This window comes from Kogia breviceps, chromosome 9 (assembly GCF_026419965.1).
Source record: "Kogia breviceps isolate mKogBre1 chromosome 9, mKogBre1 haplotype 1, whole genome shotgun sequence".
Taxonomy (NCBI): domain Eukaryota; kingdom Metazoa; phylum Chordata; class Mammalia; order Artiodactyla; family Physeteridae; genus Kogia; species Kogia breviceps.
This window is the reverse complement of record NC_081318.1, coordinates 49,858,662-50,002,840: the sequence shown is the minus strand read 5'-3', so window position 1 is coordinate 50,002,840 and position 144,179 is coordinate 49,858,662. Positions and strand designations below refer to the sequence as shown.

Here is a 144,179-nt window from a genome sequence, read left to right as displayed (position 1 = left end):
TTGATGGATCTTGTTTTTAATATACATCAGCCATTCTCTGTCTTTTAATTGGAGAAGTTAATCCATTTATGTTTAAAGTAATTATTGATATGTAAGGACTTACTACAGTCAGCCTTCTATATCCACAGGTTCCACAACCACAGATTCAACCAATGTGGATCAAAATTATTTTGAAAAAAGTTTTCCATAAAGTTTCAAAAAGCAAAACTTGACAGTGGAGTGCAACTACTGACATAGCATTTACATTGTGTTAAGTAATCTAGAGCTGATTTAAAGTATACAGGAGTATGTGTGTATGTTATATGCAAATACTATGCCAACTTTTAAAAGGGACTTAAGCATCTGCAGATTTTCATATCTGCAGTAGGTCCTGGTACCAATCCCCCATGATACTGAGGGACAACCTGTATTGCCATTTTATTAACTGATTTATCATCATTTTGTAGATCCACTGTTCTTTGTTTCTTATCCAGTTGTCTTGTGCGTTTTGATTTCTTTTGGTATAAGTATGCTTTGACTTGTTTATTGTGCTCTTTTGGATAATTACTACAGGATTTTCCCTGTGGTTACCATGAGGCTTACATAAAACATCTTAAACTGATAGCATCCTATTTTAAACTGATAAATACTTTTCACTAGAATTCATAAGCTTTGCACTCTTAATTCTCCTTCCCCTCACATTTTAGGTTATTGCTGTTACAATTTACATGTCTTTTATATTGGGTATCTGAAGGACATCTTCTTTATCTCTGACTTTGGGCAATTTATTGATAATTACAATGTGTCTTGGTGTAGCCCTACACAGGTTCAACCTGCTTGTGGTTCTTTGGGCCTCATGGATCTGAATGTCCATTTCTCCCTAGGTTGGGGAAGTTTTCAGCCATTATTGCTTCAAATACACTTTCTGTCCCCTTCTCTTTCTCTTCTCCTTCTGGAATTCCTATAATATGAATATTGTTTCTCCTTATTGTGTTCCATAATCCCCACAGCCCTTTCTTCACTCTTTTTCATTCTTTTTTCTTTCTGCTCCTCTGACTGGGTGATTTCTAATGTCCTATCCTCAAGGTCACTGATTCTTTCTTCTGCCTGATTGAGTCTGCTTTTGAAACTCTCTATTGAATTCTTCAGTTTAGTAATTGTATTTTTTAACTCTAGGACTTCTGTATTTTTGTTTTCTGTTTTTGTTTGTTTTATGGTTACTATTTCTTGGTTTACCTTCTTGTTTTGTTCATGCCTTGTTTTCCTAATTTTCTTGTCTGTATTTTCTTGTCGTTCACTAAACTTTCTTTTTTTAAAGTTTTTTATTTTTATTATTTTAAAAATTTATTTATTTCATTTATTTATTTTTGGCTGTGTTGGGTCTTTGTTGCTGTGCGTGGGCTTTCTCTAGTTGCTGCGAGCAGGGGCTACTCTTTGTTGTGGTGCCCAGGATTCTCATTGCAATGGCTTCTCTTGTTGAGGAGCACGGGCCCTAGGCATGCAAGCTTCAGTAGTTGTGGCACACAGGCTCAATAGTTGTGGTCCACGAGCTCTAGAGCACAGGCTCAGTAGCTGTGGCGCCTGGGCTTCGTTGCCCCATGGCATATGGGATCTTCCTGGACAAGGGCTCAAACCCGTGTCTCCTGCATCGGCAGGTGGATTCTTAACTACTGCGCCACCAGGGAAGCCCCCACTAAACATTCTTAAGAGGATTATTCTGGGGCTTCCCTGGTGGCGCAGTGGTTGAGAATCTGCCTGCCGATGCAGGGGACACAGGTTCGTGCCCCGGTCCGGGAAGATCCCACATGCTGCAGAGCGGCTGGGCCCATGAGCCATGGCCGCTGAGCCTGCACATCTGGAGCCTGTGCTGCGCAACAGGAGAGGCCACAACAGTGAGAGGCCCGCATATCACACACAAAAAAAGGATTATTCTGAATTATTTGTCCTACAGTTCATAGATCATCATTTCTTCAGGGTCAGTTATTGGAGTTTCATTAGATTTCTTTGGAGGTGTCCTATTTACCTAATTTTTCATGATCAGCCTCCTCTTTTAGACTTTACCAGTTTGCTCTGGCAGAGACTGTTCTACACCAGTCAGCTCAGTATGGGTTTCTGGGTACGCCTGCTGGTAATGTTCTTCAGCAGGTGGGACCTGCTATTATGGTCTGTTTTGGGGCAAGGCAACTGTTCAAGCTCTGAGGATGGGGGTGGGGTGTCTCTGGTGAGAACAGTTGAATAGGACTGCTGGCTTGGTTCCATACCCAAGAGATGCTGCAGTATGAGCTCTGTGGCTGCCTGGATTCTCTGGTCAGGCTTACTACATGGTTGGGACTGGGCACTATATTCAGTAGTAGATAGGCTATGAATTAGCTTCCTTGCCCTTGCAGGGCAACAGGATAGGGTCCAGCTCATTGTTTGGGGACCTCAATCAGGCCAAAGTGTGCACTGAATTCCCTGGTTGGGTGAGGCCACTGGTTTTGTTCTGCAGACAAGGCAAGCCATAGGCTGTGCTTTCTGTTCAAGTGCCACAGTACACAGGGCCGCTGAATGGCCTATGCAGCTAACTGTGTTAGGTTCCCTGGTCAAACAGGCTGAAGGCTGTATTCAGCAATGAGTGGGGCTGTGAATTAGATTCCCTGCCCAGTGCAACAGGAGAAGTAGCTCTAAAGCTGAGGAAGAGTTTTGTCTGTCGTCTTAACTTAAGCCAACCCAAATCCCAAGTTCCCTGGTGGAACAAGGCCACTGGCTTTACTTTGCAAACTATCTGTTCTGCCTGCCCTTCTCTGGGCTTAAGCACTGTTGGGCCACACAGCCCTTCTGTTCAGGGGGCCAGAAGACACTCTCCACAGCGAGTGGGACTATGTCTCAGCTTCCTTTCCTGGGTGTGAAGGGGAGGGGTTGCTCCAAGCTATTCTCAATTTCCCAAACCAGCTCTCTGGTTGGAAGGGGCCAGGAGCTACCCTTAGCCTTGGCTATGGATTAATCTCCCTGCCTACTCATAGCATGGGAACCCTCCCTGTACTGGCTTTTGCTCTGGAGGCAACTGACTGTGCTCCCCCACCTCTCAGCTCCAACAGCACTGGGAATTGTCACCAGCCCCTCTGGTCAGATGCAGCTGGAAGACTCTCTTCACAGTGCATGAGGCTCTTTGCCTGGGCATGGGCAAACCAGGTTCTATGGCCAGCAAAACTCCTCATGTGAGGGTCCAAATCAGGCAGAGCTGCACCCTGCTGAGTTCCCTGGTCAGAGTGCACCCTAGACTTGGTTCTGCATATGAGCAAAGCTGCTGGTTGGGATTACTACTTGGGCACTACAGGTTTGAACTTGGTCTGCCAAGATCTGTGCACTGGTTATTGCAAGCCCTTCCCTCTTCTCCATCACAGATTCCCAGTGGTTGAGCCTCACAGTTGTTGAGCACCCCTCGTGGAGTGAATCAGAGTTGGGGGTCCCACAAAGCAACCCAAGGCTAGAGGTGTTAGCTCCCTCCACTAGCTCCCTGGGTTCTTTTTTTCCACTGCAGGAACTAGAGGTTCAAGGGAGACCTCTCAGCAAGGCCCTCTGGTGCAGGGGCCTCACTCTTATGATCTAGGATTCTCTCAGTGATATCTTGTTCTTGAATAGTTGTTAGTCGTTCTTTTCGTGAAGGGGACCAAAGTCAGGAATGATCTATTCTGCCATCTTGGTGATGTCATTCCTCACTTTTAAAAAATAAAACCATACATTCAATCTTTTATCTTTATTCAGAAGTCCTGCATTTTACCTTCTTAAAGGAGAAAATAATGACACTGAAACTAATATTAAGTGACCTTGCATAGCAACCTTTTTCATTATCGTGATATTTCAGTGTGACTATACAGATCAAGCTCATTGGTATCCACCAACTCCTACCTACCTCTTCCCCTGATGCCTTTATTGGATACTGATAGCACCCTAAAACAATGTCCTGAAGTGGTTGTTGTATAAGTTAAGCTTATATTTTTAGAGCTCCAAGGTCACTTTTGGTATCTCAAAGCTCTTAGCCATTCTTTTGAGCAGTAGGAGAGAATCAAGTGGGAAGAGAAACTAGGGGCAGATATCCAGGGGAAAAATCTAGGTGAGAATGGGCATGGAGAAATTTGAGAATGAGATTAGTAAGCCAAAGAAGATTCATATTACATTCAGGATCCAGGCTAGCACTTAACAAGGCTTTTTCGGTATTTCAGAAACTGAATACCTTTGGATAGATCCCAAGGTGGACTTACTTTAAAGTGAATTCATCTTTCTAGCAAATAGTGTCACAATGAGGCTCCTATTATACCTTCTCACTCCTATGGTCTCTTTATTTATCTTTCATGGATATCTGATTCCTCTGCACCAGGAAAACTTTCGGAGTACTAGAATCTTATCTCTGATGTGCTGAAAGGGATAAGTGTTTGTAAATTTTGCAGAGCGAATGCTGTAGCTTTCTTGCAGTTTGCTATACAGAGTGGCAACACAATGAAAAACTCAGTTTTACTCTGAAATCTCAGTCGTTCTCCAGAGAAAGCCACTCTCAGCAACCTTCTAGCACCAGAACATTACACCTAATAGGACAGGATTCTTAAATTACACTTCTCTCATATTATCATAGATAAATAGAATATTGATCTCTCTACAGGTGGGTGTTATGCAACTGAGGGCAGAGGAGGACTCTGAACTTTTACTTTCTCCCTTCTAGAATGTAAGTGCTATGGGAGCAAGTACTTGTTTTTTTTTTTCACTGTAGTTTTCCTAGTACCTACAAGAGGGCCTGGCATCAATTTGAGGAAGGGAGTGATGGAGAGAGAGAGGGCCCTGAATTTAAATTTGGGCTTGTAATATAGTGTTTACCATTCAAAAACTCTAAATGGATCTGCCAAAAGAGTAAACCCCTAAACCAGGTGTGGAGAAAAGAAAACCCTCCTACACTGTTGGTGGGAATGTAAGTTGGTGCAGCCAGTATGGAAAACAGTATGGAGGTTCCTCAAAAAACTGAAAATAGAACTACCATATGATCCAGCAATCTGGCATATACCCAGACAAAATTATAATTCAAAAAGATACATGCACCCCTATGTTCATAGCAGCACTATTCACAATAGCCAAGACATGGAAGCAACCTAAATGTCCATTGACGGATGAATGGATAAAGAAGATGCAGTACATATATATGATGGAATACTACTCAGCCATAAAAAATAATGAAATAATGTCATTTGCAGCAGCATGGATGCAACTAAGTGAAGTAAGTCAGAAAGACAAATACCATACGATATCACTTATATATGGAATCTAAAATATGGCACAAATAAACCTATCTATGAAACAGAAACAGACTCACAGACATAAAGAACAGACTTGTGGTTGCCAAGTGGGAGGCAGGGGAGGGAGAGGGATGGACTGGGAGTTTGGGTTAGGAGATGCAAACTGTTACATTTAGAATGGATAAACCACAAGGTCCTACTGTATAGCATAGGGAACTATACCCAATCTCCTGGAATAATGGAAAAGAATATTAAAAAAATGTATTATATGTGTATAACTGAGTCACTTTGCTGTACAGCAAAAATTAGCACAACATTGTGAATTAACTATACTTCAGTAAAAAAAATTAATTTAATTTAAAAAAGGCAGTGGTTAAGAATCCATCTGCCAATGCAGGAGACACAGGTTCGAGCCCTGCTTTGGGAAGATCCCACACACCACGGAGCAACTAAGCCCGTGCACCACAACTTCTGAGCCCACGCTCTAGAGCCCATGAGCCACAACTGCTGAAGCCCATGCGCCACAACTACTGAGCCTGCATGTCTAGAGCCCGTGCTCCTCAACAGGAGAAGCCACCGCAATGAGAAGCCCGCGCACCGCAACGAAGAGTAGCCCCCGTTCACCGCAACTAGAGAAAGCCGCGCGTAGCAACGAACACCCAACGCAGCCAAAAATAAATAAATTTTTAAAAGGCAAAAAAAAAGTAAATCCCTAAAATAGAGCAAGCTCAGTATATGAACCTCATATTAAGGCTGGAAAGGGCAAAATTATATATTTTAAAATTTAAAGTGCTGTAGTTTGGGTGAGTCAAGTGCCTGAATTAATAAAATACATCTGGGAATGTTCACTCTTTTTTTTTCCAGAACCATGAAGCCTACTTTAATTTACCCCCACGTAATTTGTAATGGCCTCCCTTGTGCTTATCAGTGTTTTTAAACTGTTGATAATTTCTCCTTCTATTACTTCTCATTTGTCTAACTGAAGCGTATTTGTCTTCAGTAGCAAATATGCATTCCCCATTCAGCATATATATATTCCAAGAAAAGTGGACTCAAATCGTCCTATTTTCTATTTTGACTTGAAAGAAGTAAGAGGAAGGAGGAGAAGTGAGAAGAACTTAGAGATTATGAGTACATGTTCATTTTCATGGATGAATTAAATCTATGGTGGAAACTGTCATGGTCTGAGCACAGGTTGGAAAAGAATTTCCAGACACAAGGCAGAATGTAAGGAAGATAGAGTTTATTAAAGAGAATGGTCGCTGCAAGAACCGCGGGTCACCTTCCTGGTAGCCAGGCAAAGTCGATGAGCATGGGTTGCTTGTCTGTTTTTATAGCCAGGGAACAAAGGGACTTGTGAGTCACCTGCCGATTGGGTAGGGTCTGCATGTTTCCAATGGGATGAATACCTTTCTTTATATGGGATGGGAAAGGAGCAAGGTATGCTGCTTGCAAGGGCTCTGGGACATTGCAGTGGTCTCATTGTGACAGAGCAATAGGAGTCCTGTAACTCTTTGTTCTGGCCCTTTATCTTGTTCTTTGTCCTTGGAGCACACCACAGAAATCACTATCATCCCTTCCAACAAACAGGTTCCAGTTAAAAATGGTATAATTATTATGAAATAAGTGTTGTCCATTTGCTCTGTTCTTGCTTGGTACTGTCCTAGGTGTTGGACCCAGGTCTATTCTAGACAGACATACTTCTCTTCCTGCTGGCATTTACATTTTAAGATGAACACTGATGAAAATACCCAATCAGGTTGGCCTGAAAATAAAGCATTGAATAAAAGACATGCAATTGTGACACCATGTTCAGCCAGCCAAAAGAAAGAATATGCCACTTTTAAGAGTCATGCCTCCAGTTGAATATATTCAAAGCCATTGAATTGTACAATTTAAGCAGGTAAACCTTATGGTATATAAATTATACCTCAATAGTTTGTTTTTTTAAAGAAAAGGCTGAGGTAGGCTTGACAATTCTTGAACTTTGGCAGGTTTTCAACAGAAAGTTAAAAAATAACCCATTTTTTACTGTTTGTTTACTGATTGATTTTTACTGATTTCGCCTTGACCCCCTCCCCCAACCAAATTCCAAAATCAACATGCAAAGCAATTTCTAAAGTAACCCAAAGAAAAACCCTACAATAAAGTAGTAAAAAAAGCTGGTGAATTTTTGGAATAATTTCTCCTAATGTGTCAAGGTAACTATTATTACCAATTTGTTCCTATGCAGCAATAAGCCAGGAGTTTAATTCTCAAACACAAGAAATAAATCTCTTTAGGATAAAGGCTCTAGAAGTTTGCAAATCATATAAGAGTCCTTAGACCTTGATTGAAATTTTCCTGAGAGGCGTCACATTCCATGCTCATTGAAAGGATTCTTGTACTAAAGTGGTCAACTAAATTTTAGAAGAATTTTTTTTAAGTTGTGATTGTCATAGTACTTGTATTTGTAGCATAGAAAGATGCTAGAGATGCTAAAATAAATATGACTGCACTGAAGTCTGGCAGAATGGCTATCCATACCAATCAGTGAACAGACAATTCCAGTAAGGGGGTAGAAGGTGAAGTGAGTTAACTCTAAAATTATACCTTGATTTTATATCCCTTGGATTTTCCCCTATATTTTAAATAAGGAATCACCCTAGATTAATAGTTCATATGTAGATTTATTGCATATTTTAAATTGTCTTAGCTTTAGTGATATGTTCCCTAGGATTAATATGAATGTGAGTACATGAGAAAGATCTTTGTAAAATATCTCTCTAGTCCAACTGGTGTATAAGAAATGCAATGATCTGTTTTTATGAGAATAATTATTTCATTGATATTAGACCCAAATAATTCACATCATCGCTTAGGCCTTCCGATGCCTACTAGCTTTATTTAAAGCAGAGGATGGCAAACTTTGCCTATCAAGGACCACACAGTACATAGTTCAGGCTTTTGTGGGCCATATAATTTCTGTGGTAACTACCAACACTGCCACTGTGGCAGGAAAGCAGTGATAGATGAACGAGGGTGGCTGTGTTCCAATAAAATGCTTTATTGACACTGAAATTTGAATTTCATGTACTTTTTACAAGTCATAAAATATTCTTTTCTTGATATTTTCCCAACCATTTAAAGATGTAAAACCTGTTCTTTGCTTTTGGGTTACAGAAAAACGGGAGGATTTGGCCTGAAGGCTGTAGTTTGCCAATGCCTGTTCTACAGCATTAAGTGCGTGGATAAACCTTCTCTCTAAAAGAATGGTTAAGAATCTTTACCCTACATTAACAGCGTGGCATAGCTTTTTTTTAATCAGCATACACTATTACCTTCCAGGGCCAATGTCTGGAAAATCGTGAGATTTCTATTTGAGTCCCTCCTCCTCACTTCCCAAGATTCCCCTTGCCTTCACTGGTTCTTCCACAGCTGCCCCGGGTCTCCTCCACTGGGGACTATCCACACCTGTGCTTTAAGCTGGGCCTTTTTAACCTGATGCCAGAGACCCCATGAATTTAATGCAAAACTGTGGTGGGGGGAATGCGTGCACATGTGTGTGTGTCTGGGGAAGTGGCCCATAATTGGAACATATTCTCAAATAATTAATTCTACAACCAAAAGTTGGTTCAAGACTACTGTTTTAGTTCTTTTCTGCAGCATTTTGCAAACCCACAGATCCTGTTTCCTATCTTTCAGAACCATATCTAAGAAATATTTGCAGGCATGTTAAATGAGACGCAGCCCTCTCCATAAAGGGGAAAGGTGGTTTGTGTGGGAGGATATGGACACAGCTGGAGCTGGAGCTGTGGATGCTGCAGCTACATCAGAGTGGACGCAGGGGTCTTCCATGAAATCCGTAGAAGGAAGAAAGGAAGTCTCCTTGCAAAAGAAAGTATTTTTATTCAATTGTATTTGTTAAATGGAAAAGAGGGAAATAATCTTGCACTGTCTTCTGTGGTGGAATTTAATTACTATGTTAAAAAGAGTTATATATTTCCCACTCCCCTCCTCCAAAAATAGTGTTTTTCCACAGTATTTAGGCAAACTAAGGAAATACTTTGGCCCTCCTTCCTCATCCTTTAAATATGTGTGCACTTTAACAGTGTCATAAAAACGATACCCAAACACGAAGTTGGAATTACTGGTAGGCTAGAGGACTCAAAGTGCCCCTTCGAATGCTCAAGTAGACTTAGACATGCCCTGCCATTCTGTGATCTCTCCCTTCTTTTACTTACCTCCTCCATTTCTTACCAAATTCTTTCTGCCTTCAGTTACCCTCTACCTACTAATTTACATTTTTCCCCTCAAAAGAAATTTATGAGTTAGACTTCCTGCCATGAGCTTCCTGTCTCTACCCCATCACACCTCTTACCTCTCACGGTATTGTAATTTCTAGTTCATTTCCCTGTTTTCCTATGACAAGCTCCTAGGCGACAGGGACTGTGTCCTGGTCACTGTTTGATCCTCTGTCTAGCACACACACAACTGGTTCTTATTAACCATTTGACAAAGATGTGAATAAAATCTCAACCAGTTCAAGCACCACACACATCCACAGGCTCCCAGAGCTTAAAGACCATTTCCATTTAAACTTACAGGTTTATTCTTCATAATGTCCTTACCAGCCTTTGACCAAAACAATTCAACTCACTTCACAAACCAGACACTTCCAGCCCTAGACAGATGCAGTTCATGTATGTACACAACATCTTGTAAAATTCCAAATATGTCTAACATATTGTAACAGTACATCTATATCACACAGTGTTACTGTATCACAGCAACAAAGGAAGCACTAGTCTGATTATTTATTGACTCCATATCAATAATTCATAGCTCATTTGCTCCTATGTACAGAATCCATTGTTCATTATCTATAAGCATGAAATAGATGCCCGAAAAACTGTAAAGAAATCCACACTTCAAAAAACAAATTGGGAGGGAGGACAAACTGCTTGAATTTATAATATTTTTAACTAGAGGGCTAAAAGCTCTACAATTTATTGTCATCTCCTGATGGCAATTCTGGAGCATCCTAACAGTATTTTAAAAGCTATAGTAAATAATAAGGTTTGGGAATTACACTATCTGATCTCTCACTCATTTTCAGCTCTTTTCTTTTAATTTTCCTGTCTCTAAATTCTGTGTGTGCTGAGGCTGATCACTGCATTGATTCTGAAGGGAGATAGGAACTGGAATCACTAGAAACCAGGGTAGAGCCTGTGAATGGAATGGCTGACTGGAGAGGTGGCGGGGGAGTTCCCAGGAAGATAGCAGCTCTGAAAGTGATTGCAGTCTGTACTAGGTGGGTCATTTCTACTTTTTGTCTACCTGACTGTTGCCTGCCTTCCCCAATGAGAAGGTAAGCTCTATTAGAGCATGACTGTCTTGTTCTCCACTATACCTTTACCACCTAGAATAAGCCCAGGTAGAGCAGGTGCTTAGTAAATATTTGATGAACGTATGATTACTGGAGAGATAGTGTCTCCAGTATGTAATTAACCCAACTTTCCCTTTCCCTTCCTATCCTCCACGGATTAGATCAAGTTGGCTTCATGATCCTCAGGGATCACAGCTGAGGATTCCTTGATGGGTTACACCCACAACTCAGCAACTATATGGAGCAGGTTTCTCAAACATTTTGATAGTAAATCTTAGTAAGATATAAATTTCACGTGAGCATAAGTATATATACCCACCCACACAAATACCTGAAATTAAAGTTTCACAAAACAATACTACGTTTTCTAATTTTTATTATTATTTTGCTGGTCCCAGACCGCCACTAATTTCATGTACAACCCACTAATAGATGGGAACCTGCAGTTTGAACAACGCTACCATAGATCATGCCCAGTCCTGCCCAGCTGTTCCTGACTGGCAGTCAGGAGAGCCCTGCTCCAGACAGGAGGTAGTAGAAAAAAGACCATAGCTTTTCTAAGACGTGAATGCAAATTCTCCTACCACCACAGGGTGAAACTAGGGCAAAAACTTCTCAGCCTCAGTTTCTTGGAAAAGGAAACTGCAGAACGGAAAACCTCCTTATCTGGAAGAAGAGGATAATATCCTTGTGGGGCTTCTGTGAGGACTAAACGAGACAGTGTATAGCATCGTTTCTCAACCTTGTCACTACTGACATTTGGGGCTGGATAATTCTTCTTGTGGGTGCTGTTCCGTGCATCGTAGGATGTTAAATAACATCCCTTGCCTCTACCCACTAGATGCCAGTAACACCCCTTCCTGCTATGACAGCCAAAAATGTCTCCAGATGTTGTCAATTCTCCCCTGGGGTGGGGGCAAACAACCCCTGGTTGATGATCACTGGTGTATAAAGTGTCTGCCACAGTCCCTGGCCACCATTATTCCCTAATGCTTCTTGCTTTGAAGAGACTGGTTTAGTTTACGGGAGAGGACATACAAGAAACACAGCACCAAGCTGTGTCCCCATCATAGTAAGTAAGTGAGGACATGAGCGCTGTGGTGGCAGGAAGACAGGCATGAACCATGTCAGCTGTGCCATAATGAGGGGCCAGACTGAGTTTGGAGTCAGAGGAACACTATATGGTGAGAACACTATTGCAGGCAGTTGCATTTCAGTGGAGGCTTTGGGAAGACGGAATGAAGATCCAAGTTAGACTCGGTGGGTTAGGGTGCTGGGGTCTGCTGAGACTGGATGTGCAGGGCGAAGGAGACCAAAGCAAAAGACCAAAGCAGGCACCCCCAGCTGGAGGATTTGGTGGAGCAGAGGGGCGGTGAAGTTGTTAATGTTATTGCACAAAGTAGGAATGGGAGAGTGACAGAAACGCCAGAAGTCAGTGATGAGTGCGGCTGTTTCTGAGTGGACTATCTTACTCGGCACCCCAGTGCAGAAAGCAGCACACTCCTGCTGTGAGACAGAACTCCGGAATGCGGACAGCTTACTGTTTGAAAAGAAGTCAGAAGTTGTCATTTCTCCAGTTTGCTTAACGGTCCAGAAAGGAATCCCCTCAGTCCTGCAACAGTGGGTGTACTTCCTTGCACAGTGTGCAGAAATACTTGAATTGTGCAAAAACCTAGTAAGCAAAAGAAAACTAAGCCATAAAACAAATAAAATGTGGATTTCTATCTATAATTCCTTTTTAACTGTAAAGAGCAGTTACCTAAGATTACACCACTACCATCACAGTTAACATCCTTTATTGGGCATTTAGATCCTTTATTGAGAAACAGAATGCCTATTACCCTATGACACAAGGAGAAAGCAAAAGTATTAGTATTTTTTCCATGATCTCTCATCCCTTTTTGTAGAATATTAGTTGTAAATACCGTTCATCCACAGATTTTAAAAAACATTTATTTACTTATTTATTTATGGCTGTGTTGGGTCTTTGTTGCTGTGTGTGGGCTTTCTCTACTTGTGGTGAGCAGGAGCTACTCTTTGTTGCGTTGCGCAGGCTTCAGTAGTTGGGGCATGTGGGCTCAGTAGCTGTGGCTTGCAGGCTCTAGAGCGCAGGCTCAGTAGTTGTGGTGCACAGGTTTAGCTGCTCCGCGGCATGTGGGATCTTCCCGGACCAGGGCTTGAACCCGTGTCCCCTGCATTGGCAGGTGGATTCTTAACCACTGTGCCACCAAGGAAGTCCTCATCCACAGTTTGTTAAGTTAAATTGTAGGTTAACTAATAGAAGCTTTTATTTAGGTATAGGAAACTTTAAGAGTAAATTATATAGCTGCATGCCCACAATGTCCACAATGGTGTGTTTCTTTTCTAAAACATGCTGGAAAATGTGAATTTGAGCTCACAGTAAAACAAAGACTCTATGAAAAGATGTCATAATTATTAAAATAAAGGTGGAAAACTTCTGGGAAAAAAAGCATTTAATGTTAAAAAAACCCAAAAACCTGTAATCTTATAAGTAAAGAGCTGGTAAAATGTTATATAAAGCTAGTTTCTTCAGTAGGGAAATAGAGACCTACGATAAAATAACGAATACCAACAATACATTGTATACAACGTCTGGGTGTCAGATAAGCACAAAATGCCAATTAAATACCACCAAGAGAGCAAGGAAATTTCCACTCCCAGCAACATATGCCTCTACAAACCAGATAGGGCTTGGTGAACCATGGGTAAGCTTACAATTCCCAGGGTGACTGAGTAGGAAGCTCATTGTTTAAAAGTGAAATTATATTCCCCTGTTTCTACTGTCTTCATGAGGCATAGGCAGGTTGCAGAGATAGGAAGCGTTGGTTAGATGCTGTGGTAGCCAGCCTCCAAGATGGCCCCCAAGGACTCTGCCTCCTGGCATTCATACCCTTAGGTAGTTCTCTCACAAATTGTACCAGCCTTGGTCTGCGTGATCAAGAGCATACAGCAGAAAAGATGGTATGCCACCTCCAAGATTAGGTTATAAAAGATTGCAGCTTCTGTCTGGGTGCTCTCAAATTATCCCTCTCCCTTCCCTCCCTCAGATCATTTGCTCTGTGGTGAGCAGTCCCACAGAGTGGTCCTGCTGGCCAGGAGCTGAAGCTTCTAGCCAACAGCCAGTGAGGAATTGAGGGCTGCCAACAACCTCGTGGGTGAGCTTGGAAGCAGATTCTCTGACTGGACAGATGAGCCTGGAGATAAATGCAGCTCCAGCCAACACCTTTACTGCAACCTTCTGGAGATACTCTCAGAACCACTGTGCTAAGCCACTCCCAGATCCTTGACTCTCAGAAACTAGTATGAGATAATAAATGATTGCTGTTTTACACGGCTAAGTTTTGGAATAATTTCTTATGCAGCAATAGATAACTAATACAGATGACTTCAACTAATACAGATGACTTCCTTGTCTTTTACAGAGACAACTCTAAGAAAACTGGATGAAGTTAGTTTTGCTAATCTAGCAGAACACCAGCATGGGAAAAAATAAATAAACATAGGACAAAAAAATCAAGCAAGTGAATAATCCTTTAAGGAGGAATAAGTACCTCATTAAGATGGCTCCTATAGTGTTTATTCTTTATTAATAATTAACATCCATATAATCTTCAAAAATTTTTCATTATACCCATGAAATTATGCTAGGTTGAGCATGTCTGCTGAGACAAAGGAGAGAGAAAACACTTATGTACTTCCCCTCATTTGTCTTCAGGGGGTTGGCAACTCACTCAATAATTGTACATTGAACTTCTACTTCTATAAAACTATTAAATGAGGTATAGAAATGAAATTCAAATGGCACATGAAGAGCAAAATGTCCAACACCAGAGGAATGGTAAATTATGACACAGATATATTATGGACTTTTAATGGAACCATTTGAAAGAATTTTGATGAAGAACATTGAAATTGAGAAATGTTATGGATCTACTGCTAATATAGAACTATACCTATAGAGTATTACACTATATATATATATATATATAGAATATGTAATGTAATACTAAGTAATACACATTAAAGAAGAAAAGGGGTATGCATGAAGTTTTTTTGTGTGTGTGTGTGGTACGCGGGCCTCTCACTGTTGTGGCCTCTCCCATTGTGGAGCACAGGCTCCGGACGCGCAGGCCCAGTGGCCATGGCTCACGGGCCCAGCCGCTCTGCGGCATGTGGGATCTTCCCAGACCGGGGCACAAACCCGTGTCCCCTGCATCGGCAGGCGGACTCTCAACCACTGCACCACCAGGGAAGCCCTGCATGAAGTTTTAATTGTGATTGTCACTGGGAGTGAGATTATGTAGGGCAGGTAGAGCAGGAGGTGTTTCCTCACAGGATAACATAACTAGTAGGTCTGGAGTTAAAAATTCTAGCTGTGCCACTTAATAACTATATAACTTTTGGCCTGCTGTTAATCTTTACCTCTCTATGCTGCAGTTTCCTAATCTATGAAATGGGGATAATGTTAATAATGTCAGTGCCTACTTCATAAGATTGATGTGAAGATTAAATGAAAAAATACAGGTAATGTATTTAGCACAAGGGCATGTTATATATTGAACAAGCAACAACTTAACAACCATATTCTCTTTGCTGTGTTTTCTGCATGACACATATCATTTTCATAATAAAAAGAAACAATATAAAAAATAAGACACCTTTCCTTGCCCACTAAACTATCACCACGGCAAATCACAGATAACTGACAGAAAGATGTCTGTGACACACCAAAGATATAATATAAAGTACCGATCTTCAACTTATGGGGTTATGTCCTAATAAATCTATCATAAATTGAACATATCTTAAGTCAAAAATGCATTTAGGGCTTCCCTGGTGGTGCAGTGGTTAAGAATCTGCCTGCCATTGCAGGGACACGGGTTCAAGCTCTGGTCCAGGAAGATCCCACATGATGCAGAGCAACTAAGTCCATGGCCACAACTACTGAGCCTGCGCTCTAGAGCCCGATGTGCCACAACTACTGAAGCCTGCATGCCTAGAGCCCATGCTCTGCAACGAGAAGCCACTGCAATGAGAAGCCCACGCACCACAATGAAGAGTAGCCTCTGCTCGCCACAACTAGAGAAAGCCTGCACACATCAAGGAAGACCTAACATAGCCAAAAATAAATAAATTAAATAAATAAATTTTAAAAAAATTCAGTAACTTAAAAAAATAGAATATATAGGTATATGTATAACTGAATCACTTTGCTGTACAGCAGTAATTAACACAACATTGTAAATCAATGATACTTCAATTAAAAAAAATCAAAGTATGGTTTCTACTGAATCGTATCACTTTTGCATCATCTTAAAGTTGAAGAATTATAAGTCAAACCATCGTTAAGTTGGGGACCGTCTGTATTAGTAAATACATAACACCTATTACAAAACCCCTACTCATGACTGCATTTAAAAAAATTTCTAAGTGATTTTAATTTCCTTGCAAGGTAGGGGCCACACAGATAATTTAACAGTTGAGTTCATAACTATATATTTTCGTTTGGGATTGGATTTGTGGTAAGAATGGGAGTATCCCATTGTATTGCACCCCCTAGGGTTGTGCAGAGCAGAATCTGTACAACCAAGCATGGTGGGGTAGGGCTGGGGTTGGTGGTATTAATAGTTATCTCTACATGATGGGGAGTCTTTAGAGAGGGTCTTAGAGGCAGTGGGTTCTAAGACCATTTCTTGAGGCAGAGGTAAATCAAGAGATGCAAGGACTACGTGAGCCCAACCTAGGCCCTTGCTAGCCTCTCCTAATTGTGCTGATATTGGGACCAGCTATAGCTCCAGGTGTTAAAGGCCCTGCTTTGCAAGGTCATCTGGTATGTCCCATGTCATCATGAAGCTGTGGTTGGTCACTGGACTAACACAAGAACATGCCTTTTAGGCTAATCCTGGACTTCAAAAACTAGCCAAAATGTTATTAGGCCTGCATCCACAGCAATGAAAATAGCATAAAATTGAAAGTTTGAAAACAATCTGAACGTCCAACAATAAGAGACTGTTAAATAAATACAGTGTTTCAAGCTGATAAACTAGTATACAGTCATTAAAAATGAAAATTAGAAAGAGTAGGTACTAATAAGTTATAGTAAAGTTATAATAAAAAAAGACAGAAAAGTAAGTAAACTGTAACTATATAAATCATTTATGTTTATGGACAAGGCTTAAAAAACAGGGTTTCCCTGGTGGCTCAGTGGTTAAGAATCCACCTGTCAATGCAGGGGACACGGGTTTGAGCCCTGGTCCGGGAAGATCCCACATGCCGCAGAGCAACTAAGCCCATGCACCACAACTACTGAGCCTGCGCTCTAGAGACCATGAGCCACAACTACTGAAGCCCGCACGCCTAGAGCTCATGCTCCGCGACAAGAGAAGCCACCACAATGAGAAGCCCGCACACCACAATGAAGAGTAGCCCCCACTCACCGCAACTAGAGAAAGCCCACGCACAGCAACGAAGACCCAATGCCGTCAAAAATAAATAAATAAATATATATTTTTTTAAGTTAAGAATAAATAAATAAAAACAAAAAGATCAGAAAAGTTTGTTCAGGTGGTAGAATTAAAATGACTATTTCATGAATTGCCTTTATTGATAAAATATGCTTGTGTAAGTAATTTTAAAATATATTCATATTTTTAAACCTAGAAATTTGACTCAGCAATTCTAGTTCTAGAAATGTAGCCTAAAAAAAATAAAATAGAAAAAATATACATTTAAGATTATTCAAAATAAGCATTATTGGGCTTCCCTAGTGGTGCAGTGGTTGAGGGTCCGCCTGCTGATGCAGGGGACACGGGTTCGTGCCCCGGTCCGGGAAGATCCCACGTGCCGCGGCGCGGATGGGCCCGTGAGCCATGGCCGCTGGGTCTTCGCGTCCGGAGCCTGTGCTCCGCAACGGGAGAGAACTGTGTGGTTACATCCTGAGACCTGTATAGTTATTGAGATGATGCAGATTTATGTTTATAAATATGGATAAATGTTGCTGATATGATATTAACCTAAAGAGTATACAGCTATGCATATACCAACACAAAGTTTGAAAGGACGCAGGCCGAAATATTAACAGTGGTTATGTCTGAGTATTGCTGTTTTGGTGATTATTTGAATTTTTGCCTAATCTGGATTTCCAATTCTTCTACAATTAAAATGTACAGCTTACGTAATTTTAAAAAGGGGGAGAAACTTAGGCATACAACTGTGCTGCATACTCTTTCTTATCTTCTTGCCTGAAACAATCAGAGGCCAGTTTGACGTCCAGGTGGCATGTGTGGACAGTTGCGTTGAGCCCTAGTACACACCCATCAGATGCACAGATGGGAGCAGCTATGGGAACCTGTGGTCCAGGGGAATGAGTAGCAATCCCAGTGTTCGTCTTAGTTCTACCCCTACTTCTTCAGCGCTTTGGACAAGTCCCTTAACTGCCACTTCTAATATTTTTTGAAAGCAGATTGAAAATAAATTCCCTGAGTCTTATTTCTCTGTTTACCAAATGAGAAAATAATGCCGGTCTCTCCTATCTTGCAGAGGGGCTTTAAGAATCAAGTGAAAGAATAGGAAAATATTTCTAAACATGTCAACATCATCATTTCAAAATGACAAATATGGACATTATGAAACAACGTGGGAAAATGTTTTCAAAATAAGTAAAAAAGAAAACATCACATCCTTGCACATACACACTGATGACACTTATATAAAACAGGTGTTGCAGTAGAACAGTGAGTAATATTTTTTACAGTATTTTGAGACATAATTTACATACAATAAAAGGCCTAAATCTTAAGTTTACAGCTCAATGACTTTTTTCATAGGTATACAACTATTGGACAATCACCCAGATCGAGGTAGAGAACATTTCCTTCTTCCCACAGTGTTCATTCATGGTCATTTCCAGTCAATCCTCACCCCCACCCCAGAGGTAATCTGACCTTCATTTTAACCATAATGTTAATATTTAAATGTTGGTCAGGAATTTCCTGGCAGTCCAGGGACTCTGTGCTCTCACTGCTGAGGGTCCAGGTTCAGTCCCTGGTCAGGGAACTAAGATTCCACAAGCCTCGGGGGAAAAGGTTATTCAAAAATCCATTCAGGGTCATTTGACATGGAACCTGAAGTGCTGGGTTCATGCCTGAGATCTGCCCTTTCCTATGGGGAAGTCACAAATGCTTTTTGTGCCTCCCACTCCTCATCTGTTTAATGGGAATGATAATTCTCCCATGGCCTTTGTGGCTGTGGGGAAATTTAAAGCACCATGAGTGAGTCCTGTTGTGGTGCCTGCTCACGGGATGCACTTCACAAACGTTTGTTGCTTGTGTATTTTTCCTGTAGTGATTAGTGTTCCAGGGGCTGAAGTCCTGGGTTTGGATCTCTGTTGTCTCCCAACCCAGCTGAGTGACCTCGGTCAACTTTTAATCTATCTCTTTCGCAATTTCATCATCTGCAAATTAAATACCTTATTGTTTTCAGAATATATAACGTGGAGAGAAAGGCACAAGAATCTGCATGCAAAAAGATTTTGAAAGCTGGAGCTAGGGCACTATTCTGAACACTGTGAGGCTTTCCCAGGTCATTGTTTTAAACCCTTTTGGAAATGGGCTCAGAGGACCTTGAACACAGTGAATTAGTGACGGAAGTAAGATCAGCTTTGTGTCATGTCCAGGTTTGACCTTCACACCACCAGACATCTCTCTTCATAGCCATATAATTTTAAAAGAACAATGAAAGCATAAAATACTCTAGGGAAACCACTGTCAAATTTTCTTTCATTGAAAAATTTTTTTAAAACAGGACTATTTTGTCTCAGAGATTAATTACTTTTTGTTATCTTGTCATCACATACTTCTTTTTTTTTAAATTCATCTAGTTGATCCATGCTTATTTTATTTTATTTTTCATTTTATTTTTTTGCGGTACGCAGGCCTCTCACTGTTGTGGCCTCTCCCATTGCAGAGCACAGGCTCCAGACGCGCAGGCTCAGCGGCCATGGCTCAGGGGCCTAGCTGCTCCGCGGCATGTGTGATCTTCCCGGACCGGGGCACAAACCCTTGTCCCCTCCATCGGCAGGCGGACTCTCAACCACTGTGCCACCAGGGAAGCCCGATCCATGCTTATTGAGTCCATGTGCCAGGCACTGTTCTGGGCACTGGACACAAGCAGTGAACAAACCAGACAGAGACCCTATTCTCATGGAGCATACATTCTGGTGTGGGAGGTGGTGGTTGACAGAAAATATATACAACTCCATGATCTCTTATCTCCAGTGATAAAACTGAAAAAGCTACGAAGAAGTAGTACCCTTGTCCCTAAACAGTATTCTTTTTTTTTTTTTTTTTTTTTTTTTTTTGCGGTATGCGGGCCTCTCACTATTGTGGCCTCTCCCACTGCGGAGCACAGGCTGCGGACGCGCAGGCTCAGTGGCCATGGTTCACAGGCCCAGCCGCTCCACGGCACGTGGGATCTTCCCGGACCAGGGCACGAACCCGTGTCTCCTGCATCGGCAGGCGGATTCTCAACCACTGCGCCACCAGGGAAGCCCAACAGTATTCTTTTTATAAGGAAATATTTGTTTGGATTTACCTAAAAGTCAATCACTTTCTATGCTCACCATCTCTCCTTGAGTTTTTTTTTTGAATTTTTGAATTTTATTTATTTATTTATTTATTTAATTTTTTTTTTTTTTTTTTTTTTTTTTTGCGGTATGCGGGCCTCTCACTGTTGTGGCCTCTCCCGTTGCGGAGCACGGGCTCCGGACGCGCAGGCTCAGCGGCCATGGCTCACGGGCCCAGCCGCTCCGCTGCATGTGGGATCTTCTCGGACTGGGGCACGAACCCGTGTCCCCTGCATCGGCAGGCGGACTCTCAACCACTGCGCCACCAGGGAAGCCCTTATTTATTTTTTTATACAGCAGGTTTTTATTAGTTATCCATTTTATACACATCAGTGAATACATGTCAATCCCAATCTCCCAGTTCATCACATCACCATCCCCCCACGGCTTTCCCCCCTTGGTGACCACACATTTGTCCTCTACATCTGTGTCTCTATTTCTGCCCTGCAAACCGGTTCATCTGTACCATTTTTCTAGGTTCCACATATATGCATTAATATACGATACTTGTTTTTCTATTTCTGACTAACTTCACTCTGTATGACAGTCTCTAGATCCATCCATGTCTCAACAAATGACCCAATTTCGCTCCTTTTTATGGCTGACTAATAATCCATTGTATAAATGTACCACATCTTCTTTAGCCATTCATCTGTTGATGGGCATTTACGTTGCTTCCATGTTATCACATACTTCTAAGCCAACATGGTGTCATCTATATCCATGACAACAGCTTCCAGTGCCTACTTCTGCCTTCACCATGGGAACATGGAAAAACACAAACATAATTGAGAGAAAAATCCCCAGAAAACTGGATTTAATACAAAGTAAAAAAGGCAAGCTTGGCAAAGCAAGAACTATTAGTAAAACATCTTGATGGTAAGACCAAGTGGAAACTGAGTATTTACAGTATGTTATTAAAGGCGAAGCAGAAGAAGTTGTGCTTAGAAGCATTTCTAATAGCATTGTTTTATTTTTCAATTCCAAAGGTAATTCTTATTCATTCTAAAAAAGAAATGCTAAAATTGAGAAAAATTCACTATGTGAGTATTTTGATATATATTCTTTAGTCTTTTTCATGCATACTTAAAAAAAATCTTAGAATCATATTAGATATAAACTCAGCTGTGCAAGGACTGTAACTTTTGAAACTCTTCTACATAAATGAACTTAATATTTTTTCAAGCCCCCTTTCATCTAGGAGTAGAAATTGACTCTCAGTAGATTTAATATCCCTCCCCTTTCTCTGCCCAAGACTAGGGGGAGGGAAGAGAAGGCTAATGTCAGGTCTGAGCTCATTTTCATCTATCTACACTGGCTTCTTCAACTTTTGAATCTTAAAAATCTTCATCTCTTCCACTGAGATGATGACTGCCACATATTGAACGGGGAGAGAGCAAATGGTTCTAGGAAATGTGGGGGATCCTTTCTTAATCTACCCAAAACATAATTACATTTTGTTCAACTGCAACTTATTCCCTCATATGGATATTATAATTTATTTAACTACCTTCTATTATTAGATATTTTAGTGGGAATTTTATTTGCTTCCTTAGCGCAAATTCCTTCAACTGAGATTGCTGCATCACGTGATATGCTAATGTTTAAGGATTTTGAAACAAAATATCAAATTATCCTTGATTGTAGGAATTTACCCTTCAGTCATAATATGAATTTCTATTTATTTGTACATTCCACACAATATGGTTTTGATCTTTCAGAACTGAAATAAATCATAAAATTGATATGTTAATTTTAAAAATTAAGCAGTACCAAAGACCAATCAGCAGAAAGTGAAAACCCTGCTTCTGCCAACTCTACTCTCCACTGTTTTATCAATATCTTTCCAGGATTTTTTCAGATAGTAAGGTAGAGATAGATAGATGACAGATAGAGAAAGGGGTGGGGCCAGAGAGACAGAGACAGACAGAGAGACAGAGACATATATAATATATATAATGTAACACAGAGATATATATGTTTTTAAAAAACAAAAAATAGAAACATTGTTTTATAACTTTTTAAACCTAATAAATGGATTCATCTAATAAATATTACTGAATATCTACAATAGTATATAAAACATTATTTTATATACTATTTTTCCATGTCAATAAATATAAATCTGAAAACGGGGACAATAGGTGTCAAGCCGCTGGATCTGGAGCTGGCGACTGCCCTGCGAAGAGTCCTTATTGGGTGGGGGTTGGAGGGGTCGAGGCCGGGCGGGGCAGGGGCAAAGGTTTCTGCAAGTGAGGGGTGCGTGGGGCGGGTGGTGCAGTCCCACCTTGTAGAATTACTTCTGTATGCAGAGCAAGCAGACTCCCACACCCCGAAAGGTCTGAAGACAAGTTGCCGCTTCCCCCACAAAACAATCACCTGGTAACCTAGGAGGTCTCTGTAGAACACGTTTGAAATGAGCAAGATGGATTTTTTTTTAAGTCTTAAAACTCTGGACTCACTTGAAAAATAATATTAAGCTCCCTTAAGATGACACGTACCCAACAGGCCTGAGTATTACAAATCAGACTTTTTTCCTTTTGTTTTAGATTTACCTAAAACTTTTAAGAGAATGTTAAATGAAACGCGAGACATCTTTTTTTTTTTCTCCAAAAGAATTATTACAGCCTTGTAATAAGGCTGTGGACGGTGAACAAAAAAGAGGCCAAGTCCTGGAAGAAAATGTATTAAAAGGAATATAATCAGTGGAAAAGTCAGCAACATAATGTTGTATGACAACAGTAAATGACCAATTTATAATTTAAATTTCCTGAAAAGGGGATTTAGAAAAGGATTCTACCAAACCACTGTTCCCTGAGGAATAAAATGAGTAATACTGGTTAGCACAGTGTATCCTGAGGGAGCCTAGAGAAATAGCAGCAGCCTCCAGCCTCAAGATATTCCAGTTAACTGCAGTCTGTTATCTATTCATTCAAATATTTATTGAGTACCTGACTATGTCTTAGGAACTCTGTAATGCTAGGGATTGTGAACAAAACAAAAATTTCTATATTCATGGAGCTTACATTGTAAGTGAGGAGAAAAGTAAATAGTGAAGAGGTAGAGAAAAAAAATAGGGTGGTCAGGAAGAGCCTTACTGAGTGACATTTGAGCCAACACTGAAGGAAGTGAGGAAGAAGGTCACGCACTTATCTTGGAGGAAGAATTTTCCAGGTAGAGGGAAAACCAAGTGCCCAGGATCTGAGAAAGGAGTGTGCTTGGTGGGTTCAAGGGACAGCAAGGAGGCCACAGTGGCTAGAGCAGGGTAGGAGATGAGGTCAAAGACATAAAAGAGGGCCAGTCAGGTAAAACCTGATAGGCCATTGTAAGGACTCTGGCTTTTACTGAGTGAAACGGGGAGTCACTGCATGCATAGTCTTAAGAAAAAAAAAAAAAAAAAATATATATATATATATATATCTATCTGTATAATCATTTTAATGGGTGCATAGTATTCCATGCTATAATACACCATAAGTAATTAACAAATTCTCTACTATTATCATTTAAAGCTACATTTAATTCTTGTACAACCACCTTTGTATTTTTGGATTATTTTCTTTTTTTTTTTTTTTTTTTTTTTTTTTGTGGTATGCGGGCCTCTCACCGCCGTGGCCTCTCCCGTCGCGGGGCACAGGCTCCGGACGCGCAGGCTCAGCGGCCACGGCTCACGGGCCCAGCCGCTCCGCGGCACGCGGGATCCTCCCGGACCGGGGCACGAACCCGTATCCCCTGCATCGGCAGGCGGACTCTCAACCACCGCGCCACCAGGGAAGCCCCTGGATTATTTTCTTAAATTAAATTTCCAGAAGGGGAAATGCTGAGGCAGTGGACATGCACATTAAAAATGTTAATACATATTCCCAGATTTATCCCAAGAGATAGTTAACCTCACCAATAGGGTATGAGAATTCTTGTTTCTCAACATCTTTACCAAAATGGGCACTCCTTGTCTTCTTAATTTTTGCCAACCAGATAGTCAAACAAACAAAATAAAAATCTCAGCTTGCTATTCTATTTTGGTTTTAATTAGTACTTATTTCTATATGCAGTTGAGAGAGCCAATGAAACTTCTGAGCAGGGAAGGAAGGACTTTGCTCATCAATGTGAGGGCTGGAGTTTCAGGAGGAGGCCTAGAGGCAGGGAGACCTGATGTGAAGTACTGAGGTGTGAAGCAGGCTGTGAAGGTGGGATTGGCACTTCAGGGTAGTCAAAATCCAATTAAAATCATATGGATGAAATATCAGGACAGTATGGACTGATGTGGTTATGACTAAGAAAGATCAAACTGAATCATTTATATTGTCCTTTAAGAAAGAATTAACAAAAAGAAGATGATATGCATGACAAATTTGGATGCATTTAGCCAGTTGTATGGAGGGGAGAGGGAACCTGACCCTAATGCTCATGAATGAATAAATGACCTGCCTCAGTGTACCCTGGGGGGGAGAGCTAGATAGTTCATTCAAACCTACCATGACCTGGATTTTTTTTTCAATTTAGCAGAATAATTTTTTTCTCCTGAAGGAAATCATGCTCACAAGGGAAAAAAAAGCAAACATTACTAATATTTATACAGCAAAAAGCAAGTGTCCTTGTTTTAAGATTGCCAGAGTTACACACTGCTTTCCTTCCCTCTCTAGGTATAGTAATGATAATAGCTCACATTTTTTTTAGTGGTTACTATGTGCCAGAAACTAAACTTCCTACATATATTAACTCATTCCAAACCCCCCCAACTCTCAGAATATGTTCAGTTTATGATCTCATTTTTCACTGTATCACAGAGAGTTCAGTAACTTGAGCAAAGTCGCAGGATTTATGAGCAGTGGAGCTGGAATTCAAACCCAGATGGTATGGCTTCACAGCCTGTTTGCTTAATCTAATCACACTGCCCAAAGTTCTTTTCAAGATAGAGGGATGGACATTTCTGGACACAAAGAGACAAGGGCCACTAAAAGGGCTTTACATTATTTCCTATCACAGGGATGCTAAGCAGATTTCATCTACCTGACTTCAGAGCTGGTGTGGCCCCCTGACTGGTAGGGGTGGACCCAAGTGGTTTGTCCATAGCTGCACATTATTACCATTTCTCATCTGTCCTTCCTGAGTTATATAAGTATAGGGATAGTGTCTCTACATAACTTTTAACAAAGTGGTTACAAATTCACCTTGGACATTATTATTTTATAACTAACTTATTCTTTCTTTATCAGCTGATATTCCATTTCCTTATTTAACCAATCCTCTGGTACTAGCTATTTAGATTGTTTCTAAACAATGCCATGATGAATATCTTTGGGTAGAAGCCCTTTCCATAAGTGAAAGCCACACTGTATTCCTAGCTGTGAAATCATTATACCAAAAGGTATATGCATTTTAAAGTTTAATAGATTGTACTTAATTGCCCCCCAAGGTATACCAATCTGGATTGCCATCAAAGTGTATGAGAGCATCCACTTCGTGGATTAAATACAGTTGATTCTTGAACAACTCAGAGGTTAGGGGCGCCAACTTCCACGAAGTCAAAATCCACATATAACTTTACAGTTGGCCCCCCATATAAGTGGTTCTGCATCCTGGGATTCAAAGAAATGTGGATCATGTAGAACTATAGTAGGTATTTAGTGGAAAAAAAAATCTGGTATAAGTAGACAGCACAGTTCAAACCCTTGTGGTTCAAGGTAAATATACTTCTGTCTGATCGTCCCCACCCTCACCTCCAGAAATCCATACACTGATTGCGTGCTTCCAGGAAGCCTTTTGGTCAGTAATTCTGCCCCCTGGGCAGAAGAGGAATACTGTAGATAGAGGACATGCCTATTCCTTTCACTGGATACTTATGTGCTCTTCATTGTAAAATTAACAAATAGACATGGAATGGTTAACCTAAGTCTGTCTGCTTAACTCTGGCTTATGGACAAAAGCAAATTTCTAGGGCCACAAATCTGTGCATGAGACTTCAAAATGCTGTGACAACATCAAGGCACTGGTCATCACAGGTGGGGCCTTATGCTTTCGATGATAAGTTAGTTTGTTTTTTTTAAGTCAGATATGACTCCAGTTGTCTTTTAAAAAAAATATTTATTTATTTATTTGGTTGCATTGGGTCTTAGTTGCAGCAGGCAGGCTACTTAGTTGCAGCTCACCAGCTCCTTAGTTGTAGCATGCAAACTCTTAGTTGCAGCATGCATACAGGATCTAGTTCCCCGACCAGGGACTGAACCTGGACCCCCTACATTGGGAGCACGGAGTCTTAACCACTGTGCCACCAAGGAAGTCCCTTGATAATAAGTTTTAAAGTTAACATTACTGGGGGTAGAAGGGGTAGAACATGTAGAACCTTGTAGATCACTGAAAGGACTTCGGATTTTACTCTGTAGTGGGAAACTATTGAAGGATTGCCATCAGAGGAGGATCTTTAAGGGGAAAAAATGCAGTAGAATTATCCTTTTCTCACTGGTCCTCCAAAGGGGTTTTGTGAGAACTTGGTTAGTTGGTGTCGCATTTAGAAACCCTCTACTTAGTTGTTCTTTCAAGTCAGAAAATAAATCAATCAAGATTTTATATGCAGTATCATCTTTTATATTTGGTGCTCACGTTATATGGCATGGCTGTGGCTGGATGTGCTCCACATAAGCAGATAGTGATGATGTATCACCTTACAGGGAAGTTCACCACTGTTCTGTTAGGACCAGCAAGGATCTGGTGGTCTTCAGTTATCAGCGGGACCACTTAGATTTGCGGTTGGATACTGTCTATGCTTTGTTCTCCTTGATTTCTGCACTCCAAGGAGGTAGTTAGCTCTTTAAATGTCCCTGTCTTATGTCTTTTTTACAGGACTTGAAGAAACTTCTTGAAAATGGCTATTCCTGCCTTTTGTGAAGAGATTATGCTAGGAATCCAGGAGTAGGCATGGAGGACAATGGATTGGGAATAGATCCTGGGAGAGGTGGGCAACAGGCCGCAAACTTGGTAGTGTCCCCAGCAGGGGGCAGGCAAGCTAGACCCAGACAAAGGGATCCTAGCCTCTGCAGGGATTCCTGGTCCCCCACTCCCACTTCGCAGGGTGGCCAGACTTAACAGGGACCACGTGGCTTGGAAATGATTATATGAGTGGTGACTGATGGAATGGATATGACCTAGAAATCTGAGGTCCTCTGTTGTTTTCTAGATGCCCTGGAACCCTCCAGTCTCTTGTGTGGAAGGTAAGGGAGCCCCAATAATGACTGAGATTGAATTTCTCACCAGTGTGGTAGGATGAAGACTCGATAATAATGAGATTGATTTAGAGAAAATAAAGAAAGGCAATACTTTGTTCATAATCCTTTAGCAAGAACACTGCATAGGTGATATCATGTATTTCTGATTGCATCACATCAGAAGATCCCCTTATTTTAATTCTGTTTACACAAGGGTCTAGCTGTGTCACCTTGAGCAAGTTACTTAAACACTCTATGATTCAAAATTCTCATTAATAAAATGGGGAAAATAATGGTACTACCTTATAAAGTTTTATAAAAATTAAATAAGTTAATATATACAACGCACTCAAAATAATGCCTGTATGTAGTGTTTGTTGTTATTATTATTCTCTATTTAAGTCATTATAATTCTTATTATAACCAAAACATTAATTTGGGGCTTGACACAAATAGCTGGTGGGAGCTCATCATGGCTATAGAGATGAATGCTGATGGATCTGGAAATATTTCTCAAGTCAAAACCAAAGCTTTATATCTGTACAACTGTTACTATTCAGAAACTTCTTCTGCATGCATGATTTCATTTGGTTCTTTAAAAAAAACCTTTGCAATGGGCAGATAAGGACTTCTGATTCCCATTTTATTTTTTATTATTTTTTATAAGTTTATTTATTTATATTTTTGGCTGTGTTGGGTCTTTGTTGCCATGTGTGGGCTTTCTCTAGTTGCTGCGAGAGGGGGCTACTCTTTGTTTCAGTGCACGGGCTTCTCATTGCAGTGGCTTCTCTTGTTGTGGAGCATGGGCTCTAGGCGCACGAGCTTCAGTAGTTGTGCCATGTGGGCTCAGTAGTTGCGGCCTGTGGGCTCTAGAGCACAGGCTCAGTAGTCATGGCACATGGGCTTAGTTGCTCCACAGCATGTGGGATCTTCCCAGACCAGGGCTCAAACCCATGTCCCCTGCATTGGCAGGCAGATTCTTAACCACTGCACCACCAGGGTAGCCCCAATTCCCATTTTAAAGAAGAGACATCGAAACTCAGAGAGGTGTCTTCTAAAAAATCTGTCCAGAAGAATTAGTTTGTATTTCAAGAGTATTAGGGAACCTGTGAAAAGGCTTGACAGATGACATTTTACTACTATTTTACATTTACAATATACATATTATATCACTATTGTTGTGATTTATCACATATTATGTATTACATATTACTTATTATTGTTGTTGTTGTTGTTGTTATGAAAAAACAGCACTGCTTAGGTTGGTAGCTCCAGTCTGGCTTCAGGTCATTTAAATCCACTACAGAGAATTTAAAGGCAGCTTAACTTAATCTACGGTAACAAGTCTTATTTGCACCTACCCTAGAGTGAAAAGGGAATGATATCTTGGTCATTCAAAGACACAATCTCTTTGAAATTTTGCTTAATTACTGTTGGCTTCTTTTGGTTCTGGGATGCACCTTATGGAGCACGGCTCTGAAGAGGAGGCAGTCATTGAGAAGCAAAGTCCTATTCCAGTCATTCTTATTTGCTGGTGAGCTAACAAAGGAACAAATATATTCTGTTTCTGGCTATAAAATGAAGAGAAAATTCCCATTTCTCACCAATCTGGACTATATATACACTTGAAATTTGAGGTATCTGGTAATCAAAATTGACAATAACAAGTAAAAAAGCACCAGCAGCCTTTAACTTACGAAGAGGCTATTTTCTTTTTTTTTTTTTTTTTTTTTGTGGTACGCGGGCCTCTCACTGTTGTGGCCTCTCCCGTTGCGGAGCACAGGCTCCGGACGCACAGGCCCAGCGGCCATGGCTCACGGGCCCAGCCGCTCCGCGGCATGTGGGATCTTCCCGGACCGGGGCACGAACCCGTATCCCCTGCATTGGCAGGCGGATTCTCAACCACTGCGCCACCAGGGAAGCCGAGGCTATTTTCTAATAGTTCATTTTTCAGCCAGCTGTTTGGAACTAGGGCCAGAATTGCCTATTTCATCTACAAGAAACGCATAAGACAGTTAGATCATGCTACTGTGACTAATAACAGATGGAAGAAAAATTACTACTATCCCATCCTCAACTCTGCGTATATTAATATCCACGACCACTGCTGGAGCAGGTATTATATATGTTGTAGAATATATGCTATTGAGCACTTACTATTTATTGCCCTAATAGTCCTAATCAAGCCTCGAGTTGTAAGTCTCTTGGGAATCTCCCAGATGCCCAATACTTTGTGAGTTATTTTAAACCTCTCTGATTTCCCTTGGGGAAAGGCAGGCAGACAAGAATAAACCTTGTGGTATCGAACTGGAGGCACTGATGTATCTCATGATTTTGAATACATTTCCATATATTAGAAATTGAGATAGACATAAGTGTATATATGTGTATACATACTTACATTTCCCAGCTCTGTCCATTGAGAGGGACTAGAAGCAAGACATACCAGAAGCAATGAGCACACCTAGCACCCAGGTCTTCATTTCTACATTAACTAAACATCATTCTCCCTGAAAAGGAATCAATGCTCTTTGAGAAATGACTAATTCAGGGCCAGGGCAGAGAAACTACAAATGGGCCTGGAACGTCTTATTGTGCTGAAATGTAAGGAAGTGCTCAAAGAATTATGGGGGCATGTCAAAAGGACATAAAACCAGTACTGAGGGGCTCCCACTGTACAATATGTAATAATTTGTGCTATAAAAATAATTTTGATTTATATAAGCCATTGCATCAGAATATAACCTATTGAATAAAATAGGAATCCTTGTGTCGGTTGTCACAAAAATAAATGAATAAACAAATGGAGAAAGTAAATTTCTACCTTTTAGTAATATGCCAACAAACAAATGTAGAAGGAATGACAAAATTAGAAAAACACCAATTGGCAACCACTGTAACAGTAATAAATGAATCATCAATAAATCCTAAAGAATCATCAATAAATCCTAAAGTTTATGGTTGAAAGCTGGATGAGAAACAGGATATTTATATAAAGTATCTCTTCACAAAAATAGTCATTGATCACTTATTAGTAGTACAAAATACTTACTAATTAACTTTACAGTGGGAAAACATGGGAGACATTAACTTAATCAAGTGATAAGAGTTAACATCACCAGTAGTGGAACAAATAGACATGATGTGCCTTCTGATATGTTACACTGAGAAGAACACAGCATCACTTGTGTGGTTTTTTTTGCCAACAGTGCATAGCTTGAACATATCACGAGGAATCATCGGGCAAACTCAGATTTCAGTGCGATCTACAAAGTAACCGAACTATTCTTTTAAAATATGTGAAGGTCATGAAAGACATGAAAGACAAACTGTTCCAGAATGAAAAGACTACAGAAGCATAATAATAAGTGCAATTTTGACCTTGGACTGAATCTCAGACCTTAAAGGACATTATTGGAACTAACAGTGAAATCTGAATGGGGTCTGTGGATAGATGGACATATAATATCTATGTTAGTTTTGTTGGTTGTATGTGGTTACGTAGAAGAGCATTTTTGTTTTTAGGAAATACACCCTGAGGAATTAAGAAGTAATAAAACTTCATGTCTGCAACTTATTCTTAAATCTCTCAGAAAAATACATATGCAACATAAAGATAAAAATAAGGCAAATATGATCAAATGTTAAAAATTGGGGGAATCTGGGTAAAGGATATATGGGAATTCTTTGTAGTGTACTTGCAACTTTTCAGTAAACTGAAATTATTTAAAAACAAAACATTAAGACAATGTTCAAAAAAATAAAACAAATCACCATGGCTATAAGAAAATTCTGCTGAGCTTTCAAGGAATAGACCATTTTCAATTTAATAAAAGCCTTCCAAAGAATACAAAAGGGGGACTTTCCTGGCGGTCCAGTGGTTAAGAATCTGTACTTCCACTGCAGGGGGCATGGGTTCCGTACCTGGTCAGGGAACTAAGATACCACAAGCCGAAAGGTGTGGCCAGAAACCAAACCAAACCAAACCAAACCAAAACAAAAAAACAAAAGGAAGAAACACTCCTCAATTCATTCTGGAAGAAGGGGAAATTACAGACCTATCTCATGCATGAACATAGTTGAGAAACCCTAAACAAAATATCAGTAAACTGAACCCAGCAATGTGCAGAAAAGATAATACACCTATACCAAATTCACTGTATTCCTGGAATACAAGTCTAATCTGGCATTAAAAGTTTTATAAATGCAATTCATTGCATTAATAGATTAAAGAAGAAAAACCCTATATTCTCAATAGTTGTTGAGAAAGCATTAGTGGAAAACACCTTGGCAAACCAGGAAGTAGAGTGAAATTTCTTTAGCCAGATAAAGAGTATCTACAAAAAACCTACAATCAAAATAATTCTTAGTAATAAAACATTAGAAACTTTCTCCTTAAAAACCAGGAACAAGAAAAAGATGCTCACTATTATCACTTCTATCCTACACTGTACTAGAGTTTTAGCCAGTGCATTAAGGAAGGAAGGGAATGAGGGAAGAAGGAGGGAGGAAGGGAAGGTGGGAACGTAGGAAGGAAGGAGGGAAGAAAGGCAGGCAAACATTAGGGTCAGAAATGAAGAAACAAAATTGGTTTTATTCACAGATGATAAATATCTACACAGAAAAACCAAGATTATTCAGACAAATTAATAAATTTAGCAAGATGGCTGGATATAAAGCCAATATACAAAAAATCCATTATATTTAGATTCACCAGCCACAAAGATAACTTAATTTCCAAAATACCACTAACAATAGCAAAATAAAGACCCTAGTATGAGACAGGCTGGGACCTGGGGCCTTTTACTGCCGTGCCTGCACCTGGACACACGTCTCCTCCAGCAGCAGAATACAAAGAAACTATAAGAGACTAAAAATAACTGCAGGCATGCACAGTTGGGGCACATTATGAAAGAGATACCACAAAGGCCAAAACCCAACTGCCACTTCTGAGGTGAAGGGAGCAAAAGCAAGGTACTACCACATGATCCCTGCACACAGCACCACCAAGGGGGGTGGGCAGACCACCTAAGCCGCCCCTCCCGCCCCCAACCCTCGTTGCATTTAAAGGACCAGCTCCCCACCCCCGCCTCCCCCGCCAGGGAACAAGCAAGGGCACCTGTTACTTGTTCTCTCTCCCACTCTCTCCTGCTCCACCAGTCCCAATAAAGCCTTGCCTGAATTCCTCATCCGGCCTCTTATAAATTTCTATAGATTAAAGAGTCCAAGAACCCAGGTCTTGGACTTGGTAATAAATTTAGTAAAAGTATACAAGACATTAAAGAACACTTAAACGCAGATATATCCATGTTCCTGGACAGGAAAGATATTATCTTTAAAACACGGCTCAAGAGCATAAACTCTGGATGCAGATTGCCTTTGGCTTTGCCACTTTGCAGCAGGCAAGTGACTTAAGCCCTTCGTATCTCCATAATAATAGCATTTACGTCATAAGGTTAAGAGGATTACATGTTGTAATGCATATGAGAGGTTTAGAACAGTACCTGTCAGTAGGAAAACTTCCAGAACACATGGTGAACTTGAGGTCGAAGCCAGGCGTTGTGGAGCAACAAAGTAAAAGCGTATTCCCTAACCAATGTGTACCGGCCTCTCAGTTCTTATGTTAGAAATACACTTCTGGGCTTCCCTGGTGGCGCAGTGGTTGAGAGTCTGCCTGCTGATGCAGGGGACACGGCTTCGTGCCCCGGTCCGGGAGGATCCCACGTGCCGCGGAGCGGCTGGGCCCGTGAGCCGTGGCCGCTGAGCCTGCGCGTCCGGAGCCTGTGCTCCGCAGCGGGAGAGGCCACAGCAGTGAGAGGCCCGCGTACCACAAAAAAAAAAAGAAAAGAAATACACTTCTATCTTAAGACTCTCTTGTTTGGGGTTTTCCGTCCCTTACCCCTGAGCTTTATCCTAACTAATATACTGGCCAACTCAAGCGCCATGACCAAGCCCTGCTCTCTCCTCCATCTTCCACCAGAGCTGTTCTCCCAGCCTCTCAACAGCTGAGGGAGCCCACGTGACCCAGTTTGACCAATAGGCTGTAAGAGGAGTCCCCGGAGGGCTTCTGGGAAATTCCCCCTCCCGCCAAAGGGGAGAGCACCAGGGCAATAGGGCTTCTGGTGCTGTTGTCACTCACTTCCTGTCCCTTTATAAGCAAACTCTGAAGCAAGGATTTGAGCATCAGTGGTTTATTTGGAAGATGTTCCCAGGAAACATTGGTAGGGAAGTGGGGAAGAGAGACCAGGAAGGTCAAGAAGCCAATAAAAGATGAGTTATCAAGGCAAGTCACCCAGTGTGGCTAACTGAGACATATTCCCCCTGGGGGAAGCAATGTAGAACATAACTTTAATGTGATCCCCACTTCCAGGGGTGAAGGAGCAGGATTTACTCACCAACTCTCATCAACTATTGCTTGAGTGCTGCTCAAGGAGGTTTCAATGGCCAGAGAGAGACCTCAGCACGGTGAGGGATGCTGGCAGTTGGAAGTGGGGTGGTGGGATGCTGGCAGTTGGAAGCTGGGCCAGCATCTCTGAAAATGGAACAGGCCATAGGAATATGGGGTGATCGCATCTGCTACACACACCTTGCTTGCCCTGTTGAAATGGTTGTGAGAGCCACTGCAGCCATCTTGCAGCCACGATGGGAAGGTAGATAGAACTCACGAGATGTGGATGCAGAACTCTGGTATGAAAGAGTTTCTGAACCCAAAGAGCAAAGCCCTACCTCAGGACTATCTGTTGTATAAGGAAAAAAGAAACTCCTCTTTATTAAACCACTGTTTGTTGGATTAAATGCATTCTTAATAGTCATACTGATTTTTCTTGATGTGTCAAGCAGGGACACTTAGGTTAATCTCAGTGGGGTTAGGATTTTGGAAACCAGCCAGGAGACTTAATGATATTTCTGGTTTTTGCTTGAATGGAGAGAAAAAAAAAAAAAAGGAAAGCACTGTGGATGAGCAAGAGGTGGGGAGAGGAGAAGGAAGAATATGAGATAATATCTTTAAAATATTATCCTGCCACAGTGGTTCATGATGGCTAGAGCTTAGCGTGTGGAGGCCAGGCCTGCATCTAGGTTAACACCCCAGGCCCAACTCTCACCTCCGTGTGTAGTCCTCTTGTCCCTTGTAGTTCTCTGTCCCACTCTCAGGTAGAGACCCAAGAACTGACTAGAACATCAAGAATTCAAAACAATTCTGAAAAAGTCTGAGAACAACCGAAGTATGTAATTTGTTTCCCTGACCATACATGTTGGGTTTAAACTGATGTGGAGAAAAATCTGACTGGATATTGGAGTGTGGAAAGAGACTACTTAGAGTCACAAGGAAAGAGTGATACTTTCTGGGGAGAAATTACACAGCCTACTCTTCTTCCTTACGCTATCTTGGCCTCTTGTGTTTCTCTGTCAGGATTAACCTTATGGTTGCCTGCATTCGGTGCCTGAACTTCCTCTTTTAAAAGCTGCTCCTTCAGTGACTGGTGGAAATTAACCTCAGCCTTAACAGGATCCTATTCCCTTGCTTCTTGTGGTTCTGTCCCACAGTACTGTGTCCATATGGCCACTGTGTTCAGCCGAGGCTGGCAGATTTATAACTGCCTTCTACCCTTCTAGATACTATCTTCAGTGTATTGTTCTGTCTTGAACATTTTTTTTTCATGTTTTGTTTTTTTCCAAACTTATCACCTTTCCAGAATCTTAAGGGAAGGGGAATGACAACATGTCAGAACTTTAGGTAGATTTACTCATATGTTACTCTCCCTACCACCCTGACAAGGTGTTGTTCTACCCATTGTGAGATCATTGATGGAGACATTTTTCAAGGTGTCCCAGAGGGATTGAAAGAAGGGGGTGCCTTTGAGATGTCATGTGATGGAAAGATTCCCTGGATGGAAGGTATGTAAGTCCTCCAAGAAGGACCACCAAAAGTTTGTTCTGCCTGGTAGAAAAAAACTGGAGGCCCTCCTGCAAGGGTGCCCCAGCCGAAAATCTTTACATGAGTTTATATTTGGGTCCTAGACCCTCTTCCAGACTGCAGGCTGGGTAGTTTGTCTTAACTACACACAATGCCTCTTTCTGAACCCTGCCTGGAAGGACTGGGTAGCTGCATTTCATTTTCTGGCAGGTCCAGGGCCCTGGGAGGCCTCTGGGCTTGGTGGTACCTTTAGAAGTCTGACCTCTGACAAATGACCTCTGGGTTTTTACCAAAGATCCTTTCCTCCTGCCAGGCATGAAAGAGGCAGAGCCTGGGCTCTAAAATTGTGGGTGACTTGATGGTAACTAGCATAGGTTGTTATCTGATGACCCAAGGACTCCTTGGTCCCTTGGCACTGTGTAAGACCCCAAGACCCTACCACAGCAGAGGTAGCCCCAAGAATAACTAAGATTGAATTTCTCACAGGTCAAGTGAAATGGGGAACCAAAGCCAGGTGGTTGATATAAAGAAAGTCAAGATGTTTCTTGCACACCTGAATTTATAGAGTGACATTAATATGGGTTACTTATAAACAAATTAATTAAAGCTCAGAGAGTTTAAATAACACATCCCAGACTACACAGCTAATAAGCAGCAGAGTTAAACATTGAATGTACTTTTCCTTCCACAATCCAGGCTTTTCCCATTCTAACTTGCTACCTCTCAGGCATTATGAGAATGGCATTCTTTTCTGAAATTACTGCCAACCAAACCATTTGTAGTTAATCAAGACTGTCAATTTTGCTTTCTGAATGTTTCTCAAAACTTTTCATGTTCTCCACATTCATTGCCAACACCCTAGGCCATCATCTCCTACCTACACATTTGTAATAGCTTCCTAACTAGTCTCCTTGTATTCACTCTTCTCCATCCCACTCCGTTCCCCATTTCCACACAATCCAGAGTGATCCTCTTCCAAAAGAAAGCTGATCATATTCCTGTCCTATGTAAAATGCTTCACTGGCTTCATGATGTTTTAGAATTTAGCCCCAAATCTCTAACCTGGTGATTATTTATCCTATAACCGCCTTAGCAGCTTCATCTCCTGCTGTCATCCCCCAGCTCTGTGCTTCAGCCACAGGACCTTTGCACATGCTGTTCCAAATGCCTCAAGCACTCTCCTGTGTTCTTTCCCTCTCCTTCCAGATCTTGTGTCAAATCCCATTTTCTCAGTGAAACTTTGCTTGATTCCCCCAGGTCAGGTCTTTTGGTTTTTACTTTCATAACATTCAATACTTTTTCTTCACAGCATTTAATACAGATGATACTTAATTATTAACTTTTTGGTTATTAGATTAACATCTGTCTCTCTTATTAGACTGTTAGCTCTATGAGGAAAGGGACAATATCTAGTGAACCAACTAGTTTGTGGACTGACACCTAGTGGGTGCTCAATAAATACATATTAAATGAATGAATAAACTTTAAGAAGATAAATATAAACCAAAGCGGGGCAAAAGAAAGGGTGGCAATCATCTATGGTTCTGAGTTTACTTTGATGGCCTTTCTTACACAGAGGGAATTGTGGAGAACAGAGATTTCAATATTTTTTAAAAAATAAGTAGGTATGGAGGTGATGTTTTCTAACTAGAGTATTGATATACAGTTGAATTATATTAATTTCTGTACAGGAAAAATACTTCAGAACAGCCTGTGACTGGCTTCATCTGGTCCACACTAATTTCCAGGAAAAGTGAATCACAGTGAAACTGAAGAAAGAGAAATATTCCAAATAAGGCAATGGAAAAGGACAGACTGTGATTAGCTTTGACTCAATGCTGCCTCACGCAATTCAATGCTACTTGTATTGATTACAAAAGGAACTGAACATTTCTATTCTTAATTTCATTTTCTCTCAACTGGAAATTGAAATAGGCTTTCTAGATAGTAACACTTAAAAAAATTCCAGAACCAAGCTATAATCTTTTTTAGAGCTTGACCAAGGTGTAACCTGAGTTAGAAGAGACCTTCTCTTTAAATAACTCATATCTTTGGCTTAATGAAAAGACATGGGCTGTTTGTTTTCTTCTCAGAAAATTTGTGGGGTTTTTTCAAGGTTCCCTTTGCTTTATGAAATAGATAATTCACAAACGCTTTCTCTATTCTCCACACAATTCTGTTATTTAGTTGGAAATGTATTTCTAAGGAAAGAAAGGTTACCTTTATGTGTTAAAAATGCACCTAGGGGCTTCCCTGGTGGCGCAGTGGTTGAGAGTCCGCCTGCCGATACGGGGGACACGGGTCGTGCCCCGGTCCGGGAGGATCCCACATGCCGCGGAGCGGCTGGGCCCGTGAGCCGTGGCCGCTGGGCCTGCGCGTCCGGAGCCTGTGCTCCGCAATGGGAGAGACCACAACAGTGAGAGGCCCGCGTACCGCAAAAAAAAAAAAGCACCTAGAATTTGTTTTAATCAGATGTGGTAAGACCACAGACGTGGGCATGATTGTCATGAAGGAATATGTTTATCCTCCCTAAACCCTAGATACAGGAGGCATACCACGCCGTCCACACAGGGCCACATGGGGAAGTACAGGGACAGTCAGGAGGCACAAGAGTGGGAGAGGGCAGAGCATGGCCCAGAGCCTTATCGAGATTCTTTCTTTTGGAAAGGAATGGCCAGGCAGAGTAGGCACACTGAAGAGATTTAGGACTGGATGGTTTGAATAATTTCAGCAGGCTCTGGGCTATTTGGGTGGTCCCTAATTGCCAGGGTTAGGGCAGGGAGAATACTGGCTTGATGTGTGACAGTTTGATAAGGAGGGGGTTGGGGTGAGAGCACTGGATTGTCTGGATTGGTTGGTTTGTTTGTATATCAAAAGGGTACTTGCAGGGGAGTCGTTTGTTTTTTCTAGGAATTAGCTGACCCTGGGGATGGGGTGGGGAACAGTCTCTCCAGGATCAAGACCCCAAATACCAGAGCATCAAATATAGAGAAAACAAGTCAATACACCTTAGGATAAGCTGACTGAGGCTTTCTCAGCGGGGTTTTTTTTTTTTTTTTTTTTTTCAGAGCGTTCCTTTTAGCTCACTTCCTTTTCCCTTTCTTTTCCTTCCCTCATCTCCTCCCCGTTCCATCCTAGTGACTATTTATTGAGGCCCTATTGTCTCTGTGTCAGGTACTGTGTCTGGAGCTACAGATGTCTGCAGGCACAGTTCTTGCCCCCAGGAAGCTCATAGTCTTGTGGGGAGGGTGGACATCAGCCTTGTGGTGGGGTTGGAACTTCAAGAATCTTTTCACACTTGCTTTCAAAAAGTTTTTCTCCCTCTTTGCTTGTGTTGTCATATCTACCTCTAACATTTCCTGTCCACTTCTGCTTTCTGGGATACCTGATAGTGAAGAATTGCAGTAAATAAAAGGAAAAGAGGTCTGGCTGAGTTTTAAGGGTCTCCTACCTGTGAGATGTTGGGCCTTAGGAATGGGACTTGTACCTTCTTTGTAATAATCGTGGAGTTTTGTTGCAAGCAATTGTGCTGGCCAGAATTCTCTAGTGAGTGGAGGTATTATTTTCTATTTCATCTCATCTGGAAAATGTGTAACACTATTCCCCAAGGATGTCAAGCAAATGAGTTATGGCAGAGACAACGTAACGCATAACAGGGAATACCTGTATTTCCCCCATTTGACATTTATGTACTTTGACCACTCCCGTGGCAGGGGCATTGAAGGATAAAGTAAGATGGTGCATAAGAATGCCTGGCACATGGGACACCAATTCATGGCAACTGTTTTCAGAGCCAGTGCATTTTCTCTGCAACACCTGATCTCACTGTGGGCCAGAGCTGTGGCTGCTTCAAGAGCCCTGATTTTGTTTGTTTGTGGGTAGGAAATTCCTTTCATCTATGTGTATCTCAAATTTTGATTTCACTCTTGCATGATCACTTAGCTGGATAAAAAGTTCTAGGTTGTCAATTGTTTTTGCTAAGCATTTCTGATATCTTGCTACCGCTGAGAATTCTATGGCCAGTGTAAATAATTTTTATAATCTGCTTTTTCTCTCTGGTAGCTTCATGGATACCTGTTTATCCCTGATGTTCTAGAATAGCACTTTTATTGCTTTAAGTGTAGTTTTATTCTTATTTTTCCTTCTTGGATTTTAGAGTGAATTTTCTATCTGAAGAATCATGCCTTTTAACAATTCTGGATAATTCTCAACTGTCATCACCTTAAACATCACTTCACTACCGTTTAATCCAGTGTCTTCTTTTTGAGCACTACTTGTATTTATTTTGGATTCTCTCAATGTTATTATCCACATCTCTTAACTATCTCTGTGATACATTCTGGGCAAATGCTGCAGTTATGTTTTCCAGTTTAATAATTCTTTCTTCACCTGTGTCCAGCCTAGAGTTTATCTCATGCATTGACTTCTAAGTTTCATTGACTACAGTTTTCCTCAGAGTTTTAGTTGGCAATATTTTATGTCCAATTATTCTTGTTTTTCTTCTGCCTATTATGGATTTATAATTTCTTTTTTCTTTAATGGAATTGCTCATTTATTTGTCTCTTTTAACATCCTTAGAACATTCAGTGTTTTTTTTTCCATGCAGCTTCATCAAATTCCATGGCACAGAAATAACATAAAAAGACCATGAGACTTTGGACAATGGGCATCTCAGTGGAGACTAGAGATCTGAAACTTCCTCAGATATTTAGCTCTGAGTAAAATCTCTGGCTCATTTTTTAGTGGGGCACGGAAGTAGGAATTGGATTGTGGGGGAAGGCATTAAGAGGCATTTAGTAGGGGGTGGCGCAGTGGTTGAGAGTCCGCCTGCCGATGCAGAGGACCCGGGTTCGTGCCCCGGTCCGGGAGGATCCCACATGCCGCGGAGCGGCTGGGCCCGTGAGCCATGGCCGCGGGGCCTGTGCTCTGCCACCGGAAAGGCCCGCATACCGAAAAAAAAAACAAAAAAAACAAGAGGCCTTTAGTAAGTCCTAAGATTGACTTTCCCACTAATCCAGTGCAGTAGGGTTTAGAGTCTGATTTATTTTCATAAACAAAAGAGAAATGGGTCATATGCTGAAAAAATGAGATTATGGTTACCACTTTGTACTTGTGCCTTCTCTAAGAACACAAAAATGAAAGGATAATGAACACACCTTTTATAACCTGCCATTTTCCGCTGCTTCTTTCCATCCTTACATATTTTCTCTTGCTTTTGTTAACTTTTTAAAATTGAAATATAGTTAACTTACAATGTTGTGTTAGTTTCTGGTATATAGCAAAGCAATTCAGATATATATATTATTTTTCAGATTTTTTTCCATTATAGGTTATTACAAGATATTGAATATAGTTCTTTGTGCTATATAGTAGGTCCTTGATGTTTATCTATTTTATATATAGTAGTTTGTTTCTGCTAATCCCAAACTCCTAATTTACCCCTCCTCCCCTTTCCTCTTTGGTAACCGTAAGTTTGTTTCCTATGTCTGTGAGTCTGTTTCTGTTTTGTAAAAAAGCTTATTTGTACCATTTGTTTAGATTTCACATATACTGATATCATGTGGTATTTGTCTTTCTCTGTCTGACTTACTTCACTTAGTATGGTAATCTCTAGGTCCATATGTTCATTTTATTCTTTTATTTTGTTCATTGTTCAGATCAGTTGCTCCTTTATTTCTCCCATTTTCTCTTAATCCACTGTCTTTGTTTCGTTAATGAACTACTTGTGGGCACCCTAATTTTGTCCCGTGAAGGGAAGCTGGAGAGTGTGCTCCTTCAGGCCTGTCTGTTGCCATGGAGACAGAGACCAGCTGCTGCTGGGAGGCTTGTAAAGTAGAGCCAGTGCCAGCCAGGGTAGGAAGGGAAACCATAGCTGGCAGGAAACCATTCTGAAGTTGTCAGGTTGTCTGAGTCCCTGAAATGCTCCTCAAAGCTGCCTTGCCTTGAGGAAATAGCTAAATGTCTTCTCCTGCGCAGTGACATAGCAATAGGTGGACTTGATTGGGACGGTCTGTCTCATGCACTGGAGAGCAATGTGGGAGAACATCTGGGCAATGTCAGGGTTGAAGTTCACACGAGAGGAAGGAGACAAAGTTTGTCTCCCACTTTGCCTCCATCACAGCAACCAAGGGGAAATTCCTTGAAGTAGATTTATGGGCAGTGGACAGTAATATGGGATTGTTGGAGCAGGAGAGGAAGAATATGATGACATGCATAATATTCATATTCTAAGGTAAGTCAAGGAAAATTTTAACATAAAAATCTTTGTCTGCCCCTTGGCCTCCTCTCCCTGCTCTACTGTGCATTGTGTATCTGCATCATGCATCTACCAGACCTACTCACCAGCAGAAATGCCTGCTCAACCATAAAGAACAACATTCTCCTAGCACTAAGACAACTTAAAGATAACATTCCTTCTTGATTTCGTAAGGAGTCACAGTGACCCACCACTGTGTACCTGCAGATCCAGAGGGTGAAAACTATGTCATTTAATATACAGCCCTCTGTCTCAAAAACCTACATAACAGTGTTCTGACCTCTAATGGGCAGAACAGTTCTCTGAGCTTTCTGAGAGGCTGTTCCTGGGTTATAATCCTCAATTTGGCATGAATAAAATTTTCCATTTCTTTCTTAGATTGACTGATTAATTTTTCATCAACAATAGTCAAGAATGATTATTTTTATTCACATTAATCTATATGTCTTCATACTATTGGACAAAGATTATGATGTAAAATGAGAAATCAAAATCCAAATTATTTGTTTAAAATTTTTGCTCCCATCCCATTATTAGTTGTTTGATGATAAAACCATCTTTTGTACAGTATGCGTATGTACCATGACAGTGTTTCTCAAGAAGGCGGGACAATTCATGTACATTTAAAGATAGAGTTTTGGATAGTATAGTATCAGTTAATTATAACTTCTGAACACCAAGTTCAGGCAGCTTCCATTTTTATTGTCTGTGGATTTTGCAGTTTTCCCAGGAGATGGACGAAGGACTGACTCAGTGTCTTTTTATTGACTCTTGAGTTAGAGGCAGGGCACAAAGTTGGCTTTCCCTAATAGGTCTAACTAAGGGCACTTTACCTGGAGATGGAAGAGATTCAAGAAGAGGATCACGTTATAATAACAGCATTATAATGCTGTCAGAATCTTGGCTCCTTGTACACAGATGCTGAAATGAGATTTGGAGACAGAGTTTTGGAGGAGAAAGAAAGGGTGGCTTCATTCTTTGCCAGGCAAAGAGGGGAACACAGCAGGCTGGCACATCAAGAACTCTGCTCTCCTCCCTGGGGAATAGGTAGAGGTCTTATTGTCAGAGCTTGTGGTCAGGGGTATGGGATAAGGATCAAGGCAGTAACAGTCCTGCATTCTTCTTTCTTCTGCAGAGTTTCAAAAGGGTGGGGTTGCTGACAAGATTAGGGTGTGTGCAGGGTCTCAGGTGGTCTCTTAATCATTTTTTTAAAATTAATTAATTAATTATTTTTGGCTGCATTGGGTCTTCGTTGCTGTGCGCGGGCTTTCTCTAGTTGCAGCGAGCGGTGGCTACTCTTCCATGCAGTGTGTGGACTTCTCATTGTGGTGACTTCTCTTGTCACGGAGCACGGGCTCTAGGGGTGCGTGTTTCAGTAGTTGTGGCACACAGGCTTAGTTGCTCCACGGCATGTAGGATCTTCCCGGACCAGGGGACTAGGGCTCAAACCCATGTCTCCTGTACTGGCACGTGGATTCTTAAGCACTGTGCCACCAGGGAAGTCCCAGTCTCCTAATCTTGATGAGCTTCTCTGGTCCCTTTAATCTTGTCTCAGGTGGTTTCCTGGCTGCTCCTCCCTTGATTAGCAACTGTTGAATCTGCCCTTTGGACCTCAGGGAAGATCATGGAGGCTGGAGTCTTGCCTACAAGAAGTGGGGGACAAAAAGGCCTCCGTGCCTGGGAGCCCCATAGGGCCCCGCTTGGTTTCAATAATAATAAATAAAATTTATTGAGCACTTACAATGTATCTAGCATAGTTCAGGAGCTTTACCGGATTATTTCGCTCAACCCTCACAACAACCCTATGAGGGTGGTTCTATTATCATTATTATTATCATCTCCCCCTTATTATCATCTATTATTATTATCTCCCCTTTTCAGATGGTAATATGAGGCCCACAAAGTTATTTTCCCAGGATCACATAGTGAGAGGTAGTAAAGCTGGGGTTTGAATCAGTTAACTTGACCCTAGAAGCTACTGCAGAGGCAGGATTGGGGCAGGTAAGGGAATTTCTTCTTAAAAGCAATTTTATAGGGCTTCCCTGGTGGCGCAGTGGTTGATAGTCCGCCTGCCGATGCAGGGGACACGGGTTCGTGCCCCGGTCTGGGAGGATCCCACGTGCCGCGGAGCGGCTGGGCCCGTGAGCCATGGCCGCTGAGCCTGTGCGTCCGGAGCCTGTGCTCCGCGACGGGAGAGGCCACAACAGTGAGAGGCCCGCGTATCGCAAAAAAAAAAAAAAAAAAAAAAAAAAAAAAAAGCAATTTTATGGTGATTTTATTAGCATGCTAGGATTTCTTAAGCACAAGAGAGTCCAAGTTTTTTACCTGCCCACTGATAGTATAACAAAAAGTCACAACCTAAAAAAATTGGTGGTCACTTAGCTCAGTCCCCTGGATTCAGCTTGCACAGTACAATTCTTAAACTAGAAACACCACCTAGCAGCTACCCTGATGGAGTGGATTAAAATCCATTGTGTCATTCTATTCTGAATTCTTTTCATATTCTTCCTTTCTTTTAGGGCCATAATTCTTTTTTTTTTTTTTTTTTTGCAGTATGTGAGCCTCTCTCACTGTTGTGGCCTCTCCCGTTGCAGAGCACAGGCTCCGGATGCACAGGCTCAGCAGCCATGGCTCACGGGTAGGGCCATAATTCTAACAGATATTTTTAAACGACCTCCTATAGACTATCTAAAGGGGTTTTTTTTGCTGCTCTGCCCACATTTGTAAGGGTGTGCTCTTGATGGTAATAATCCAGAAAGATTTTAATTTTGCAGAAGCTCTTAGGGTCTTAGACACATATTGCAGTTTGTTTTCCAGTCAATGCTTTTCTTTGTGGAGCGTAGGGAAAAGAATTTGAAAAATACACTTTAATTTGATTTTCAGAAGTGATCATGTTTACAGTCACTTGTGTGTTATAACTGGGGTGCAATTTTAGGAAATTAAATACAGATGATTTAAGATTCAGCGATGCAACGTCAGGATCCAAGATGTTAAGACACAACATTGTAGATTTAGAAGTTTTGTTATGTTAAGCCAATTTGGGTATGGAGGATAGACGTGTACATTTTCAGGTGGGCCTGTAATGGCCCTGAATGATCATCAGAGCTGGCTGTGTCTAATTGGAAAATTCATGCTTAAATAATGAAATGTTAGGCTCCCGTTAAAAAAAGAGACAATAGACCCCAAATGGAGTCACTTATGCTAAGCACTTATGCTGAGACATCACCAAACGGGAACTTAGTACCTAACTTAATAGTAGTTTCAGGGCTTCTGCTTCCCTGGTGGCGCAGTGGTTGAGAATCCGCCTGCCAATGCAGGGGACACGGGTTCGTGCCCCGGTCCAGGAAGTTCCTACATGCCGCAAAGCGCCTGGGCCCATGAGCCATGGCCGCTGAGCCTGTGCTCCGCAACGGGAGAGGCCACAACAGTGAGAGGCCCGCGTATCACACACACAAAGTCGTTTCAACCTCTCTCAGTAAAGTGATAGACCCCTGTCTGTCTTCTCCTGGAGAAAAGCCATGACCAATCTGCTTTTTGCTGTGATAACTTCCTTGTCTTGCCTCCTTATGTCTGTAAGAGTCTTTCATTTTGTACAGCTCCTTAGAGCTCCCTTCTATCTGCTGGATTGGATGCTGCCCAATCATGAATCACTGAATAAAGCCAATAAAATCTTTAAAGTGTACTCAGTGGAATTTTTAAAAAACACTACGTTTATTATTCTGCCATGTAGTCACCCATTAGCGGTTTAAGTGATTATTGCGGTTTTCCATGCAAACAGGTAGGTCAGATGCAGCCCAAGGTGCCACCTGGAAAATGGTTTACTGATTCAGGCTCCTTGGCAGACCTCATTTCTTTCCCCCCAAAGTTTCCTTGTGAAAAATTTCAAACATACAGAAAAGTTGAAAGAATTTTTCAGTAAACACCCATATGCCCACCACCTAGGTTCTATCATTGACAGTCTATCGTTATCTACCATCCCCCTTCCCCATTCATCAATCCTCCCCTTAACTAAGGGGGCGGGGCGGGGTTAGTAAGCTCAAGGTGGCTTTCCACTGGCGATTCCAAGGGCGCGACTTGCACCCGTTCAGCCTCAGCTTGGGGCCAAACACGGGTGCCTCCTCCGCAGCCCCATTTCGCGGACGCGGGAGGGGGATGCGGGCTCCGAGCGCACTGCGCCCCCCGGCGGCCGCTCGGCTCTCCCTAGCCCCCGGGGCCGAGGGGCCGCCTCCAGGTCCGCGGCAGGGGGCGGGGCGGGCCGGCGCTGGGCAGCACCTGGGCTGGGCCGTGCGGTGGCCAGGGAAGCGGGAGGCGGGCGCGGAGCGCGGGCGCGGGGCCGCTACGTGCTCTGGGAGCGCGGGGCTGCGTTCGTGTGCGCTCGCCGCCGCCTCCGACGCGCCTTTGAGTCAGCAAACTCCGCCGCCCGCCTGCCCGCCGGCCCGCCGGTCCTGCTGTGCCAGGCTCTGCCCGGAGGTGCAGCCCGTAAGTGACAGGAGACCTGCTGGGGAGGCCTCCCCCGCGCCGCCGGGGGGAGGACCGCGTCTGGGAGCGAGCCGGCCGCCCTTTCCTTTCCTTTCCCGAGGCGTGGGGCCCTTCCTGCTGCGCCCAGGTGCCACTCCCTGCGGGCTGGGAAGAGGTTTGGGTCTCCTGGGATTGGAGCCGGGCGCTGCCTCCTTTCCTGACGGGGAGGAGAAATTGATCGGCCTGTTTGACAGGGGAGGGCAAGGATCGGATCGATCCGGCTAAAAAGACACCCCGGGGAGAGGGTGGGGCAGAGGTGGAAACCTGGATGCCAGGAAAAGTGCTGCACCAGGCCGGGTTGTGGGTGGGTATTTTTTAATTCACGAAAGGGTAGCTTTGAGTTTAGAAATTGGGAGGGGTAGGCAGGGGGTTTTCGTGGGATTGTGGGATTGCGGGAAAAGGCCCGAGAGAAAATCCACGTTGACTGATTACTAGGTCTGGTGCCACGGGAAAGCAACAGCCTGTTTTTCAGTTCTGATGCATCATACTTCCTTTTTAAAAAAAAATTAATTTAATTAATTTTTATACAGCAGATTCTTGTTCGTTATCTATTTTATACATATTACTGTATATATGTCAATCAAAATCTCCCAGTTCATCCCCCCACCCCCACCCCCACCCCGCCGCTTTCCCCCATTGGTGCCCATGCATTTGTTCTCTGATGCATTATACTTCTGTAAGATGGTCTGCGGGTGATTGAGGGGAATGGTCACGGGGACGTAGAGCCACATGTCCTGCTTGAAAGGAAGGGCTTCTATTTCTGCAAGGCACGTTTACGTGTAAGAATAATAGAATTAGAAATTTAGAGCAGGAAGGAGGCTTTCATGTGATCACCTTCAAACCTTTCATTTGAGGGATGGGAAACTAAGGCCCCAGGGAGGAGAGTTGTTCAGCCGGGTGGTAGAAGAAGCAGGCCTAGATTCCGGCGGACTTCTGACTCCAGTGTTCTCCCCACCCCTGGGGGCCTGGGGTGGGTGTAGGCTTGGAATACATAAACAACCTCTTCTCCTCTGGGAGTGGGCTGGGTGAGTGAAGCCACTGGGGAGAAATGGCTGCTCCATCCTTGGACCAAACTCAGCTGGGGTGCCTCAGTCTGAGAATGGAGGTGAGTGAGGTTCTTCTCCTGCCTCTACCATCCCTTCCAGTGATGCCTAGTCCTAAGGATTTTTTTTTTTTTTTTTAAGACATGGGAGATTTAAGGTTGCCTAATGGGACTGTTTTGAATAAAGATACAAAATAAAATACATCCAGAAGTAAATATATATAAGATGTGAAGTAAGGTGATTAGCACTGACCTGTATGTATTTCACTGTATCATCCTGTTTCGCCTGCTGGTCTATTTCATTCTCATTTCCGAGGTGACTATTTCACTAGGGAGGAAATTGGTGTTGAGAGTGGGGACTTCTTGCTCAGGTGACACTGCTCCTCACCAGATGTCTCTTGACTGACTGGCATTCTGCTTCTCCCCCCACCATACTGGGCTGTGGTAACTTCCTCTTATTTTACTTAGGGAAAGGCCTCCCAGATCTTGGTGTCCAAAACATAGAAATAAACACCTTCATTCTTTCCCACATAAAAGTTTGTTGTTTAAAGACTAATGTTGTGTTCTACTGCAGCATTTCTACTTGATTTTGGAGCATTGTTTTTTCTTTTTTTTTTTTAACATCTTTATTGGAGTATAATTGCTTTACAGTGGTGTGTTAGTTTCTGCTTTATAACAAAGTGAATCAGCTAAACATATACATATATCCCCATATCTCCTCCCTCTTGCGTGTCCCTCCCACCCTCCCTTGGAACATTCTTAACAATAGCTTTTCTCAGCCTTAGGGTCTCTACTTTCATTTTAGAGGGCTCAGTTTGTTAGTTCAGCTATTATGGGAAATGGCTTCTTTTTCCTCTTTTGGTGTCAGGGCTGTGGTTTAAGAACCACTTGCGAGGGGTTTAGAATTGACTGAGACCAGGGTCCAGCCTTTGTAGTCTTCCATTTCTAAGAGTGGCAAAGGAGGGCTTTTGGCCAAAGTCATGGTTGACTTCCATGGAAAATATCCCACATTTTGAACTGTTATCACCAACGTCTTTTTTTTTTTTTTTTATCTTAGAATCTAGTAGGTATGAATCAGCTTTTATGTTCTCTAAGCCCTGTTCAAACTAAGAGGTTATGTGTGGTAGTGGTTACAACTTCTGGTTTCGGACTCATTAGAGTTGAAATCTGGGATAATCATTTGCTAACTGAGGTACTGTCAGCAGGGCGCTTAGCTCTCAAAGTCTGATTTATCCTTTATTCAGAGATAAAAAAAGGAACTGATAATCCTTGCCTCCCAGAATTGTTCATAACATTAGTTGACATTTAATGAGCACTGATTATGTGCTAGGCATTGTGAAAAGAGTTTTTATGTGGCAGGCTCATTAATCCTTACAACAAACTTTTTTTTTTTGAATGTTTGAACTTTATTTTTTTATACGGCAGGTTCTTATTAGTTATCTATTTTATACATATTAGTGTATACATGTCAATCCCAATCTCCCAATTCATCACACCCCCACCCCCCCACCACCTCTTTCCCCCCTTGGTGTCCATACATTTGAATCCTTACAACAAACTTCTGAAGCAGATTCTGTTTACATCTGGGAGAAAATGAGTTATCAAGATATCTATGGCTTTCCTAAACTCTTCAGCTCACAATCTTAACCACCCAGCAAATGTGTCCCAGATTTCTATAATATGGAATAGTTATTTAGGGCTTAGTGTGTGCCAGGCCTTGTTTCAAATACCATATGTATATTAACAATCCTTCAGATAGGTATTGTTTTAATCCTTGCCTCCTTTTTACTTTCCTTTATTTATTTATTTATTTTATAATAACAGAAGAAGGAACAGGCACAGAGCCTAAGTCAATTAGTAAATGATGGAGCCATGATTTGAACGAGGCAGCCTGGCTCGGGAATGGGAATGGGTACTCTCCCTCAACCACTCCTCTGTGAATGTAGGTAAAGGGCTTAGCCAGACCTCAATCAAGGGCAGCTCTTAATTGGCATTTTCATTTATTTTTCCCTAAGTAACCACTTCCTCCTCCCAGTCTCTGTGGAGGAGATGCTTTTAGTTCTGGAAATGATTCAACTTCACTTAAGGTTTTGTGATTCTGCATACATTTCTGTTGTATTCTCTGTTATTTTTAAAAAGCTTATGGTAGGTCTCAGTGATCTTGACCCTGGGAATACAGAGACAGGCTTTAGGGAGTCTGTGAACTCCCTGAAAATGTATGATTTTATACTCTTGTGCAAGAGTATATTATTTTGGGAGTGAGAATGCACAACTTACTTTAGATTCTTAAAGGGTCACCCATGGTAGAAAGAAAGGTTAGTAATGACTATTCTAGTCCAATAATCTCGTTTTACAAATGAGGCAGTCGAGGCCCAGGGGGGAGGCAGCATAGTTTAATCTGAACTATGCAGCTAATTAGAAGTAGAAAGGGGACTAAAACTCAGGTCTCCTGACTTCCAGTCTCATATTCTTTCCATCACACCCCAATACCTCCTTTTGGAATGAATGGTGCCAGGTGAATAAATTTTGAAATGCCAAAAGATGCCTGACTCTCCCACTGGTCTTCCCCACTGTGGGAGAGACCAACAAAGCTTCCTGGAAGCGCTATCAAAATATATCATCCTTGGCATGCCATCTTGTTAGCTGAACCACTCTACAGTGATTTAAGATGGGAATCTACAATGCTGAAAAATACAAACCAAGAGGATAAAATTTGGGGAAAAGACTTGGAAAGAGTCAGAACATGCATTGGTTGAGGCACAAGGAGACTGTTTAGGCCTCTTGGTAGAATTGTAGTGTTGGAAAGTTTTTGCTGAGAGATTTGTAAATTCAAGCAAAATTCCAGTAAGTCTGAGATTAAGGGTAGGGTGTGAATCACTGGGAAGCCAGGCCACCTCTTAGCCAAAGCTTGATGCCCCAGTGACTAAATAGGACTAATATTTAGTCTTATTAGGAAGGTTTAGTCCTAAACCCCATTAATATCAGCTAAGTGTGGATTAAAAGCAGCCATGGTGGGACTTCTCTGGTGGTGCAGAAGTTAAGACTCTGCACTTCCAGTGCAGGGGCCTGGGTTCAACCCCTGGTTAGGGAACTAGATCCTGCGTGCCACAACTAAAGATCCCACACGTGGCAATGAAGATCCCGTGTGCTACAACTAAGATCTGGCTCAGCCAAATAAATTTTAAAAATTTTTAAAAAAAGAAAAAAGCAACCATGGTGAGGGCGTGGGAAAATAGATTGTTACCATATACTTCTCTGGGGAGTGTAAATTGGTACAACTTTTTGGAAAGGCACTTTGGCAGTATTTATAACATTTAAAACTTTGCATACTTTCTGATGTATCAGTTCCCCTTCTAGGACTTTATCCCTCAGAAATACTTGCCTCCTTGAACAAAGGAGGAAATTGCTATAAATGAGCTGATATGGAGAATGTCTATTATATATTAAGTGATGAAAGCAAAGTACAGAGCAGTAGGTATATTGTCTCATTTTTGGGGGGAAAAAATAGTCTGTAAGGATATGCCCTTAATCTGTAGACAGTGATTATGTTTGGGCACTGTAATTGAAAGGGGTTGGTAGTATGGAGGATTTCATCAGCAGATTCCTATTTTTAAAAATCTTCTAAAGTTTGAAATGATTTTAACCTTACAGAACAATGACCAAAAGTAATAAATCTTTTATTTTTAAAAATAATGAGTATATAGTATTGAAAATAAAAAAACAATTCTTAAGAATGCTTGTGATTAAAAAAAGGACATAACATGACATAAATGCCTGGGTAGGGTATGGTTTCCCATGCGTAGAGGACCCAGTCCTCTGGATTTCCAGGCGAGCTGTCCTCTCCCCAGCTGCCCCTTCTGCTACTCATTGCAAAGATGTGCCCCAGCCCCCACTCCTGAAGGCAGGAGTTGTATGTAGCAAGGAAGTTGCTCAGTTCAGAAGTATATTGGCCCTAGATTACCTAGTCTTTAAGCATTTAAAAAAATATCAGCACTCATCTCTCAATTTAGTTTTTTGTTTCCCGGGTATAGCGCAAAACTAGTTCTGTTACCCTTTCATGGTATTTTCTCAGCATCCCCCCTCCTCCCCGACCCCAGTAAATGTCTAACCTGGGCTTTCTGACATTCAGAGTCCAGATTGCATATTATCCACCTCTGTGGTTAAAAACTGCACTCAAGAAATATATTCTTTTGAGAACATATTCTCCTGCAGAAGAGATTATAAGGGAAGTATATTCTCTCTTACTCAACAAATCTGGCTCATTAATAGTGGAAATTATAATGAACTACATATGTAGATATCTTTGATGTCCGCCGTCCCCCCCCTTCCTCCCCCCTGCCCCCCAGCCTGGATACCCTTAGGAAGATAAGAAAAGGAAATCTCGAACCCCTTTCGGATTCAGACTGGAAATTCCTAATTAAATTCCTAATAGCTGGTGCCTTCCTATAGGGAGCGCTGGATTCCTGGAGATGGAAAAACAGAAAGAGGGAATGGGGGAGGGAAATAAAAGGGGGCACCAGAGGGCAAGACAGACTTCATCTAGTCCTAGTTCTGTGTCCAGGCATGTGATAAAGCTTTCTGACTTGTTTCCAGGAAAATTTTTTTTATATGTTTGGCATGATGACAGGTTTAGGAAAGAGATGGGGACCGACACCTATGCAGAATTCACCACATACCATGCACGGCCTTGGGCACTTTGATTTACATTATGTCATTGACCCCTGTGAAATAGGAATTATTATAGCCATTTTATACTGTTCAGAGATATTTCATGACTTGACCAAGTGGATAAGGCAGGAATTAAACCCACAGCTGCCTCCATGCCTGATTTTTATTTTTCTTCAGTGCTCTATTTAAAAATTCCCACCATTGTGTTTACTTTTAGGGCCAAGATGGCATGCTCTCTGACAAAACGATTATGGGAAAATTTTGAAAGCCATACTGGGTGCATTATTAGCTACAGGACTCTGAGGTTTCCATTCCTGATCCTCAGACATTCTCCATGCAGATTATAAAAGGCTGTAATTTGAGGGCTGCGTTATCATAAAGATTTTCAGTGATATCATAGGCAGCCAGGGTTTTGTCCTAATTATTTACGAACCGTGAGGTGGATTTAACACTTCAGAGCATTTTAGCTTTGAAATCAGTGGTGCAAAGTTATTTTCTTCTCCTTTTTTCCACCCTCCTTTCCCATTTTCCATCGCAGGTGTGCATTTTCCTTCTTTGTGCCTTTTTTTTTTTTTTTTTTTTTTTTGCGGTATGCGGGCCTCTCACTGCTGTGGCCTCTCCCGTTGCGGAGCACAGGCTCCGGACGCGCAGGCCTAGCGGCCATGGCTCACGGGCTTAGTTGCTCCGCAGCATGTGGGATCTTCCCGGACCAGGGCACGAACCCGTGTCTCCTGCATCGGCAGGCGGACTCTCAACCACTGCGCCACCAGGGAAGCCCCCTTCTTTGTGCCTTTTTATGCTTCCCTGATTCCACTGAGGCTCCTGCAGCATTTGGCCAAAGTTCCTTGGGCATCAGAGAAAACATGGAAGGACACACGCAACTCAAGCCTCAGGGGCCCAGAACCTTAAAGGGCTGTCATCAGTGTAGGGCACCTGTCCCTGCTGAACCAGGCAAGCTGGGGTGGATGTCCCTTCAGTCTTTTCAATGCATTCCTCTGGTGCTTAGATGTTAAATAGTAAAATTAGACTATCTTTAGTTTTGGAGAAGAAAGACCTATTCTCTTCTAACCTAGGTGTCATCTGGGGGCTTGCCAGTCCTTGTTCCTTAGAGAACCAATTAACCTTGGTGAGAACCCACAAGCCCATGGCCCAGGGAATTCCAAAGGCCTCCCAGGTTTGCTGCTAATTCCCTGGGCTATGTGTTGGGGGAGGGCTCACGTGTTCTTCCTGGTTTACCTTGGTGACAGCCCTGACATGTTGATGGAGAAATCCACCCCACCACGTGCTTTGCTGGTTCAGAAGACTTTACTAAGCTAGTGGAGCAGTCACCTTGCAGGGCTCCTGACCTTCCGCTTTCCCCTGGGTCTCTCTCTCGGTCTCTCAGCCCTGCCCCTTCCCCTCCTCCCTTTCCCATGAGCTCCAGGGTCTTTTCTGTTTATTTTGATGACTATGGATGCTCCCCAGTTCCTCTCAGACTCACAAACCTAAATGGTTCCAAGTGCGGAACAGAGCAGGGGGCATTGTACGTAGGGAACCTATGCTTCTTAGAAATTATAAGCCCAATACACAGGAAGGAGGTTTCTATTACTGATAATTATCCTCCCCTTTCTCACTGACACAGCGGCTCTGTTTGCTGTAGAGTGGCATTTGGGACAGCTGAGGAGAATGCAGGTGTTCCCACAGCCCTGGGTTCTGGTGTCTCGGAGCAGGAGACGTAGAGCCCTTCTGTGGGCTATCTCTGGGTGATCGGACCCCGAGAATCGGGACTCCTGCCCAGGTGCACGTGAAAATTCCTACACCAGGAAATCACCTTAACCTTTTACAGGGAGGCACAGACTGGTTGCTGGCTTTTTGTAGCCAGCTCATTTCCCTGACGGTTGGGAAACCTTGAAAAAAATGTGACCTCTGTTTTGAGAACTTTGCCAAACTGAGTCTGTGGACAGATACGAGTCAGATGCCTTGGATTGCAGTCAGTGCTTCGGGCAGATAGTTTAAGGAATAATAAGTTTGGCATTTTACTCACTCTTAAAAGGACTTTCTCTATGTCTTATCTCAGACTTCTTGGGTCAAGGCCAGGCATTGGACACCCCTGGGTAAGTATGTGCCTCAGGGAATGGCCAAGGTGTTTGCTTCACTGCGTGGGCTGTTTCAGAGCATATAGATTTAAAATATTCTGCTCCTGAAAGTATTACTGTCCCACCTGACAAATCAGATACTTGAAAGGCACAGTGCTCTGTGATCATCAGGAAGACACATCAGCATTTCCCCCTTCAAGGGTCTAGAAAAATCTAGACAATAATGAGCAGTCACAGTAGCCGACACAGTGAGCTCCAGGTGCGTACCTCCACATTCGCTCATGTGATCCATCTTTACAGTGGATCCGTGAAGCAGGCTCTTATCCTCATTTTACAGATGAGGAAGCTAAGGCGCAGAGATGTGAAAGAATTTCCCTGGGCAAGAGGCAGAATAAGAATTCGCAGCCAGGCTTTTTGGCATTCACTGTGCCCTTTCTACTCCTGTTAGGGGGACACCTCTTGCTCAAAAGTGAAATCTCCCTTCCTGCTGGCCCCTCAGATGACTTGCCAGTTCTTCCTATCTGGACTGATGTCACTTTGGGCAGAGTTGACTTGACCAGTAGATCACTACCCCTGGTGCTGCTGTCTTCCCATGTAATTGAACCTGCCTCCCCAGTGGCAGTTCTTTGTGACAGAGGTGACGAGCTTGGTGGGAAGACTATTTCCAGTGTGTTGCAGTGATTTCCATTTTGAAAGAGAATTTATCACTCAGTTTTTAAAAGGGGAACATTTAATGCTGACTTTTGTCTCCAATTTGCATGCCTGTACCCTTTTCTTATCTCAGCCCCAAACTGTTCTCCAGGTGCCCCAAGACTGTTCCGTGTGTATGTCCATCATCAGCCTAGCTTGTTCCCAACTGAACTCAGCTTCTTTCTCTCTTACCTCTAAAAACAGACCTCCTTTCCAACTTCCCCATTGCCTATGACCCCAGCATTCTTCCAGTCACCTGGCTGGTGAGTCACCCTTGACTCCCTTTCTTCCATCATGCTCTGTCTTCAAGTTATTCTTGTTACGTACATTTTTTTTTTTGCGGTACGCGGGCCTCTCACTGTTGTGGCCTCTCCCGTTGCGGAGCACAGGTTCCGGACGCGCAGGCTCAGCGGCCATGGCTCACGGGCCTAGTGGCTCCGCGGCTTGTGGGATCTTCCCGGACCAGGGCACGAACCCTTGTCCCCTGCCACTGCGCCACCAGGGAAGCCCACGTACATCTTTTTTAATAAACTTGATTTTTTTTTTTTTTTTGGCTGCACAGCTCGTGGGATCTTAGTTCCCTGACCAGAGATTGAACTGGGGCCCCCTGCAGTGGAAGCACAGAGACCTAACCACTGGACCACCAGGGAAGTCCCTAATAGACTTGATTTCTTGGGGGGTTGTTATTTATTTATTTATTTTTAAAGGACCATTTCGTATTTATTTATTTATTTTTGGCTGCGTTGGGTCTTCGTTGCCGTGCGCGGGCTTTCTCTAGTTGCTGCGAGAGGGGGCTACTCTTCATTGCAGTGCACGGGCTTCTCACTGCGGTGGCTTCTCTTGTTGTGGAGCATGGGCTCTAGGCGCACGGGCTTCAGTAGTTGTGGCATGTGGGCTCAGTAGTTGCGGCCCATGGGCTCTAGAGCACAGGGTCAGTAGTTGTGGCGCACGGGCTTAGCTGTTCCGCGGCATGTGGGATCTTCCTGGACCAGGGCGCGAACCTAAGTCCCCTGCATTGGCAGGCAGATTCTTAACCACCGCACCACCAGGGAAGTCCCTAGATTTGACTTTTAAGAGCAGTTTTAGGTTCACAGCAAAACTGAGGGAAAGTACAGAGGCATCCTATGTCCTGCCTGCCTCCCCTCTCCCATTATCAACCTCAGCATCAGAGAGTACATATGTCATTACAGTCAATGAACCTGTACTGACACATCATTGTCACCCAAAGTCCACACTTTACATTGAGGTTCGTTTAACTCATAGTGTTGTACACTCTGGATTTTGACAAGTATATGATGTGTCCATCATTATAGTATCATACGGAATGATTTCACTGCCCCCCAAATCCTCTGGGCTCTGCTTCTTGTTATTTTCAAATGCACTTGGCCATCCCCCCTCCGACCTTGAGTTCATGATCTCTTTTGCTGGCCGGTGCATTCCAGCAGCCCTATGATGAAGCTCACGGCCTATCAATCCACCCTCCACCCCATCCCCAGGTGAGTCATCACCATTGTGGCAGGCTTCCATGTACTACATCCCTGCCTTCTAACAGAGGTCAGCATTCCTCCTCTCATCATTCAGAACTTCCCCATCCTAGGATGCCCACTGAAGCTCTTCCAGACTTACCTCCTTGTGATATTCTGCCAACACAGTCCTTTCACTCTTGGTTGACTGGACCCCTACTGAAAGTGGTGGTGCTGCTGCTTTTTAAAATTGTTACTTTTGGCCATGCCATGTGGCATGTGGGATCTTAGTTCCCTAACCAGGGATCAAACCCTTCCCTGCAATGGAAGCTTGGAGTCCTAACCACCGGACTGCCAGGGAAGTCCCATGTGGTGCTGCTTCTTAATCACCCCAGGCTGGTCCTGTTTTCTCTGCTTGTCGTTATGCAAGCATCGAGGCCTCATCAAGTGCTATGTTCTTCATGAAGCTTCTCTCTCTCCACTGCCCTCCTTCCTGTAATCCTGTTACCAGTGCTATTTTTTTTTGACACATACGGTGAACTTTGCATTAGAAGCAAACCGTTTCATATCTGTGTCTGGACATCTTTAGGTCTTAGAACTCAGGGAGTGTGACTTAACCCTCGCCAGGACCAATCCTAGAACCATCACACAGTGGGCTCTCAGTGAGTGCTCATTGAATTGGATTGTTGTTGTCCTCTAGTTATTCTTGGGGGTCCTCCTTTATAGCTAATGACCCTAAAGAGGTCATACGAAGGCACTATACTTCTCTCAACATTACCTCCTTTCTGAGGATGAAAAAGTCATTTCCAGATGTTTGCTTGTTGGCTTTCCCAGTTCATGTATAGACAGAACTCTGCCCCCAACCTGACATCCCTAAAGCATTTGAGACATTAATAACTCAATGTATTGGTTGATATTCTCCACTCATTGCTATCTTTTAAGCATTTATCTCTAAGCATGCAGCTTGGATGCCATGTTAGATGTAGGCAGGTACTGTGTGGTACCTAGCTGGGTTTGGACCCTGGCTCCTTCACTTACTAGTTGCATGACCTTGGACGCTGTTTCCTTATTTGTAAAATTGGGGTAATAAGACTTGCCTGTGGGGCTATCTTGAGAATGAGATGAGATCTTTCATGTTATAGTCTTTGTACAGTGTCTGGTGCCATAGTTAACAGTCAGTTATTTTTTGTTGGGTTGCTGTTTTTGATTATGAATGGTGTGTTTTTAACATCATTCTCCAGTCTCATCCTCCACAGTCTAGTGGAGTTAGGTCAGGAGGAAAGAGAGAAAACAATAGAGGAAGGCACATGGCCTTCAAGACATTCCGTCCTGGACTGTTGCTGGATAAATGCTTTCTTTTCTCCCAAGATGAATGAGTAACCATGAGCAGAGGTGGGCTGCGGGAGAGGTCGGGAACGTGTTCTCTGTCCATCCTCCCAGCCCACGTGGTTGGACTGCTTAGAAACTTGATGGTGATGCAGAAATGGAGAGAATTAGCTGGGACTAATTCAATCAAACTTAATTGACCCTATTAAAAAAAAATTTTTTTAATTTAATTTTTTATACTGCAGGTTCTTATTCGTCATCAATTTTATACACATCAGTGTATACATGTCAATCCCAATCTCCCAATTCATCACACACACCCCCAACCCCCACCGTTTTCCCCACTTGGTGTCCATATGTTTGTTCACTACATCTGTGTCTCTATTTCTGCCCTGCAAACCGGTTCATCTGTACCATATTACTAGGTTCCACATATATGCATTAATATACAATATTTGTTTTTCTCTTTCTGACTTACTTCACTCTGTATGACAGTCTCTAGATCCATCCACATGTCAACAAATGACCCAGTTTCGTTCCTTTTTATGACTGAGTAATATTCCGTTGTATATATGTACCACATCTTCTTTATCCATTCGTCTGTCGATGGCCATTTAGGTTGCTTCCATGACCTGGCTATTGTAAATAGTGCTGCAATGAACATTGGGGTGTATGTGTCTTTTTGAATTGTGGTTTTCTCTGGGTATATGCCCAGAAGTGGGATTGCTGAATCATATGGTAATTCTATTTTTAGCTTTTTAAGGAACCTACATACTGTACTTCATGGTGGCTGTATCAATTTACATTCCCACCAACAGTGCAAGAGGGTTCCCTTTTCTCCACACCCTTTCCAGCATTTGTTGTTTGTAGATTTTCTGATGATGCCCATTCTAACTGATATGAGGTGATACCTCATTGATTTGATTAGATTTCTCTAATAATTAGTCATGTTGATCAGCTTTTCATGTGCTTCTTGCCCATCTGTATGTCTTCTTTGGAGAAATGTCTATTTAGGTCTTCTGCCCATTTTTGGATTGGGTTGTTTGTTGTTTTAATATTCAGCTGCATGAGCTGTTTATATATTTTGGAGATTAATCCTTTGTCCACTGATATCTTTGCAAATATTTTCTCCCATTCTGAGGGTTGTCTTTTCGTCTTGTTTATGGTTTCCTTTGCTGTGCAAAAGCTTTGAAATTTCATTAGGTCCCATTTGTTTATTTTTGTTTTTATTTCCATGACTCTAGGAGGTGGATCAAAAAAGATCTTGCTGTGATTTATGTCAAAGAGTGTTCTTCCTATGTTTTCCTCTAAGGGTTTTATAGTGTCTGGTCTTACATTTAGGTCTCTAATCCATTTTGAGTTTATTTTTGTGTATGGTGTTAGGGAGTGTTCTAATTTCATTCTTTTACATGTAGCTGTCTAGTTTTCCCAGCACCACTTATTGAAGGACTGTCTTTTCTCCATTGTATATCCATTGCCTCCTTTGTCATAGATTAGTTGACCATAGGTGCATGGGTTTACCTCTGGGCTTTCTATCCTGTTCCATTGATCTATGTTTCTGTTTTCGTGCCAGTACCATATTGTCTTCATTACTGTAGCTTTATAGTATAGTCTAAAGTCAGGGAGTCTGATTCCTCCAGCTCCGTTTTTTTTCCCTCAAGACTGCTTTGCCTCTTCGGGGTCTTTTGTGTCTCCCTACAAATGTTAAGATGTTTTGTTCTAGTTCTGTAAAAAATGCCATTGGTAATTTGATAGGGATTGAATTGAATCTGTAGATTGCTTTGGGTAGTATAGTCATTTTCACAATATTGATTCTTCCAATCCAAGAACATGGTATATCTCTCCATCTGTTGGTATCATCTTTAGTTTCTTTCTTCAGTGTCTTATAGTTTTCTGCATACAGGTCTTTTGTCTCCCTAGGTAGGTTTATTCCCAGGTATTTTATTCTTTTTGTTGCAATGGTACATGGGAGTGTTTCCTTAATTTCTCTTTCAGATTTTTCATTATTAGTGTATAGGAATGCAAGAGATTTCTGTGCATTAATTTTGTATCCTACAACTTTACTAAATTCATTGATTAGCTCTAGTAGTTTTCTGATGGCATCTTTAGGATTCTCTATGTATAGTATCATGTCATCTGCAAACAGTGACAGTTTTACTTCTTCTTTTCCAATTTGTATTCCTTTTATTTCTTTTTCATCTCTGATTGCCATGGCTAGGACTTCCAAAACCATGTCGAATAATAGTTGCGAGAGTGGACATCCTTATCTTGTTCCTGATCTTACAGGAAATGCTTTCAGTTTTTCACCATTAAGAATGATGTTTGCTGTGGGTTTGTCATGTATGGCCTTTATTATGTTGACGTAGGTTCCCCCATGCCCACTTTCTGGAGAGTTTTTATCATAAATGGGTGTTGCATTTTGTCAGAAGCTTTTTCTGCATCTATTGAGATGATCATATGGTCTTTATTCTTCAATTTGTTAATATGGTTGTCACATTGATTGATTTACGTATATTGAAGAATCCTTGCATGCCTAGGATAAATCCCACTTGATCATGGTGTATGATCCTTTTAATATGTTGTTGGCTTCTGTTTGCTAGTATTTTGTTGAGGATTTTTGCATCTATATTCATGAGTGATATTGGTCTGTAATTTACTTTTTTTGTAGTATGTTTGTCTGGTTTTGGTATCAGGGTGATGGTGGCCTTATAGAATGAATTTGGGAGTGTTCCTTCCTCTGCAATTTTTTTGGAAGAGTTTGAGAAGGATGGGTGTTAGCTGTTCTCTAAAAGTTTGATAGAATTCACCTGTGAAGCCATCTGGTCCTGGACTTTTGTTTCTTGGACTTTTTTTTTTTTTTTTTTGCGGTACGCGGGCCTCTCACTGTCATGGCCTCTCCCGTTGTGGAGCACGGGCTCCAGACGCACAGGCTCAGTGGCCATGGCTCATGGGCCCAGCCGCTCCGCAGCATGTGGGATCTTCCCAGACCAGGGCACGAACCCGTGTCCCCTGCATCGGCAGACGGACTCTCAACCACTGTGCCACCAGGGAAACCCTCTTGGACGATTTTTAATCACAGTTTCAATTTCATTACTTGTGTTTTGTCTGTTCATATTTTCTCTTTCTTCCTGTTTCAGTCTTCGAAGCTTATACCTTTCTAAGAATTTATCCATTTCCTCCAGGTTGTCCATTTTATTGCCATAGAGTTGCTTGTAGTAGTCTCTTAGGATGCTTTGTATTTCTGCAGTGTCTGTTGTAACTTCTCGTTTTTAATTTTTAATTTTATTGATTTGAGTCCTCTCACTCTTTTTCTTGATGAGTCTGGCTAATGGTTTATCAATTTTGTTTATCTTCTCAAAGAACCAATAAAACTTTTAGTTTTATTGATCTTTGCTATTGTTTTCTTTGTTTCTATTTCATTTATTTCTGCTCTGATCTTTATGATTTCTTTCCTTCTGCTAACTTTGGGTTTTGTTTGTTCTGCTTTCTCTAGTTCCTTTAGGTGTAAGCTTAGATTGTTTATTTGAGATTTTTCTTGTTTCTTGAAGTAGGCTTGTATAGCTATAAACTTCCCTCTTAGAAATGCTTTTGCTGCATCCCATAGGTTTTGGATCATCGTGTTTTCATTGTCATTTGTCTCTAGGTATTTTTTTGATTTCCTCTTTGATTTCTTCAGTGATCTCTTGGTTATTTAGTAACATACTGTTTAGCCTCCATGTGTTTTTTTATGTTTTCTTCCCTGTAACTCATTTTTAATCTCATAGCATTGTAGTCAGAAAAGATGCTTAATATGATTTCAATTTTCTTAAATTTACTGAGGCTTGATTTGTGACCCAAGATGTGATTTATCCTGGAGAATGTTCCATGCACACTTGAGAAGAAAGTGTAATCTGCTGTTTTTGGATGGAATGTCCTATTAATATCAATTAAATCTATCTGGTCTGTTGTGTCATTTAAAGCTTCTGTTTCCTTATTTATTTTCTTTTTGGATGATCTGTCCATTGTTGTAAGTGAGGTGTTTAAGTCCCCCACTATTATTGTGTTACTGTTGATTTTCCTCTTTTACAGCTGTTAGCAGTTGCCTTATGTATTGAGGTGCTCCTATGTTGGGTGCATATATATTTATAATTGTTATATCTTCTTCTTGGATTGATCCCTTGATCATTATGTAGTGTCCTTCCTTGTCTCTTGTAACATTCTCTAGTTTAAAGTCTATTTTATCTGATATGAGTATTGCTACTCCAGCTTTCTTTTGATTTCCATTTGCATGGAATATCTTTTTCTATCCCCTCATTTTCAGTCTGAATGTGTCCGTTGGTCTGAAGTGGGTCTCTTGTAGACAGCATATATATGGGTCTTGTTTTTGTATCCATTCAGCAAGCCTGTGTCTTTTGGTTGGAGCATTTAATCCATCCACGTTTAAGGTAATTATCGATATATATGTTCCTATGACCACTTTCTTAATTGTTTTGGGTTTGTTTTGTAGGTCCTTTTCTTCTCTTGTGTTTCCCATTTAGAGAAGTTCCTGTAGCATATGTTGTAGAGCTGGTTTGGTGGTGCTGAATTCTCTTAGCTTTTGCTTGTCTGTAAAGCTTTTGATTTCTCCATTGAATCTGAATGAGATCCTTGCCAGGTAGAGTAATCTTGGTTGTAGCTTCTCCCCTTTCATCACTTTAAGTATATCATGCCACTCCCTTCTGGCTTGTAGAGTTTGTGCTGAGAAATCAGCTGTTAACCTTATGGGATTTCCTTTGTATGTTATTTGTCATTTTTCCCTTGCTGCTTTCAATAATTTTTCTTTGTCTTTAATTTTTGCCAACTTGATTACTATGTGTCTTGGCGTGTTTCCCCTTGGGTTTATCCTGTATGGGACTCTCTGCGCTTCCTGGATGTGGGTGGCTATTTCCTGTCCCATGTTAGGGAAGTTTTCGACTATAATCTCTTCAAATGTTTTCTCGGGTCCTTTCTCTCTCTCTTCTCCTTCTGGTACCCCTATAATGCGAATGTTGTTGTGTTTAATGTTGTCCCAGAGGTGTCTTAGGCTGTCTTCATTTCTTTTTATTCTTTTTTCTTTATTCTGTTCAGCAGCAGTGAATTCCACCATTCTGTCTTCCAGGTCACTTGTCCGGTCTTCTGCCTCAGTTATTCTGCTATTGATTCCTTCTAGTGGAGTTTTGATTTCAGTTATTGTATTGTTCATCTCTGTTTGTTTGTTCTTTAATTCTTGTAGGTCTTTGTTAAACATTTCTTGCATCTTCTTGATCTTTGCCTCCATTCTTTTTCCGAGGTCCTGGATCATCTTCTCTATCATTATTCTGAATTCTTTTTCTGGAAGGTTGCCTATCTCCACTTCATTTAGTTGTTTTTCTGGGGTTTTATCTTGTTCCTTCATCTGGTACATAGCCCTCTGCCTTTTCATCTTGCCTCTCTTTCTGTGAATGTGGTTTTTGTTCCACAGGCTGCAGGATTGTAGTTCTTCATGCCTCTGCTGTGTGCCCTCTGGTGCATGAGGCTATCTAAGAGGCTTGTGCAAGTTTCCTGATGGGAGGGACCGGTGGTGGGTAGTGGTGACTGTTGCTCTGGTGGGCAGAGCTCAGTAAAACTGTAATCCACTTGACTGCTGATGGGTGGGGCTGTGTTCCCTCCCTATTGGTTGTTTGGCCTGAGGCAACGCAACAGTTGAGCCTACCCGGGCTCTTTGGTGGGGCTAATGGCAGACTCTGGGAGGGCTCATGCCAAGGATTACTTCCCAGAACTTCTGCTGCCAGTGTCCTTGTCCCGACGGTGAGACACAGCCATCCCTTGCCTCTGCAGGAGACCCTCCAACACTAGCAGGTAGGTCTGGTTCAGTCTCCTATGGGGTCACTGCTCCTTCCCCCTGGGTCCTGGTGTGCACACCACTTTGTGCGTGCCCTCCAAGAGTGGAGTCTCTGTTTCCCCCAGTTCTGTCAAAGTCCTGCAATCAAATCCCAGTAGGCTTTAAAGTCTGATTCTCTAGGAATTCTTCCTCCCGTTGCCGGACCCCCAGGTTGGAAAGCCTGATGTGGGGCTCAGAACCTTCACTCCAGTGGGTGGACTTCTGTGGTGTAAGTGTTCTCCAGATTGTGAGTCACCCACCCAGTTGTTATGGGATTTGATTTTACTGTGATTGCCCCCCTCCTACCATCTCATTGTGGCTTCTCTTTTGTCTTTGGATGTGGGGTATCTTTTTTGGTGAGTTCCAGTGTCTTCCTGTTGATGATTGTCCAGCAGCTAGTTGTGATTCTCAATTGAGCTGTTTTTTATTGGGCACTTACTATATGCCAATCACTCTGCTTAGTGCTAAGGTTATAAAGTGTGAATGATTTAGACAAGTCCCTGACCTCATGGCACTTTTGAGAGGACAGGCAATAAACAAGAAGGTAAATTAATAGATAAAAATAATACAGACTGTGATACGTTCTAAGGAAAAACAATAAAAGGATAGGGCATTACTGGGGAAATTTGCTTTAGTGGGTGGTCAAGCAAGGCTTCTCTGAGGAGGTGTCATTTAAACCAAGGAGCCACCTTGGTGGGTTGGGCCGGGGAGGTGGGGGGATGTCAGAGGGAACAAGAGGTGCGAAGGGCCTGAGTGGGGAGTTTCAGAAATTACCTGGTTAGGGTGACTGGAAACTGTGATTGTGCAGAAGAGTTGGGGTTGGTTGGAGAACCAAAGGGTGTGGTATATAGGGATTGTGCAGACACAGACCCTGTCCTCTGGAGAGTGATTTTCAAAAATTTTCTGCCATCAATATGCTTGAAGGGGCATGCTATGCACTCCTGGGGTGGCACTGTTGGTGGGTGGGTGATGGGGAACGCTGGGGTATGTGTGATTTGAAAAGAGCCCTCCATAATTTAAATATAACTCACCTTCTCCCCCTCCATAAATTGAGAAGCACTGCTCTTGATGACCCACTCAGAAGCCTTGAGATCTGGGGACATTTACATCTCTTACTTTTCAATTAAATTTTTCAAGGTTATGTAGGCACACTGTAGAAACACGGAATTCTGTCTGTTGCTGAGAACATTGGCACGGACGTTTGAGGATGAGTCACTGTTTAATTGGATCACTGTGTGGCCCGTTTAAATAAATAAATACTGTTTTTTGAAAAGAAAAGTTATTTACGTTCTTTGGACATTATTGGGAAATGCTTTTGGAGATGTCCTTTAAGATTTTAATGCATATGGATGTTGTTCTTTTGTGGAGAGAGGCAGTGGAGCAGAGAGGAGAGCAGCTTCATGAGTCCTCAGTGTGAGACTGGACCACACAGTGCGGCTTTGGGTGGTCATTTACCCTCTCTGGGTATTGGCTTGGGAAGTTCTCTTCTGTAAAATAAGACAGAGAAGTCCTGTGCTACCTGTCTGACTGATTGTCATGGGACAATGTTTTATAAACTGCAAAGTATCAGAAAATAAAAGTTTCTGTATAAAAATTAAAATTTGTTTGCATATGTTATGGCCAGTAGCACATTATAACCAGGATGTAATCCAAGGCCATAGAAAATAACTTTTCACTGCTCATAGATGACTGGTCTCTAGAATAATCCAAAGGAGCATATTTTTATAACTTTGCAGTAGGAATGGGCTTTCTAAGTATGGTACAAAATTTAGAAGCCATAAGGAAAAGATTGATAAAATTCATTGCTTAGAAACAGTTGGCATAGCAAAACCCCTGTAAGCAAAACAAAAGACAGATTACAAATGGAAGAATATATTTGTGCTTCATGTTATGCATTAGGGATTAATTTCCCTAATATGTAAAGAATTACAAATCAATAAGGAAAAGAACAGAACTCTATAGGAAAATGGTCAAAGGATATGAACAAATAATCCATATAAAATAAATTAGTGGCTCCTAAACACATGAAGAATGCTTGACCTCGCATATAATTTTAAAAATACCAATTGAAGTGCATTAAAATATATTACATTTCACCTATCTGGGGTTGGCAAAAATAAAAGATTTTGATAACCATCCGTGTTAGGGAAGATGTGGGAAAACAGAACTCATATATACACACTTGGCGAATGTGTATTAGTTCCCCGCAGAGGGCATGTTGCCAGTATCAGAGTTAATAATTCACATGGCCTTGCTTGACTCAGACATTCCACTTATAGAAATTTATCCCTCAGACAAATTCACAGGTATTCGCTTAGCACTGTTTCTAATAGCAAAAGAGTATCTGTCAGTGGGGGCTGGTGAAATGAATTATGCTGTGGCTGCACAGTGGAATAGTACACAAAAAGAGAACCAGGATGCTCTGTGGATAGCTGTGGAGCAGTCTATGTTGTTAAGTAAAGAGGGAGACATGGGAAGGACTGTATGTGATGCTACCATTTACAGAAAAGAAGGGGGGGTAATAAATAGGAGTATATTCTACTTGCAGATGCATAAAATTTCCCTGGAAGAATACCAAAGATGACTGAGAGGCAGAAGAGAGAGAGTGAGAATGTTTATTCTTGACACTTTTGCATTTTTTTTACATTTTGAAACAAATGTTGTTTTCAAAAATAATAAAAGTGAAATACAAAGCAAAAAACAGAAAGTAGTGATGAGGTAGGAATTGAACTGAACGCAGTAGATTCATTAGCATTGTATTTGATCCTCAGATTATCAAACATCTTTATGTGTCCACCACGTACTATCACTATCGCTGTTTAGGGATACTCCTTCAAAGAGTTCTCAGTTGACTTGGGGGCACAGAACAAATGTCCACCTCAATCAGAGGCCAGTGAGAGGACCATATAATCAATCCTTCAGGGGCTGGTGCAGCTGAAGTATGATGGGGACCATGGTGTTCAAGGTTTATGTACAACGATTGTGGTAGGTAGATAACGGCCTCTAAAGATGTCCATGTCCTAACCCCTGGAACCTGTGAATATTTTTCCTTGCATGGCAAAAGAAACTTTGCAGGTGTAATTAAGTTAAAGGCCTTGATTAATGGGGAGATTATCCTGGGTTATGCAGGTGAGCCCAGGCTGATCACGAGAGTCCTTAAAAGCAGAGAACCTTTTCTGGCTGTGCTCAGGGAGATGTGACAACAGAAGGGTCAAAGAGATGATGTGTTGCTGGCTTTGAAGATGGAGGAAGGGGCCATGAGCCAAACCTCTGGAACCTAGAAAAAGCCAGGAAACAGATTCTCCCTTAAAGTTTCCAGAAAGAACACAATGCTGCCGATGCCTTGATTTTAGCCAAAAGAGATCTGTGTTGGATTTCTGACCTACGAAACTGTAGGATCATAAATTTGTGTGGTTTTAAGCCACTAAGTCAATGGCAATTTGTTACAGCAGCAACAGGAAACTAATACGAAGATGATACAGAAATACCCCGAAGCTATACTCATGAGCTTTCTAATCTAGAAGGGGAGAGAAGACAAGAACCTAGCCAGTCCTCAAGCCCAACCAGTGTGGAAAGTGGCATGGAGATTTGCAAGGGGTCGGGGGAGGCCTGGGGAGAAGGTGGCAGTTGAGTTGTGCTGTGAGAGGCATTGCAGCTCCCTGCTTGGGGGCAGGGACTCTGGTGCTGCCTGCTGGCTCTGCCTCCTGCTAGCTATGGGGCCTTGAGACAGTCTCGTAATCTCTCTGTGCCTCAGTTTTCTAATGTGTAAAGTGGGGATACTAATGATGCCTCCTGAAGGGGCTGTTGTGCAGGGGAAAGGAGTGGATGTGTATAGAGTGCTTGGAGTAGTTCCTGGCCTTCCTAAGGGATGTGGGAGTGTTTGCAGTTGATGTTTTGCCCTCAACTGGGGTGGGTATGGCAGGGGCAGGCAGAGATGGGAGGGGGGCATCCAGGGATGTCAGGCCTCCTGCCGGGGAAAGGAGGAGGGGGGCACTCACCTCAGTGGTGGGAGCACTGGTGAGGAGCACGAAGCCAGATGATGGTGGCCTTGGAAGCTGGGCTGAGGTGTGTCCACTTAGTGCCTGAGGGGGTTCAGCAGGTAGGATGACAATGAGTGCAGTTAGGGTGCTGATCAGGTTTCTTTAAGTGGAAAGGCAGGCTATTTTCTGAGCCCTGACTCCAGAATCGGCTTCCCCCTCCCCTTGTCTTCTCTGTCTCCTTACCCTGAGTGGCCTGACCTCTAACCAAGATGATCACATCTCATCCTCCCTCTCTGCCCCCCGAGCCACCCTGGAGGTATGTCTGGATCAGGGGCCACCACCTAGTACCTGGTACTAGACCCCAGGGTTCAGTGTCTCTAGAGAGAGAACACTCTGGGGTCTATAATGGCTCTCCTGCATAGACACTCAAAGCCAGTTTTCTGCCTCTGCTGTGTCCCTGCAGAGACAGGAGCAGAAACCCCAGCCCTGTGGCTTTGGCAGGTCCCCAGGGGCTGACGGCTGGGCCTGCCGTGTTGTCTTTCAGAAGCTGGCTCCCTTCCGGCCTCGGCCATTCTGGCTTTGCCTCTCAGCACGTAGAGCTGCTGAGCCACCAGGCTCTTCGGGGTTCTTGGAGAGGACGGCCCTGGGGGAGGGGCACTTTAAGCAGAAATGGGAATCTGGATTTCCCAGACCCAGGGCCTCTTCCCTGTGTGTTCTCCCTCTGTCTTGTGGGAATTCCTCTTCCGCCACAGCTGCTCAGATTCCTCTTGCTGACTCTGGGCTGCCCAGGGCCCAGAAATCAGGGATCTGTCCCAAAATAAGGCACTTACCTAGTGGCCGGTTCTGTGCCAAGCAGCTGGTAACAGCTAGTGATGAGGCAGACACAGTGCCTGCCCTGCTCTTGTGGGGGCAGATAACGAACAGCAAATAAAAGCGTTATGTGATGTCGGCTTACAGGTACACGGTAATGTCTATGACAGGGCCGAGTTGTGATTTGAAATGGTGGCCTTCGGTTGACCAGGACCGAGGCCTCCCCATGAAGCAGCGGCCTGGCTGGTCGTCTCCTTGGTCCTGGGCGGTGGTGGGGAGACGGCTGAGAGCGCTGTGCTTTTCCTTTCCCTCAGCCGGTTTCCCCACCTGGAGCACAAGATATCACATGGTACATACTGCACTGTAGGCACATCCTGCACCGTGCTGCCTCTCAGGAAAGAACCGAGTGGTCACATGAAACAAAAATGTGAAGTTAGCAAGGAAAAGGAGAGAGAAGCTAGGGTGTGTGTGTGTGTGTGTGTGTGTCAAAAAGGCATGAAGGGGTGTTTGTGTCAGCAGCATTTTAGGGATATTGGGGTTTCTCTCCCTTAGTCCTTCCTGAAGAGCTCACTAGAAAACCACTTAGCAGATACTTGATTATTTAAAAAAATAATAATTTTATCATGGTAAAAACATTTAGCACGAGATCTACCCTCTTAGTAAAATTTTAAGTGAACAATACAGTATCATTAATGACAGGTACAAGATTGTATAGCAGATCTCTAGAATGTATTCATCTAGCAGATACTTGATCTTGTTAGAACCTATAAATGGAATTCTTTCCTCCCCAAGGCCTCCCCAAGGTTTCACTCACCTGAGGCACTTTTCTTGGTCAGCAAGTTGCTTAACTGGGCTTTTCAAGATGATTTTGCTTGTCTGGTGGGATCTGTTTTATCTGTAACTCTCTGAAAAGACTATGCAGAGGAATTATCTACCTATTAAAAAGGGGCAAATAGTTAGGCCTTATGTGAGTTTGAGGCTCTGCCAAACCAGTGCAGCTAAGTGTGTTATTTTCCTGGTTTTCCTGAACATTCATGTAGCAAAGCCCCACCTCCTACTTGTCTCTACTTTCTCTCTCCTCTTAAAGTTCGTTGTTCACTTGTGGCATAAAAATAAAAACCTTATGAAATCAGCCTGTCATCGTGATAATCAAATCCTGAGACCCTAAGAACCTCACTTTTTGACAGGCAACACATATAATTTTCTTTTTCCCTTAAAAAAAAATCTTTTTAGACTAAAATAAGTTGCCTGTGGATGTGTTTTCAAAGGGTAGTCTATTCTCATAAAGGACTTAATCCTTCTGGTTTAATATTTTTATACTAGGAGTGAGTATAATGTGGTATGGTGCTATGTGACTTGCTTAAAATATAGTGTTCTGAAACCCTTGGGCTTTTCCTTATGACAGTGACTTGTGAAGAAGTGCTGAGATTTGATAATGGTTTTTGTTTGTTTTTGTTTTTGCTGCATTGGCTCTTCCTTGCGGTGCGCGGGCTTCTCATTGCGGTGGTTTCTCTTGTGGAGCACGGGCTCTAGGTGTGCGGGCTTCAGTAGTTGCAGCAGGTTGGCTTAGTAGTTGTGGCGCACAGGCTTAGTTGCTCCATGGCACGTGGGATCTTCCTGGACCAAGGATCGAACCTGTGTCCCCTACATTGGCAGGCTTATTCCTAACCACTGCACCACCAGGGAAGTCCCCTTGATAACTGTTTTGTTTGTGTATATAGCTTCCTTTATTTCAGTTGATTTCAGTTTTCTAGTTGAGTGTTAAGAACCTAGCCTGTGAATGGCATGTGATTCTGCTTAAAATATTTTAAGAAAAAAGATATTCAAGGAAGGGGCTAGAAAGCAGATTACAATAGCGGGAAAAGTAATCAAAACAGAAATGAGCCATACGTAGTGAAAAGAATCAACCAAAATGAATCAGAAAAGCGATTTATTGTTAACAGTGTATTAATTGGATTGATGAAGAGTCCATACCTCTCACTGCCCTCCTTCAAATGCGAAGATGCTGCTGTGTCCGTCTCACCACTGCAGCACTTTGTACCTGAGATCCTTTTCCTGTTCCGAAAAAGACCTCTGCCTCAGCGTTATCTTGACCCTCTGAGGGAGCAGCTGGCATGTGGTGCCTGCACACTGACAAACACTGGGCTGCCTGTGCTTCCTTAGTGCGGTGCCCAAGTGGCTGGGTGATTTCTGAGCACTGTTTTTTCCCATTTATTTGTTCAATCAGTGTAAATGTGTGCAGAGGACCCATTAAGTGCCTGGAGCTGTGATAGAGGCCAGAGACCCTAAATAAAGAACAGTGAGAGTTGTGTTCTCCCCAAGCCTACAGTTTGGTGGGGAGACAGACATTAATTCAGTACTTAAATGAATAAGGGTAAGACTATCGCTGAGGTCAGAACTACAGAGTTAGACCATGGTACAGCAGAAGTGTAACGAAGGGGATTTGCCTGTGCTGGAGGAAGTTAGAGCAAGCCCCCCTGAGTTAGTGAGAATGGAACCGAGATCTGAAAAGCGAGTAGCAGTTATCTAGTGACAGGTGGGTTTGAATTCCAGCATTGCCCTTGAGCAAGTTGGTGACCTTGTGGTGGTGACCTTGAGCAAGTTACTTCCCCTCTCTAAGCCTTAGTGTCTTCATCTGTGAACTGGATGGTTGTGAGAATTAAATGACACAGTGCACAGCATATACTCAGCATGGTGCCAGCATACAGTTGATGCTTGTAAATGGTAGCTGTTTTTATTACTGTCTGCGCTTTCTGTTTATTTTGCTGGACACTTTGAAAAGATACTTACTTAAATCTTTCCTTGTTCTGGTAGCAGGAGCCACTAAATAACTGAGAATAGTTTACTTGGAAAATGGAAGCTAAAGGGAGATTTAATGATGGTCTTCAAATAGACCAAGTGTCCTCAGCATCTAAGATGTGGGAAAGGTTCTTATAGAGCCTTTGGTGTGAAGTCACATTCATGATGGGGCTGCCTTGGAAGCAATTGGAATATACTAGGATTTTAAGACACGAGTATTATTAGATCACATCTACATTTCTCATGGCAGTCAATCATATGTAGCTAGGCTAATGTATATTTTCTGTTCTAACACCATATTCTATTTGCCCAGTGATTTTTGCTGCAGTGTTTGTAGTTATGTATGGATATTTCTTATAGCTAAATGTGCAGGGGTCCCTGTGCATCCTTTGGGAAAGGCAAGTCTTGCTTTTTTCTCTCTTTGATCTCTGGAGATATACATGTATATGTATATATCCAGTCCAGCTTTTTACTGGATTGGATATGTAATTTTATGCATTTTCCATTGTTCTTACATTTTGAAAAGAAAGGTACAAAGAATTCAGCCAGTGGTCAAACTTAATTTTTATTGTATGCTTGCTAAGTGCTTTAATTACTTACCTGATTTAGTTCTCACAGTAACCTTATGAAATAGGCACTATTAAGGATGCTCTTCCCCCACCACAAGAAAATGGAAGCTCAGAGAGGTTAAATAACTTGTTCAAGGTCACACAGCCATGAGTGGCATAGTTGGGACTGAACCGAGATGTGAGTGGCTCCAAACCTGAGCTCCAAACACTCTGATGCTGTTTTTCAAGCTAGTTTTTGAAGATTATCAAACCCCTGTGTCAGCAAGGTAGGTATGTGTCCAAAGATTTATTATACTTTTATATGGTCATGAGAAAGGCTTATGAAAAATGTTGGTGCCTCTGAAGAGTATGAGGAACCTTGTGGAATTTAGATTTATTCAGTGAATCAGAAGTGGACACTGTAGCAATGTCTTTCTAGATGATTTTCCTGATTGTTATAAGCCTTGGTTTTGCAGTACAGACCTTAAGGAGCATTAGTGTATATCAAGCAAAAATTAAATACGCTTATGTGTGTTAAGGGTTTATACTTAAAATAACATTTTAGTGTTTTCCTTATTCTTACCTTAATTCCTATATTAATAGCTTTACCATCTTCAGGTCAACCATTGTTCGCTGCCTTGAATCTATTGGGGAGCTACTTCACATTCATTTGGAAGCAAGGGGAGGATGCATTATAAATAAATAGTATATTCAGAGATGGGTGCAGGCTCTGTGGGTGGAGTTGGAAAGGTATATCAATGAGACCTTCGTCCAAAAAAGCTGTTGGCTGTCAGGGCCTGATACCGTCGCAGACTGGCAGAGCTCACTTCTAAACAGATTTGCCCTGCACTTCTTGTTTTGTTTTCTGCTAATTCAGATTCTGCTTCAAAAAGTAAGTGTTCTTGATCAGAACTAAATAAAAATCCAACCTGACCTGTCAGCTAAGGGAGGGAGAAATATCAAACTGCTGCTGGAGAGAGGGCTTGAGTGGTCCCTTCTCCAGCCTTGCTTTCTGTCCTAGTAATTGGTTTTTCCTGATTCAGCAAGAGGAATAAAGATGACTTGGCGGGGGCTCTTGTTTATTTTATATATGTTATATGTACTTACATATTTATTTGATCTGTATTTTCAAATCACAAAGGTAATATATTAAAAAGAAAAGGAGTTAACAATCCAGGAGTGTATAAAGTAAAAAAAAAAAAAAAAAAAGGAAGTCCCCCTCCCCTGCTCTGATTGCATTCATTTTTTTTTTTTAAGTTAAAGATTTATTTTTTATTGGAGTATAGTTGCTTTATAATATTCTGTCAATTTATACAGTACAACAAAGTGAATCAGCTATACGTATACATATGTATACATATATCCCCTCCGTTTTGGATTTTCTTCCCATTTAGGTCACCACAGAGCATTGAGTAGAGTTCTCTGTGCCATACAGTAGGTTCTCATTAGTTATCTATTTTATACATAGTATCAATAGCATATATGTGTCAATCCCATTCTCCCAGTTCATCCCACCCCCCCTTTCCCCCTTGGTATCCACACGTTTGTTCTCTACGTCTGTGTCTCTATTTCTGCTTTGTAAATAACGTCGTCTATACCAGTTTTTTCAGATTCCACATATAAGTGTTATTATATATTTGTTTTTCTCTTTCTGACTTACTTCACTCTGTATGACACACTCTAGGTCCATCCATGTCTCTACAAATGACCCAATTTCGTTCCTTTTTATGGCTGAGTAATATTCCATTGTATGTATGTACCACATCTTTTATTTTTTTAATTTAATTTAATTTATTTTTTATACAACAGGTTCTTATTAGTTATCCATTTTATTTTATTTTTAAAAATTTTTAAATTTTTTTATTTTAAAAATTTTATTCATTTATTTTTGGCTGTGTTGGGTCTTTGTTGCTGCGTGTGGGATTTCTCTAGTTGTGGCGAGCAGGGGCTACTCTTTGTTGCAGTTCACAGGCTTCTCATTGCGGTGGCTTCTCTTGTTGTGGAACACAGGCTCTAGGCACGCGGCCTTCAGTAGTTGCGACACGCGGGCTCAGCAGTTGTGGCTCACGGGCTCTACAGCACAGGCTCAGTAGTTGTGGCACATGGGTTTAGTTGCTCCGCGGCATGTGGGATCTTCCCGGACCAGGGCTCAAACCCATGTCCCCTGCATTGGCAGGTGGATTCTTAACCACTGCGCCACCAGGGAAGTCCAGTTATCCATTTAATATATATTAGTGTATATATGTCAATCCCAATCTCCCAATTCATCACACCACCACACACACCCTGCCACTTTCCCCCCTTGGTGTCCATATGTTTGTTCTCTACATCTGTGTCTCTATTTCTGCCCTGCAAACCAGTTTATCTGTACCATTTTTCTAGGTTCCACATATATGCATTAATATACAACATTTATTTTTCTCTTTCTGACTTACTTCACTCTGTATGGCAGTCTCTAGGTCCATCCATGTCTCTACAAATGACCCAATTTCGTTCCTTTTTATGGCTGAGTAATATTCCATTGTATATATGTACCACATCTTTTATTTTTTTGAATTTAAATTCTAAAATACTTTATTTTTTGAACTTAATTTTATTTATTTTTTTATACAGCAGGTTCTTACTAGTCATCAGTTTTATACACATCAGTGTATACATGTCAATCCCAGTCGCCCAATTCATCCCACCCCCACCCCCCCGCTGCTTTCTCCCCTTAGTGTCCATATGTTTGTCCTCTACATCTGTGTCTCAGTTTCTGTCCTGCAAACCAGTTCATCTGTACCATTTTTCTAGGTTCCACATACATGCATTAATATACGATATTTGTTTTTCTCTTTCTGACTTACTTCACTCTGTATGACAGTCTCTAGATTCATCCACATCTCTACAAATGACCCAATTTCATTCCTTTTTATGGCTGATTAATATTTCATTGTATATATGTACCACATCTTCTTTATCCATTCATCTGTCGATGGGTATTTAGGTTGCTTCCATGACCTGGCTATTGTAAATAGTGCTGCAGTGAACATTGGGGTGCATGTATCTTTTTGGATTATGGTTTTCTCTAGGTATATGACCAGTAGTGGGATTGCTGAGTCATATTTTTATGACTAAAATTCTATTATTAGTTTTTAAGGGACCTCCATACTGTTCTCTGTAGTGGCTGTATCAATTTACATTCCCACCAACAGTGCAAGAGGGTTCCCTTTTCTCCACACCCTCTCCATCATTTGTTGTTTGTATATTTTCTGATGATGCCCATTCTGTGTACCACATCTTCTTTATCCATTCCTTTGTTGATGGACATTTAGGTTGCTTCCATGTCCTGGCTATTGTAAATAGTGCTGCAGTGAACATTGGGGTGCATGTGTCTTTTTTAATTCTTCTGGAATCTTTTTCTATGCATCTCCAAGCATATCAGTGTAGACAAGTGTATGTACACACTGCAACAATGGGATCACACTTCATGTTGTTCTGAAATTTGTTGTTTCCACTTAGTGCATCATGGACATGCCCCCACCTCAGCACTTCCAGATTTCCCTCTTTTTTGAACAACGGCAAGGTATTCCATGAATGTGGCTCACTTTATTTAATCACTCCCTTAGGAATGGGCATTTATTTAATCACTCCCTTAGGAATGGGCATTTGGTTGTCTCAACTTTTTTAGTTATAAATACGGCCACAGTGAGCAGCCTCACACGTGTGGCTTGGCGCCTGGGTGCTGATCTTTCTCGAGGATCCCTTCCCAGAGGTGGGGCTGCCAGGTCGAAGGGTGTGTGAGCTCTAGAATTGGGATCCAGTGACCCTGTGTTCCGGTCAGGGTAGAGGTGTGAGCTCTGGCCTGACTTGGATGGAATCCTGTCTTGGTTTGCATGAGGCGGGCAAAGTAGCAGCACCCAGAGCCCTGGGCCTGGACAGAGCAAGTTAATGGGCATGATGCTTGTCCCAGCTGTTTCACCCTTTTCCAGTTTATGAAGGTAACAAGTTTCAAATCTTGACTTTCGCTTCACTTCAGATGAATTCACAGAGAACTCCAGTATGCCAGGTCTGCTTCTAGAACAAGGCTGATCTTGGTTTTCTTTCCCACTCCCCAACCACCTGCATTTGTTTTCCTTCTTGGTATTTTGTTAACCATTGGACTTTAAAATTGCTGACAAGATCACAAGATTACCCTTCTTTGAAAATGACTCCCACTGGCTTAGTTTAATTTGGTCAGTTTTGTGACCCCCTCCCCCCTGAGCCCTTTCCTGGCGAGACTACCTTGGCCAAGGTTCCTTCCCAGGTGCACCGCAGCCCAGTGAGCTCACGGATTCCGCACTGAGAGCTTCCACGGTTTGGGTGAGGCAGGCAATGAGTCATGTACCAGGAGGTAGCAAGGGAGGCTGGCTGACCGCTGGGCACCCTCGTGACTTCATTGTCCTTACTTCTCTGTGTTCAGCAATGACTTATGTTAAGGGGCTGAACAAGTCACCTAGATTTCTCACTTATAATTTTCCAAGTGGTTTTAATATTGGGCTCTGAGATGTCTTAGGGGAGGGGTTATTTTTCTAGATGCATTGCTCATGCCACTCTCCCTCCACTGCATCTCCCATCTCCTGCCCATCCTCCTCCTCACCATGGCAGGCGTCACTAATTGATTGAATCATTGATTGATCCTGCTTCTTTCCCATAGAGCCAGAGGGCCTGGCACTCTAGGATTAGAGTTGGTACAACTGTGGGCCTAGTAAAACCTCCAAGGGCCACAGTTGAGAAGAAGTGAGGGGAATGCAGAGATGAATGGTACCCAGATCTGTGGAATTCTTGGATTTCTAAAATGATAAAAGAAGGTTGAGGCCTAGCACAGAATCACTAAACATTTTTTTAAAAAAATAAATTTATTTATTTTATTTTTGGCTCCTTTGAGTCTTCATAGCTGCACGAGGACTTTCTCTACTTGCGGTAAGCGGGGGCTACTCCGTTGCGGTGCGTGGGCTTCTCATTGCACTGGCTTTTTTTGTTGCAGAGCACGGGCTCTAGGCACGCGGGCAGGCTCAGTAGTTGTGGCTTGCGGGCTCTAGAGCGCAGGCTCAGTAGCTGTGGCGCACGGGCTTAGTTGCCCCGCGGCATGTGGGATCTTCGCGGACAAGGGCTCGAACCCGTGTCCCCTGCATTGGCAGGCGGATTCTCAACCACTGCGCCATCAGGGAAGCCTCAGGATTGCTAACTTTTTGCTTTCCATATAAAGGGCATAAAAACCTCCTCACAACCTATCGGATACAATCCCTGTTGTCGTATAAAAGAATATTTTGATACCCCAAAAGTAGAAAAGGCATAATCTAAGAATAATGGAGAGTCCTTTAAACTGAAAGATTTTAGCTTTCTAAAAATTCAATGCATTGTTTTCTTTTTCCCATTTTTCTGTGGACCGTTAAAAACTTCGTCATGGACCTAAATGCCATATAGGGACCCCTGTTATATATTTCAGACTGCTAGTTTTTTCTTTATATTTTGGTGGGGGGTCCTACAAAGCAAAAATTTAATTCCTTTAATCCAGGTGATATTGTTTATTGGTGTTGATGATGTGTTCTTGGATGAATATTTTGTTTCATTAATTTCATTATTTCCACATAATAGTACTGGTTGATCATTTTGCAGAATAACGAAAAGGAGTTTGTGGTACTTTGCTGATTGAATAAGGATCTGTTCTCACGGCAACTCTCCTGTCCACTGTCGTTCACTCATTCTAGTTACTTGCTTTCCATCTGCTATTACGGGCTGGGCACTGGGGTGCAGCAGTGAACTGGGCAGAGTCTCTGCCCTCTTGGAGTCCACATCACAGGGGAAAAAAAATACGTATAAACAAATAATATAGATTCAGATTGTGTTGAGTGCCATAAGGAAAATAAAATAGCATAACTGGAAAGAGAATGACTTCGGGAGGAAATTTTAGTTAAGGTACTGCATCAAAGATGACTTTGGTGACATCTGAGTTGAGAACATAGAGAAGATATAGAGAATAACATTCTAGAAAGAGGGACTAGTAAGTGCAGAGGCCCTGGTATGGAATGAAGTTGGTATATATGAGAGATGGAGAGAAGGCCAGAGGGGCAGAGAGTAAAGAAGAGAGGGGAAGCAGGTGAAGCAGGAATGTAGGCTGGGATCAGACCACATGGGGCATATAAGACATGGCGAGGGCTTTGGAGTTTATTCTTATTGCAGTGGGCAGCCGTGGGGGGACTTTAGACAGGAGAGGCGTTTGATCTGAATTTTGTTTTGAGAGGATCACTCTGCATGTGTGGAGCATGGATTGTATGGGCAAGAATGTAAAGGCCACACACACACACACACACACACACACACACACACACACACTGGAATGGGTCTGGGAACCCTTGATCAGGGAAGAATGAAGAAATTCGTTGGTCTAGAAGGGAACAGGGGACTCCCCTGTTCATAAAAAATAGAATTTGTGGGGCTTCCCTGGTGGCGCAGTGGTTGAGAATCCGCCTGCCGATGCAGGAGACACGGGTTCGTGCCCTGGTCCGGGAAGATCCCACATGCCGCGGAGCAACTAAGCCCGTGAGCCATGGCCGCTAGGCCTGCGCGTCCGGAGCCTGTGCTCCGCAACGGGAGAGGCCACAATAGTGAGAGGCCCACATACCGCAAAAAAAAAAAAAAAAAAAATAGAATTTGTGAAATTTCCTCCTAATTACTATTTTTTTTTTTACTCTTCCTCACCTATACACTGATCCTGTAAGTACCCCACAAATTCATTTCCTTTAAAACTATCTTGAAGCCACCTAAATGTTCAACAATAGAGGAAAGGTAGCATCTACCCAGTGGAATGCTATGACCTATTATCTAGGAACATAGAATGCTATTTTTGTTGTAATGGAAATTGAAGAAAAGAATATATAGGTTTGTGAAAACACTTGATTATGATGATAAAAAATATGCATGTGAGAAAAAGACAGCAAAGAAATATACCAAAACTGTGGTGACGATTGTATATAGCAGTGGATTATGCTAGGGTGACCAGAAATAACTTACCATTTAAACCACAGTACTTTTGAGCACTCTTAAAATGTGTGTGTATGTGTGTGTGCGCTATTAATAATTACAGTGTGATGAGTATAAACCAGGACTGTCCTGACTAACCCAGGATATGTGGTCACCCTAATTATGGGTGGTAATTTTACTCCTCTGTTTTTCAAACTTCCTGAATTATACTACTTTAAATTTAATTTGAACTAAAATGTGTAAAAATAATTATTTTGCTTTAGAATATTTACTCTTGGAGGTCAGAGAACATTTCTTTGGGCTCTTTTACTTAGTCTGTCCTCCTGACCATGCAGAATGACTATGTTGGTCTCCTTCAAGCTGGGAGCCTTTCCAGTTGTGATCATTTTCCCCCCCTAGATTTTCATGCAGGAAGGAACTAGAATAGCACTTGCAGATTCCAAGATGACCTTTTCCTGTGACTGATGAGATTATGATCCCAGTAGGTTCAGAATGACCCAAGGGCTTGCTTAGATTACTTGGCAGACCTGGTCTTCTTCTTCTCTTTCTTTCTTTTTTTTTTTTTAATTTCCCAAAGCAGTTTTCAAATTAAATGTTAGTTTTGGGGATCTGCCTTTTTTTTTGTACTTCATATGCACTTTATTTTTATTTTTTATTTTTTAACATCTTTATTGGAGTATAATTGTTTTACAATAGTGTGTTAGTTTTTCCTTTACAACAAACTGAATCAGTTATACATATACATATGTTCCCATATCTCTTCCCTCTTGCATCACCCTCTCTCCCATCCTCCATATCCCACCCCTCTAGGTGGTCACAAAGCACAGAGGTGATCTCCCTGTGTGGGGATCTGCCTTTTAATTTCTTCTACTAAAGTGTTCCTAATATAAATTTATATTTGACCGACTTTTATATAACCTTGTAGTAGTGAGCTGGCAATGTATTGGCTCACGCTTATAGTACCAGGAAATAAAATCAGAGACAGATTTTTAAAGTATGTGTAATCTTTTCAAACTAAATCTGTATCAAGCATCAGTGCCGGGACTTCCCTGGTGGTATAGTGGATAGGAGTCCGCCCGCCAATGCAGGGGACAGGGGTTCAAGCCCTGGTCCGGGAAGTTCCCACATGCCGTGGAGCAACTAAGCCCATGTGCCACAACTGCTGAGCCTGTGTGCCACAGCTACTGAAGCCTGCGCGCCTAGATCTCGTGCTCCGCCACAAGAGAAGCCACCGCAATGAGGGGCCCGCGCGCAGCAACAAAGACCCAACGCAGCCAAAAACAAAAAAAGAATCAATGCCAAGGGATCATGGCACTGATATTTATCTGCATGGACTGTGGGGGAGAAGGTCGCACCATTTAGTTAACGGTAAGACCAGCAAATCAGTGATTTCTTTGCCTTTTAGCTTTTCCACCTTCAGATGCAAGAGAACGAAATACTTTGGTTAAGAAAACAGAGCGAACGTGCTCCTCTAACTGTTCACTACCTTGTGAAAGAGGGAGGAACTTTATATATCAAACAAGACAGGCCAAGGACCTGGGCCAGGTAACAGGAAGCCTCATGTCTGATGCCACCTTTGCCTGGAGTATCACCTTCCACCACTCCCTGGAGCCGAGCCACAGCGAGCCACTTCCTGTTCCCCAAAGTGACTTGCAACTTCTTGCCTCCCTGGGGGTAAGCAGACTGTCCCCTCCACCTGGAACCCACCTCTGCCATCTTACCTCCATCCTTAGGGCAACACAATGGAAGCTTAAAGGGGCGACCAGCATGGGCACTGCAGCAAGACCGCCTGGGCTCAAATCTCAGTCCTGTCGCTTAGTAGCTGTATGACCTTTGACAAATGACTTGTTACCTTCTTGGTACTTCGGTTTTCCTAACTCTAAAAGGGGGATAATATTCATATCTGCTTCATAGGATTTTTATGAGGATATATGTAAAGTGCTTAGCATAGTGACTGTTGGTCAGAAGGACTCTCTGGGTGTTGGTTATTATTATTATCTTTTGAAGTCTGGCCTGTCCTATAAGCCTGTGTCCACTAACCAACGTGGGTTTTAGGGACTGCGGACCTAAGTTTGAGTCTGGACACTGCCCCTTATGTGTTGGGTGGCCTTGGATGGTTACTTAACTTCTTTGAATGTCGGTTTCCCCATCTGGAGCACAATATATTACATGGTTTCTGGGTGAGTCATGTGTGAAGTGCCTGGCTTAGTATTTGACAACTGGAAGACAATCTGTATGTGTTATTTTCCGTTCCCCTCCCCCCATAGCACTCTTGTTTATCACCTGATGCCTTGTACCTGCTTGGTTGCATCTCCTCCATTAGACTATATATATATTCCTTAGTTTTCCTTGTTTCTGCACAGCATTCATTGATTCTTTTGTTTGATTTCCTCATTCATCTGTCCACTCAGTCATTTTCTTTATTCATGCATTCTCTCTCATTTGTTCAAAAATCATTTTTGAGCAGTTGCTAAGTGTGTTGGGCCCAGGAATCTACCGTTGTTCCAGCTCGGGTCCAGGAGAGAAATGACAAGAGCCTGAATTAGGCCAGTGACATTGGGGGCTGTGAGAAGGGAATGGACTTAGCAGGCAGTTAGAGAGAGGATGGTCAGGGCTTGCTGACCAGCTGGATTTGGAAAGTAAGGGAAAGGAAGCAATCAAAGACAGCCTCTGGGATCTCACTTGAGTCAACGTGTGGATACTGACACCACTAACGAAAATGGACGGCATAGGAGGTGGTAAATCGGCTGTGTTTTGGAAGGGCCAGGAACAGGTGTCATGTGACAACCAGCCTGGATTGGACACAGTCAGTATGAGGTGCCTGAAGGAAGTCTGGACTGGAATGTCCACTAGGAGGTTCTAATTGTGGACTCCTTTGCATGTGAGGTGGGGGTGGTGGCCCAGACGGAGAACGAGTGTACAGTGGAAGACAAGAGGGCTGCCAGTGGTCCTTTGGGGCACTGCCCTGATTAAAGTGGAAGGTGACAGTGAGTCTGTGGCTTCTCCTGGGAAGCCATGTGTGGTTCCTCATCACAAAAACTGTTCATGTCCTCTGCCAACCACACACTGCTCACTGTCTGCAGGTCAAGACCAGCCTTTGGGGTGTCAGTGTGCAGGTGGGGAGAAGAATGCCCTCTTCCCCACGGGGGCCTCACTGCATCACCTGCAGGCCCTAAGCTGCAGCGAGTGTCTGTCTCGTTCCCCTGCAGCATGTCTCATAGACCCCTTCTTGAAAGGATGCTGTGGTCCCTCTTAGCAACTGTGACTCATCACTTTCCCTCTTGTCCAATTGGATATGCACAGATGAGGAAGCACACCAATAGCTACTTCCCCTCATACACACCTCTGCTGCTACTCCTGTGTCTGAGCCACCACCACCTCTGGTCTGCACCATGTCAGTAGCCTCCCAGTGGGCTTCCCTGCTTCGGCTCTGGCCCCTGATAATCTATTCCCCACCCAGCAGCCAGAGGGATCCTGCTAATGCGTAAGTCAGATTATGTCACTCATCTGCTGGAAATGCTCCCATGGCTTCCAGATTCTTCACTGTCGTCCACAGGACACCTGCCTCCCTCTCTGAGCTCCTCTGTCTCATCCACCACACTCCATCTGACCACATGGCTTCCTTGGCTTCCCAGGTGAGCCAAGCTTGTTCCGCCTTGGGGCTTTGGCACGAGGTGATTGCTCCTCCTGGAGTGCTCTTTCCCCAGACTGCCTTGCACTGGCTCCCTCCTGCCTTTCAGGTTTCGGCTCAAATGTCACCTCCTCAGGGAAGCCTTCCCTGATGACCCGAATGTGAAGTCGTCCCCACCAAGTCCCCATAATGACTCTTGATCACATCATCCTGTTCCATTTTCGTCATTAAGCTTGTTTATTATCTTTTTAAAAATTGAAGTACAGTTGATGTACAATATTATATGTTACAGGTGTACAATGTAGTGATGCACAATTTTTAAAGGTTATGCTCCATTTATAGTTATTATAAAACATTGATTATATTGCCCGTGTTATACAATATATCCTTGTACCTTATTTATTTTATACCTAATAGTTTGTACTCTTAATCCCCTACCCCTATATTGCCCCTCTCCCTTCCCTCTCCCCAATGGTAACCACTAATTTGTTCTTTATATCTGTGATTCTGTTTCTTTTTTGTTATGTTCACTAGTTTTGTTGTATTTTTTCAATTCCACGTATAAATGATATCATATAGTATTTGTCTCTCTCCGTCTGACTTATTTCACTAAGCATAATACCTTCCGAGTCCATCCATGTTATTACAAATGGCAAAATTTCATTCTTTTTTATGGCTGAGTTGTACATTTATTGGAGAACTTTCCTTCTCCTCCCACTCTGATGTAAGTGAAACCTGGGACCTGGGGTTGTTTTGTTTGTTGCCCCATTTCCAATGTCTGCAGCAGCGCCTGGTCTGTCATAGGTTGATGAATTAGGCAGGGCTGCCCATCTCCACTGGGATGAGAAGAACCTGAGCTTGCTTGTTGGGGAAGGAGAAGGGACTAATGAAAAGAAAGAAGCTGTAGTTATTAAGGGGGTGGAATAATTGATGGGCTGAGGTCTTGGAGGAGGTCAGGGAGATGAGATCATGAACACAGGAGAGAGTTTGATGCTTTTCTTTGAGACTAAGGGAAGTGGGTGGATATATGGGTAGATTTCAAGGCGGCAGAGGATCAAGATGAAGAGTGTAAACCTGATGGTCTTACTATCAGATGAAGTGGGAGATACAGTTATCAGATGATAGAGGAGGAGTAGACTGGGAGGAGGAAGGAGGCTGGGTATGAGAGATAATGGTCTGAAGCTGCTGGATGAGTGGAAAGACTCCTGAACCCTGGAGGGCCTCACTTAGGCTGAAACTCAGAACCTGATGATGGAGGCTGTCACAGAACGACTGGAGTTTTCTTCAGTAGAGGACAGGACAAGAGAGAAAGTGGAGGAGGCAGAGGCTATGTTGATCCCTGTTTGGGGGACTGACAGGTAGAAGAAGGAGCTATGTGTCAATGGAGCAGGAAAAAAAGGATGCTGGAGTGGGCAGAATATTTGAATGGTAGAAGGAAGTGACGCCCAGAGGGAGAATAAGCAGGGTAGGATCAAAAGTTCTGGTGGCTTTTCATTCAAGTGGAAGAGCAAATTGGGTGAGAATGAGGAAGTGAGAAAAGGAAGGATGGGCAGGTGGTGGTCAGAGGGGACTTTTTAGTTTTCCATTTCAAAGAACAGTTCCTGGTTGGGATGTAACCACATGGTAAATACGTTGTTGGTAAACAAAGTGTTAGGTCACAGGAATGAAGGAGAACAGGCTAAGGTGAGACCAGGGAATGTTAGGTCATTCTGTGAATGAGGTCCTCCTTGGAGGGATCAGGAAAAAGTGGGGAGGAACACACAGAGGAGGTCCCTAAAAATGTAGAAATGAGGAGCAGGAGCCTGGAGAGAAGGAATTGATGCTAGGAAGTGAGGAGAAGGGAGTTAGTTGGTCCCATGCCTAGGTTCTGGGTACTTCTTGGTAGGTTATTGTCTGGAGGTAACAGTGACCAGGGAAATTTGGTTTCTCCTGGTCCTGAAAAACAGGAGTGCTGAGGAAATGAGCAGCTTTGACTTGGGAGGGTTACCATGGAAGGGGAGGCTGGAAGAACCAGGACCCAGCTAAGATAAAACTGCTGAGATAAGTGCACATGTGGGACATTTGCTGGCTCTAGATTGAGGGTTTCAGCGACATATTGGAAGGCAGGGTTAGGAGAGATGGCAGAGGGACAAGAGCCAGGTAGGGATGAGAGAACCCCAGGGGAGGGCTGATGCCCGGAGGGCCTTCAGCTTGGCAGACGTTGTGGTTTGCAGGATAAGTGACACTAGGGCCACGAATGAAGGGTTTCAGATAGTACTTTACTTTTTTTTTTTTAAGTGGCTTTGTTGTGATATCTGCATACTATACAATTTCTCAACTGCAGTGTACAGTTCAGTGGCTTTTAGCATATTCACAGATACGTGCAACCGTCATCACAGCCAATTTTAGAATATTTCACTACCTCATTTCACTGTCCTTTAGCTATCACCCTCTGTACCCCCAGTCTCCACCCTTCCACACACTCCACCCAAGCCCCAAGCAACCCGGAATCTCTTTTCTGTCTCTATAGAGTTCCCTATTCTGGACTTTCATGTGAATGGAAGTCATATAATATGTGGACTTTTGTGACTGGCTTCTCTCACTTACCATGGTGTTTTCAAGGTTTATCTCTGTTGTAGGATGTATCAGTATCTCATTCTTTTTTGTCAGATAATACTCCATTGTATAGATATACCACACTTTGTCTATCCAGTCGCCCATTACTGGACATATGGGTTGTTTCCACTTTTTGACTATTATGAATAATGGTGCTATTTATATACCAGTTTCTCTGTGGACATATGTGTATATACCTAAAATAGAATTGCTGGGTCAAATGGTAAACTATGTTTAATTGTTTGAGAAAATGCGAGTGTTTTCCAAAGTGGCTGCACCATTTTATATATCCACCAGCAATATATGACAGTTCCAATTTCTCTACATTCTTGTCAACATTTGTTATTATCTGACTTTTTGATTCTAGCCAGCCTAGTGGGGGTGAAGTGGTATCTCATTGTGATTTTGATTTGCTTTCCCCAATGACTAGTGATATCAAGCATCTTTTTTTTTTTTTTTTTTTTGCGGTACGCAGGCCTCTCACTGTTGTGGTCTCTCCCGTTACGGAGCACAGGCTCCGGATGCGCAGGCCCAGCGGCCATGGCTCACGGGCCCAGCCGCTCTGCGGCATGTGGGATCTTCCCGGACCGGGGCACGAACCCGTGTCCCCTGCATCGGCAGGCGGACTCTCAACCACTGCTCCACCAGGGAAGCCCTCAAGCATCTTTTTATGTGCCTGTTGTCCATTTGTATGTCTTCCTTGGAAGAATGTCTATTCAGGATCCTTTGCCCATTTTTGAATTGAGTGGTTCGTCTTTTTATTATTTTCTCCAGCTTTATTGAGGTACAGTTGACAAATTTGTGACATATTCAAAGTGTACAATGTGATAATGTGTTTATACGTTGTGAAAGGATTCCCCCACTGAGTTGATTAACACATCCACCACCTTGCTTATTTACCTTTTTTTTTTTTTTTTTTGGTGAGAACATTTAAATTCTACTTTCAGAAAATTTCAGTTATACAATACAGTGTTATCAACTGTAGTCACCATGTTATACATTAGATCCTTAAGTCTTTATTACTGAGTTGTAAGTGTTCTTTATATATTTTGGATAATACAAGTTCCTTATCAGATAAATGATTTGCAGGTATTTTCTCCCATTGTGTGCGTTGACTTTTCACTTTCTTGATGGTATCCTTAGAAGCGCAAAACTTTTTAATTTTTGTGAGTCTAATTTATCTATTTTTTCTTTCATTGCTTATGCTTTTTTTTTTTTTTTTTTTTCGATATGCGGGCCTCTCACTGTTGTGGCCTCTCCCGTTGTGGAGCACAGGCTCCGGACGCACAGGCCTAGCAGCCATGGCTCACGGGCCTAGTTGCTCCGTGGCATGTGGGATCTTCCCGGACCCGGGCACGAACCCGTGTCTCCTGCATTGGCAGGCGGACCCTCAACCACTGCGCCACCAGGAAAGCCCCATGCTTTTATTATATCTAAGAATCCTTTGCTAAATCCAAGGCCATGAAGATTTACCTGTTTTCTCCTAAGTCTTCATAGTTTTTGCTCTTAACATTTAGGTCTTTGATCCATTTTGAGTTAATTTTTATATATGGTATAACGTAGGGGTCCAACTTAATTCTTGGCTATCCTCTTGTCCCAGCACCATTTATTAAAAAGACTGTTCTTCCCCCGTTGAATGGTTTTGGTACCTTGATGAAAACAGTTGATCATAGAAATATGGGTTTTGCTCTCCCCTCAGTGGCTCTCCTTAGCATGTGTATGAAGGGAGGTGTAGGTCAGGCCCAACACGCACATGCCTGTGTCCGGAGCATCTGTAAGTCTAAGTTAGCACTTTTCCTAAATGCCACCAAAATGGTTGTGAGGCTAAAATTATATATATGTGCATATATATATATATATATATATATATATATATATACACACACACACATACATATACATACATCTATACATATATATATACATATATATGTATATACGTATATATATATACATATATACGTGTATATATATATATATATATATATATACACACATATATATATACACTTTTTTTTCCTTTTTCTTGTCTCTGGATTTCAAACCCTAAATTTGTCCTAGCATCATATTCATGACCATAAATGGAGCCCATTGTAGAGATTATATTATAGAGGTTAGCAAGTTAGTGGTTTCATTATTTTATGTGTTATGAACCAGTATTTTTTTAGACTGCTAACCCTCTTTAATATATTTTTGTGTATGTGTGATAAATGCTGGAAAAATTTAATGGTAATTTTATTTGTCTTTCCAACGTTAACTGAATTTCAGATTTCTGGGGTTTTTTTCATTTTGGTTTTGCCTTTTTAAAGTTCTAAGATCAGGCTGAGGAAGAACAGCTTGGGCCTGATTTACACATGGTTCTGCACACCTTGCTGGCCCTCCTCAAAAGTGCATGGCCGTCCCACTTCAGTCCATTCTCATGTTTTGGTGTAGCTCTTTTTCCTTTTTCTTTTTGGTTGAGCTCTTTTGATTGCACAAATTGGGATCTCCCTCAAGCTACCTCGAGTATGGGGTTGCTTATCGTAAGGACACTGTGCATGGGAACCCAGGAGACACTGGGCATTTAAGCCACTGGGGAAGTAAGAACTCTGGGTTACGGTGCTGGCACCAGGCAGCCCTGCAGACATCAGCAGCTGAAGCTGGCTTCTGTAATTCAACTTTTCTGGTGACCGGTTTCTTTAATATCCTCAAGAGATCTTCTGTTTACATCATGGCTTCTGTTTAAGTATAAGCTCTGGTCCCTTAGAACTCCAGTTAAGACATCGTTATCTCTCCCTTTTCTCATCATCATTTCCTAGCTTCAGGACCCAGAGAACTGCCAAGTCTTGGTGTTTCCTAGTCTAAATGCTGGGAGAGAGTTGGTGCCCAGCCCTCCCTGCTTTCCCAGGCTATGCCTTAGGCACCTGGCTAACCTGTGCATGGACTTCCCTGGAGTACGATGCCCATCCCTGATGCTGTTTCCTGTGTCTGAGGAGGGCCCCCCAGGTGATAGAAAACAGGGCTACCTGTAGAACTACCCCTCCAGCAAGACCCTGGCCAAGAACTTCCCCCTAGGGGAGATTTGGGAGGGCTATGCTGCCCCCCCCCCAGCCCCTATCCCCACTACAGACCTGCAAAGGACATAGGTAGCACTGAGAGCAGGTCTGGGAAAAACTGGCACTAAATTAAACTTTGAATTTTAAATAACCCCACTGATGGCATATCCTTGTACAGATGAAAGTAAGAAGCCAGTAATTTTTTAAATTTAAGTAGAAAAATTGCTGAACATTTAGGAGGAACCGAAACAAACACTGAAAGTGAAATTAACTATTGTTTGTTTTTTTTTGGAGGGGGGACTAATAAAAGTAATTGAATACATTGTTTACTATCTTTTTAAAAATATACGATTTTCTGGGAGTTCCCTGGTGGTCCAGTGGTTAGGACTTGGTGCTTCCACTGCCCTAGGCCTGGTTGGGGAACTAAGATTCTGCATGCTGAGCCATATGGCAAAAAAAACATATATATATGGTTTCCTTTTTCTTTTCCCACTTTCTTATTGGGATGTAGTTGATTTACAATGTTTCAGGTGTACAAAGTGATTCAGTCATATACACACACACACACACACAGACTTTTTCAGATTCTTTTCCATTATAGGTTATTACAAGATATTGATATAGTTTCCTGTGCTATACAGTATCCTTGTTGTCTACCTATTTCATATATAGTAGTGTGTATCTGTTAATACCAAATTCCCAATTTATCCCTTCCCCACCCTTTGGTAACTGTAAGTTTGCTTTCTATGTCTGTGAGTCTATTTCTGTTTTGTAAATAAGTTCGTTTGTATCATCTTTTAAGATTCTGAATATAAGTGATATCATCATGGTTTTCTTACTTTAACAAATGCGTTGTAAACTTTTGGAAAAATATGGAAAAGTAAGAAATAAAGCAGAAATGACCACTGTTGACTTGTCACATGTAGGCTTTGGTTCTTAAATAAATAAGTAAAGAAATAAAAACATACGTAAAAAGATCACTTAATACTTCTTGAACAGTCCCTATCATTTAATATTCTTCTGTAACATAATTTGGAATGGCTACAAGGTGGTCTCTTATGCAGCCCTATCATAATTCACTTTTCCTAGTGTACTACTTATGGACATTTAGGTTTCTATTTTATTTGATTTTTTAAATGAAAAATACTGCATCGTGAATATTCATATAAAAATTATTCGCACATGTCTGATCAGTATTTTTAGGTTGAGATTCCAGATGTGGAATAATTGAGTCAAAGAACATAAGCAATTTCAAAATGCTTTTGAAACATATGGCCAAATTGTTTTTGAGAAATATTGAAATAGCTCACATTCCTACCAGTAGCATTCAGTCCCATTTCCTATGATGCTTGCCAGCAATGGATATCATTGAAGAAACATTCTAATTTGATAGACAGAAATATGGCATCTCATTTTTATTTGCACTTACAGCAAGGTTAAACATTCGAAATAGATTACTGACCTTTTATCAAAAAAATGTTACTTTTAATTGTGGTGAGAAACATAAAATTTACCGTCTTGCCTATTTTAAGCATGCAATTCAATAGTGTTGAGTATATTCACATTGTTGTGTAACAAATCTCCAGATCTTTTTCATCTGTCAAAACTGAAACCCTATACCCATTAAACAAGAACTCGCCATTTCCCCTTCCTCCTAGACCTGGCAACCGCCATTCTACTTTCTGTTTCTATGAATTTGACTACTTTAGAAACCTCATAAAGTAAGTGTAATCATAAAATATTTGTCTTTTTGTGTTTGGGTTATTTCACTTAGCATAATGTCCTCAAGGTTCATCCATGTTATAGAGTGTGTCAGAATTTCCTTCCTTTTAAAGGCTGAATGATTTTCCATTGTGTATACACACACCACATTTTGCTTATCCCTCGTTTGTTGATGGACACTTGATTTGTTTCCACCTCTTGGCTGTGATGAATAATGTTGCTATGAACATGGGTGTGCAAATGTCTCTTTAAGATCCTGCTTTCCACTCTTTTAGATATATACCCAGAAGTGGGATTACTGGATCATAAGGTAATTCTACTTTAATTTTTTTAGGAACCTCCATACTATTTTCTATAGCAGCTACACCATTTTACATTCCCACCAGCACAAAGGTTCCAATTTCTCTATATCTTCACCAATACTTGTTTTCTGTTTTTTTGGTAGTAGCCATCCTTATGGATGTGAGGTGATATTGAGTATATTTCATAAGCTTTTTGGCCATTTGTACATTACCTTTGGAGAAATATCTATTCAGGTCCTTTGCCCATTTTAAAAATCAGGTTGTTTTCTTGTTGAGTTTGACCTTTATTGTTGTTGTTTTGTGAATGGATTGTTAGTAACCTTTGTTCACTTTTCTACAGGAATATTCTTTGCTAAGGGTTTGTAAGAGCTTTCCACAAATTAAGAAATATTAATACTTTGTCATACATATTATACATATTATCATTATGTGACATTTGTCTTTAAATCCCTTTTCAAACATACAGCAGGTTTAAATTTTCATGTGGTCATGTCTATCACTGTTTTCTCAAGTTCTTTGTATAGTTTTTATGTTTATGTGAGGGTAGGGAGATGTTTACTAACCATACTACTAGGACCAATTCCTCTCGGTGTCCTAGAGGACTCCTTGGGGACTTCAGTGCCCGAGGGAGCGTGATGGCCACAACATAAACTCCCTGGCATGGCCAGCCTTTCCCCTGTGAGGCAGTGAGCTGGTGAGACACAGGCATGGCAGAACACGGCTCGCTCCTCTGTGCACGTTCGAGGAGCCTCAGGCACAGGACCGGGTGCAGTGGGAGGAAGTTCTCCCTTTGTTTTTTTTTTTTTTTTTTTTTTTTTTTTGTGGTATGCGGGCCTCACTGTTGTGGCCTCTCCCGTTGTGGAGCACAGGCTCCGGACGCTCAGGCTCAGTGGCCATGGCTCACGGGCCCAGCCGCTCCGCGGCATGTGGGATCTTCCCAGACCGGGGCACGAACCCGTGTCCCCTGCATCGGCAGGCGGATTCTCAACCACTGCGCCACCAGGGAAGCCCGGAAGTTCTCCCTTTGAAGGGTGGGCACGAAGCTTTTGAGAACCCCAGGTCAACACAGCTACTGGATGCCCCTGGAAGTAGCCACCCCCCACCCCCCACTTCTTAGATACCTCGGAGACTGACCCAGGCTATTCGGCCAACTCCCCTTGGACCCTCTCAAGTGCTCCCTGGGGTTCCTATCTCACACCCTTTCTGCCCCCCTCAGTACCAAGGCTCTTGTCTAACTGTCTTATAAAATAACTCTCTCTGTAGGCAGAATTGTAATAGGAAAGGAACCAGGTTAAGTGATGCCATTCCCCAAGCACAGGTGTCCCGTAGTGGAGTCTCTTCTCTAAGACTAGGCAGGAAGCAGTGTCAAAGCAAGATGGTGAGACATGGAGGGAAATAATAATCAGATGGTATCTTCTTTAGTTTTTTGCCTTCTCCACACCCAACTTACAGGCCTGTCCCCAGCCTGAAGCCCCCCACTCTTGGAACCTGGCCACACTTCCCGAAGGGAGAAAAGGGTTAAGTATATTTTGTTTGAGGGTTGACTACTTCTCCTAACACAGCAAAGAAAAGAAAGATAACAAAGTTGTTTCCTTATAAAAATACACTCATCTCCCATTACTCTTAGGCCTTGTCCACCGTGAGGTTAGTTATGAATCCACCTGCACTTTACTCTGGAAACACATGAGGTTTCTCTTGGTTTCTGTATTGGAAGTACAGGAAAACGTGTCTATTTGGCTTATGAAATTGTACAGTGTTATGGTGGGTCAATAACTGTAGATTTTTGATAAAACCAGTTTCATTGTGTTCAGGATATCCTTGTGACTTTGATGTAAATTCAGATCTTGTTTCATGATTAACAAGTTTGTTGTTTGGACATGGGATGGTAGGAAAAACCAAAACTGTGCTACTTGAACCTCACCCCCTTCTATTTTCATTTTAAAGAAATCTATAAACCGTGCTTGTTGTTCCTTATTTCACTGGTGGAGAACATGTGTAACCCTTTTTCACTCCACTCACATATAGAGCCTAGTTTTGGTCAGTTATTTGCTTGGTGGAGAGGAGACCACAATTAGGTGTACAGACCAAGTTTAGCGATACAAAGGTTGTCTTCTGTTGATTTAAGAAAGGGCTTTTAAGGTATAGAACTGAAAGCACAATACTCGACTGCTCTGTAGCAGGGGTCTGCAAACTACTGTCACCTGTTTTTGTAGATAAAATTTTACTGGAACACTGCCATGTTCATCTGCAGGGACTTTCTTACTACAAATGGCAGATTTGAATAGTTGCAGCAGAGTCCATATGACCTTCAAAACCTCAAATGTTTACCATTAGGCCCTTCATAGAAAAATAGTACTGACCTCTGCTCTAGAGAATTCTGTTTGTTTCGCAAACGTTTTCTGTTTTATGGAAGAAATATTCCAGGGTGAAAAGTGGAGGTAGGTTTCTCCTGGAGTTTCTGGTTTTGGCAAATCCTACTCTCAAGGTGGTGATGCAGTCATGAAGACACATGTTGAGTCTCTCAGAGGATTCTCCATAGCTGCCATATTTCCCAGTGCGGCGGGGGGGGGGGGGGTGCACCATGTAGCTCTGTCATCTGTGTGTCCCCAACTCTAACCTGAATAACAGGTTTGAGAAGTCATCCCTGTTGTTTGGAATGGCTGTGAGATTGACCAATTCTTGTGAGGAAGGTAAGCAGGAGGGAGAATGGATTGCAGTGGGCGACCATGGACGTGTGCTGTGGTTTGCTGGTTGTGGTGGGGAGAGCAAACGCTCCAAGGACAGCCTTGTTGATGGTCACCTGGGGTCAGATCTCCACACTGGTTCCTGTAAGTCTTTAGGTGAGGCAAGAATTCTCCATATCCATTATTTTGACAGGCATAGGAACTAGCCTGGGGAATTTGGAAAATCTAAACAAATGAAAAATTTTACAACCCACCAGGAGGGCATAGTTTATCAGGGGGCAGTTTCTGACTAGCCGCTGCGGTTTGCTAAATTATAGACATCTAACCTTTTCTCTCAAACCATCCTATTGTGCTATCATTTAATTTCCTTCTCCCCATCAGTAAATGCCATGGCAAGGTCCAATACCAGATGACATTTCCTATTGAGTGATAAAGGTAACATCTTTTCCTGTTTGAATCTGCTGTTTATTTTACATGAGGTAAAAATCTTCCATAATTTATGTTTGAGTCATTATTTCTTCTGTTGAATAACAAAAATTCAACCAAGTAGATTTAAAGATCTAATTAACAATATTGAACGATTCACGAATTGGGCAGCATCCCATCTAGCAAGTAGAGGGGAGCTCAGAGGGCTGCAGAGAGGGAGAGGTTTTCAGAGGCAAGACAAGCCATAAACAAACAAAAAGATTATTTCTGGCTTAGGTAACCTCCCTATGGGGGACAGAAGGAGTTACCTCATCTTCCTTTGGGGGGATCCAAAAGAGTGACCTAATTGGGGCTGACTAGAAAATTTCACATTTTCTAGTTGGGATTACATTCCTGGGGAAGGTTGTAATGACAGTTTGGTTAGGTATTAAGTCTTGGTTTTAGCACAGGTGTCTCCATTTTGGGCCTGTCATTTCTTTTTTAATACTTCTGATAGAATTATTGTCTTTTGTTTTTTGTTTTTTTTTTTTTGCGGTACGTGGGCCTCTCACCGTTGCGGCCTCTCCGTTGCGGAGCACAGGCTCCGGACGCGCAGGCTCAGCGGCCATGGCTCACGGGCCCAGCCGCTCCGTGGCATGTGGGATCCTCCCAGACCAGGGCACGAACCTGTGTCCCCTGCATCGGCAGGCGGACTCTCAACCACTGCACCACCAGGGAAGCCCTATTGTGTTTATTTTTAAACGATTGTTACCTGAAAAAGTGTAAAATTAATTTGTGTTCACTGGAAAAATTCAAACAATGTGGAAGTGGATGGAGTGGAAAATGAGTGTCTTCTCCTCTCTAACCCCACCCCCATCCCTCTATCCAACTTTACAATATTAACGCTTGACTGTGTGTTCTCTGTGATGTTTTGGAGCCAGGTTAAACTTTCAGCTTCCTATTTGTACAGTTTGACTTGGTCTCTAGCATCTCAGGTGGCCAGCGCCCTGTGAGAACTGTTGAATCCTCCTGCCTTGGGTGGGGGTGGGTGAAAAGCTCAAGTCCTTTGGGGAGAATTAAATTAAGACCCCAAATTTGAACCATTTGTCCAGCCACACAGTCATGGAGGCAGCCTCAGGCAATGGGAAGGCCTGGATTGGGAAGCAGACTGGCTTGAGTTCACACTGGACTAATTGAGCTCTCTCCCTCCCTATGTGACCTGGGGTAACCTGCTCCCTCCAACCTTCTGTTTTCTTACCTGTAAAGTGAGGACACTCAAATCTCCCTCACAGAATGGTTGCGAAGTTTACACAAGAAAACGCAGATGTGCTTTGTTGGAGACATTCAGTCAACTGGGAGAAAGAGAATATACAAATATTATGATGCAAGTTAGGTTAATGCCAGCAGGGACTTGCACAACACACTGTGTAGTGGGGGTGAGGAGCTGGGGCAGGAGCGGGGAAGTGATTTCTGAGCAGGAGCGGGGAAGAGGGGTGGGGGTTGGCAGGAGGCTCTGGAAGGGTGGGGGTTGGCAGGAGGCTCTGGAAGGGGTGGAGGCATGGGGTCAAGGACCCACCTGGTCAGTGTTTCGGCAGAATCCCAAGGTGAATGTAACCCACGGCCTAGCCTTCAGCCAATGCAGGGATTCCTTCAATAACCTGAACTCTTGAGCTGCTCCTCCTTCCAGCCTCCGCCCCTTTGCATGCTGCCAGTTCCTCTGCTTAAAATGCCTTTCTCCTGTAGCCTTCCTGGCTAAATCACACCACCCTTTAGGCCGCAGCTTAAGTGCCACTTTCTCAGTACAGCCTTCCCAGGCGACATTCTCCCACCTCCCTATTTAGTCTTTCCGTTCTTTCAAGAGGCTGTCCTTTCCTTTCCTTTCCTATCATTTCTACACTATATTTATGAAGGCATCTCGTAAGCTCTGAGTCTGCTCTGCACTCCACTGTATGTTCCGCTCCTACGCCAGCACATGGCACATAAATACTGAGTGAGTGAGTGAGTGAATGAATGAATTCCCCTTTCCCCAGCTACGTTCCCAGCCTACCTTTCTAGTCTAATCCCCAGAGAGGCTCTCTGTATTAGTTTCCTGTGGCTGCCATAAGAAATTACCACAAACTCTGTGACTTAAAACAACAGAAATGTATTCTCTTCACCATTCCTGCGGCCAGAAATTTGAAATCAAGGTGTTGGCAGGACTGTGCTCCCTCTGTCGGCTCTAGGAGAGAAGGCTTTCTTGCTCTTCCAGCCTCTGGTGACTCCAGATGTCCTTGGCTTGTGGCTGCATCACTCCAGTCTCTGCCTCCATCTTCACATGGCCTCCTCCCCTGTGTGTGGATGATTTCTTCTCTTCTGTCTCTTATAAGGACACTTGTCAATGGATTTGGGGCCCGCCCACCTGCAAAGACACCTTTTCCAAATAAGATCACCTTCACAGGTTCCAGAGGTTAGGATGCAGACCTACCTTTTTGGCAGCTTCCCACCTTCCATGAACCCTTTGCCTCAGGTGCACTGGCCTGGCCCCCATCTCTGGATTGTCCATCACTCTTTTCCCCCATCCTCTGGGTATGCCACTGTCACACCTCTTCCTCCTCTTTCCGTGAACATTGAAATTCCCCTGTGGGTCTTCCTGCTCGCTCACTCACTCTGGCTGAAAGGACCTTCCTTCCCCTTGGAAGCACAGCCACTGCTCACGGTGTGGCTCGCTCACCTCCTTCAGGAGCTCTTTCCTCTGCCTGCTCTGGGTTCTCCTCCCCGACACCCACCATGTGGGAAGCACCCACTTGCTTCCTCGTATTCCCTACAGTGCCAGGGATGTTCGTGGAGACTCAGGAAATACTTGTGGATGATAATAATCATCTGGAAAGTGGGATCAGACTTATATTATCAAAATAAAGGCAAATCGTGACCATGCAGCCATAGCCACCTTTCTGTTGTAAAATACATGTGCATGCATATAGTGAGGGGATTACTTTTTTTTTTTTTTTTTTTTTTGTCAGGGAGTAGGTGTTAAGTCCAACTAGCTAAGTGGAGTTTTAAGGAACAATAGACAATCTTAGGAACATGCAGGACCTGGCATCAGCCGAGAGGCTGACTGCACTGACTGGAGGCTCAGAATCAAGGTTCCGATCTTCATCCCTCTTGGGGCCACACCGTCTCTTATCTGAACTCTGGAGTAGTGTAAATGTCACAGGAGTGACCTGTCCCTTGAACGCTTGGGTTGCTGGTGAAACCGTCAGGGCTCTTCTCAGTGGTGGATCTCTGCGTATCTTTTCCATTCTCTTCACCTCACTGCCAACCAGCATCCCCTGCTGCCCCTCATGGCCCTCTGCTCCCCAACATCTCCAGCCTCCTCTGATTTCCCCAAGGCTCCAACTCCAGCCTGACCCTGCCTGGCCTTCAGTTTGAGGGCCAATCAACATCTGGCTGTCTTGGCCTTGCCATATCCTAAACTCCCAATTCCCAGGTGGACCGATGTTCACCTTGGTTGGGTCAGCAGGAGACAGGGTGGGGGAAAAGCATAGGTATACTTTTCAGAGACTGTGGGAGGGCAGGCTCTCAGGGGGGATCTGGGTGGGAGGCGCTGAGAGGCATATCTGCTCCGGTATGGAGGTTCCAAATCACTGAGTGTTGGTATCTTATTTTTCAGATCGATCGTGTCCTGTGTTGAAGATGTTTCCAGAACAGCAGAAAGAGGTATGTCATCAGAAATCCCAAAATAGATAATCCATGTGCTTTGACTCACTACAGGTTAGTTCTTCATTCTCTAACCATAAATCTGTAGAGGAGAGTCAAGATACCACAGGACATCATAGAAGGGGGCTAATGAAAGAACAAAACAGCTGCCCTCCTGAACCTGCTGACCCCCACTCCCCAGCATCAGTGCAGCCTTCTTTTTTGTTTTGTTTTTTTTGTTTGTTTTTTTTGTGGTACGCGGGCCTCTCACTGTTGTGGCCTCTCCCGTTGCGGAACACAGGCTCCGGACGTGCAGGCTCAGTGGCCATGGCTCACGGGCCCAGCCGCTCCGCGGCATGTGGGATCTTCCCAGACCCGGGCACGAACCCGTGTCTCCTGCATCGGCAGGCAGACTCAACCACTGCGCCACCAGGGAAGCCCCAGTGCAGCCTTCTTGTCCCTACCCAGTACGAAGACCAGGCATGCTTCTTCCTTGTCCCTGTGTTAGACAGTACTGGGACCAAGGTGCTTGCTTCAGGAAATACCTTCTCTGTGAAGGTGGCCAAACTGCAAGTCTCCACACTGCCCTCACTTCTGATACCAATTTCAAATTTGGAGGTTCCTCAGACCATCTTCAGTTTTGATAATTCACAAGAAAGACTCACAGAACTCACTGAGAGCAGTTATACTCACTGTTGTGGTTTATTACCGGGAAAGGATACCAGTTAGAACCAGCTGAAGGAAGAGTTGCAGAGGGCCAAGTTGGGAAGGGGCCCAAATGCAGAGCTACTGCTTATTCTCTCCACAAGGAGTCAGTGTGTGATAATTTCCACAGGGAAACTCCCCTGTGCCTTTGGTGTCCAGAGTTTTTATAGGGGCTCATCCTGCTTGCATGGCTGCGCTGACCTTTTTGTCTGCTCCTCCTGGGATCAGGCTAATACCTTTAGTCTCTAGTTCCTCTGGAGGTCACAGCTGATACAGCGTGTCCCTAAGCCTCCATCATATTCACATTGTTAGACTGTCCAGTGGCCAAAGCCCAGGCAAACAAAGATACTCTTGTCAGGCAAGACATTCCAGGGGCCTAGAGATCACCTCCCAGAAGCCAAGGGCAGAGGCCAGACCTCCTTTCAGGTAAGCTGAATGCTTCACTACACACCTGTATTGGCCTGAGAGCGGAGCTGTGCTGACAAGTCGGCATTATTTCAAAGGCATGTTTTAAAAATTGTTCTTGGGGGGAGAAAGCTACCCATGAAAGCAACAAAGACTTTTTTCCAATGAGAAACTTTTTTTTTTTTTTTTTTTTGCTTGGCTGGTTTAATCATGATTTTTCAAGTTCATTTCAGTTAATAAAAACTAGACACAAACTTTAACCAACTGCATAAAGAAAGTATTATATTGACCTTACAAAGTCCTTTATTATAACTAATTATATAATAATATTATAACATTAAGCAGTTTTAAACTGGAAAGTCCTTCAATTGAAAAGGAAAATACCATTAAGGAGAAAGAGGTATAATAACCAGAAATTTACTTGAGCCTCTGTCAGCAAGAAATAAGCACAGCAAGGCAAAATTCTGAATGTGCCATAACATACTACTGTTCATCACATATCAATTCATTTTCTATGTGTGGCCAGAATTTCTTGGTTTCTCTCACGTTGCTCTTAGAACAAAGTCCAAACTCCTAAATGTGGTTTCTAAGGCCCTGTATGATCTGACGCTACTTCTTTCCCCAGGCTGTCTCCTGCTCTGCCCTCCACCCAGTGCCCTTCTCATGCCTTATTTTGGAAACTTGATTGCTCTGTGTGCCCTGGGACCCTGGGCTTTCACAGATGTTTTTCCCACTGCCTGGAATAATCTCTCTCCCCAGCCTTCAACACCACCTTGACAGGCTGGCGACTCCTTGTCTTTCAGGCCTCAGCTTAGAAGTCAAGAAGAGGTTTTCCTAAAGCCTCAATTATCAAGATATTTTTATCTCAGCAGCTACCCCTTCAGCACCCTGTAGTTAATGCCAGTTAGAAGTGGCATTGGTTGAGCCTTTAAATATCATAGTGGCTGGTGGTTGTTTAGTGGAAAATAATTCAAGTCCCACCTAACTGCATATATAAGGGCTGAATGCAATATCACTGATTGTTCTAGAATCTAGACCAGGGGGGCAGTGTGTGTGTAAGCCCTTTGCACTTGGTGCCCACAGGAGACATTGCTAATTAATCGTAAGGTTGACATGTGCATTGAGACCTAGTTACCATCCTTGTTCAAGATGCAAACGGCCCAGGACTGACATCTTGGTTCTACCTAAGCTGGTAGTGCCAGCTTAGAAGTTTGGTAAAATTTTTTTTTTTTTTTTTTTTTTTTTTTTGTTGTTGTTGTTGTTGTTTTTTTATGTCCCTGCCACTCAAAATTTTTTTTTTTTTAAAGATGGGGGCGTAGAGTGGGGAGTCGATTGCAGTCTCTCTTGTTAAAATAGCTTTATTACCACAATAAATCTAGAGAGAGGAGAACAGGGAGGGAGAGGCTCCCTTGTTAGCTAAACATGTTCCATTTGCACATTGGTTTGAATTCCCACGAGAGCAGTATCCGTGCTGATGGATCTTCCCCGTAAAAAGGCCTTGGCATTGGGCCATTGTAAAATTAAAATGAATTCAGATTCATTCACGCATGCAGCTTTAATTTACAATTAAAATATTATGGTTACATATTTTAATAAGAATAATTAGGTGGACCCAACTGAATCAACTCTTCTGTTTAATGAGACAGAACCCAGAACCCTAATGAAAAGGCAGGTGGCTGTGACAGGAAACGCGTTTCAGATGGCATCTTGTGTGGAGCCAGGCGTTTTCGTTCTCTTTATATTCTAACACCCAGAATGAACAGGTTGATCTTCCTGCATCACTAAGGACCTTTGGCTTCAGCCACATTGAGCTCATCTTATGTGATATGTAAATAAGCAGTTTACACTCTTTCATGGAGTCTGACATTCTGGCCCCTCCAAGGAACTGTGTTTGTGTCTCTGCCCAGGGCTTGCTTGGTGTAAGTGGGATAGTCCTACATATGTGATGTGACTGGAAGGGTGGATTGAAACCTCTTTTCTGTGTGTGTGTGTGTGTGTGTGTGTGTGTGTGTGTGTGTATCTCCCCAACTCTCCTGGATCATGATGGCTGAATTCTACCTTTAGAGATTCATACCTTTTGTATAAGAGTTTTTTCTCCTTCAAAATGTACATTCTTTATATTGGATATAATGGCAATTAGCATTTATTGGCACTTGAGTGACAGTAAATCTATAGCTCCGTGGCAGGAGATACCTTGAGTGGAGCAGAACCGAGTGGGCCCGGGACAGTTCCAGGCACCATGAGGACCCTGCCACACAGGGCCCTACAGGGAGAGATGGGAAAGATGTTCTTCTGTTTTGGATGTGTTGGCTCTAAGCTTAACATTTAAGTGTTCAAGATACACTTACACTGATTGATGGTAACATTTTGGGCTTGCTCTAGGAAAGCATGGTTTTAATATTGATTACTGATTGGAAACTGAGCTGGAACCAGTGAGTAACGTTAAAGGATATCCCATAAGCAAGACCTCCACCTGGTGTCCTGCGATGCTGGGGACTTTGAAGGGAAGTGACAAGACAAGACCCTTTCCCAGTCCCCAAAACTCAATTTGTTCTTCCTTCCTCCTGTCCTCCATGCCTATGTGACGTGATGTAATAATAAGGAAAACTGGGTATGGGATATATGGGAATTCTCTACTGTCTTTGAACAATTTTTTTTTTTTTTTTTTTTTTTGTGGTATGCGGGCCTCTCACTGTTGTGGCCTCTCCCGTTGCGGAGCACAGGCTCCGGACGCGCAGGCTCAGCAGCCATGGCTCACGGGCCCAGCCGCTCCGTGGCACGTGGGATCTTCCCGGACCCGGGCACGAACCCGTGTTCCCTGCATCGGCAGGCGGATTCTCAACCACTGAGCCACCAGGGAAGCCCCGAACAATTTTTCTGTATATTTAAAAGTGCTCTAAAACAGTTAGTTTTAAAACAGATAACATTGAATTGTATGTGCTCAAACATAAAGATTTCTAAAAGACTGTGCAATGAATAAACCAAGGTACAAAACAGTATTTACAGTGTGCTCCCATTTGCATTAAAAATTATATATACTTGTATATACACACACATATATATACATACATGTGCCAATTATGTGCGTAATAGAAAAAGTATATAAAAGTCCTAGATAGGCTGACAAGAAACTGGAAGTCCTGTAGGAGGGGGACTTCATTTTCATGGTGTTCTCATCTGTACTTGAAATGATCTCTCTCTCTTTCTTTAATACATATTTTATTTTTATAATAATGAAAAAATCTTATTTTTCAAAGGTAGATAAGTATTAGGATGTCATGTTAACGGTGTCAGTACTTGTTGAACTCATGGCTAACGCTTTCAGATTCATGTTTCTGACTTACTTTCACTTTCAAGTGCCACATGTGTCTCTTTTCATAAAGCAGTCCCCTTGAGATGACCTCTTCCCTTCTTCCCTTCCTCCCTTCCTTCTCTTCCTTTACTGGTTTTAACTTTTCATTATAAAGTTTAAACATACACAAAGTAGAGAGACTAATATAATGAGCCCTTATGTACCTGAGGGTTCAAGAGTTAACACGTTATTAATTCATGACCAAGCTATCGCCCCACCGCCACCCATTCACCACACAGTGAATTATCTGAAACGAATTTTAGGCATAGTGTAATTTCATCTGTCAATATTTTAGTATGCATTTATAACAAATGACCCTTCTTAGAAACAAACCACATCATCATACCTTAAACAATTAACATTAATTCCTTCATATCATCAAATAGTCAGTGTTCAAGTCTCCCTGATTATGTTGAAAAAAAAATTGTATATTTGGTTGTTCGAGTCATGATCCAAATAAGAACTACACGTTGCATTTGGTTAATATATTGCTTAAAACCTCTCATTCTGCCCATTTTCCCCCTTGTGCAATTTATTTGTTGAAGAAACTGCAACTTTTGACCTATAGATGTTTTCACATTCTGGATTTTGCTGATCGGGTCCTTGTGGTGTAATTTAACACAGGTTGGCAATTATTTCTTGTTGTAAAAGATGAGCTTTTTCCACTAATGTATTATGAAATACAAAAAGGTAACTCTCCTTAATTCTGGACACTGCTTGTGTAAAGAAACTCGTAACATCATGAATTATTATAAGTCATATAAAAGGCAGGCCTAGTTCAATTTCATTCACAGCTATTTATCCCGACGTAATAAAAGCTTTCTTAAAAGTCATCGTTCGGGCTTCCCTGGTGGCGCAGTGGTTGGGAGTCCGCCTGCCGATGCAGGGGATACGGGTTCGTGCCCCGGTCTGGGAGGATCCCGCGTGCCGCGGAGCGGCTGGGCCCGTGAGCCATGGCCGCTGAGCCTGCGCGTCCGGAGCCTGTGCTCCGCAACGGGAGAGGCCACAACAGTGAGAGGCCCGCATACCACAAAAAAAAAAAAAAAAAAAGTCATCGTTCAAAACTGCCAGAGAACGGCATTTAAACACACTCCAAGCTATAAAGTGACAAGTAACATTCCTTGGAGGATGTCTTTTAGGTTATTTGTCATAAATATTATTAGGAAATAAAGGAAGGTTACCTGATCCATTCCTCTGCCTTTCAAGCATGTTATTTGTAAAGAATGTAGTGTGTGTGAAAGGGGCTAAATTTTAGTTTTGAGATTGTTATGTGGGAGTCCTGGATAGAACCCTGGTGAATAAGACATTGGTTCAATGTCAGTGCCTCGCACAGAACCAGGACTCAATACATTTTAATTGAATGAATGAGTCTCCAGTTCAAATACATAAGCATATAAAATGGGTATATACTTTGGAATAGGATAAAAATGGCCTGAGAAAGTGGGCATAAAAAGAAACAAGTTTTCATTTTTGTGGTAGAAGATTCTCATCAAGGCTATGAAAAACTAATACTAACACCTAGAGATTCTTTGTTAGCTTTTGTCTGTACTCATCTTTTTGTAATAAGAATAAATATTTTTATAGTTAGTACACAGTTACGTTTACTGTACTATAAAAAGAGTAGAAACTGTGATAGGTAGGTAGTGACATTATCATTGTGGTGTTAATTTGCATTTCCCTAATGGCTAATGATGTTGAACATCTTTTCATGCGCTTGTTTGCCATCTGTATGTCTTCCTTAGTGAAATGCCTTTTCGTGTGGTTTGCCTATTTTCTAATTGAATTCTTTGGTTTTTTTACATGTTGAGTTTTGAGAGTTCTTTATGTATTCTAGCTACAAGTCCTTTGAGGGATGAGTGATTTGCAGATATTTTCCAGCCTGTAATTTTTGTTTTCAGCCTCTTCACAGGAGGTGCAGAGCAAAGGTTTTTAGGTTTGGTGAGGTCTAATTTAGCTCTCTTTCCTTACATAGATTATCATTTTGGTGTCAAGTCTAAGAACTCTGTCTAATCATAGGTTGCAAAGATTTTCTCCTATGTTTTTTTCTAAAAGTTTTATGGTTTTATGTTTCCATTTAAATCTATGGTCCATTTTGAGTTAATTTTTACGTAAGGGGCAAAGTTCAGGTCAAGTTTCATCTTTTTGCCTGAGGATGTCCAGTTGGCCCAGAACCACTTGTTGAAAAGGCTATCTCTCCTCCATTGAATTGTTTTTACACCCTTGTCTAAAATCAGTTGGGCATATTTGTATAAGTCTATTTCTGGGTTTTCTATTCTGTTCCATTGACCTGTGCCCCTCTACCCGTACCACACTATCCTGATTACTATAGCTGTATAGTAAGCCTTAACATCAGGAAGAAGGATTCCTCCCACTTTATTCTCTTTCAGAATTATTTTGACTATTCTAGGGTCTTTTCCTTTCCATGTAAATTTTAGAATAAGGTCAGCTGTGTCTTCAAAAAATCTTGCTGGGATTTTTACAGGAATTGCATTAAACTTATAGATCAATTTGGGGAGAAGTTATCTCTTTACTATGTTGACTCTTCCAATACATGAACACAGTATAGAATATACTTACACAGATATATACAAAGAAGTATACACTTCTTCGATTTCTTTCAATAGCATCTTATAGTTTTCAGCATACAGAACCTGTACATCCTTTGGTTTTGAATCTTCTTTATAATCAGTTGGTTAATTCTCAAACATTTCATGAGAACTTACTAATGAATGCTAATACTGTGCTTGGTGCTAGAAATATAAAAATGCAATACAAGGCCTTTGAGAAGCTAGTGGGACAGAGTTTCAGAAGAACATGTTGTTTGATGTTTTAGCTAATAGCAAAGAAAATAGTTTTTTCCCCTCCAAAATAATGCACTTATGTGAAATTGGAATATAGTGAAATCAGAGATTTATTATTTATTGTTAAAGAACCACCCAGTAGAACATGTTTTGAGAGCACAGGCTTTGGAGCAAGGCAGACCAGAGTTTGAAACCTAGCTCAGCCTGTTGGCCATTTGACTTTGGGCCAGTTGCTTAAGCTTAAGAAGCCTTATTTTTCTTACCTGTAAAAAGGGGGTGATAATATTACTGACCTCTTAGGATTGTCATAAAGATTAAAGGAAAACATGTATAAAACACTTACCACAGTGCCTGGCACATGCACATGCCTTGTGCAGTATGGTTATTTTTATTGTTGATTTATTCTCATATATCAGGGCTAAGGAAAAAAAGACGAGGTAGATGGATAAATGAATAAAGGTTGAACCTGGGGTAGGAGTTGGGGAGGGAAGGGGGTACACTGAAATTGAAGAGTGATTTTTATAAGACAACACAAGAGTTAGATTTTCAAAGAGTGCAGTTCTCTTTCTTCAGAAGTTTGTTTTCACGTGGTGAACAGTAGGGATCAATTAGCTTAAATTTTTAATTCTACTCTGCCTGACTTCTTCCTTCATACTAGATATAATCATTAGGCCCAAGAAGTCATTAAAGTGTTTAATAAGGTTATTAAATTGACTAACTGCTGCTACTGAAGCAATTTTCTTAGGAAATCCATATGATTCTAGTTATGGAACGGAGCTGTCCTTTGTGGCTGACAGGCTGTCAGCATTCCTTTGAAGGATGGTGGGCAGCGAGCGTCAGGAAGGGATGTGTCTAATTAACAGATTATAGGTGAACCTTGGCTCCCTGGGTGTGCTATTCATAGCTGGAAGTATCCTGAAACTTCACTAATTCCTACTAATTGCAGATTGGGGGAGGGGGGCCCATCTGAATGATAGAATATTTTAAAATAAATGTACTTTTATTACTTTCAAGTACATATTTTAACTCCAACTATGCAAACAAATTGTTGTCTGGTACAAGTCTTAGGGGACTCAAGTTATTGGCGCTCTCAGAAGGAGTTTCAATTATTTCTATGTAAATAGGTGCTTCTGGAGTTCTTTAGGGTGCTTGAAAACAGTTAATTCTCATAGATCTTAAACATTGCTCTTGTAGCCATGTGCTGTTAATTGGCACACCCTTAGAGGAATGGGGTTTGTTAAATTAAGATAAACTTTAGACCAGCTGCTAAATAACTTATCATTAATTCATGGAGTCCAAGAACCCAAGTGGATGAGGTTTTATTTCAGTTGAAGTTTGATCTCATCTTTTTTTTTTTCCTGAGGCCAGTTCATTTATTCCTGCAGGCATGCATTTATTCATTAAATGATATTAATGGACTGCATTGGGTGTGCCAGGCACTCAAGTCAAGCTGGACAGCCTAAGCTACCCTAAAGGAGCTTAGCATCTAGTGGAGGAGGCCTGCAGGTAATTACAATGCAGTCAGGCATGGTGAAGAGGGAGGATGCCCAGGGTCTGCCCAGAGGCAGTAGGGGCTTGGAGTAGTCAAATTAATCAGACTGGGTGAATCTGAGGATTTCCAGAGGAATTCCAGAAGGATTTCTAGAGACTGAGTTGCATTTTGAAAATGGATTGGAGTTAGCAGAAAATAAAGAACCAGATGATGGTGTTGAAGGAAAAAGCAGAAACTGGGGTGAGGACAGCAGTGCAGGCAGAGACAACAGCATGTGCAAAGGCATGCAGGTGTGAAATTGCATGTTGTGTATGGGGATGTAAGCTTCGCCTTTGGAGATAAGGAGAGTGAAAATCATGAAAGGCTATACTGTGCTAACTACAGAGTTTGAACTTGATCTTGAAGGTTATGAGGCAGGTTTTGTAGGATTTTCAGCAGGAAAATGACATCATCAGATGTGTGCTTTGGAACCATTCTTGTTTTAGTGTGGGGGATGAATTACGGGCCCAGAGATCAATTAGCAGCCCCTGCATTAATGTTGGGTAAGCAGTCCTTGGGTCAAAGCACTCACAGAGGGAATAGAGTTGTGGGTGGATCAAAGAAGGGTGAATCTGGAGGACGTGGTCAGTGAGTCAAATAGAGAAGTCTGGGGACTCTGGGTTTCTGGCTGGGGTTGCTGGGGATGAGATGAGGAGGAGGATGTGGGAAGGGTGTGGACTCATTGTGCTCGTGGGATTTCCCAGTGAGCTGTGTAGGCAGGAGCCTGGATATGTGGGGAGATGCCTGGACTGGGATGGAGAGACAATCATCAGCTCATGCTGAGCACTTGAAACCATATGTTTGGATGAGGTCACCCTGGAATCCTAACAGGGGGTGAAGAACAGCAGCCTGGGATGGCTCTCAGGGCAACAGCAACGTTGAAAGGAAGGAGAAGGAAGAAAGTTCGCCATTTAGCACTTCAACCAAGTTAAAGATTTTCAGGATTGAAAAAGCATTTGGAGCCTTAGCACCACAGTTAATTTTGAGTGTTCATTTAAAGTGCATTGCTGTGTTCTTAGGAGATTCTTTTTCCAGCATGGCTTTAGAATATGTTTTCAATATATCTTTCCTACATAAAGATTAGTCATAATGAGTAATAATAATGGCACAGGGCTTCCCTGGTGGCGCAGTGGTTGAGAATCCGCCTGCCGATGCAGGAGACACGGGTTCGTGCCCTGGTCCGGGAGGATCCCACATGCCGCGGAGCAACTAAGCCCGTGAGCCATGGCCGCTGGGCCTGCGCGTCCGGAGCCTGTGCTCTGCAACGGGAGAGGCCACAACAGTGAGAGGCCCGCATACCGCAAAAAAAAAAAAAAAAAAAAAAAAAAAAAAAAAATAATGGCACAATCCAAGAATTACAATCCACTAAAATGAGGAAAGTAGATTCTTTACTGTAGAATCTACAGTATTCATTATGATGTTCATTCCTTTTATAAATATTATGAGACGCCTGCTCCAATTTCTGTGAAATCTTTAGGTCACTCTGCCTTTCACTGAAAAATTACAGTATTAAAGTGTTTGCAACTAGGTCCTTAAATTAATAAATTTTTACTTAAAAAAAGATGTACATCTGGATTAGCTTTTCTGAATTGCTTATTGCCAAGGTCTATGGGAAGACCTCTGTGCTTTGGGTTTATAAGCATTTTCCTTTCTACGTAATAATAGTTGACTTTCATGTAGCACTTAATGAAAATTTTCCCAGTGCTCTCACAGGTATTTTTAAATTTGATCCTCCTAACCAACAGCTGAGATGGGCTGGACAGGCATCATTCCTATTTTCCTGATGTAGCAATGGAAGCTCAGTGAATAAGTTCATAATTTAGGAAGTAAGTGAACCAGAATTTACCCCTGGTCTTGTGACCACAATTTCAGTGCTCTTTCCATGAAAAGGGACATGTTACTCAAAGTGTAGATGACAGTAGTTAGACAGTAGTGAACAAATACGGGGGAAAAAGTCCTGACTTTTTACTACCATCTTCAATTAATAATATGTTGAGTGTTCAAGGGGTCTGTGATACTGTGGTAACTGTGGATTTTATAATTTTAGTTCAGAAACCTTTTTTAAAATGACAGTTTGTAGAAAATTGACAAATGCATTTCTTTGTCTTTTCATTTTTGTTTAACCTGAGTGGAGGCCCACTATTTCAGTAACAGGTGCATATATCTTCTACTGTTAATATGGAACATTGAACTGTTGGAAATATTTAATTTCCCCTGTGGGATATTCAGGAACTTCTGCCTCTCCAGTGGAAAAGTGGAGCTGCCAGAACCCTGTGAGGAAGTGTGGCTTACATGTGACCTGATGACTAGCAGCCTTCTCCCTTAGGCTGGCTTAATGGGGGTAGGATAACCTTGTCAGCCCTTGTCAACATCTGCCTTGCCCGGAGTGTGTTGGGGGCATTTGGAGGGTTAGATGTGGTCTACCCTGGATTCTGGTCTTCTCTCGTATTCCTGACCTATTTGTCCTTCTGTTCATTGATTCATTGGTGATTGATTCACTCCTTCCAAGAACTATGGATGTGTGAAAAGCACTCTGGGAAAATGAGTTACACACACACACATGCGTGCACACACGCACTAAGGACAGGGTGCCTGGGTTCTGTTTCATTTCCACCTCTGGGCAGGATCTACTTTACCCTGACCTAATCACACTATATGTAAGAGGGCTTCTTACTAACAATTGTCTTTATAGTCCCTCTTATAATTTAGAATACGCTTTTAAGAAAAAATGGCTAAAACATTTATTAGAGTATTGCTATATTGTTGTCTTGTTTTTACTGTCTGTCTTCTAAATGACTTTAAAAATACATAATGAAGGGCTTCCCTGGTGGCGCAGTGGTTGCGAGTCCGCCTGCCGATGCAGAGGACGCGGGTTCGTGCCCCGGTCCGGGAGGATCCCACGTGCCGCGGAGCGGCTGGGCCCGTGAGCCGTGGCCGCTGAGCCTGCGCGTCCGGAGCCTCTGCCCCGCAACGGGAGAGGCCACGACAGTGAGAGGCCCGCATATCACACACACAAAAAAACCATAATGAAAAGATTTTAAAATAAGACTTTTTGGAACATTAACTCATCATCCCTGTATATATACTGAGGGCAAGCAATGGGGCAGAAGTCTCTAATGCAAGAGCAACGCATTACTTTTAGAAGGTGAGCTTGATAGGTGGCAAAAGCGATTTAAGGGAATGTGGACTATTTTTCTCCTTCTCTCTTAATCCTCTGTCCTGAAAAATTCTCATTTTATTATCTGCATAACAGAATGGAGGCGGTCTGTCCAGAAAACCTCATAATCTTTTTTCTTCTGCTGCTCTAGAGTGCTGACGGCCTGCTTTTTAGATGTGCCAAAGTAAAGTAGTAAGAAATGCCTAAAATTTCAGCCCTGAAGTCTTCTTTTTCAAAACAAAAAGTTAAAATATTTAAAATGAAATTCAGTTAGCAGTGAATTGTTGTGCCGAACATAACACTTTTTTTGTTGTACGTTTTCATATTTTAAAATTAAGCTGATTTAGTGAAGAGCACTTTTGTAAAAAAATATTGTATTTAAAATTTTACCCCCTATTTCCTGTTCTTATTATCTTTAAAAAGGAACAAAATGATATACTTTGTATTTTTTTTTAACTTTTCTAACTCTTATCTATAACATGAGGTTGTTACGAAGATGAAATGATTTACTACATGGGAAGGTATATTTTCAAAATAGAAGAGTGTGTCAAAGGTGCTCATCTTTCTATTACTAAGTTAGTAGTGCTTATTCTTAGGAAGTCGGGGTGTACACACAAAGTCATTTTCAGCTCTCCTTGCTTGCTTTTCACCTGACCTTTGTCACTGTTTCTTACTTGTGTTCTAGCAAGTGATTTATTAGGCAGGGCCGATAGTTTTAATTCAGAGCAATGAAGAAAATAAGAAATGACCACTTTTAAAACTTGATAAAAATGTGAACCTGTTTTTCATGATGCAAAATTAAAAATCAGTTTTAGACAATCTGTTCTTATTGTCTTCACATAACCTGTAAAACTATCCAAAATTGCACCCAGCTCGGTTTTGAGTTATTGTAAAAATTCCATATGTGGCAACAGTGTTTTTCAGACTTCCTGTGGTGCTTGATTCATTAACTTCTTGTTTTTTAAAGGATTACAGCCACATCGGTTAAAGCTCATTTCAGTTTTGTTCTTGTGCAGTCATTTCTCTCAGCCCTTCTTAGCCCTACTTGCAATTCTGAAACCTATTTCTTTGCTTGTGATGCCTTTACAGGAATTTGTAAGTGTTTGGGTTCGAGATCCTAGGATTCAGAAGGAGGACTTCTGGCATTCTTATATTGACTATGAGATATGTATTCATGTAAGTATGCCGTCAGTAGTCCATAGAAATCAGTAATTTTTAGGTAGCATACATTTGATGGGATACTATGATATGCTTATAATTGAAATTTATAAAAATTTTTCTAATTCAAAGAACTGAGTTTGAATGATTACAGTGAGTGCTTTTCTCTTAAATGAAGTAGTACGATGGTTCCTAAAGTTCTTTATTTGAATTCCTTATTGTACCTTTGTTAATATTTTAATGTTTGTTGCCTTCCTGTATGAAGATGTGAATACATCTAAAATTCAGAAAGAGTTTTTATAGCTCATTAATGGTATTTCTTTATAATCTGTTATAGCATATTTCTGGAGACCATATTGCCTGATAAATCTTAGGTTTTGAGAGGATGTAGAGTTCTCTGGAAAAGAGATGTGCAGTGTTTTATATGTAGAACAGGAAAGTAGGAAATGAATATATGGAATTATTTTGCCTTAGTCTCAATTCTGAGTAATTAGGATAAGTAAATAACTAGAAATGATTTACTTTACTTGGAAATAGTGCTGTATCACAATCTCTTGAACAGTGTTGTGTGGTGTGTGGCCTCCTCTGATTATCCTGAATAAGGGTCAGCAATCTTTTTCTGTACAAGGCCAGGTAGTAAATATCTTTGGCTTTGTGGGCCATACAGACTCAAAATTACTCAGTTCTGCTGTTGTAGGGTGAAAGTAGCCATAAACAATACATAAATGAATGAGTGTAATTGTGTTCCAATAAAAATTTATTTGTGAAGACAGGTGGTGGCTGGAGTTGGCCCACAGGTGTATATAGTTTATTGGCCCTTGATCATGAAGATAGTCACTTCTTTTGTCTAATTTAGTCCAGACTTTTCTTGAGAGCATAGAAATGGGCTCAGATTTTACCTGTGACTGTATAGAACAGGTGAGATAAAATTTAGCCATCCTTTGATCTTCACATTGTTAATAGCTACATTGGTATATTGGGTACCCAGATACCACCCACAAAATTTCTCTTTTTTCTCCTTTCTTCCCTTTTTTTCTTTCAAAGTTCCCCAACTTAGAAAATAAAGTAAAAACTCAGAACTGCTTTTTTTGGGGGGGTACGCGGGCCTCTCGCTGTTGTGGCTTCTCCCGTTGCGGAGCACAGGCTCCGAACGCGCAGGCTCAGCAGCCATGGCTCACGGGCCCAGCTGCTCCGTGGCACGTGGGATCTTCCCGGACCGGGGCACGAACCCGTGTCCCCTGCGACGGCAGGCGGACTCTCAACCACTGCGCCACCAGGGAAGCCCAGAGCTGCTTTTTTGGATGATTGTGTTGAAGCCCATTGCCAGGGTATGCCTTGTATTTTGATTTTGTTTTGTTTTTACTCATGAGGTCACACCAGATATGCATTCTGTGTGGAAAATTATAACACAAGTATGTAAGACTAAGCATTTGAAAATGAAATGAAATTCTTTAGTTGCCTTTTGACTTCCTCTAAAAATTTGTGGGTCCTTATGACATACTTTATAGTAGGCATGTAATTTAATTATCTTCAGGGAGTTAATGAAAGTGTAGATCCTTCTCTTCTACATAAATAACATGATGTGAATTCAGAAATGTCCATCTAAAACCAGAAATAATGGGTTCCACACATGTTATTTGGTGGCGGCTCTGGTGTTTCTCTGAGATGCTAATAAATTGACAATGAATAAATGTTCTTGGCTTGATAGATAGCAGAAACAGGCAACTAGATTTAGAGGAACTTAATAAATTAGTGATCTCAGTATAGCCTGATCCTGAAGAGGCTTCTACCTATTGTACGATTAGGAATGGGTGGGGAGACTGGAGAGTTCTAGTTACCCTCACTTAGATGCTGTACCCATAGAGCTTTGCAGGTAGAGAAGCTGGTGTTGAACCCACTTAAATTAGCCTCAAGGGAAATGATACTAGGCAACTCTCAAGTTGTAGCATTTCCTTGGAATTTTAAACTAGTGGACTGTCGAGGTGGGTAGTCCTTCATATATCCTCTCCTGAGCTTGTCCTGCAAATGAAGGACTTATAGATAGACCTTTGTCTGGTGTAGGCACCAGATGGATCTCCAGTTATTGCATGCACAGTGATTCTGAGAAGAGAAATGAAAAGCAGTTGAACTGAACTCCACCTCTGCCTGAGGTTCAAGAGGCCCTGCAGTGGCCTGGTCCTTTCTGGGGAGAGAGCACTGAGAGGATACTCACCCAGGCCTTGTTAGGGCATGAATTCTGGAGTAAACCGCCTGCTGCCTGAGTCGCTAAGGGTCACGTTAGAGGGAGGCCCTGGTGTGCTTTGAAATCCACACACACAACATTATTATTATTATTATTTTTATAAATTTATTTTACTTATTTATGGCTGTGTTGGGTATTCGTTGCTGCGCACAGGCTTTCTGTGGTTGTGGGGAGTGGGGCCTACTCTTTGTTGCAGTGCGCGGGCTTCTCATTGCGGTGGCTTCTCTTGTTGCGGAGCACGGGCTCTAGGCACGCAGGCTTTGGTAGTTGCGGCACGTGGGCTCAGTAGTTGTGGCTCGTGGGCTCTAGAGCACAGGCTCAGTAGTTGTGGAGCATGGGCTTAATTGCTCCGCAGCACGTGGGATCTTCCCAGACCAGGGCTCGAACCCGTGTCCCCTGCACTGGCAGGCGGATTCTCAACCACTGCACCACCAGGGAAGTCCCACAACGTTATTATTGTGCCACAGACTCCATCCAGTGTGTTTGCTGCCGTATTGTCCATGATGGGATTTAGGCCAATAAGTATTTTTGGAGCAAGTCTCTTAACCTCTCTGCATCCTGAGGTTCTTTGAATTTTAGGATGTTCAGGAATACCAGGAACTGTGCCATACATTTCATGGGAATGGTTAGGAACTAATGTACACCATCCCTGACACTTTCCAAGGAAAACAGCAGCTTGGTGCTTATTAAGTGGTAGGTTGATAACAGTTTTTGAAATGATATAAATCTTGGGCAAAAAAATTTCCCATTTGGCAGTGTAAATATTATGAAATAGAATTTTGAAATTAATAGGCAGAATAGAGATCTTCTTACAAAACCAACAGACAGATGAGCCAGTCTCTTGTTCTACAGAAAGGAGAAACACACATATTTACCAGCCTTGTGTTTACACAAAGGAAAAGCATTGCTGTTTTGCTTTGGGTAGGGACTCTGAGGGTGGCTTTTTCTAAGTTTGCCTTAAGGTAGCTGGAAGGAAACCAATGTCTAGTAACTAATAATACTATTAAGAGATAACATTTGCCATGTGCATGTTATCCATCCTAATAACAACAACCCTGTGAAATTGGGATGTACTATTTCATCCCTATTTTACCATTCAGGGAACTGGAGTTTAAGTGACTTGCCTTATAGCAGAGCCAGGACTGGAATTTGGGTCCTCCATGCACATAATCATCCTGTGCACCACATGTCTCTTTTTACTTGATCATGCTTCCTTGCACATCTAAGTAGAGAAGGGAAATACTGATCTCTTGTTTAAAAGTGATTTCAGGATTCTGGGTGATTTGTGTGATCTGTGGCGATGGCCATATCAAGGACACAACAGCTTCTGCGATATCATGTGAAGGACCAAGAGAAGGTGTTTCTAATCCCTAAAGGCTTCTCCACGGATAGATGGATGGGGTTGAATGCACTGGATGACCCTGAGCTCTTATTGGTCATTTATTCTTCAGGATTTGTTTAATGTTATGATTTGTCTCTGAAGGGAGTGCTAATAGGTGAGCAGGAAGCTACTTCAGGACTCAGGGAAGGGCAGGGTCATGCCTTGTCCCAGGACAACACTGCTCATTTATGTCACCCCAGCTGTCTTCATGGATGCTCTGTTGGTGGGTTTTGTGCACTATTTGAGTCCGGCATAAATGCAAATGTATTTTTGATTTTTAAAATCCTACTTTAGATGAATATTGGGGTCATATAGGGAGTTATAGATATAAGAAAAGCATTTTTTTCCTCAAGTGAGGCTTATGTTTTTTGTTTTCTTTAAACAGACCAATAGCATGTGTTTTACAATGAAAACATCCTGTGTACGAAGAAGATACAGAGAATTTGTGTGGCTGAGGCAGAGACTCCAAAGTAATGCATTACTGGTGTAAGTGATTTAAAGAGTATATTGAGGAGACCTTATTATTATATTCAATATTTTAAAATTTGATATGCCACTATATATAAAATAAACAACAGTGATTTACTGTATAGCACAGGGAACTATATTCAATATCTTGTAATAACCTATAATGGAAAACAATCTGAAAAACAATGGAAAACACCTGAAACTAACACAGTATTGTAAATCAACTATACTTCAATTAAAAAACTGACATGTATTAAGATATATAAAATATGAAGGAATTTGTAGGCTTTCTTCTTGATCGCAATATATAGCTTTAGTTAGTTTTTTTTGGCTACTGCATCTGAATTCAAAATTTATCACTTGAATTATACCAACTTGTATGAGTATGGACCATGAAAGTCCTCAAAAATGTTTAAAAATGTTTTTTCTTTAAGTTAATTGATTTTCTCGCACCCTTATCATATAGTATAACCATATAATATGTATATAATAGTTGTGTGATAATTATCACGCACAATTTGCTTTCATTTTGAGGGATTTCTGTAACTAAACCACCTTAATTTGATGACTAAAAGCATTTTTTTTTCTTTCTCATAAGACAACTGCCAGAACTTCCATCTAAAAACCTATTTTTCAACATGAACAATCGCCAGCATGTAGATCAACGCCGTCAGGGTTTGGAAGATTTCCTCAGAAAGTAAGTGTGCAGAAACTTAAACTTTTGCAGCCAGACGGGAGATATGAGCACAGAGCTTTGCAAGAGTTGAGTGTCCAGGGATCAAGTCGTGGCGAATGTTTCTGTTTCTAAAATGCTAGTAATCTGCTCTGGAGGGACTCTCAGTAGTTCATTTCCTATATTAGAGCACCATCTTGTGGCTCACATCACACAGTGCATATTCGGGACCAAACTTTCCAGAAAGAAAACAATAAACTAATTGAATCAGATAATATATATATACTCCCTTAAGCTATAAAGCAGAGCCAAATTGCTTGGGAGTTTAGCTGACAAAAGTAGAATTTGCCAGGAAACAAATGTGCCTTATTAAAAAGGCACTTCTTAGAAATTCTCTTTATTTACAACATTTAGGATCGACAGACCAAAATCAGCTCTACGATGGGCTGCTAATACCCTTCTGAGCTCCTCTAAATGAATAGCTTAATGATACTCTTTGGAGAGAATGTTTATAAGGGAGTATTAATTGGTGTTTGAATAGTCTCAGTGGGTTATTAACTCTGGGGTTCTTGGTGATGGTTGGTACTGCAGTGAAAGTGACTTGAATTCACACTGCTATAATTCCCCTTTTTTTTTCACTCTGGAATGCTGGAATACCTACCTATCCCACGGGACAACACAGTGGTTTGCACACATACCCTAAGGCCAGACTGCCTGGGTTCAAATCCTGCTTCTGCTACTTATTAGCTGGGGACTTGGGCAAGTCGTTTATCTCCTCTGTGCCTGTGTTTGCCCATCTATAAAATGGGGTAATAATAGTATCTACTTCATAAGGTTGTTGAGAGGATTAAATCAGTTAACGAATGTAAAGCACTCACAACAGACTGACATATAATGTGTGGTATCCAAGTATCGGCCATTATTTTAATGCACTTAAATGAAATAGCTTTGAGCTAATTTTTCTATCTTCCTATTTTGTAGATAAGGAAATAGGATGAGTCCTATGACCACTAGTTAGTGGCAGGGCCCAGTCTCCTGAACTGTCTTTTTCTACTAGCTTCAGGATCTGAAGCCATCTCCTTTTGAGTTTCCTACATGGTAACTTTGAGCTAGCCTGAAATAATATACTGCCCTCTCCCCATATGGCTCACTCATCAAGGGTTTGGGTATTAAGTATCCACATGAATATTAACATTTATTTCTATTAGATTGATATCATGCTTTTCCTTTGAGGGGGTCATGGAGACGTACAGAAACATCCAAGATTATAAATTGAGGGAGGGTCAGAAGAGAAAAAGAAGGCAGAGGAATAAAAATGACAAGAGACCAGAAGAATTGATTAACCGAGCCAAGTTCTCGGAAAACCTCACAGTGGTGTTCTTTGGGGTATCATAGGCATGACAAAGACCCAGTCAAGTTTCTTCTGCCCTTTCCCTTTGGGGATAGCTCCAATTATAATTGTCTGTATGGGACCCAGGTGGCTAATGGCCTCTCCCTTAAGACGTGGTCCCCGCAGCCAAGTTTGCAGAGTGGCTTGTCACTCCAGATGCTGCTCAGGGAAGCTGCAGACTGGCCCTCACCAGTGAGGCCTGGACAGAGCTAGTCAAATCCTTCAGTCCCCATAAGCGTTGGGGAGCTACGTGTTTTGGGTAGAGAAATCTCCTTATTTGAGATCAAAGGACAGCCTGTGTCTCTATATTTATGTTGCTGGTTAAGTGCAGGGCATGTGTTTTTCGACCAGGAATCACTTCATTGTTTTAAACATGACCTTTCCTTGCACAATTGGTCAACCAGATTCATGCCAGAGTGAGAGTCATTGGGCTGCAGAGGGGTTGTGCTTAGTTACTCTAGGTTGTTCTGGCATGCTGTGTCGTTTGGCAGTTTGCTGGTTGAATTTGCTGCAGAGGTCATAATGGAAAGTATCATGGGTCAGGGGCTTGAGAAACTGGGTTCCAGGTCTCCTGTGAATCCTGGCTTCTGATTGTTTTCTGGCTCTTCGACCTTGGAAAAGTCACTTCATTCCTGTGAGCCTTGGTTTGCTAGAAAGAATGCAATAATGTAACACATGTATTTCTGACCTCATGGGTAGTTAAGTCATTCAGAGGATGGCTTGGAAAGGACTCTGCAAACCTATTTATTAAGTGATTGCTTTGGACCAGGCTGGGTACTGGGGATATAGGACTGCACAAGATGGACACATATCCTTGACCTCTTGAAGCTTCCATTCTAGTGGGAAGCAACTATATACGTACCAGGGATGGCTAGATTCATTAAAATTGGATCTGGATTACCATCCAGAAGTCAAATCATGAAATGAACACCAAGTTCTCTTGTGATGTTATTTGTTCCATTATGGTCTGTGAACATTAGTCTCCAAGAGATGAGTTTCACATTAAAAATGAAAGCTGGTGCTTCTGCGTGGTTTGAACCTGAAGGAAGTAAGGAGTCTAATACCACACGGTTGGATTCAGTCCTGACCTAAATACCCTGAATACTGTGGCCCTTCCAGTCCTCGCCACCTTCTTTTCTGTGCCCCTCAGATTCTGATGCATGGTCTTCATGTTCTTTGTCTAGTTTGTGTAGAAATAGCAACCTCGCATGTCTTTGCCCCGGGTACACCCCCTCTGTCACCCCAGCCTAAGCCCACTTTGGGAAACTGGATGTGACATGCAACTCAGCCAGCCATCTGTGTCCTGACCCCACCTTGCTGTCCTCTGAGGCCCTGTTGGTTGCTCATTAAGTAGGGCCACCGTTAGTAGCCTGTACCTTGTTTGTAGAGCACTTTTGGAACTTGAGAGGGAAACACCACAGCATTAAAATGTGAAACATGCCTGTGTTGTAGATTTTTAGCAGGTATTTTAAAAACTTGGTTTTTAGGTAAGTTTTGAAGTTATGAACTAAGCACTATGTATGTTCAAACCCTTTGAAACCAAAATGCTGCTGTCTGTGTGCATAGGTGTATGTCTGTAATACAAATATATATTTTTTCCATTTTAAGGTCATTTGTGAAGTAATACATAATTAATAGCAAAGCACATATCCAGGCCACTCTTCATAGAGGAATTAGAAAGTTGTTTCTTTGCCAGGATATCAAATAAGAGTAATTTATACTATTTTTTTTGAATGCTGGCTATGTTTAGCTTTTTACATGTTTTATCTCAATACTTACAACGTTAGGAGTCAGGTTTCATCTCAATTTTATAGACAAGGAAATTATAAGAAAGGTAGAGGCACTATATTAATCCCAGGAACTGGCAGGTTTATAATTAGAACTCTTAAATGCTAGCTAAATTTGGTCAGTATGATTGTGAGATTTTTCAAATATATTCATTTTTTCTCAATCTTGGCTATACTCTCCCTTTTGGGTCTCCCCCCGCCCCCTGGTTACTTTTAAGTTGTAAGTCACTTTTACTAATAGTTATGAAAAAAGAAGTTATAGACAAAATGATAAACTCTGTTGGTAAGTTTCTAACTATGAAATTGGCATTCCTACTAATTTTCTACATTTGATTGCTATCACAAATGGGAGCCAGCTTTCCTTCTTTACTGAATCGACCCCATTAATATAACTACATGTACCTTACGATGTAGACTTTTGTATTACAGTTTTGTATTTCTTAAAAATTTAAGGAATTGAATAAAAAAATTATTTTTGCAAAAGGATACCATGGAAACACTACAGCTAGTTTTATACACACACACACACACACACACACACACACACAATTTTTATAAGTCTTTGTGTTCAGTAGAGGGCACCACAGCACAGATCATAAGTGTCTTCAATGAAGATTTGTAGGTTTTATTTTTTTCTCATGGTAAGAGGTAAACAGGCTGAATTAACTTTTTTTTCCTACATCAAACTGCTAACCTTTCACACGCTATACAGATGTGTATACATATCATTATATTGGGTTCAGTAGACTCAGGGCATCCTTAGTTAGGATTACATGGTTTTGCATAGCTATATATATTCTCAGCTGAACCAATATATAATACACCTAATAAAATCACGTTGAGGAAAACCAGATTTTCAGCTGCATTTAATTCAAGGAAAAACAGGTTTTGCTTTGTTTAATTTAAAAGTTGGTATGGAGAAAGGAATAACTTTTGACTTGTGTTGTAAATATCCTTTCAGAAATTCCTTTAAAATTCTAGAGGCTATTTTTTGTTCCTTTTATAAAGGCTTGAAAATTGTATACATTTATTTTTATGGAGGCTTATAAAGATGACATTTTATTGACTGTTTTACAAAGTACTCTTTATATTAAGTTTGAAGTTGATTTTCTGCTGTTAGATTTGTTGGTGGAAAATGTGGCACAAGTATGACTAAGGTAAAAATAAGGTTTAATATTTTGATGGCAGTCACAACACTCTCTGATATATAATAAACCAGATATTACTTAAAATCAACTAATTATGCTCACTGAACCGGATGGGAAAACACTCTAAAAATTTTGTATTTTTAATTTTGGAATGAAATGCTGGACTGAAAATAAAAATCCTAAATACAATAAAAAAGTATTTTTGCTTATTTAAAACTCATACCCATGGAGTACGGTGGCATAAATTTAGCCAATCAGACAGAAGCAATTCAAAAAAACCTAAACTGTGCCTGGCACATGTTTTTGAACTCAGGGCCCGTGTGGGTGTTCAGACGTTCCCTCAACATCCTTCTCCCAGTTCAGAATTGTGAGCTGGGTGTGCCGGGCTCCCTCTGGCTGTTCACCTGTGTGTCCTCCAGATGGCAGTATTAAGCAGAAAAGAAAACACAGGGCAATGAGTCTAATACACAGTAAAATTGGAAATTGAATTATAGCTCAAGAAAAAGGACAGTAGCCTTGAGGTCCCGATCAACCTGGACTCTGATCACTTTTGTTTGCTGTACCCATGTGTTAGGTTACTAGCAAGTTAATAACAGTGTGTGACCAGTTCAAGGCTCAGTAGAATTGCTTTAGACATGAAATAAAGCTAAAATGAATTTGTGTCCAGTATCATTGGCATTAGTGCTCATTACTTTTGTGGTGTAATGCCTCAAACCATCTAAAATCAGTTTTAAAGATTACCCATTATTTTATAAAGAAAATACATTTCCAACAGAAACAGAGCAGTAAGTATAATCCTATGAACAGTTACTTGTAACATCGCTGGCAGGAAACCACTGACAAAGGACACAGGAAACACTCCGTTCAAACTTCACAGCAAATGCAAGGTAATATTAATGGGTCGTTGCTATATAAATCTTCTCTTGATTTGAAGCATTTAAAACGAGAGTGGTAAACATTTATAAAGGTAGAAAATAAATCTCGAAGAGTAGTAAAAGGGATTTACTACTTTACTCCTTATACTTGGTAAATTAATCTCTATCATGTGATATGGTCATCTTCTGAGGGCACCCAGGGCAGAGGACATGGAGGGAGTGTAAATATTTAACTGCTTTGCTTGAGACTTTGCCTTTTAAAAAGGCAAAGTCTTTGAGTAGGTCAGTAAAGAATATTTCTCAAACTACATTTGTAAGCCTATTTGAAGCAAAGAGGACAGCTAGATTTTGGTTTTGATACTGTGCATTTTTAGACACTTGCCTTCTTGAAGCAATAAGTGTTTTATTTGGAAGAGAAGGAAATATTCCAGTGACCTTGGATTTTAAGTAAATTGATATGAATGGCCAAAAGAGATTTACTTATCTAATTACTTTTTTTTAAAATGCAGAATATAAAGTAAGTTTCATTTGGTATGAAATACATACTCTATTTTTCATAGATCTCTATATGAAAAATCCCATGTTGGACAGAATTATACTTGGGTTTCAGTGTTTCAGTTTTGTCCCCTATATCTGGTCTTAGTGTCCGTGTTATATCATTATCGAGCTATTAATAGAGACTAAATTATCCTACATCAAAATCTTTGCTAAAAAGAGAAAACCAGTTTTTATTGGGTATTCTTTGACATGCATTTCAGAAAAAGACACATTCACTGCTAATATGAATTTGAGCATGTGCAGATTTTGCTACAGGGCAGTTTTTCATTCTCCATGTAGTTCTGATGCACCTGCTGAAATCTGTACTCTCTTTGTAAACTTCGATTTTGCATGTAGGAAGGCTAGTATGTACTTATTACAAAATTGTCATACTTTAATTACATATATGGTAAAATTGGCTGGGAGCAATTTTATTTAGGGACTCATTTTAAAATAGATAGGTAGTGCTGCTGAAGATTTTGTAGAAATTTCTAGTCAATCTTAAGTATTCAAAAAAGCCACCTCTCAACTGAGCCCTTGTGAATATAAGCATCCTTGTAAAGTTTGAAAATGTACGACATGCTGAGAAATCTATTGACTTTTCAATATAGTTTTTAATAGTTTTTGAAAGTTTTGATGTTTTATGACAGCCTAGCCAATAAAGATCACAGAATTGACATGCTGGTTGGCAGTAAATTTTTTAAAAGCAGAATAAATTTCTGTGACTATCTAAGCAAAATATTTCCATAATTAATCCACATGGTCATAACAGATGGTTAAACTGAAGAAATGTCCTTGAAGTTATTCTTTTAACAGATGTTCTTAACTATTAGCTTCATGTTTTTACTCACCTAAATTTCCAAATAATGGAATAAAAGTTAACATATGCTTTCATCCCTTTAATAAGCAGAGTCGTAATTGATGCCAAGTTTGCCATAGTAGAGAAATTACTTCAGTGGCACATTTCTAATGTTTTTCTCTTTCCCACCCTATAATTGTCCATCCCCGTCCACTGGTCATGTCTCCTTTTTTTCTTTTACATAGGGTCCTACAGAATGCACTTCTGCTTTCAGATAGCAGCCTTCACCTCTTCCTGCAAAGCCATCTGAATTCAGAAGACATCGAGGCATGTGTTTCCGGGCAGACTAAGTACTCTGTAGAAGAAGCAATTCACAAGTTTGCCTTGATGAACAGACGTTTCCCTGAAGAAGAAGAAGAAGGAAAAAAAGAAAATGATATAGATTATGATTCAGAAAGGTATTTCCTTGCATTTTGATTTAATGTATACGTATTTATATAACACATCGTGCACATATGCGTGTGTATAGATATATACACACACTCCACTTTTTTGTTGATGTAATACTAAGATAATGAAAAAATTAATTGACTGAGATTTTATTGAGCTGTGACAGCTCATCATAGTAGTCTTCACACACACCTCCACACTGAATTAATGAATGCAGTAGAAATTCAATTATCTGCATTCTGATTATGTGACTTTCATTTAGTCAGACTTGAATTATTCGCGTTTAAATTATCTAGCTAAAAAAATATCCAACTGCACTACAAATGGCTAATTAAAAGTCCAAATTTCCTGTCTCTCTCTGTGACTGGAGATAATTAAAGTTCTCCTCTGTTACTCAGGCTTTGAGTGTGTTGTGAAAACCAATTTCCTCTTTTTATTATTTTCCCCCTCTCTTCTTTTCCAGTTCATCCTCTGGGTTTGGACATAGTAGTGATGACAGCAGTTCACACGGATGTAAAATGAGCACAGCTCTGCAGGAATCCTGAAAAATAATTCTAATGTTACCATTTTAGGAATAGCAAACTGTGTCCAGTCATAGAGCCGAAAGCTTGCTAATAATATATTCTTACCTAAAGCTCACTGTCGGATTAAGTATTTAAATTCGTAAAGATGTTGTGTTGTTTATTAGTGGTATTTTTATGTTGTCCTATTTTGGCTAAGCTTCTGTAAAAAGCTAAAAGCCAGTGAATGCAGTAGTCTCCTTGATAGGCGCACGCTATTGGTAAAACAAGATCCTACCCTCAAATGAAATGATTTATATGTTTAAAAAAACCTAGTTGGCTTTATTGCATTTTAAAAGATAGGTAAATAGGTAGCATTTGAAATCCAGATAGAGCATTCCTTCTTGTATCACTGGGGCAGTGTTAGCATAAACACAGCAGGTATGGTCTTAGCCACTACGAAGACTATCGGCAGGGACCAGAATGCCTCTCTCGGACAGGCGGCTGGAATTCTGTGGGTACCTCCCCTGCACTGGGAAAACGCTTACTTTTGGGGTGGTTGATTGAAATGTTTTAAGAGTGTTTAATCTTTCCAGTATTCTATTTCACACGTAAATGGAAAATGTATCTTATGAATAGAGAGACATGTTAAAATAATGTTTACATCTTAGAGAAAAAGCCCAGAAATAGCACTAGTCATTTTGCTTATATTTGCAATATATAGATTCAGAAATACATTTTCATTGTCCAAAATCAGCTTTAACACATGGTTTCTGGAAACAAACCATTTGTTTTCATTGTCTGTGTGTAATTAGAATTATAGGTTCATGATTTATTTTCTGACTTAATATGCAATTTCTTATCACTAGATAACTTTCAGTGTCAGTGACAGTTGCTTGTTACTTTTTTAAGTTAAAAGTAGGATCTTATAAAAATTAATAAATTTTGCCAATAAATATTCCCGTAATTTAGAAAAGGATATGAACTTGCTAATTTCAGAATTAATTATTTATTTTTTACAAAGTCCTTTCTTTTAAGGCATTTGCCTGAGCATCTATAAATGCTTATTTTATAAAGCATTAATTAAATGTCTTTTTTTTCTTTTTTTAGTGGCCCAAAGATTAAATGTCTTAGATAAAGTACATTGAACTTCAAATTTCAGATAAAGCAGCATTTTCTTGAGATAATTGTTCAAGTTTCTTCCTTGTTGAATGGTACAGGAAGATATTTTTACATAACTGGTATAACTTGTTGCTTTAATTAAATATTACCTCACCTCATTTTATTTTAACCAGGAGTTTAAAAGTATTATTTAAAGAGTCTTTGAAATGCTTGTACCTAAGAACCAACAGAAAAAATTAAATTTAGAATACGAATGATCTCCTTAATTTCACCTTTTTGGTTTTTGTTTGCTCTAAAACATTATTGAACTTTTCATAAATATTTTGATTTAAGGTATCTTGGATCTTGTTACTTTGTCATCTAAGACTCATTATTTTAATACAGGGGGAAAAAAAGATTTAGCAATTTCTTTTTATCTTGCTAACATGTAAAGTTTGCCATCCAGTCATTTGAGTGTGATCCCTAGGTCCTTGGCAATATGTATTTACATTCACATTATTTCTATTTTACTGCAGTTTTGAAAAGCATTTAACGTGCCACCAACCGTCATGTGATTTTTAGATGATGTAACTATAGCTATCAAAATTGATATTAAGTAATGCCTAATACTGTGATATGTAAACTTCATGAGATCTTCATTTTCACATTAAACATGAAAAAATCAACTTCAGTTTGTTGGATCGCTTATTTTATACAAGAGAATATATTTCTTCTGTCTTAGATCTAAATTCAGTGTTTCTGAATGATTAGTAATTTTTAATGAATAATTTTGGTAAAATTTGGTTTCATATTCACTGTAGTTGTGTACATTTAAGGCGTTTAGCCTTGGTTTGGTTGTTTTGATATCTAAGCACTGGCTTCTTTAAACTGATTTCCTGCAGCTGAGATATTTAAATGAACTTCAGCCCCCAATGGCTTTCTTGTTTTGTTCAAGTCTCTTACTTTTCTCCGCCATATTTTTATAAAGCTTTCTTTAGAAAAAGAAAACAATTACTTAAATAACTAAATAGCATAGATGTTTATTTAAAACTATTTTAAATGTAACAAATTTAAAGAATTCTAATCCTGGTTGCTTTATGATTTACATACAAAAACTGTATTTCCCTGGCTAATTCTTAAAGGGCACACTTATTCACCTATAAAAATAGTTTATGTGTTCTGTTTGAGAACTGGTTTTATATATAACCCAAAAGTGTCAACAATGAAAGTCAATAACCTGTTACTTAGGGCTTCTTTTAAAGTCTCACTTGGAAGAAAGTGATTTAAATTCTAGTTAAAATTTCAAGTTTTAAAAATTACAAAGGAAAAACAGAAATGTTAATCTTTAAGTAGTTATGTCCCTTAAGATACTAAATATCTTGCAGGAGCTTTTTAAGCCTAGTTCACATTTTACTAAGTAATTATATACAAACAAGTGATATGCAATAACCTTACTATAGTCTGGTAAAAAAAAATTCTTTTATGGCTATTAAGAATTTAAACAAATTCATTTATCCTAGCCACAATTACCATTATATCCCAACAGTAAACTGAATGTTGTTTTGAACTCAGTTTATGTTTTTTGGTGCCTTAAGGAGTCATCATTATTGAGCTACTGTGGTACAAATAAGGTTTTCAGTATTTCAGCTATAAAGGAAGACCCTTTTCCATGAAAGCCCTCTAAAATTTTAAGATAAAAATAACAAAAGTTTATTCTATTTCTAAATAGTTTTCCTCTTAATATTTAAATCACTTAGTTGGTATCCTATGAATACAATGCAGCATCTTTTCAATGTAGGAACAATTTATTTCAATACAATTTCCTGCTTTTGTTTGGAATATAGACCTTTATTATATATATAATATATATACACATATTTTCAAATACACAAAGCTGTCTGAAATTAGTTATTGCAGTTTGACAGTCAAAGCATAGATACAATTTCCTTTGCAAATAAAGGTCATAAGAAATTAATACATTTTAGTAGAATGGAGTTCAAAAAGTTTAGGACGTAAATATGCAACAATTTCTTTAAGTTTCAAGTATTTACAAAGGATTTTGTCTCTAGTCTTTGCCATATGCAGCTCACAAACGAGTCACCATTGTTCCTTTAAGTCAGGCATAATTGCTCTTCACTCTTGCTGGAAACTCTTCTAGATCATTGTTATGAACAGTGCATTGGACACTAATTTATTTTAACTGCGCAAACTCTGGTAGTGCCCCTTTTCTCTTTCTCCAAAATTCCAAAGACTTGTTTTCAAAAGATAAGAAACGAGAAAAAAAAATTAAGCTACAATTTTCTGCGGAATTTAAACTCTGGTCTAAAGACACTATGTAAATGATTTATGCTAAAGAGGAAAATACCCTTTCTCCCCCGACGAGAAGTATAGACGCATCCAAAGCCCCACACCGCTTGTCTTTGCCGCTAGAGGCACAGCACGGGCATAACTTGCGGTTGTGTTTTTGCTTGTTTCTTACCTCTAGGCCTTCTTTATAGCTCTGCCCCCCACCCCACTGGCGGCGGCGCTCCCGCGGCTGCACCCGGGCCGCCTGTTGGTTGCAGCGCCCGGCCGGCTCGCGCACACTCCCCGCGCTGCGGCCCGCACACGCGCGCTCCCGCTGCCTCCCGCCCTGGTCGCTCAGCCTGCGGCGGCGGCGGCGACTGGGTGGCAGGTAGCGAGCCAGTCGGCCTCGGTCCGGTAACCCATGGCAACCGCCCTGGTAACCCATAGCAACTGCGCGGCGGAAAGAAAGGGGGGGGGAACCCGGGTGGAGGGGGGCGGCGGGTGGTGAGTGGGAACAACAACTGCAAAGAGACAGGATTTACAACACCGACCTGCAGCGCCCCATCCCCTGCCCACCTGCCTCGAACGTGGGCACCGCGAGGCCCCCTTCCCAGCGTTAGAATGACAGTTGGCGGCTTGAAAAAAATAAATAAAATAATGCAGACGGGCCTGGGGTGGTGGGTTTGGTACAGGAGGGAGCTTTGAATACCGATGACCCCCTGGGGCCTCCGGGTTCAGTCGTCTCCGGGTCCCCGCTGGTTTGGCAGCGCGCGTGGAGCCGGCCCCCGTCGCTCGGGTGGGTTTCGGGCTTGGCTGGGTCAGGGCGGCCGGGCCGGGGAGACGGCGGTGGCCGTTCTCAGTCTAGGGCTGGACCCGAGTCTTTGTTCTGCAGATGCTCGCGCGGCACTGCGGCCTCCGCCCCGCCGCCCGGCCCGAGAAGGGGCGACGACGCGCCGCCGGCGCGGGTGTGGTTCAGGCCTAGAGCGGCCCCGGAGCCAACCCACGCGTTGCGAAAGTTTTATCTGCACACGCACTGCACACATTAGTCGACCCCTTTCTCCTCTAGTCTCCCAGAGCCCTAAATAAAATCTGTGGGTGGGCGCGCCGTCGCGTTAATCCGTTAATCTGTCCGGCAAGGGAGGGGACCGACGACGCTTGGTGTCGGGACTGGCTCGACGGGAAAGAAGCGCGTGCCTCTGGGTCCAGAAACGGCCCTGGGTCAGGGTTTAATGTGTGTGTGGGGGAGGGTGGGGGATGTATAGGGAGGGACAAGTCCCTCACCCCATCAGGCCCGGAGCCCAGAGGCCGAGCTTCCTTTACTCTGGATAAAAGCGCGCGGCCAGTGGCCACCCGATGCAAGGCTTCGGGAGGACAGAGGGGGGCGCTGCCGGGCCAGCGCGGTGGCCCGGCGGTCCGCGGCAGAACGCGCCGCCTGGGGTCTGACTAGCTGTCTGTGTGGTGTGGTGTTAAAGCTCCCAAGTGGAAAGAACCCACGCCTCACACAGCTTTCCGTCGGTGCTTGGGAGCATCATCTGCTCGCTTGTGTATTCGCAGAACACCCAGCCCTCAAAAAGATGATGGAGGAAACACAACCGGAACAGGTTCCATTGGATACAGAGTACCTAGGTACTTAAAAAGTCCACTCCATCAGGAAATGTAGTGTGGTGAAGAGAGATGGCACTGGACGCCTATAGTTCTAGGTCTAAATCTAACTAGTTGTGATTCCAGGTGCATTTTGATGTTTTAAGAAGGATAAGTCCCGGATAATTTTTGAAGTCCTTTGAGATCTTAATCCTCAATTATTCTCCCTCTGTAGGTGTGTGCCAGTTACAAATACAAATAGCAAAGCCTACACAAAGAACTGCACAAGTATAACATATATTTGTACAATATATGGTCCTGAAAAGGTGAGTAGATCAACAGTGTTTTATATATCTAATACTTTTACTGGTAAACAAAAGGGAAACTGGCTAAAGAATCCTATTTTAATCCTTTCATAAGGAAAAGAATCTTCTGAATATATGCTTTTGTTGCCACTGATCTTAGGGAAACTTGGTTTATTTTCACAAACGTGCACGTTCTGGGCTCTGCTGCCTACTGGGCACCAGGTACAAAGGAGACTGTAAACTCTCAGACCTGAAAACTGTAAAAGATAGCTTGCCTGCCCTGGGATCCATTCAGTACTATCCCAGCCCTCTGCATAGTGGTGTACTGGGAGCCCTGTGCTGTAGTTTAATTTTTTTTTTTTTTTTTAACAAAAGCAATTACAGAAAAGTGCAAATTTAACGTGTGACATTTAACATTTTGCTGTGGCAGGCAGCCTCCACTTAAATGGGGCCTTTCTGCAGAACAACAGGAGCCAAAAGGCCTTGTGTCATGGAGTAATGTAAGACACAATCTGGGCTGCAAATGCACAATGAATCGGGAAGGATTTATGTAATTAATTGACCAGTCTTAACCTGTTATCGTGATGTAAGGAATTTGGAACTCATTAATTTGGGTTCTGACAGATTTCATATTAGAGCTGGCAAATATGGATTGAGCCTCTTATTCTTGTAGCAGCTGGAATTTCCATGACAGTGAGGATTAGTGAAGAAGACCTATTGCTGGAGTCAAACTGCCTCTTTGTAATCAGTAGCCCTGCTCTGTATTAAAAGGATAATGGGAAAAAAAAATAAGTAAGAAAAAAATAAAGGAAAAAGCATATTACTTGGCTGAAGGAGCGGAAGGGGCTGGTGCTCACACTGCTGGTATGTGTATTGAGCTCAAGCATCTGCAGTTGAATGAAAACATTAATTTCAATCATAAAGTTAGCTGGTTTCTCAAGCACCTTGAGAGCATGTGAAGGTAGAAGGGTCTCAGGGTCAGGTTTAGTATAGTTGTCAAAGTTAAAAGGGATTAAAAGATGGAGCCTTTGAATTTCCTCTATGTGCACACAGAAATGTATGAAGAAGGACATAGAAGTCTTAGGAGGGGCAAATGGCACTTTCTGAATATCATATCCACAAATGAGCGATTCAGAGCCCTGAAGGAGAAACTGGCTTTCTCAGGAGCCAATGACTGTCTCCTAGTCAGAGCTCCTTGGTGGACCTCATGAAACCCAGAATTCACATAATGAGCAGTTTGTCAATAATCTAATTTGTGTCCTTTTCACAGAATATGATGTTTAATGAATCACCCGTTTGGAACTCTCTAGTTTCTTCTTTGAGATTTTAAGAAAATCCAGTAAAAATCTAACTTTCATTTTCACCCTCCTTGATAATCAGAAAAATGCTAGGTTGGAAAAAAGTTCCAAGATTAAACTAAATGCTTTTTCTTTTCCTTTCTTTCAGAATAGGTTTCCCCAATTACTGTGCAATGTGATAAGGTTAATATAACAACTGCCATAAGGATCATTAATACAGGAAGATAAGCAAAGTTGCACGTTTAAAACATTTTCAGGGTATCATTTGCCTCCTTCTGCTAATGCAGAATAGAAGCACTGCATATTTAACTTTTTAGACATAAAGCCCAGTTGACCTTTTCTAGTATGTTATTCATACTAGAATATTCATAAATACTCTTCAAAGTTGGATACTGACTGCTCTTGAAATATGTTTTTAAATTTGTATATTACTTAAAAAATTTTCCAAACAACTTTAATTTTAATATGAGAAATATTGTTACAATGTGAATATTTGTAAAAACGAAAGGATTTCCAATCTCCTCTCCCAATTTTTTTGCTGTCTTTATTCCAACCAAATTCCAAAGTAAAGGATTTTTTTAAAATTTAGTGATAATGGAATATGATCTAGCAATGAAGTGCTTGGTACAAAGATTTGTTTTGTGATTATCTTGTTAAGGTGTGATTTCTTCAGCTTTGGTTCCATTTAAGTGCATGCATAAACACTGGAAATTTGCATCAGTATATTAATGTTATCTTTCACATTGAGAGTAAAAAAAGAGCTAGTAGTTGTTATTGGTATTATTATTTCAGTGGGAAGTCTGTGAAGATAAACAATTGATATCAGCAACACTTGGATAACTAGTATAAACCTTGACAAGGGCAATTAATAGTGTATATAAACACACTTCAAATTTGTATACACCATCTCAGCTCTCACCTAGGGATTTCTTTGTATTTCTTTTAAAAGGGTAATTTGTAAGTTGACAATTACAAGGTTATCAGCTCATGTGCTGTATGTACTGTTTATATATTGGAGGTATGGAATGGACACTTTGAAGTGTGATTTAGCCAAGAGGGTGTTGACAGGAAGTGTAGTGAATGGGGTTCTGGCTCTGCCACTAACATATACCCAAAGGCAGCTCCCACCCTCTGTAGATTGCAGTTTCCTCATCAGTACAATCAGAAGACAATACAGAATGTCTTTAAAGGTGTTAATAAGGGTTATAGAAAGGAAGGAAGGGAGGGAGGGAGAGAGGGAGGGAGGGAGGAAGGAAGGAAGGAAGGAAGGAAGGAAGGGAAAGAAAGAAAGAAAAGGAAGAAAGAATAAAGAAAAAAGAAAAAAGAAAGGGAAGAAGGAAGGAAGGAAGAAAGAGAGGGCGGAGGTTTGCATGATCTATTACATTATTTCTGCAGGACTTCTCAGTGCCTTTCATATGTTGATATACAGTGAGTGAGTGAGAGAGAGAGAGAGAGAGAGAGAGAGAGAGAGAGATAGTGTGTGTGTAGGATACTGTTTTTTAAAACCATATCCAAGAAGACAATAAAATTTTTTTGATCTTTTGAATCTATAATACTTTGGATTCCTTCCCAGAATGGTTAAGGGACACTTGTGTTCATCCAAGTGTTCCTGAGGCCAAGGTGTGAGGGATGTGTGGACATCACCAAATGAGAAGGAATCCCCTTCTGAGACTAGGTTCTGTAAAGAGGCAGGGAGTATGGTGCTAAGTTTAAATCTTAGGTTCACTGCCTAAAGATGAGTGACTTGGGGCAGGTCCCTCAACCTTTTGGAGTTTGTTTCTTCATTTACCACATGAAGGTAATAATACAACCTGAGGGCAGGTGTGAGGTGCTGATGAAATCACTGCGTGTTCCCGGTACTTGGAAGGGTCTTTTCATTTCCCCTCCTGTGCCTTCTTGCTTGGCTACTTTCTCCTTTGCAGGACTCTGATGAAATGCCCCTGGTGCAGATGCCCACTCTGACCACACCCTCTACAGGGCAGGGATGCTTGCAGTGTTTTCTGGGCAGGACCTGCCTCACATTCGCACATGCCTTTCTGGCAGCACCCATCCCCCTGTGCTGCATCGTTGTTCACCCATCTTTTCTTCAGGCAATAGCCCCCAGAGCGTAAGGACTGCATTTTATCTCTGACCCGCTCCACCCTCCCAGAGCCAGCCACAGTTTAACAAGGAGCACGTCCCAGAGTCAGGGGTGAATTACTGTCCTATGTAAGACCCTTCTTTTTTTCCTTTAAATTAATTTTATTTATTTATTTGTTTATTACATCTTTATTGGAGTGTAATTGCTTTACAATGGTGTGTTAGTTTCTGCTGTATAACAAAGTGAATCAGCTATACATATACATATATCGCCGTATCTCCTCCCTCTTGCATCTCCCTCCCACTGTCCCTATCCCACCCCTCTAGGTGGTCACAAAGCATGGAGCCTATCTCCCTGTGCCATGCAGCTGCTTCCCACTAGCTATCTGTTTTACATAGGTAGTGTATATATGTCCATGCCACTCTCTCACTTCGTCCCAGCTTACCCTTCCCCCTCCTCATGTTCTCAAGTCCATTCTCTGCATCTGCATCTTTATACCTGTCCTGCCCCTAGGTTCTTCAGAACCATTTTTTTTTTTGCATACGGTATTTGTTTTTCTCTTTATGACTTACTTCACTCTGTATGACAGTTTCTAGGTCCATCCACCTCACTACAAATAACTCAATTTTGTTTCTTTTTATGGCTGAGTAATATTCCATTGTATATATGTGCCACATCTTCTTTATCCATTCATCTGTTGATGGACACTTAGGTTCATCATTAGTATATAGCAATGCCAGAGATTTCTGTGCATTAATTTTGTATCCTGAACTTTACCAAATTCATTGATTAGCTCTAGTAGTTTTCTGGTAGCATCTTTAGTATTCTCTATGTAGAGTATCATGTCATCTGCAAACAGTGACAGCTTTAGTTCTTCTTTTCCTATTTGGATTCCTTTTATTTCTTTTTCTTCTCTGATTGCTGTGGCTAAAACTTCCAAAACTATGTTGAATAATAGTGGTGAGAGTGGGCAACCTTGTCTTGTTCCTGATCTTAGTGGAAATGGTTTCAGTTTTTCACCAGTGAGGACAATGTTGGCTGTGGGTTTGTCATATATGGCCTTTATTATGTTGAGGAAAGTTCCCTCTATGCCTACTTTCTGCAGGGTTTTTATCATAAATGGGTGTTGAATTTTGTTGAAAGCTTTTTCTGCATCTATTGAGATGATCATATGGTTTTTCTCCTTCAATTTGTCAATATGGTGTATCACGTTGATTGATTTGCATATAATGAAGAATCCTTGCATTCCTGGAATAAATCCCACTTGATCATAGTGTATGATCCTTTTAATGTGATGTTGGATTCCGTTTGCTAGTATTTTGTTGAGGATTTTTGCATCTATGTTCATCAGTGATATTGGCCTGTAGTTTTCTTTCTTTGTGACATATTTGTCTGGTTTTGGTATCGGTGATGGTGGCCTCGTGGAATGAGTTTGGGAGTGTTCCTCCATGTTTCATATTTTGGAAGAGTTTGAGAAGGATAGGTGTTAGCTCGTCTCTAAATGTTTGAATAGAATTCGCCTGTTAAGCCATCTGGTCCTGGGCTTTTGTTTGTTGGAAGATTTTTAATCACAGTTTCAATTTCAGTGCTTGTGATTGGTCTGTTCATATTTTCTATTTCTTTCTTGTTCAGTCTTGGAAGGTTATACCTCTCTAAGAATTTGTCCATTTCTTCCATGTTGTCCATTTTATTGGCATATAGTTGCTTGTGGTAATCTCTCATGATCCTTTGTATTTCTGAATTGTCAGTTGTTACATCTCCTCTTTCATTTCTAATTCTATTGATTTGAATCTTCTCCCTTTTTTTCTTGATGAGTCTGGCTAATGGTTTATCAATTTTGTTTATCTTCTCAAAGAACTAGCTTTTAGTTTTATTGATCTTTGCTATTGTTTCCTTCATTTCTTTTTCATTTATTTCTGATGTGATCTTTATGATTTCTTTCCTTGTGCTAACTTTAGGGTTTTAAAATTCTTCTTTCTCTAATTGCTTTAGGTGTAAGGTTAGGTTGTTTATTTGAGGTGTTTCTTGTTTCTTGAGGTAGGATTGTATTGCTATAAACTTCCCTCTTAGAACTACTCTTGCTGCATCCCATAGATTTTTGGTCATCGTGTTTTCATTGTCATTTGTTTCTAGGTATTTTTTGATTTCCTCTTTTGATTTCTACAGTGATCTCTTGGTTATTTAGTAGTGTATTGTTTAGCCTCTAGGTATATGTATTTTTTACAGACTTTTTCCTTTAATTGATATTTAGTCTCATAGCATTGTGGTTGGAAAAGATACTTGATACGATTTCAATTTCCTTAAATTTACCAAGGCTTGATTTGTGACCCAAGATATGGTCTATCCTGGGGAATGTTCCATGAGCACTTGAGAAGAAAATGTATTCTGTTGTGTTTGGTTGGAATGTCCTATAAATATCATTTAAGTCCATCCTGCTTAATGTATCATTTAAAGCTTGTGTTTCCTTATTTATTTTCATTTTGGATGATCTGCCCATTGGTAAAAGTGGGGTGTTAAAGTCCCCTACTATGATTGTGTTACTGTCGATTTCCCCTTTTATTGATGTTAGCATTTGCCTTATGTATTGAGGTGTTTCTTTGTTGGGTGCATAAATATTTACAATTGTTATATCTTCTTCTTGGATTGATCCCTTGATCATTATGTAGTGTCCTTCTTTGTCTCTTGTAGTAGTCTTTATTTTAAAGTCTATTTTGTCTGACATGAGAATTGCTATTCCAGCTTTCTTTTGATTTCCATTTGCATGGAATATCTTTTTGTATCCCCTCACTTTCAGTCTGTATGTGTCCCTATGTCTGAAGTGGGTCTCTTGTAGACAGCATATATACAGGTCTTGTTTTTGCATCCATTCAGCCAGTTGATGTCTTTTGGTTGGAGTATTTAATTCATTTACATATAAGGTAGTAATCAATATGTATGTTCCTATTACCATTTTCTTAATTGTTTTGGATTTGTTATTGTAGGTCTTTTCCTTCTCTTGTGTTTCCTGCCTAAAGAAGTTCGTTTAGCATTTGTTGTAAAGCTGGTTTGGTGGTGCTGAATTCTCTTAGCTTTTGCTTGTCTGTAAAGGTTTTAATTTCTCCGTGGAATCTGAATGAGATCCTTGCTGGGTAGAGTAATCTTGGTTGTAGGTTTTTCCCTTTCATCAGTTTAAATATGTCCTGCCACTCCCTTCTGGCTTGCAGAGTTTCTGCTGAAAGATGAGCTGTTAACCTTATGGGGATTCCCTTACATGTTATTTGTTTTTTCCTTGTTGCTTTTAATATTTTTTCTTTGTATTTAATTTTTGATAGTTTGATTAATATGTGTCTTGGCATGTTTCTCCTTGGATTTATCCTGTATGGGACTCTCTGTGCTTCCTGGACTTGATTGACTATTTCCTTTCACATATTAGGGAAGTGTTCAACTATAATCTCTTCAAATATTTTCTCAGTCCTTTTTTTTTCTCTTCTTCTTCTGGGACCCCTATAATTCGAATGTTGGTACGTTTTAATGTTGTCCCGGAGGTCTCTGAGACTGCCCTCAATTCTTTTCATTCTTTTTTCTTTATTCTGCTCTGTGGTAGTTATTTACACTATTTTATCTTCCAGGTCACTTATCCGTTTTTCTGCCTCAGTTATTCTGCTATTGATTCTTTCTAGAGAATTTTTAATTTCATTTATTGGGTTGTTCATCATTTGTTTGCTCTTTAGTTCTTCTAGGTCCTTGTTAAACTTTTCTTGTATTTTCTGCATTCTATTTCCAAGATTTTGGATCACCTTTACTATCATTACTCTGAATTCTTTTTCAGGTAGCCTTCCTATTTCCTCTTCATTTGTTTGGTCTGGTGGGTTTTTACCTTGCTGTGTTTTTCTCTGTCATTTCATTTTGCTTAACTTACAGTGTTTGGGGGCTCCTTTTCACAGGCTGCATGTTGGTAGTTCCCATTGTTTTTGGTGTCTGCCCCCAGTGGCTAAGGTTGGTTCAGTGGATTGTGTAGGCTTCCTTGTGGAGGGGACTGGTGCCTGTGTTCTGGTGGATGAGACTGGATCTTGTCTTTCTGGTAGGCAGGAATGCATCCGGTGGTGTGTTTTGGGGTGTCTGTGACCTTATTATGATTTTAGGCAGCCTCTCTGCTAATGGGTGTGGTTGTGTTCCTGTCCTGCAAGTTCTTTGGCATAGGGTGTCCAGCACTGTAGTTTGCTGGTCATTGAGTAGAGCTGGGTCTTAGCGTTGAGATGGAGATCTGTGGGAGATTTTTGCCATTTGATATTACATGGAGCTGGGAGGTCTCTGGTGGCTCAATGTCCTGAACTCGGCTCTCCCACCTCAGAGGTACAGGCCTGACACCTGGTTGGAGCACAAAGACCCTGTCAACCACCCATCTCAGAATAAAAGTGAGAAAAAAGGAAAGAAAGTAAGGAAGGACGGAAATAAAATAAAGTTATTAAAATTAAAAATAAAAAATTTAAAAAGTAATGAAAAAGAAAAAAAAATAAAGGAAGTAGAGAGCAACCAAACCAAAAAACAAATCAACCAATGATAACAAGTGCTAAAACCTATACTAAAAGAAAAAAGAAAGAAAGATCAACCAAACCGAAAAACAAATGCACCAATGATAACAAGCGCTAAAAATTATACTAAAAAAAAAAAAAAAAGGACAGACAGAACCCTAGAACAAATGGTAAAAGCAAAGCCATACAGACAAAATCACACAAAGAAGCATACACATACTCACAAAAAGAGAAAAAGGAAAAAAATATATACATCTATATATATATATGAATAAAAAAGGAAGAGAGCAACCAAATCAATAAACAAATCTAATGATAATAAACTCTACATACTAAACTAAGATAAACATAAGACCAGAAACAAATTAGATGCAGAAAGCAAACCCCAAGTCTACAATTGCACCCAAAGTCCACCACCTCAATTTTGGGATGATTTGTTGTCTATTCAGGTATTCCACAGATGCAGGGTACATCAAGTTGATTGTGGAGATTTAATCCGCTGCCCCTGAGGCTGCTGGGAGAGATTTCCCTTTCTCTTCTTTGTTCGCACAGCTCCCAGGGTTCATCTTTGCATTTGGCCCCGCCTCTGCGTCTAGGTCACCTAAGTGTGTCTGTTTTTTGCTCAGACAGCATGGGGTTAAAGGAGTGGCTTATTAGGGGGCTCTGCCTCACTCAGGCTGGGTGGAGAGCAGGGTACAGAATGCAAGGCGAGCCTGCAGTAGCAGAGGCCAGTGTAACATTACACCAGCCTGAGGCATGCCGTGTGTTCTTCTGGGGAAGTTGTCCCTGGACCATGGGACCCTGGCAGTGGCGGGCTGCACAGGCTTCTGGGAGGGGAGGTGTGGATGGTGACCTGTGCTTGCACACAGGCTTATGGGTGGCTGCAGTAGCAGCCTTAGTGTTTCATGCCTGTCTCTGGTGTCTGTGCTGACAGCCACGGCTTGCGCCCATCTCTGGATCTTGTTTAGGCAGTGCTCTGAATCCCCTCTCCTCACGCACCCCAAAACAATGGTCTCTTGCCTCTTAGGCAGTTCCAGACTTTCCTGGACTCCCTCCCGGCTAGCTGTGGTGCACTAGCCCCTTCAGGCTGTGTTCACGCAGCCAACCCCAGTCCTTTCCCTGGGATCTGATCTCTGAAGCCCGAGTCTCAGCTCCCAGCCCCCACCCGGCCCGACGGGTGAGCAGACAAGCCTCTCGGGCTGGTGAGTGCTGGTCAGCACCCATCCTCTGTGCGGGAATCTCTCCACTTTGCCCTCCACACCCCTGTTACTGCGCTGTCCTCCGTGACTCTGAAGCTTCCCCCCTCCGCACCCCTGCAGTCTCCGCCCGTGAAGGGGCTTCTAGTGTGTGGAAACCTTTCCTCCTTCACAGCTCCCTCCCACTGGTGCAGGTCCCGTCCCTATTCTTTTGTCTCTGTTTTTTCTTTTTTCTTTTGCCCTACCCAGGTATGTGGGGAGTTTCTTGCCTTTCGGGAAGTCTGAGGTCTCCTGCCAGCGTTCAGTAGGTGTTCTGTAGGAGTTGTTCCACATGTAGATGTATTTCTGATATATTTGTGGGGAGGAAGGTGATCTCCACGTCTTACTCCTCCACCATCTTGAAGGTCTCCTCTACGTAGGACCCTTCTTAAAGCCCCTTTCCTGTGGCAGAACCAGCAAAAGTAGTAGAAGAACTTTAGGAATGGTAGTAGGTAATTCAGAGATGTCTGCCTCCTTGAACTTGAAAATGTTTGTCGTCCTGAGGGTCTAGGAGAAACCTCTGTTACAGTGCCTCATTTCCCATTTCTCTCCAGCAGTTGACCTTGAAATGGTGATGTAGTTGTCCATTCGTGAGGTCTACGTGGCAGTCAATCAATGCTTTGCTCAAGATTCCTCTTTTCTTTGATCAAAGAGACCATTTGATGAAATACTTTGGTGAAATATTTCATTTGGTGACCTTGTGTCTAAGGCATTGTGCCTAGTGCAGTGTGTACATACTAGATTGACGTTCAATAAATGGTTGATGATTAAGTTGAAATACTTGACTATATGGACAGACTAGCATGTTCTCCAAAGGTATGCTGCTATGTCATATAACCCCATAAAGCTGAAATCCAGTCTGGCTTCCAAAAAGCAATTGAAAAATAATGTAAGGCTTTACTAAGTTCTCCTTAAAAAACACTGAAGGGTTCTAATATTAACATCCAAGACTTTCTTAAAAGCCCCAGTCCTTCTTCCCTCTCTATCTTAGATAGATATAAGGTCTCTCTATCTATGTACACCTCACATTCCTTGTCAGCTTTTATCAAACTCCTGACAACTGTAGCCTCTTTTCACACTTCCAGATCCCAGCCCACACTGGCTCTTGTCTTTCTCCTGCTTTTCTCTAATCTTCTTTGCACTTCTCCCAGTAGCTCTTGGTGTAAACCCAATCCTCTCGATTCCTGCGCACACTAATTCCAACCTGTGCAGCCATAGCTTAGGAACTAGTCTGGCAAAGACAGAATTCTCCTGAAGGGTGGGGGCAGGAGGGCTGGGAGTGAAGTGTGGAGTGTGCTGGGGGGCAGAGGGTGGGAACAGGTCTGCTATACTCACAGCCGATTTTTTTTTTCCTGTGAGCAAAAGTGGGCAAAGTGAAACCTGCAGTCTAACCCTGCAAAGAGAACTTCCCGAAACTCCTCATTTTGTTTAGTTTCAGTGAATAACAAACATTAGTTTGCATCTCAGTTTTGCTTTCCTCTTTGTTGGTTTACCTACCAAGTTCACCCTCTGACCTTCACAGGACCTCCCCTAAAAGCCATTGTGTGAAAATCTACCTTATTTCTAAGGACTATTGGAGAAAGAGTCTGTGACCTTCTTAGGAAATTTATTACAAGGATTAACGACTCCTTTTAGAAAATTATTTTAACCCACATGCCTCGTGCTACATGTTAAGCCCAATCAATGGCCAGGGTCAGTGTGGAAGAGGCTGCTGTGAGGCCACAGGGAAGGGCAGAAACTCTTCTGGACTGGAGAGCATCTTCCCTGTACACACATTGAAATTCAAAAGTCCAAAAAGCACTGTGGTGGACTGTGCCAGCCCTGGAGAGGGAGAGACAAAACACTGATGGGTCAGATACAGCCTAAATGGTGGTTTAGAATACAACCATATTTTGTGTGGAGAAAATTAAATATTTTCTTAACCTTTTATTGTCTAGTTGAAATGTTTTCAACATTACTATTTCATCGTAACTTTTGCTGTAATAATGTAGGGTTCTTTTTCTGAATAAAGTTTGTCAATAGCTATATTAAATAGTAGACTTTCAAACTCAAAAGTGGCATTTTTGTAAGGGTTTTGACAGTGAGTTGGATTGTGAGCAATTTAAGTTGGTCTCAGTGCAGTCTAGCTGTTTGTGTGGCTTGTGGTTCTGCCTGATCTCCAGAGGAACAAAAAATGTAACCATAGTAAAGGTTGATTGAGTTCTAACACTCTGCCAACCTATAAGAGAGCCAGAGAGAAGTAAAGGAATGGGGAAAGCAGGTGAGATTCTACTTTCTGTTAGAGTAAAGGAGACTTTTGAAACAAAATGTAAGTAAATAGGGAGCTGGGTTATGTAGAGAACTCCGTAGCTGTAACAAAGAGACCCCACAATGCAATGGCTCAAATGAGCGAGAAATCAATTTCTCTTTCAGTAAGTCTCCAAGGCAGGTGGGTAAGCCCTGCTCCAGGAAGTCAGTCAGGGACCCAGTCTGGTGGGGTGGCTTTGCCATCCTCCACAGGTGCTTTCCAAGGTCACTCCAGTCATTTCTATTTCCAGCCAGTAAGAAGGAAAGGGGACAACACATCTGGTGCAAGTACCTTTGAATTTATTTTTCAATAGAAAATTCCAAACATATCCATATAAATGTAGGGATAATGTAGTATAATATATCCCCATGTGCCCATCACTCAGCTTCAAGTTATCTTCACATGGTCGGACTTGTACCATTATATCCCCCAGATATGTCCTCCTTTGCTGGATTATTTGAAATCAAATCCCAGACATCTTTAAGCAGATGATCTGGAAGTTGTACACATCACTACATCACTTGGTAGGAACTCGGTCACATGGCCACGTCTAGCTACAAGCAAGGCTGGGCAGAGTCTCTAGCTGGGCAGCTATAAACCCAGGAAGAAGGAAAGAAGGCCGTACTTGAGATTATAGGCTTTGAGGGGAGTCCTTGAGAAAGGCCAGAGAGATGGAAATTAAATGACTCAAGGAAAGAGTAAGGACATTTGTACACCGCGGTAAAATCCAAATGATGACAACTGCATACTAACACCTTATGAAAGGACACAGAGTTGTAGGCACTTGAATTTTCAGCAAATACAGCATTTGCTGAACAAAAACGGAAGAGCAAAATGAAATGATTTAGAAACGCACAGGAGAAGGTTGCTTTTTCTCACCTGTGTAAACTTAGCTGAGGGAATGATTTTACAGGACAGTCAATATATGTATAAATTATGAACATAGGATATTTGCTTTTGCTGTTGAAATCCTGTCTCTGATGGTGTTAAAACGTGTATGTGTGTGTGAGATTTTATGTATATCCATGTAGCAAAAAAGAACAAGGCACCACAGAACTTAAAATGAGCAAAAGATGAACTGGTTTATACTAGTTTAATTAAACAATAATGTCAAGGAATATTTACTGAGCATATACTATATTTGGAGGATTGTCCTGGGTCCTCCAGGAGATACACTGATAACAAATACATAGTCCAGATACCTAGTTCTCAGGGGCTCTCAATCCAAGGGCAGATACACATGAAAACATCTAACCATAATACCAGACAGAATGAATCAGGGGCGGTAACTGAGGGACAACTAGTAGACATAGTAAACATCCATTGTTTCACCTGCCCACTGTCCCATCTCTTCTCACAAGTCTCTTGGTTTTCTTTGGGCCATCCCTTTCACTCTCAGTTCACAGTGGAGCTGATTGAACCTCCATGTCCAGGTTTCTTTACCTGTAAAATGGGTATACCGACCCTACCTTGAAGCATAATTTTGAGGATGAATGGAATTACTGTCTGTGAAAAGCATGTATATATGAGTTATTACCATTATTTCTGATTTGCAGTGAGTAAAATAAATATATAAGAATAAAGAAAGTCATGCAATTTTCGATTACCAATATTGTTTGGGAATAATTGATTTCAAGACAAAACAAAATACAGGATGATTTTTGCTGTCATTTTCAAACACCATGTATATATTCATTTGAAAGTGAGCACTTTGTATTTACGAATTTGAATTTGGGGCATTTTCTGCATCCTGCCTCTTTCTGGTTTCCCATGCCCAGGCTGTTTATGCACATGCACTGCCCTGAAGCCAAGAGGCAACCCTTCAGTCCTCTGTTAGTTGGGCTGGAGAGCCGCTTGCAACCGTTCCCTTCTCTTGCCTGCTCGCAAGGCATCTTGTTCTTCTGCCCTCTGTAGCCAGAAGATTGCATATCTTGTGTCTTTCTAGAAAATCATTGATTATATTTATGCATTAGCTTTTTATATAGTAGATTTTGAGTTAGATTTAGTCCCAGTGGCTGAAAGTTCAATGTTTCCTGAGTATCTTCCTCCAAATCCACAACCATATTTGGCAGTGAAGAAGCTGAGGGATGAATAGGCTTCCATGTTGCTTGGTTATAGATAGGGAGATGCTGGCAGAAATTTGCAAGCATTTGCATATATACAATTGTCTGTCTGATGTTTGCTTGCATGCTTGCTCTCCTCCTTTGCCCCCTGTTCTCTTTGTGCAGTGAATTGCTAATACAAATACAGATGGTGAAATTTCTGATCACAGCTTGCAAAGTGGATGCACATTTTGGAAGGTATCTGGGGAAAATGGATAGATTCTCTTGATCTTGTTGCTTTATCCAGACAAGGAAACGAAGGGGAGAAAGTAATTACAGGGACTTGTCTTTGAAAGCAGAATGAGTGGCACTGACACGATTTCTTTTCAGAGAATCTTGTAGAGATGCTATTTTCTTGTTAATACCAATAGGTATTTCCCTGGAAATAGAGTTTCCTTATTAAAATGTGTGTTCAGCAGATGGGACGCTGTCCACAGGAAGCAGGACAAGTTCCATGCTTGTGGCTTCAGAACAGAGCGGGTCTAGGGGCAGATGAAATGTGCCTCCACGATGGAGGTATTCCCAAGGGAAGCCATTATAGTACAAATCCTAGAGGCACGAGGAAAGCAAATTTGCATCTTTTGGTAAACCACTGCTCCCGCACACTCAGGCATCACCAGTTCCTTAAAGCAGAAGCCTGACTTTGCTGGGCAGTTGGAGGTGGTGGCTCAGTGGCCCTGATTAGGTGGCAGTAATATCAAGAAATCTCCAGAATACATTCCTATTAGCTATTAGAAGCTTCTTTGGAGAAAAAAGCTGAAAAGCAACTTTAATTGGGAACTTTTCAGGGTAATAAGAATTTTCTTATAGCTATCCCTGCAGTGAACCAAAAGTTAATATCTGGTAAGTAAGCAACTAAAATCAAGCCCCACATTTTCTTAAACAATCAAATGAATAAACAATGAAGTTTTAATTGTCAATTTACTATATAAGTTATGGCATAATATGATCAACTTTGGTTCCACAAATGCATGTTAACTCTTAATTTCTTTTTCAGTAATCTTTGATTTTACCTATTGTTGACCTTTTATCGTATGTCATGTAGTAAATGCCAATTCTGTTTGTCTGAACAGGTTTCTAAACAACCCAAGTTAGTGCTGACAGCTTGTATGAGAAGAACAAATATTTGCTTTATATTTCATGTAAATGCTTGCATGCTGTCAAACAAGACGGGCTTAAAGAGGCTAAGATTTTGTCTTTCATGGCTCACTAAGGGACAGCTAATCTATATCAGAAATAATTTTAGATGTAGAACTGCAGTGCAGAAAATATAGATCTCCCACTGGTTGAAATGACATTAATAGAAAAAAAATTTAGCTGAAAAAGGTTATGAAATGTTTCTTTTGTCATACAGCTTAAAATATGTTGGGAATAGAATAAAAAATAGAGAAATAGTTTAGAAGACTGTTTTGACAGCTATTACCCTATTGGAAATAGTTTAGTGGTATTATAACACTATAAGACATATAGGAAATGATATAACTTTACATTAGAACAGGGTTAAGTAAAAAACAGAGATGCATTATTTTAGATAAAGTAGATGGATTCCTTAAAATTACTGGTATTAAAGAAGTCATTGGGTGATAGTTGGGCTCCTTGCTTTCTTTTAATTCTTTTGTGGCATAGCCTTTATAGTCCATAATGAGGTAGGTAGAGGTACACTGTTATAGCTGCAGTTTTGTAGCGGAGAGTGAATGAAAGAAAATTTCTCCTAAAAGTAAAAACAATGTTCATCCTAATGGTGATGTGGAGGTTTCAGCTGATGTATGAAATTTGTTGGCAGATATAATGGATACCAATCTGAATATGAAATATTCATTATGTACCATATTGCTTCTGTTTGGATTCATGCTGTCTGCCATCTTAGGTGGGATTGTGGACCGATTTTCCCCTTTGACTCATTTCCTGTTTCACGATGCCTACTGTGCAATATTACTGGGATATGTCAGCCATGAGCTACCTTACTGGTGTGACTGTTGTTCCCACTTGCCTTTATACAACAAAGAATGAACTGTTCGCGTACTGCCATCTGCCTTAAACAACACACTTCATAACACAGAACAAGAATTTTAACAAGACCTCCAAGGGGTCTGCTGCCATTTTTAGAGGGAAGGTTTCCTACAAAGGAAGTGCATGGAAACTCCCAAGAGAAAGCTGTTGAAAACACCCCCGGTGAGAGGAATCGGTGTCATCCCATCTTATTGTCTACCTGTCACCACAGTCATCGCGTGATTCTGACAGGCTGCTCTTTTCTCTTGTAGCCAGTGCTGCTTGATGTCATTTTCTTGGTTGAACATCTTTATATTTCTGACTTGTTACAAACCATTAACTAGTTTCTAGGTTTCAGTGTCCTGGCTACTTTTGACTAGTAAGTCATTTAGCATAATAAGGTTTCCCTTTATCTTCTTGCTAAGGAAAATCTCTACATGAAATGATCAGTGTTCCAATTTTTATGAATCCTAGCAGATAGGAAGTGTCTGTCATCGATGCAAGGCGTCTTTCTGAAAGCGTATTCTAGTTCACATAATAGAACTTGACAGACACACTAGGTAACCATTACACTGTTCGTAGAAGGCTTCAAACAGTTTAGGTGAAAAGCAGAAAATTTTATAACTATACTTGTGGTGGTTTCAGATAAATATAACCTTGTTTTTAATTAGATTTCCTAGATGAAATGTTTTCAAACATAAAATTCTTTGAATATGTTTTGAAAAACATTCAGTGGTTTAACAGTTGTCAATCTCTATAAACATCCTTAGTTATGGGTAGCACTGCTAGAATGAAGACTGGCTGCTTTGGACATTGATGTTAAAAATAGTATATACAGACACGTGGCTTGATGACGTATTGCTAAACCATTAGAAACAACTTCGGCTTTAGTCTGCTTTTGCAGAAAGCTACTCACATATGAAATTAATGTAACTAAAACCTTACATATATTTTCCCTAAATTACTCCCTATTCTTAAAGTTTTAAAAGTATGTTTTAAAAAATACACTTAAATATTATGAGCACATCTATTAATGAAATGTTATAATATTTAAATCCTAAATGGTAATATTTATTGTTTCTCACCTAACTGACTGGTTAAGGGGATTTAAACAATCAGTTACTGACATAGCTATTCCACTTCCAGGACGCTGTCTTAGTGAAATAGTTAAGTAAGTGTGTAGTATGTTCAGTGTATGTGACATTGTTCTTTAATTGTGAAAAATCTGAGACAGCTTAACAATCTATTAATAGGGGGATGGATAAATGAGTCATGGTACCTCTATAAAATAGAACACTATATTGTTTAAAAACTGAACTACAAATGTATATGCTGATATGGGGAATGTCTTTGATATATTGTTGAGTGAAAAAAGCAAATTGCAGCGCAGTATGTAGAGTGTGATACCATTTTTGAGGGTAGGGGAAACTCTATCCCTATCTCCACGATCTTTGTGTGAGCATAGGACACAGTCTGGAAGGATCCACACCAGACAAACTCTGAGTGTGAAGGAATGTGGGAAATAAGAAGACCTGATCTTTTGCTTTCTACACCTCCATATTGCTTGAATGTAGATTCTCTAATGTTTATAGAC

General features: G+C 41.5%; 1 protein-coding gene across 2 annotated transcripts; it reads left to right on the top strand.

Annotated features, from left to right (window-relative positions):
• Positions 1 to 45,842: 45,842 nt before the first annotated feature.
• SNX10 (sorting nexin 10) lies at positions 45,843 to 123,842 on the top strand. 2 transcript variants are annotated; one of them, XM_067042452.1, is made up of 7 exons: positions 45,843 to 46,103; positions 96,426 to 96,472; positions 109,492 to 109,578; positions 113,569 to 113,669; positions 114,250 to 114,348; positions 121,106 to 121,318; positions 121,774 to 123,842. In XM_067042452.1, exons 2-7 carry the CDS (start codon positions 96,449 to 96,451, stop codon positions 121,853 to 121,855), a joined length of 606 nt encoding a protein of 201 aa, XP_066898553.1. In that variant the 5' UTR covers positions 45,843 to 46,103; positions 96,426 to 96,448; the 3' UTR covers positions 121,856 to 123,842. The 2 variants fall into 2 exon arrangements, with proteins under 2 accessions (XP_066898553.1, XP_058929674.2); XM_059073691.2 differs by having other exon boundaries at positions 45,843 to 46,230; positions 121,774 to 123,600.
• Positions 123,843 to 144,179: the final 20,337 nt, after the last annotated feature.

What these genes read in the sequence shown, in the direction of transcription:
- SNX10 (XM_067042452.1), top strand. Translation starts at nt 96,449, where the DNA reads ATGTTTCCAGAACAGCAGAAAGAG. An exon ending in CAAAGTAATGCATTACTGGT is followed by an intron (nt 113,670 to 114,249) that starts GTAAGTGATTTA and finishes CTTTCTCATAAG; the next exon opens with ACAACTGCCAGAACTTCCAT. An exon ending in TTGGAAGATTTCCTCAGAAA is followed by an intron (nt 114,349 to 121,105) that starts GTAAGTGTGCAG and finishes TCTTTTACATAG; the next exon opens with GGTCCTACAGAATGCACTTC.